Here is a 144,179-nt window from a genome sequence, read left to right on the forward strand (position 1 = left end):
GAAAGTGTTAAGCCCTTTAACAAACATGAATCATAGAAAAGGAAAAAGAGGAAGGACAAGCCATTGCTTTGAATAAAACTAACAGATAATATTCTATTCAAAGTCTTGGCTAGGTTGATTTGCTCAGAGGTTGTTCAGAACATTTATTTCCACAAAGCATAGGCGTGTTTAATACAAACAGGAACAATCTATTAAAAGACAACTTGGAGGTCACAATGGAACCACTTGTTTAACTGCAGATACAACCTTCCTCACTTGAAAACACATTATGATAGAGTTGTATAAAAAGCAAGACGTGAGGAAGGGTTTTCATCTAACTCATGCAACATCCTCCACATTTACATCCAAATTAGCTGAAATCACCTGAGCTCCTTATCCAACACTTCACAACTCATCACCTTCTTGATTGAGCACAAAACGAAAAAGTCCGTTCCAGAACCTTACTGCAGAGATTCCAAACGCTGTCTTCCATTTTCGTATCGGAAAAAAAGTAATCTGTGTGCGTCTGAAGGAAGTTGATGTGTGCCAGAGACAAATTACAGTTGAAGACTGGTAGGAAACTCTGTCTTCACTGTAATGTAGAGACACTTTTTCCTTTACAGGACTTGATATTGCATCACACAGCTGATTTATGTGGGATTTTAAAATGACAGAGAAGTCTCCGTAATCTTGTCCTGGTGAAAGTGAAATTCCATGCAAACAGGGTAACATGTGGACAAGTTATATAACATATGGTGCACATGTATTTGGGCCAGTTGTAGTTGTAGCTGTTTTACCATTTACTGCTCTGATTTAAACATTATGAGTTTGGTGTTAGGTTGGATACTTAGACAGGTTACCCTAACAAAGACCCACTTAATTAGTGATCCGTAATGTTGTGTTAGATCATGGGAATTGCTGTTTTGACCTCCAATGTAGATGAAAAGAGGACATGAGCAGTGACCAAAACAAACTGTCATTACCAATCAAACCATGTTTTCCTCTGAATCTGAAAATTGTTGGAAACATTTTCTTGGCCTCATAGCATAATTGCCTAAGTCATACATTATATGGACAAAAGTATTGGGACACATTAAATTCACATGTTTCTGGGCTATAAGACACTTTATTTATTTCCATTTCTCACCATCACTTTTGAATTCAATTTCCATGATGTAAAATATAGTTTTTCACTGCCCGGCCAAAAAAAAAAAAAAAAAGTCACCCATGCAATATTTCACTGCATTCAATGTGTCATCTTTTTTGTCACAAAATGCTTATGCAGTATCACAATATGATTCATAACATTTTATACATCTGTAGTTGCATTAATTTCTGACTTCTGATCATAAAGAATCAGACTGTTGCATCAAGTCTTCATCACATGGTGGGTAATCCGTGTGTGAAAATGATGTCTCATTCTCCTTGAACCATTCTGTCACAAACCGGATGATCCTGATCGATCCTGGCATTGTTCAATCTTTTTGACATTAAAGACATTAGAGGCTACTTACTGCAACAGTTAAACAATCTGTTACAGCTGAAACATTATTAACCACTGCAGTACTTACCGATGGAAGGCTCTGCACTATTTGCTTAGTTAAATACAGGCAGTTACTTTTTTTTGTTCAGGCTGTTTATTTAACTCTGATGCAGTAGCTTCTCATTTCTTTAACGTCAAAAAGATCGAACAATGCCAGGATTGATGAGGATCATCAGGCTTGTGACAGAATGGTTCCGGGAGAATGGGACATGATTTTCACACATAATCACATCTAATTTAGGATGTGATGAAGACTTGATCCAGTGGTTCAATTCTCCATCATCAATAATCAAAAATGAATGCAACTATGAATACAAAAAATATTATGAACCTTATTGTGACACTACATAAACATTATGTGGCAAAAAAATATATCACAGTGAATGTCTTCTGGAATGAAAACCAAAGGTGGTGCAGTTAAACATTGCATGTATGACATTTTTTTTTTTTTTTTTTTTTTGGCCGGGCAGTGTATATGGTGATAAATATCATTGCATTGCATTGGTTAGTTTTGTTTAAATTATCTTTGCTTCCACAATATCTCACAGATGGTTTTTACCTAATTTCTCTAAACAACTGATTTTTTAAAAATATTTTTTCAATCTATGACTATAATTTTGAATGTTCTAACTCTAAATTTGTAAAATATTTTTTGTGCTCTGACTGTAAATAATAGTTTTCTACCACAATGAACCATCTACTTTCTTCACATCTCACTTAGGAAGAAAAATGTCCCATTAAACATTAAGGAAATATTGATGTTTGTAAACTATATGGACAAAAATATTGGGACACATCATGGCTACAGCTGTAAGATGTCCTGTTCATGTTGATTTGACATATAAACATTAATATTTATAATCAATATGATCAATATGCTATTTATCACAATGTAAAACTATATTATGACATTCATCATTATTGCTTTGTATCCCAGACCCCTGTTAGAAGAAACACCTGAATTCGTGTCCTAATACTTTTGTCTATCATACATTATGTTTGACTTATGCAATTACACTATGAGGCTAACAATTTGTTGTCTTGTAAGTGCATAAGAAACCAAATACAGTAAGATATGCCATGTCATTTTTAGATACTTTAATACAGAAATGTTTACATATTGTAGCTGCAAATGGAGTAAATTCAGATATAAATCTAAATGAATCCATGTTGACTGTCTAAAATTTCAATAATGCAAATCACCACCTGTTTTGAGCGGAGAGAACCACATCTACTGGTTTTCTTGTTGATATTCAACATAGTCTGTTGACAGTTCAGAAAACTCCTGGAAACATCCAGTGGCATAACACCACAATGAGTTGCATCACTAGTTGCATGATTTTCTAGCTGAACTGGTATCATGACAGAAATTTAGAGACATCGTGAAACTGGACGAAGAGGTAAAGTATTAACCTTTCTGGTGTTCCCCATGGGACTATAAATGACAAATGAAAAACTATTTTTGATTAAGTTTGAACTGGTTGTCAATTTAAAAGATCATTTAAGTCACAAAAGTTGTAGTTTGTTGTAAAATGGTGGTTCAGAAAATGGATGGATGGACTCATTGAATTAAATGTGTACTTGATATACGTCACCACCATCTCAGCACATTTCACCTCATTTTTTGAGAACAAATGAAGTTCTAACAGTTGATACTCATTACAAATCTAGTCTGGAAAGCTGTCTGGGCAGTTGATGTGACTTTGTAGTTTTTCAAAATGACACTGTACAGTCTGATAATTCAACAATTTTGTTAACTTTTCACTCAACTTTTTCTAAAATGACAAATGTAATTGGTGTAATTCATGGCATAGGTCAAACAATCAAAAAACAAGTCAGAAATTTTAAGCTAAACATTACAAGGCATATTATACAGTTCCACGCGAAAACATTAATATTAAAATTAACTAGCTCTAAGTTACTTATTTTGTTGCGCAGTTAGAAATGTCTGCAATAACGTTCAAATTCGCCAACAATAGTCAAAGAGCTTTAGAATCATAACCATACAGTTGTAGCCAAACATTTTGGCAGTGACACAATTTTGCTTTCGCAAGCTTTGTAATTTCTCCATGTGTTCCTTACATACATATTTATTGGCAAATAAAACACATTAATGTAAGAGAGACAAAAGAAATGAGACAAAAAGGATAAAAACAATCATAAAAGATGTGACGAGATGAAGACAACGTAAAGGACAAGACAATAAAAGAAATGAGGTGAAAGACGACAACTAATATGTCAGTGTTAGAATCGCTGATGCCATCTGTGTATCTGAGATTTTGACCAAATACATTTAATTCTACAGTATTTGGTCTGTGGAAGAGTCAGAAAAGACATAAGACATTATGGCAACTCATTGTGTAAAGTAGATTTTGTCTACTTTTGAAGTCTTTCTGTGATTACTCACCTGAATCTCTTGCATCACATTGAACAATTTCGAAGTGCCATCCACCATAAACAAACCATGTGCTTACAAACAGAGCCGGGAGGTCACTCGGGCATCTTCGGAATTTTGTCGCGAAGTGCATTGTGGGAAAGGGAGGTTCGCAAGTATCTGCTTTTGTTCCTTTTCTTAAGTGGTTTTGCTTTAGGGTCAAAACAGGGTGGAATAACAGAAAAATACATAGAGAGGAATTGAAGTTTTACAGATTTTTACTAAATAAGGCAGTAAGAATGTACATCAATAAGAGATTTAGGATGTTGAACATGAATTGTGAACTGGAACATACTAAACAAGTATTTGAATTTTGGTGCAATAGTTTTTGTTTTGGGGCTCTTTTTCTAAATCAGCTGCTTTTTGGAACCTTGTTGAACTCCAAAAAGGAGTTACATGGTCAAAACTCGGTAAAAATACAGTAAAATAAAATAAAGGAAAATCATCAGAATGCTGCAAACAACAGTTACAAAAATGACAAGGAAAGCAGTGTAAAAAAAAAAAGCCAAAACCATCTTTGATAGTGACTCTGTCTCACTCACTGCTCTGTGATGTGCCCCAAATTACACATGTGGCGAGGGGGTGCACTGAGCATGCTCAGTTCTCTATGGAAAGCACAAAGTCTATTCTATCAGCATGTTTTGAAATTTTTCCTACTGAGCAAACGGTTGAATTTTTATGAATTTTGGAAATAATTCATACATACAGAATGCTCACCCCAGACACGGCAGGGGCTAAAGGGTTAAGGATGATTTGATGACCCAATCTGTGTTGGTCCACACTAATATTATGGGAAAGTTTAACTATTAGGAGAAATAGCTCATAAGAAATATAAACACATGAGAAGAAGTCTGAAACCTGGTACCCTGTCCCTTTAAATTCTGTGCTTTCAAGGTTTATTTTATATGTTTTTATTGGTATTTTTCAGTTTTCTTTGGCTACAAACCCAATCGTAAACAACTACGAGACCCAGTTTCCTCCTAAAATAAGACTGTACAGGGTCATGATGGAATCTAATCTTTAGGGGTTTTTTTGTAAAAAATGCAATCCAGGAATTCCAGTGGTGCCCCAATTCCTCTGGGCCCCCGAGTTTTTCTAATTTGACTCTGCGGAGCAAAGAAAACTACATAAACACACAAAAATCTCACGTCTCTCATGTTTACAGCCCCTGCCCTGAGCCGTGTAAACCCCTCTGCTCACTCACAGCCCCTCCTCCCGGTTTATGAGATAGAATTTCAACCGTCTCTCCTTTTCCGAACTCGTAAATGGTGTAATGAGTTTCATTTGCTTCGGCTACGTTGGGCTCAAACCGCCGAGGTGACCGCAGAAGTGTTCATAAAGATCACAGGGGATCCTCATATATACACACACGCACGCGCACACGCGCGCACACACACACACACACACACACACACACACACACACACACACACACACACACACACACACACACACACACACAGCTCACTTCTGTTCAGCACATGCCAGCTCTGATGACTGGTGACTCCTACATTTGGTGTGAATTTCCAGGCCATTAATTTGGAGAACATCACTTCTAAAGGAAACTGCTCGACATTTGTGGTTCCTCTTTCAAACGTGCTCCATTAAAAGGCCTCTATGAACAGGCCCACACTGCGTAAATCACTGCTTCAAATGTGGACGAGACACATGACAACAACATGGTCTCCTTGTCTTTTATTTCCACTGATGCCCGTGGCATGTACATACATCAAAACACGTCAACAGTTAAAAAGTCTGTCATGTGAAAACAACTGCATAACATATAAAGAAAAAACAAACAAACAATTAACACAACTTTCTTTCCCTTCTGCAACAATCTCTAAGATAAACTAAAATCCTCAAACTTCAGCTACTGCAGAAGAGAAATGCTAAGAAGTTATGGACTTTTTCATACAGCTGCTGATTCCAGGCAGTACTTTTTTTTTTTTCATTTCTTCACACAATGTTCTGAATCTTTTACTACAGTCACCAAGATAATTTTACAAATTTTCTGTGAATCTTTGTTTTTTTAAATACAATTTAACAATGCTAAAACTGATTTTTCCAGCTTCATTAAACAATTTGAAGAATTTTGGTGAAATAATAAGAGTACGCACCTTAAAATGTGCACTTCTTTAAGGCTGCTGTTGGTAAAGATGGTACAATTTTCTTTCATTTCATATTGACTGTGTTGTGAATGTTTAATTTCAATTACCACAAACATAACCCTGCTAAAATCTACCTTTAATACCACTGGACACTACTGAAACTGGTTTCTTGAGTTTTCTCATCGTTGGGCTCTCATATGTATCTCATCTCCATTATGTTTTGGTCACTGCTCAGTTTGATGTGCAGTGGTTTAAGCTGAGTGACACCACATCACAAACACGACAGCTGGGGTTTAAACCCAATTTCTCTGTTTTCCAAACTTCTCCAGACGTGGAAATAATCAGCTGCACTTCACATCTAATTTTAGAAAAGTTTTAGGAATCTTACCAGCTGGTGAAAAAAAATACAAATGCAGTAATTACTTAGTAACTCTGTTATAGCTTTGCTTTTTTTGTCTTTCCATTCATTTACAGACTTTGCAGAATGTCAGGCAACACTGGGACTGCTTTAAAGGCAGGAGTTTTATTTATAGAAAATTACTCGACTGTAAACTAGGTTCTGCCAATTATCTAAGAGTTTCACTTTTCCTGCAAATTCCCAGTTAGTGAATAAAATGACAAAACCATTAATTTGCAGTTCATTGGTTTAAGAAACATCGTGAGAATGAGTCCTCAACAGCTGCCTTATTTGTTTATAACCCTAAAATGAATTTTTACGCTATTTTACAGACTTATTGGGCCGCTGTTTCTATCTTAAACCTTCTAAACACTAATTTGATCATGTTCATGTGGGGGGGGTGGTCCTTTCTCTGCATATTTTCCACTTAAAATTCCAAACCCTCTCCAGATGTTTAATTTGCAGATTTTGCCCAGGGGTGACAACAAAACAACACAGCTGAGAAAATCAGCCTGCAAAAATGTGTAACCAGACATTTGTAAAAGTTTTCCAGATTCATCCAGGAGTTAAACTTTCTGAAATTCCATCTAATTTTCAGGGCTTTCTAGACCTGTTCGGGAACCCAGGGCTTTTTTACAAGCATCAAGAGGCATTTGGGGGGACATAACCGATTGTTTTTTTGTCTGTTTTAGTGCTTATCTTTCCTTAGGAGACTAAAAATTGTAGCAGCACTGAAGTGAACCTGAAACTCTACCCCTGAAAGATCTGTTTTTCCATTTAGTTTGAAGTTGCATGAAGTCCAACTGATAGGACGAACACAAACAAATCCCCAGATAGATACTGGAGACTTGTTGTGTACTGCCTGCTTAAACCAGCTGTGATTCAGTTTTACATACTCACTCTGAACACACCATAAACTCATTCACACACACACACACACACACACACACACACACACACACACACACACACACACACACACATTGTCTCAAAGAAACAAAGGATTAAAAAGATTGAACATAGTACAGAACCCGCATCACCCCCTCCCCTTATTAAACTGTTTTCCCCTGGAAATACTGAAATGTTTTCCAAAAACTTCTCTCGCTCTTTTTCCTGCCTTTGCTCGCTCTGTGCCTCGGGGCCGAAGGGGTCCACTCCATATTGTCTTCATTAGAGTTGCAGAGTGTCGACCTGGTTTGGAGACATGGTGTATGTGTGTATGAGTGGGTTTTGTATGTGTGTGTGTGTGTGTGTATGTGTGTGTGTATGTGTGTGCGTGGAGGAGGCTGAGGCTGGTGACTCCTAAACCACATTCCTTAAATTCCCTGTAAACAAGAAAAAAAGAAAGAAATGAGTAGGGTGTGTTGAGGGGGTCCAAGGGTGAATACACATAGACCTAAACACACACACTGTACATATACACAAGAAGGGAGGACGGTGAAGGAAAAGGGTTAAATTCAACATGTTATGGCAAATAAAATGAAGCTAAATACATGTCAGGGGAAACAAAACCAAAGATGAAGCAGCAGGAAGAAGAAACACATGCTTGTGCCAATGAAAATGCAGCATTACATCTGGAACAGGCCAATGCAAATATGCAAAACTGAATCAACATGGAAATGACAACACTAAGCAAGTTCATTTGCATGAAGGCACAGATTGGTTTCCATGTAACACACACCCATTCTGACACAATAGCTGCATTATAGTCTAGTTGCCAGTGCAGTTTATATGTTAAGCTGCAAACAATAAAGCTTCATGGGTCTATTATTATGTTAAATAGCCTGATTGGAAAAAATAAACATGTTGTGCAGACGTACACACAGGGCAGCAGATGAGTAATTGCCCCGACAAATGTAGCATTTCACTGACGCAGTGAGAGAGGATGTCCTGTTTGTTCGCTATTGTGAAGCTGTCAGTGTCATGTGTCATGTTATCCCCCCCACTGTGACAACAACATCAGCAGCTTTATCCAGAACAGTGTTGGAAACACATCTGAAGTATGACAAATGTTTTGAATGATTTCGTGTGTTTTCCGCTGGGGGTTTGATGTACTCAATACTGTGCCTTATAGTCTCCAGTGTACACAACACTGGATTACTGCAATGTGACAAGGGGAAGTGGGAAGACGTGATAATAAGAGGAAAAAACAAGACTCCAGCAACACTGAAGGAGTTAATGGTACATAACATAATACTGCAATTGTTCTGTAAACTCAAATTTTGTCTTTTATTTGGAGTTTCCAGAGAAATAAGTCATTTTCAGAATTATGTCATTCTTTGTCGCATTCATTTTCTTTTGGGTTGCCTCCATGCAAATTTCCAGTTTGAATACATTTGGTGAAATGCAAAGTGTCATCCAAATGGTAAGAAATATTGTATGACAAGTGTGGTTCATGATGCAAGGACATAAACAATAGATGTAAAATGAATCTTATTGCCCTGTCCTATACAGTGGTGTCTGAAAGATGTTGAGCCCTTTAGAACCTAAAACTAGATGATTGGAACCCATTAAATAGACAAAAACATTAAACTTAATCATTTATTTATAGTAGAAAATAATAAAATCTTATATATATATATACATGAAAATATGCCAAAATCATGACACTATCATGACATATCCTTTCAAAGGTGGACAGATAGATATTGAGTCTCTGAACCAGTTGCAATTTCTGCTGAAAATCCCATTAAGAATGGAGAAACCAAGGACTACCACAGCAACACTAAGAAGGATGTTAGAAGATCATTAAAAAGTGACTAACATCTCAATCTTCTACGAATTGTTTTATATTAATTGTTTTATTTTTATTCTTCTTCATGCCTCTTCTTGTACCTCAGTCCCGTTACTGTCTTCTCTTCCAGTCTCTTCTGTAGTGCTTTGACTGGCTGTGACCAGTGCTGTGCTGTGAACGAGTTTCAGTCCCGAATGGATCTGCATTTGCTGTGTTGTCCAGACCACCTAAACTGAGACCGAGCCATAGCCAAGACCAGAGTGTGTCAAGACTGAGACAAGATCCAGAGATTTGTGTGGTTGAGATCAACTCAAGACCAAAATCAGACCAGATATGAAGCAAGAGTTGTAAGGAAACAAGGTTTTTCCAATAGTTGCACAAAAATATGAGTGAAATGGAATAATATGGTCAAACCAGTTATTTTCTTGCTACAACAATAATCTTTAAAGTGATTAAACATACAATTCTAGCCTCAGGTTCCATTTGAAACTCAGACGTTGACATAAAGCCAAATAAAGGATATTGAATTTTAGCGATATCCTTAATGTTGTGGTCTTGACATAAAACCCAGACTCCTCTTTGTCTCAGACAAGACAGTGGAAAAAATAGGGACAAGATGCAACCAAGACCTGCAAAAACTGGTCTTTATATTAACACCAAGATGGATCTCAAGGGCTACAACACTAATTGAGGCTACTGGAGTCAGAGTTTAACTCCAACACTGCAAACGTTCTTTGGTGGCCACACATTTCTTTTCCATATACACTATATGGACAAAAGTATTGGGACACATTGAATTCAGATGTTTCTTTTCTAACAGGAGTCTGGGATACAAAACTGTCTTGCTCAGTGTGTCGGATGTTTAGTTTCTCCACCATTTCCTTTAGCGAAAACGGTACTTGTTATAAATGTAGTGTATATGCAGCCATGGAAGTGAGGCTTAGCCAATTGAAGGCACAAGTCTACTCCATGAATGAAGTTGATAGCTGCGACAGCTAGCCTGGTACCTTTAGCCAGAGTGAACCCACCAGCTCAGGTTAGCCGTAAACCAGCAGCTCCCGAGCAGCTGGGAGAACAGGAACAGTGGGTGACTGTTCAAAGGAGGCATAGTGGCAGGCAAAAGCCTCGGATACACCACCAACCACTTCATGTTTCCAACAAGTTTTCAACACTCAGTGACACACCCACTGAGGAAGAAACTTTGGTCACAGGCAGCTCTATTTTACGAAATGTGAAGTTAGAGACACAAGTGACCATAGTTAAATGCATTGTGGGGGCCCGAGCAGGCAACATCAAATCCTGTCTAAAACTGCTGGCTAAGGATAAACGTAAATACCACAAGATAGTAACTCATGTCAGGGGTAATGACACCCGATTATGCCAATTGGAGGTCACCAAAATTAATATTGAATCAGCGTGTACTTATGCTAAAAGTATGTCAGACTCCGTAGTTTTCTCTGGTCCCCTACCTAACCTGACCAGTGATGACATGTTGAGTCGCATGTCTTCACTCATTCGCTGGCTGTCTAGGTGGTGTCCTGCTAATGACATACAGTTTGTGGACAATTGGCGGACATTTTGGGGAAAACCTGGTCTTATTAGGAAAGACGGCATGTATCCCACTTGGAACGGTGTTGCTCTCATTAGTAACAATCTGGCCAAGTTTATTACTGACCCAAAACCCTGACTCAGAATTGAGACTGGGATGCAGAGTCACAGTCTTACACACTTCTCTGCCCTTCCAGACCAGATACTCACTTTAAACACTATAGAGACTGTGTCTATCCCCCGACCATGTAAAGTTAATGCATTTGCAGTTAAGACAAAAACAGCTGTACATCAAAACCTAATAAATATCAACACCAATACTCCAACAGTCCCAAAACACAAGAAAATAAAATGTAGCCTCCTGAATATTAGGTTTCTATTTTACAAAGCTTCATTAATCAATGATATTTTATCAGATTATCATATAGATTTATTCTGTTTAACAGGAACCTGTCTTTGTGAGGAGGAGTATGTGTCCTTAAATGAAGCTACTCCTCCTAGTCACATAAATAATCAGATTCCTCGAGACTCAGTCCAAGGAGGAGGAGTCACAGCTATTTTTAATTGATTTCACCAATTACATCCTAAACCTACGCCAAACTTTATCTAATTTGAATGTCTTAGTCTTAGCCTATCCAACCCAGTCTATTAAACACTCCAGCCTATGCTGTTAATAATTACAATGCGTCGTCCTCCTGGTCCATGCACTGAATTTTTATCAGAGTTTACAGAGTTCCTAGCCAGTCTAGTACTTAAAACAGAGAAAGTAATTATTTTTGGAGACTTTAATATTCATGTAGACTAGGGCTGCACAATTCTGGCAAAAATATGAACCACGATTTTTTTTTTGCTTAGAATTGAGATCATGATTCTCTGGCACAATTTTTTCACAAAATGTTTATTGCACTGCTGTCATGGAAAATGGGTTCTTTTACCTCTGATTCTCGTCTTTCATGTCACTTCGCAAGTAGTCCGGTTACTTATGGTCCCGGTTGCTAAGTGAAATCAGCTTGCAGTGCAAAGAAAGTTCCCAGCTGGCACAATGGAATTTTTTTAATATAAAATTTTTCGAGAGGGCGAGAGTTTTGATTCTGGGTCAAAGGCCGAGTTATCCTCAGCGGCAAAGAAAAGAAAAGGAGAAGAACAGCGCAGAGGTCAGAGAAGTGAAAGGCAAAAGACACTTGGATCTGGAAAACGGAAAAGAAGATCGACATGAGATTAACACCACTGAATGCGAATCTTTATTGGGCATGAGTTCGGGTGGGTGACTCTCGCCACTACCACAGGGGTTTTCATCCATTTCACTCTCTTTACCGCAGGCGTTCTGTAATTCACACTTTCCTCACTCAACTGCAGCCGACAGCAGCAGGCTCACGTGTTGTCAAGACACTTTACCATTGGTTGAGGGAGGGAGCAGTGGTGGCGGTTCTGTGTTTGTGTGCATTTGTTTGTAATGCAGACTGTGAAATAAAATGCTTAAGAATCATCCGTGTTTAGAAATGAGATCACATACATGTGTGAATCGAGATTGCGATCTTTTAACAATTAATCATGCAACCCTAATGTAGACAATGACAGCCTCAATAATGCATTTATGTCATTACTAGACTCAATAGGCTTTAGTCAGTGTCTTCACAAACCCAATCACTTTTTTAATCATACCCTTGACTTAGTCCTGACTTAAGGTGTGGAACTTGAAGACTTAGTAGTTTTTCCACAAAATCCTCTCCTCTGCGACCACTGCCTGATAACCTGTGAATTTTTATTATTCAACGATTCCCTTCCTGACAAAAATTTTTATACTACACATTTATCAGATCATGCTATATTTAAATTTATGGAGGAAATCCCAACAGTGCTTAATTACCCAGTGTATTCTTTCCCCAACTCAGTCAATTTTAGTCCATCTTAAGTTGATGAGTTTGTGTGTCTGATCTAAACCCTGCTCGTGTACTGACTAGAACCAGTGTCAGAGACCATATTTCTCCTGTGTTGGCTTCTCTGTACTGGTCTCCTGTAAAAGCTAGGATAGACTTTAAAATACTCCTCCTCACTTCCAAAGCCCTTCATGGCCAGGCACCTACTTATCTGAAAGAGCTTTTAGTTCCATTCAATCCATCTAGAGGACTAAGCTCTCAACATGCAGGTTTACTAGTGGTTCCCAGAATCTCCAAAAGTAGCATCGGAGCTAGAACCTTCAGCTGTCAAGCTCCACTATTGTGGATCCACCTCCCTGCCTCAGTCCAGGAGGAGACACCCTCTCTATGTTTAAGAGCAGGTTAAAAACATTCTTTTTTTTAAGCTTATAAGTTAGGGCGGCTCAGGCTGCTCTTAGTTATGCTGCTATAGGCTTAGACTGCTGAGAGACTCACCATGATACACTGACTCCCCCCCCCCCCCTTCTGTGACCTTCCCTCAGCTCTTCCTCCTCTCTGATCTACCTCTCTGTTCCTCCTCTTCTCTGACCTTCTCTCTCCTAATCTTCTCCTCTACAGGGTGAGTCAGAAAAAACGCTCTTTTCATTTAAAGAAATTGTACCACTGAAATGGAAATGCTTATTTTTCTTTTGATTATACAGTCATATTGATGTGGTTATTGAGCATGTCTGGCGATTGAATCATTGATTTATGGCATAGCATAACAGAGGGAATGTCCATTGTTTATTGTGCACCGAAATATCTGCCAACACAGTTTATGCCACCGTGAATGAAATTGAAATTGTCAACCATTACAGCATGTTTACTCGCCATCAAAATGTTTTGTCTCAACGAAGTCGTCCGGCACGACCTTCAACCTGGCTACCATTCAGATTGATGCAAATCTGTGCTCGTTGTCGCATCTCTAACACAGCTCTTCTTGCCATTCGTGTTCGTCGTAGGGCTTGGATTTCAGCCGTGATGCGATTTCGGAGTTCCTGAAGAGTACCAGTTAGGCGATACTTGATCACATTTCTCCTCACTGATGAGGCAGCTGGGGCACGGACATCAGGGAAGCGGTCTTGAAACTGCCGGATGGTTTCTTGGACGCTACCAGTTTCGCAGAATTTTGTCACCATGAAAGCTCTCTGCACATCCGTAAACTGTGGTCTTGCCATGATGAAAACTCCCTGGGCACTGTCATGTAGGCCTATGTCCTGAGTGTGAAAGCAAAGCCCCGACTCCTGTAATTGTTGTCAATTTCAAGTTTGTTCACTGTGGCATACATTGTGTTGGCAGGTATTTCAGTGCCCAATAAACAATGGACCTTCTCTCTCTTTTGCAATGCAATAAATCTATGACTACATCACCAGACATGCTCAATAACCACATCAATATGACTGTATGGTCAAAAGGAAAATCAGTGTTTCCATTTTAGCAGTACAATTTCTTTAAATGGAAAGAGCGTTTTTTCTGACTCACCCTGTATTCACACTCCAGCAAAAACATGCTACCTACTTGAGTTCTTCCCCAGAGTCTATGTGCTTTATGTCCTCACAGGTTTTCCCTGGACCAGTTCTGGACCTGCTGCTGTGGTCCCTCTCTCCCACCTTCATTGTCATCACTCATTTATCCATATAGTTGCGATAGTATTAATTATATAGTTCCATATAGGGATGTAACGATTACCGGTATAACAATAAAATTAAAAACAGACGTTTGCAGACAGTTAGTATTACCGTTTAAATTCTAATTATCATGATAACCGTGTTTGATTACCGTACTTTTAGGCTAAAAAAACGCATATGTAAAGATCTGCTTTTATGTCAAATATTTGAGTATAGTTTTAATTTATTACAATTTTAACTGCATATACCTAACATTTGGAACCAATATTCACTTTTAAAGTCTTTGAAAAGGTTCGTTAAGCATCTTTGTGTTATTTATGCAATAAATTATATATATTTTTCAAATCGGATTTTATGTATTTTTTTTTGTGTTTTTTGGCCTTTTATTTTAATATAGTAGGTTCAAATGAAAAAATAATAAACAGATGATATAGATGAAGTTGTGCTGAAAAAACAAACAAACAAACATGGGTATAGTAAACATTTGCTTATATAGTATATAAAGGCAAAATCAAAAGGACTGAAAAACAGCCAAAATAGGCTCAGACCACTAAGGGTTAATATTTGAATGTTTCTGCCAACAGAAAGTACATTGGACCAATTATTTTATTTTTTTTTAAATACAACTTGGTTAAATTATTTCAGTGTGTATATCAGTACTTTTTGAACATTTTGAACACAATTTCAATAATACCACGATAATAATGATAAACGTGATAATTTTGGTCACAATAACCGTGATATGAAATTTTTATATTGTTACATCCCTAGTTCCATAGATAGTAGAGGTTTCTGTTATTTGTCCTAACAGTTGCAGTAGTAGTACATCCACTGTAAATACTTGTATTTGTAGTAGTAGTATTATCAGTTATAAACATTTGTTCACACAGTTCAGTCTATGCTGCCCTAGGAACAATAATGCTAGGGGAAGTATAGTGCACTGAGTCCTATCACCTGTTTCTGGTACTATGTACCACTTTTGTCTGTACTTATAATTTCCGGTATATAGTTTACTTAGTCTATTCATCACTATTCACCTGGTGGCCCATTTCAGTGGCTACTGTTTCAGTTGTAGCCGCCTGGGGCCCAATGACGATAGGATCTGAGGTGACTCATCTGTGCTCTGTCCTGACCTGTGACCCCAGACCTCCTCCCCCACCTTCACCTGTCTGGATGGACCTCCTCACCCTCACCTGTCTCATCTGACTAAATGGACCCCCTCATGTGCCCTCCACCCAACTGCATCTTTACAGACTGGAACTGCATCTGTAAATGGATGTCTATCAGTCCTGGTGCATCTATAGCCTGTCTGTCCATGGGAGTGGATCTCTCCTTCACTGTGGTTCTCCCTGAGGTTTCCCTTTTCCCACTGGGTTTTTGGAGTTTTTCCTTGCCAAGAAGGAGGGTCTAAGGACAGGGAATGCCCGGGACATTAATCCATTTCCTTCATCTACTGTTTATTTGAAATCTCCCAATACATTTGAAGGAAATGTTGACGTTAAAGCTATACCGTATGATGTGGCATTTTTACACTTTTCTTTTGTCATCTTAAAATGCTCCTAATAAGTGTGTGTCAGACTAAAATGTAAAAGAAATCCGCCAGGTGTTGAAACTCAAAAATGTTTAATTCTCATATATTTCTGATAAAAGTCTGACCAATCATTTTAGTCGGTCCGAATAAAATAATTGGCCGAACCTGACTGAGCCTCCTGTCAATCATCCATTACGGCCGTCCAGCATCCGATCCATTATTGCCGTCTCACATCCGATGTGTGTCCCTCTGAATCTGACGCTTCACTGGCGCTGCTTCTCCTGTCACTGACCACAGTCTACTGTCTAGGATGTGTATGGACAGAACTGACATGCACATGTGGAAGGGAAAAAACTGATTTATGAACAGAAACGACAACTGAGGGGAAAAAACGGGAGTCTGATGAATGAAGGATGGAGATAAAAGTCCGGAAGTCAGCTGTACTGGATTGAACAGGTCTGCATAAAGCTCAGCTTTTATGACGGTGGGACTCATACAGGTGCAATTACATGGTGTCACACAGTGTAAGATGATGTAGGATGATAATTGTATGGACTATGAAACCTCAAATGTCCATGGAAAATTCGCGGAGGCCACGCGTTCACAGTGCGTGCGCCCATCCCCTGGGCACTGCAGTGAAGACACTGACCCAGTACTGCACAGACCAGGTCTACTGATAGAACAGGAGCCGCGGGCCCGTGGCAGGTGGATGATGCATCTGATTACTGAGGGAGGGGTCCGCGGACACGCCAAAACGGACCGGACCTCCACCTCTGCTTCTTCCTCCGCTTCCATTGCGCATCAGATGAGAGGAGGAGAGAGGAGGAGGAGCCTCAGAGCTCAGGCAGAGGGAAGGGGGCGGGGCTTTGGAAGGAGGTGGGTTGTTCATGTTCAAACTTTTACTAAGTGCTGTGAGAAATGCCACATCGGTAGGTATAGCTTTAATAAACTATATAGACAAAACAGAGACCTGTCAGAGCTACAGCTCTTCAGATGTCCTGTTCATGCTGATTTGATATATAAACATCAATATTTCCTGAAGTTTAACACCTTAATTCAACATGTCTGAATACTTTTGTCCATATAGTGTACTTTCAAAGGGAGTATAGTAATAATGGTACATCCCTCAATTTATTTATTTAATTTTTTTTCACAAAACACCACTCTATCTTCCCACTGACTACTTAAATCATGATACCTTCCTCATTAGTGTTTACCAAGTGCATAATTGTGATGACTGTCAAAAGTCTCATGAATTCTGACATCTCTCTTCAGATTGAGGCTGTGTTGCAGTAAAATCTGCAGTATATCTTATCTGAGACCACATATAGAAGTGGCCCAAATAGACTGTTTATGAAAAAAAACCTGCAGTCTGCCTCTTCCTCTCTCCTCTCCATCGTCCAGGTGCAGACAGTAAATCCTGGTCAGGTGATGAACAGCCATGGAGACTCAGATATTTACTACCGTGAAATCTATCGTGGCATCTCAGCCTGTGTGTATTTTATGTGTTTGTGTGCATTTCTTCAGAATTTTTTCACTTGTTTTCTGTTTCAGTGTGCTGAGTATTCGGTATCTCCTCATAGTATTTGTGGCGTTTCTTATCCTGGGTGAATATTCGGGTTTGTGTGCGTTTTTATTTAGTGTAGGTGTGTGAGGGGACTGGCCTGTTGTCAGCAGAGAGGTGAGTAATGACAGCGCGCACGAGGATGTAAAGATGCCGCAGTATTTCCTTCCTGATGCGCACATACACAGATAAGATACAGTCACGCACTGAGGCTGACAGTTAACACACATACCGGCTTCACACTGATGAAGAGGAACGCACAATCACACACACAGTCCCTGGGGAAATCACTCTAGCAGAGACTCGTAAACACAGAGTTGTGAATATACAAACAGCCAGACAGCTGCTGCTGCCTCCAACAGCCACCTAATAAAAATCACACTTTAATTAATACAGACGCTCAACAGTGGGGATGTGTGAAAGAACAGAGAAAAACAGGAAAGACTGAGGGATTGCCTAAAATTGCCTAAAAAGGAAACATTAAACAAGACAGAAGTAATTTAGCGCTGCTTTCCTTTTGCTCGTCACAGTGTGTGTTCTTTTATTCTAAGTGTATTAACTCTTTAGTTCATATAACAACAGTAGTAAAAAGCCAATGTGTCTCTAATGTCTAGGAGGCAAACACAAGGGCTTTTAATATTTATACAGCAAGAAGTAAAGGCTTTTTAATGACATTATAGCAACACTTCCACCTGTAATCTCTGCTTAACACCCTGGTTTATATTATGACCAACTAATACGTGGGTTACTACGATGCACAGGGACTCCAGCAGATTATACAGCTAACAATGTCTGTCATCTGTTCATTTACCTTCAGTTGCAGAATACATTCAAACCAAGAGTGGATTTGTTGTCAGCCTCAGATAACAGGCACTGGCAAAACTGGAACTATTGTGGGATTTGGTTGCACTAATAAAGATGAATTCAATCCTAGATTAGTTTAAACCCGATGTTAAATGAAATAAACCTAGATTGAAAATTAAGCAGAGCTCTGATGAAACTACTATGCTTAGTAAATCCAGCTTTATTAAGTAAACTGAGCTGGAATTAGACCAACAATTACCCACAATTATAATACATAGAAATAACAAAGTCGAAAAACATTATGAGTGCTCAGTATTGCTTGAAAAAACATTCTGTTAGCTTCTGGCTAACTAACAAGCCGGTAACTTAAGATACTTACAAACACCTATCAGAGCTCTGATTTTTTTTTTTTTTTTCACTGCATTTATGTTATAAATTACTGTGGCTGTGAATCCATAGATAAAACAAACATGCATGATGGGACAGAGAGTGGATATAGAGCTAGGTAGCTTGTTAGCTACCAGCATCTAACAGTAGATTGTTTATTTGCATGGAAGAACATCCTCTTTTTTCCCCTGATGGATTGGCTCCCAAACTAATTACAAAATACATCTCAGGGCCGACTAATAATAATAAAAATAATGGATTAGATTTCTATAGTGCTTTTCAAGGCACCCAAAGGGCTTTACATTATTGATCCATTACTCATTCACTCTCAAATTATCACTCTGGTGGTGGTAAACTACGTTTGTAGCCACAGCTGCCCTGGGGCAGTCTGACAGAAGCGTGGCTGCCAACTCGTACCAAACGGCCCTCGGACCACAACCAAACATTCATACACCAGTGTGAGTTACACTGGAGGCAAGATGGGTGAAGTATCTCGCCCAAGGACACAACAGCACATGATTAGCACTATACCCAATTCCAACCAAACATTAGGAAATGTATTGAAACTCAGATGACTATACTGTGAATTTAATATGAAACGAATTAGAGGTTTAATGTTATGTGCATAGAATCCTAACTTACTTATAGCAGGCCATTGTGTTTGTAAATGCAAAGAATTGGTGTAGTACTGCAATAAATTATTACATTCATTAATTAAATGATCTGACAATTATTTTCTACATACATCAAGTAGCATACTTATTCTATATGATATCAGAAAGTTGTCCAAATTCCAAAGAGATTCTGTGTTGTAATAAAAACCAGGAAAAAGCTGCAAATCCTCATGTATGAAAAGACAGAATCATCAAACACTTGGTGTTTTTAGTTAAAATGGCTTAAACAACTAAATCGATACGAAAAAGTGCTTCCAATTAATTTCCGTCAATGTATAAATAAACCAACTGCTTCAGCTCTGGCCTGAGTTAAGAGAAGTCTTTCAAAATAATGTTCTGCTAAACCTGACAGACTGAAAGCATTTGCATGCGGCTCAATACAACCTTCACAAACATGCCTTGCATCCTTTTCTACTAGTACAAAATGATCACTTCTCATGCAATAAACAACCAAAACACTGGGCTACAAGTTCACAATGTGTATACATGTGTATACTGTTAACTTAACATATGGGACTGGGATATAACACATGTTTAATGAAACTGAAAAAAGACAGGATTTTGTGGATTACCACTTTAAGATTCAAATCTTTACGGTCCATTCGTGCCAACGGACAGAACAGATGTGGGCAACACACACTTTCACACAAACACACACACAAGCAAACATACACAGACCGCCCAGTTTCTCAGGGAAACCAGTGTTTATAAGCAGAACTTCGCTTCCAAACCAGAGAAACATTTATCCACCCGAATGATGTCATGTGGATATGTATGCCTAGAGGTGTGTGTGTGTGTTGTGTGTCTGTTATAGCCTTTTCTTATTCTGTGTTCGTGTGTGTGCATTAGTTAAGTTAGCAGACATGTAGGTCTTTCTTTAATCAGAGACAGAAACAAAAAGACACACTCACGCACACTTGTGCCACAACTTTAAATTATTATATGATCACTTCTCGTTGAGGTTTTGTGCCTGTTGTGTGGCAATGCGTTCTGTGACAAGACTCATTTTTTAAAAAGCATTTTTCGACTAAAGCTGACATGAGAGAGCAGACAAAAGAGACATGAAGGGAGAGTGAAAGGGGGAAAGAGAGAAGGACACAAAACAGATGTGACAGGTTCAAACAAGACTGAAACTTTGTGGAGTAAAAAAATGAATACATGGAAGTTAGAAGTACGCAAAAAATATATGTATGACAAAGAGAAGAGTTGCATAATATCATGCTGAACAGAAAAATGAGCTCTACCGAACAGGATAAAATGTAAAGATGTAAAATCTAAACCACCTCTACATTGTTAGGTGAACAAACTTTCCAATCTCTGTTAAGTTTTTCTTTCATAGATTGAATTAATGCGAAGGCAAAGAGAAGAGGGCATCTGATAAAAGAAAAGAGAGGCAGATGGGACCCAGCAGCCAAACTTTTTCTCTCCATCATTGGTCTGTCTGCATTTCATTTCTCCCTTTTATTCTCTGAATCCATCCGTTCATCCACCCATTCCCTCTGTCGCCCCTAATAAAAGCCGTATGACTGGAAACCAGTGATACTTTCTACCCCTCGGGTTGTGATGATTTAATGCGAGCCAACAGACCAACTGTATTTCAGCAAATAAACTCCTGTTCCCTTGATTTGACGTGTCCTGGAGTTTTTCAGAGGACTAAATGCTGTTTGGATAAGCCGTGCCGACATCCAACAGGGTTGCAACAGTAAAATGAAATTTAAATTTTAGTTGCTAATTGATACCATGTCAACTCTAATGCAGATAAGTTATGGAATGCCTACTTTTCCCTCTGTTTTGGCTTTCCTTTCATGCAAAATTTTCCACCAACAAAAATCAAGCTTTTCAGACTCTTTTCCACTGAAGACATTTGTTTCCAAGTCATAGCTTGGACTCTAAAAACTGACCTTTGTTTCAGAAATGCTCTAGGATTATCACTTTGTAGCTCTATGAGGCACCCAAACCTGATTCCAGCTGTCTTCATGTTGGCTCATTCTATACTTGAGAACATCCAGTTGCAATGTATGTCATCACAGAGGCATTTTTTCCCTGTTTATGACGCCACACACATATGTATGCACAGATTAACCAATCAACCAACAATCTGACCACTCATAGACAAAGGGGTATTAATTTGGATTATTTCATTACAATGGAATCTGTCAGTTGGTGAAAATATTAGGCAACAAGTGAACATTTAGACCACGAAGGTGACTTGTTGGAAAAAGCAAAATGGGCAAGAGTAAGGATCTGTGCAACTTTGACAAGGGTGAAACTGTGATGTCCAAGTAACTGGATCAAAGCATCTCCAGATCTTGTTGGACATTCTCAGTATAAAGTGGTTAGTACCTACCAAAGCTATCTAAAGAGCAACTAGATTTCAACCAAGCATCTAGCATGGAGCATCTATGGGAGTATAACATTTTTTTTTAAATTTTTTTTTTTTTTTTTTTTTAGTTTAGTTCATTTCAGACACAAACATAATATAAAACATAGAAAAAACAACAACAAAAAACAGAAAATGGAACAACTGTTGTGCCTGAAAGGGAGTACAAAGAAGCCACTGCTTGTCTAATCCTATGCCCCCATTTCCAGTCCTCAGACTTTTTGTGCCTAATCACATAATATACAATATGAGATTGTGATTTTATATATATATATATATATATATATACACACACACACACACACACACACACACACACATATATACACCCCTGCATACGTATACAGCCATATACACAGACATACCAAATTATATATACATCTGTACACCACCCACATCTGCACATCTATATACATACATACATACTTCTACACATAATATAATATAATATAACAACCTGACAATCCATGTAACAATCACACCCTTCCTTGAGCAATGTATTGTGACATAACCATTTCTTTGTACAATGTTTCGAACTTTCGAATGTTTGGACACCACCTGAGGTCTACCCCCAACCCATTCCAAAGCTTAACTCCACACACCGATACACACAAACTTTTCTTGGTTGTTCTTACTGCCTGGACATTATTACCACTCGTCTAATACTGAATATCAGATCAGAAACAGCCAGCAACACCTGCAGTTGTGGAGATGTCCTAACCCAGTCATCACTTTTACAATATGGATCTTGTTAAAGTCACTCAAGTCCTTATGTTGATCATTTTGCTGCTTCTAACACATCAGCTTCAAGGACTAAATGTTCACCTGCTGCCTGATATATCCAACCCTGTGAAAGGGACCATTAGAATAATAATAATTATTATTATTATTATCATTATTATGGATTAGATTTCTATAGCACTTTTCAAGGCACCCAAAGCGCTGTACATTATTGATCCATTATTCATTCACTCTCACATTCTCACTCTGGTGGTGGTTAACTACATATGTAGACACAGCTGCCCTGGGGCAAGCTGACGGGAGTGTGGCTGCCAATTCGCCCCAAACGGCCTCTCTGACCACCACCGAAAACTCATATACCAGTGTGACTGACACAAGTGTCTTGTCCAAGGACACAACGGCACATGACTATGAGAGAGCAGGATTCAAACTGCCAACCCTTCAGTTATTGGACGACCTGCTCTACCTCCTGAACCTCCTGAACCAATATTATACTACTTCTCTTGGCTGATCAGTGTATATTAGCCTTAATGATTGACATTCATTGGCAAATGATTTTCCACTATCTAGCTAAATGATCATACAACAAGCATTTGGGGTAGAATTACAAGTGACAATCTGAATTATATTTTTTCTCGCCCCTTATAAAACATACACGAGTTCGATCCAAATTGTAGCCAGATTTCTCCTTGTTTTCCCAAGATGTCTGGAAGGCTTGGTGAACTGGTAAACAACTGCATGACAGAATCCTTTGACAGTATTGTTAGTGTGACTTCTTAACCATAATTACAGTGGAACTGTTTGTCAGGGAAAAAAAATAAATTTTACCAAAACTCCAGCTGTTGAAGGACCTCTTATACACACATGTCAATCAAAGCACAGGCACAGGCTGACAGCTAAGTCTTCTCTCAGCCCTAGAGTCTTATTAACAAAGCAGATAAAAGATAACCACCGCTGTGCTTAACTGATGTGTTTTTTTTAGTGGAAGTCCACTGGAGTTAGGTTTTTGAGGGGAAGCATCTAGTGACTCTTATGCCTTGAGTTAACTATGAAAACTAATATTTAAAATAGGACCAAGGGTCCTGTAGTCCAATGGCATATTTACGGACATTAATTGACGTTCATTTTACCTTTCAAGGTCACTCAAGGTCAAAGGTCATGGCACCAAATGAAAGCCCATATGTGACTTTCTACCTATTGCCAATAGCAATTATATCAATATTTTCAACTGCTTTGAAGTTATAGCACTTTAAAATGTTTCCCATTATAAACCATTGAGAATTTTTAAAATTTCAAAAATTCAAAAAAATTCCAACATTAATATTTCTCAATTCTTTAAACAAACATGGTGGACCTTGCCCCAAGGAACCTCTGCTATGAATTTCAATCAATTGTGGCTGATGGTTTTCAAGAAGAAGTTTCTTGAAAAATTGTTTACAGACAACGGACAGATGATGGACAGACGACATCTGATACCATTGGTATCAGCCCATTGGACTGAAAAAAAAAAAAAAAAAATCTTGGACTGTAAATGTAGTTATCTTTTTACCCTACCAATACTCCACTACTGTAATTGAACCCCCCATGACCATCTCTGCCCCCATTTCTTCTTTCATCTTGACCACATTGAAGGCATGTCTTGGCAATGTATTTGTCATACAGCCACTACAGCTCACTTGACCCTTGTGTTGTTCATGTGGAAAAGGTTGGGCACCACTGTGTGCTCACACAGCGACAGTGTCACCACGGATAAATCTACACGACACTTGAATAGCTCCACCAACAAAATTTCCATTTTCACTTGTCACAGCTGACAGTAAATATAACCTCCACTGCAAAGACATCAAACACAGCTCTAAGAACACTTGCTAGCACTGTGAGTTCTATAACTATTCTTCAGTGTATCATCAATTTGATGGCTTGAACTAGGCTAGCTCTGCTGTAGTTGAGCTTCTTCCATTGTACAGTCACTGGTAGGCTGCAAAGCTATGGTTTGAGAGTAGCTTTATTGAAACTGGGGCACTTGAAAGTGAAGCCAATGCAAAAGTATCTTAAAGTATAGTGCCACTCATGGCCACTGGGTGCTGCCTCCAAAAAGTACTCCTATGGACTTAGAAATGTATACAGAGAAGTTCAGCCTTCCAGAAGTCATTCAGATTTAATTTATTTCAACCATCTGATAAGTGTTTAAGTCCATCTAATGTGACTTTCAGGGGTTTCATTTCTTGATGAAATTCACTTTTTTACTTCATCAATAAGCTAGCCTTAAGCATCAACTCACCCATATCCCCTTATGTTCTCCTACTACCACCCTTTTGTTCAAACATTATCAATACTAGTTCCAAAAAGCCACAATAGCAACACTGAAAATACCAAATCCTAACCTTTAAACAGCAGTCCAAAAAACAATGGGAGATGCCACGATGGCTTCTTCCATTTTCTATACGTAGTCTGGAAACGGAAAAACTGGGTTAAAATGGTGTAATACGTATGCCACACCTATACGTGGCGCTGTACACAAACACAGACAGAGCCGCAGAATACACTAAAATCACAGAAGAACGCAGTAAGCATGCACATGAGGTTGTGTCCAGTGTTTTTTCCTTCTGGTCACGTTGTACTATGGCGTCATTGTTTCCAACAAGGAGTGTTTTGCCTATCCATATGGCAACATGAGGGCGGGGTTGTGAGATTTTTCTGCTATTGGGACTCATTCTTCAAAAATACTGTTTTGGGACACCGACAGTGCCAGTGTCATGTGGATGAAAGGATATTAAACTTTTGCAGATTGACATTTTATTGTCATGTGTATGGGGTGTACACACCATATATCACCACAGTACTGTGGCAGCAGGAGGCTAATGAGTTCATGGAACAGTATCAACGATTGGCTCTGTGGCAAAAAAATGTCATTATTGCTTATTGCCACAGTACAAATGCTAACATTTGATTGGCTCTGTGGCAACAGACAACCCAATAATTTGTGCCACAGTACTGCGACAGTAGCCATTGCCATAAAACATTCTTAAAAAACTCACTGAAGACAAAACACAGTCATGCACTTAGATAAAAACACCTGAAAATCACTTGTACACTTTGTTTGGGGACAAAGCATGTTCTGATTATTGTGGCTTGGAAAAGAGTCCATTTGTTCTGCTCCAAAGTGGTTACACATATAATCATAATTGATGACTGGTGTTGCACTTCTTAAACATAAGACAGTGATGTGGTCAGAATGTGCACTGCTTGCATTCTTCTAAGTCTCTTACCATAAACCACACTGTTTAAGCACCTGCCATTCAATCAAACACACACAAAGACAGAATGAATGAATGACTGCTGTGTCAGATATTACATTTCACAAACAAGAAAGGATTTCCTGTTGTTCCCTGGATAACATGTCTCCACAATGGATCCTCAAAATTTTCTAGACACAATATATATACAGTTCAATGTTCGGAAAATGAACCTGACTCATAGACGACCTCCTTAGTTGTTTCTGTTTCCTGACCTCACCTCCTTACAATAATCCTCCTGCAGTTCAACTCTTCGCCTACGTTTCACCCTGCTGGAGGATTTCTCCTGGGTGCTGTGGGCTGTCAGCAAAGAGACCAAAGGCCCGGTGTTGGGCTGAACCACATGACTGCACACACACTCATCAATGAGTATACAAACACACACATAGAGGAATGTATAGGAACAGACAGATGTAAAAAGGAAAAATACCACATGTAACAAGGACCCAGACTATGTACTGGGGGGGGGGGGGGGGGTGTTGGTAAAAAAGCAGGGGTTGACAGTATTTTCAAACACACAAAAAAGGAAGTTAAGAGCCAGAGGAAGGGGAAAGTCAGACTTTCATCCCACAAAAGACACATATAGAAACAACAACAGACATAAGAAACCACACATAAAATAAAGAGCCGTGCAGACAAAAGTGCTGTAGGTGAAAGAGGGTTCAGATAGAAAACACACACCTGTTTACTGTCAGCACCCACGCAAACTGATGCACCTGTACATGCACTTTCTTTTCCATCTACACACACATATAAACACACCTTTGATGGTGCTGATGACCTGGTCCAGGTGTTTGGTATCATTGCGGTCTGGTCGACAGCTTGGGCTGATTTCCAGCGAATAGTCAGGTCCATACTCTGTAAAAAACTGATGAAAACAAACAAAACACGTCACAGAAATCAGTATTATAAGACTTGACTATATGGAGCGTATAAACTGACCTTTCTGTTTGTCTTCTTTTTTTCATAGAAGAAAACAAAAAAAACTAAAACTTTCATCCCCTCACATCTGCACACAGTTGTAGCTGGTGAGCGCCAAACTACACTTACTCCTCTTTTGTCTCTTTTTGAAAAATGTAGCTGCTTTCCTGGAAAAATTCGGGTTCTGTTTGGACTTTGAAGAATTGGGATTGTGAAACTGGTGATTGTTGATGAATATTTACATGGGCTTTCAGGGATCATTTCTTTAAAAGAGTTGAAATAAATGCAAAACAGTGAAAAACATCAAAGATTCATCCAAATCCAATAAGCTGTAGGCTGGGTTGTCTTTGCACAAGTTGTTTCAAGCCTTTAATCTGTGTCCCTCACACTGTGCATAATTGAGATTAGTTTACAGTTGTATTCAGGCACTAGTATTAATATTATTGTCAATGTAATATTAGTGGATTTCTCCCCTTTGACTGCCATTTTGTTTTTGTAGGGGAGCAAAAAAGAAGAAACATATGTTTGAACGAAACCACAAATCAATCAAACTTTCACCGCAAAGCCTGGCTTCACCAACACAACCCAAAAAAGGTCTGAGATGATTTCAGCAAATAGCAAAGGGTCCTGGCATTTCATGAGCAGTCGAACCAATTCCATGAAACTAAATCAGCCGACTTAAAAAAAAAAGAAAAAAGAAAGAAAGGGAAAAAAGAAACAGGTGGAACTCCAGAGAGTGGGTTCAACCAGAAGTTAAAAACCCAGGACGCGTCAATTGAAAAAATGTCTTTCCAGGGAATTTGTCAGGCCGTGACTCAGTGCCATGAGAGCAAAACAAACTCATGGGCCAGGTCTGACCACAAGTGCGTCAGTCCACTTGCTGGGACTGTTGTGAAAGCCTTGGACTCTGAAGACTCAGCAGAATCCACCAAGTGAGCCAAGGTGATTGAAACAAAGATCTACATTCCTCATCACATGCCGCAAAAGTGAAGAGGTGTTTTTCTTTTTTTTTTTCTCAAATAAAATGTTTATTACCTGTAAACTTCAAATGACTTTACTGAAATTACATTTTAAAGCTAAGCAGTAATGTTCATTTTTGACCTTGTAAAAACAGCTTGACAAAAGATTTCCTTATTCAGAGTCTGAGCAGACTCTGTAAATGCAAGTTTTGCATGAGACGCAGAGGAAGGTTTTTTCTTTCTCCCATACGTACACAAAAATATGGAATGTCAGAAACCAAAACGGATACAGACTGTAAAGCTGCCTTAACACTATACGTTGATCATTTCTACAACTTCCTCAAGTGGTTAGACCACAGTATTGCTCCCTGCACAAGCATCTTCAAGTTGCTGTTATATGTACCTACATGATTAATCAGTAAAAGCATCATAACTTACAAGATATTAAGTACTCCACATTACAAGTAACAACAGAATGAAAAGTGATATGGGAAAATGAAATGAAAACAGAAGTCATGAGTTCGTTCCTCTAAAAAAGCGATGCCCACAAGAACTGATAGGAGAATCAACCTAGGATACATGTTTTTTTGTGGATGGGAAACAAAATTCCAAGGAAACCAACAGAAAATAATAAGATTGTGCAAACTTCACTCAAAGAACCCTGTTCGACCAGGAATAAGACCCTGAACATTCTTGCTGTGAGGTGTCTCTATGACTGTCTGAAATATTGCAAACATTGCTTAGAATACCTCGGGCAATTTCCAAAAAAATGTGGAAAATTTGTGCTAAAAGGTCCAACATGCAATGTAAACTTGACCTGAAACACAGTACAACTGGAATATAACAAATTAGTGGATTAGTGGGTGGACTTATTTTGTCCAATGAAAACACAATGATATTTAATTTAACTGAAACAAAATTTCTTATACAAAACAAACTCACACACAGGACAGGTTTGTTCCAGGTAATGTTTTCTCTGTTGACTCAAAGTAAAGGATATAGAGTAATTCCCCAAAATGGCAAACTGCTCCTTTAAACAAAGGCCAAGTGATTCACCAAACATCCCATAATGATTTCGACACTGATGCCACAGCCATATTAAAAGACGGGGATATCTTGTTTTGGGGTGAAACTCTTTAGAGGATTAGATGGATGTTATTAGAGAAGACTTCAGAAAGTCTGTTGGCAAAGCAGACGGACACACACACATACACACACAAGCCTGAGCAGATGTAGATGTACACACACATACACGCACACACACCCACAGCAGAGCCAACATGCAGTATACTTTTGTTTACTTGAAAGACAAAGACTACTCTGTCTTTGTTTAATACCAGTACGTGTGCATGTGTGTGAGACAAAGAAAGCAAGTGTGTCTAGATGATGTTAAGCGTGTGTATGTGTGTGTTGTTGATTACATCCATACAAAAGGTACGGCATGTCTTTTGCTGTATGTGTGTGTCTGTTTCCAATTAGCTCCGATGAGTTTCTGTGTCTTACCTCCGGACCCAACAGAGCTCAACATAAGAGTTACTTAACACACATATACACCCTCAGACTATTCCCATGAACCCACTGCTCTGTCTCCCGCTGTCTGGCAACACACAAACACACACACCAATCATACACGCAGTCTCCTGCTGCCTGCTTGTTTGGCTTGGATGGCCATGGGAAGGAAAGAGAGAGCAAGCACGCTGCTAAAAGAAACACAATACTTATTCTCCTATTATATTTCTATAATTGCTTCTAATGTACTTTTATTCTACAGAGGCTTGAAGGATACAACCTGAAAATGGGGGAAAAATTTTTTTAAAAAATCAGTGACGCGACATATGATATAAATACAACACTTGATGAAAACAAAAAGAGAAATTCAGTACATGATCCTGTGACGCAGCAAACCTACGTCACCTGGACAAGGTCAAGAGACAGAAAATACCCACTGGCTGCCTCCAGTGCCTTTGGCAGAGACACGCAGGGAGATAAATAGTGGAAGGTCTCTGCTTATTTACTATGGTCCGTAACATAGACCTTCTGCCCATCACTCAAGGCTCATAGGAGAAACACTGAAGTGGACCTAAGCAAAAGCATGAGTGTGTCAGAGTACAATACTTATCTTACAGTGATTATTGTACGCCTTGGTTGCATGTTTCCTTCCTTTGTGCAGCTTTACACAACAGTGGAACATTATTAATATCTGACGAATTCAAGATTATATAGCAAAGGCACAGAGTACATCTCTCAATGAAATGTTTTCTTTGATGGGACTCTAATCATTTTATTTCCATTGTGCTCACAAAGATGTGAAATTTTCAAGCAAAACCACACAATTTTGCAAACTGTGATTACTATAGTGCTGACCATGACATGTGTGATTTATTTAACAAAATGCAAACGAGCCAAACAACCCAGAGAGGTTTCCATCTTTTCCAGAATCAATTTAGCCAGACCTAGCTCCAGACCAGTGCTTAATTTTTCTTTTTTATTTAACCTTTATTTAACCAGATAGAGTCCCGCTGAGATCAAGATATCTTTGACAAGGGGTGACCTGGCTAAGAGGCCAGCAGCACACACCATGACAAAGGTTTAAAAAACAGGTAGCAACAATAAATTCAAACAAACAATAATTTAGTAATAACAGAAAAGTTTGACAGTATTTTTAAGTGCAATTTTTTACATTGTGTGCAAGTGCACATTTAGTTGAAAGCAATTTAAAAACACAGGTACTGTCCAATTGACTCTCGCTGTCTTGTCTGTGAGATCATGGAACTAAAAGCTTGGAGTGACATGAGCTCAGGTATTTTCATCTCCAACTGAAAGGTAGTTCAGGGTACCCCAGTTCAGTCCCGGTTCAGTCCTAACTCTGGATGCATACAAATATTATGTTTCACAACACCTTAAGGAATAATGGCTAGTAGTTCCTTATTCACTCCTAATTATAAGGTTAATTTTCACATTACTATTATCCATCCCCTCCCTGTCTAGTGAAAACTAGTTATTTCCAAACGTGTTGGTTTTGAATATTTGTGAAAATCTGATGCTCTTTTATGGGCTGAGAAAATTTTTCTTCTTAAGCCAAATAAACTCTTTAAAAACCCTCTTGGATTCACAAACTAAAGCTTAAAATAGGCCCATTTTTCAGAGTTTATTAAAAGTTGTCTTTTTAGTAGCACATGGACCTCATAGAACAGTGTCAGTACAAACACATGATGATCTTACAGACTGTGATACACTGCTGTAGATTAAACTACCTACAATATATATGAAGCTTGAGGTAAATCTTAATCATGTACAGGGTGGGGAAGCAAAATTTACAATATTTTGAGGTAGGGATTGAAAGACAGTGTATGACCAATTACTTTATTGAAAGTCATGAGAATTTATTTGCCACAAGAAAATTTACATTATAGAAAATGTTTTTATTCTATGTGTCCTCCTTTTTTCTCAATAACTGCCTTCACACGCTTCCTGAAACTTGCGCAAGTGTTCCTCAAATATTCGGGTGACAACTTCTCCCATTCTTCTTTAATAGTATCTTCCAGACTTTCTCGTAATAGTTTTGCTCATAGTCATTCTCTTCTTTCCATTATAAACAGTCTTTATGGACACTCCAACTATTTTTGAAATCTCCTTTGGTGTGACGAGTGCATTCAGCAAATCACACACTCTTTGACGTTTGCTTTCCTGATTACTCATATGGGCAAAAGTTTCTGAAAAGGTTTCAAAACAATTGACGTAGTGCCTGCTGAGAAAAAAACAACTAAATGTTCATTGTAAATTTTGCTTCCCCACCCTGTACAGCAGTAAAAAGCCATATCCAAATGAATGCAGCAGTAATATGAAACCAAAAACACCATATTTATATGTAACACTAAAACAGAAACTATTTTGCTGCACAAAGACTACTTTTAATAAAAAGTCAAAGCATGCATTAATGTTTGTGAGAAAATTTGAGTACATGTTCCTATGCCGTTCATCTTCTGTGAAAATCAATGTGTCCATATGTGAGCGAGCATGTTTGTTTTTACAGTCATCGGCAGGATCTCCAGCTATGAAGGATGCTGAGCTGCACAGCGGAGGGGAAAAGACGTCTCGGGGAAAACAAATGGACTCTGCTATCAAGCTGCTATCTAATAAATGTTTTCAACAGGGAAAGAAACGCGGCCAGATGCCCAAAATCAAAAGTCACATAGCGCACGTACACATCTCCCTCTGTTTTTCTGTCTGTACTCTACCCTACCTCTCCAATCAATCCATCTTTTTTTAGATTCATCTGTTATTTTTCCTTTTATGGCATCTTACCCCTCAAAAACGAACAAATTCAATAATACACTTGTGTCTTATTCAAAAGCACTGAAAAATAATAAAGTAACCTTTTTGTAGTGATACATCTTAAATGAAACCATGCTACAATATGCTAATTAATAGCCCTGAAAATTAATTGTGTATAAAAGTAAGTCACTTATCTAAGTGCTAATAGTACCTGCCACTATGGCTCACCTCAGCGTTTAGTTTGATTAAAGAATTAAAGCACAATAAAGTGTGAATGAAAATTCTGCTATTATAATTATAGAGACAGACAGATTATAAAAACACTTCACCAAAAAGGAAAGTCAAAGTCAAGACAACCAAGTGATCTTCCCTTCTAGGATCAGGACTGTCCATGAACTTGAAACACAAAGAGACACTAAGAAGAAAAAATGCAACAGAGACCTGATTCTCCATAAGGAAACAAGACAGGAAAGCTTTCAATTCATTGTTGGTACATCCTTGCATTCACCGGGCACATCCCTGACATGACAACCGGTAAACTCATCTATAGGAGGCAGGATTTTTGGTTATAAAATAATTAATGAGAAATTAATTGAGGGGGTGGGGTGGGGGGTATAAAATTGGTGTCTTCAAATTCCTGAATGTCATGGTGCAAACAGACACGTTTCTCTCCGCCATACACGCTTCAACAGCCTTGTTTCCGGTGATTGAGCCTGTGACTCTGGGAGCCGACACATCCCTGACGGCAGCAAGGGGCAGGACAGGAAGTGGCTGCAGACAGGAAAAGAGGAAGTAGGAAATAAAGGGGCGGGACGCTTCCCCCACTACCAATCTGGGACCAGAGACGTCCTCCCTTCCTGTGTGTGTCTGTGACAGACACAGATTTGTATTTACTTCAGTGGACAAGGAGGCGAAAAGCCAGAAATCAGTATGTGTGTGCGTTTGTGTACCTGTAATTAAGATTATCTGCACAGTAACAGAGGGAACAGGATACCAGTCACTGAATGTAGACCCAATTCAAGCAGTCAAAAAAAGAGGAAGATGAGGAATAATACTAGAACTCCAAGACCACACCATAAACTTAATGCTGCCTAATGAACCAAATGTAGAAAGAACTGAAGCATGAAAAATCCTAAATTAGCTAGAGTTTTCTGACGAGCACAGCTTAACAATTTGATGAAATGGCAGCGATGTACGCAAACCTCACAACCAGGTGGGCACATACTGGAAGGATTCACGGAGGGTGTCTCATATAGAGGCACTTATAGTTACCACACAAACAGGGTAGACACTCATCTACATGTCTACATTTTCATTTTTCATCAAAGGTGGAAGAGTTTGTTGAGCCATTTTACCTTAATATGTTAAGTGTCTTGGTGGGATATATTTTGTGATTTGGTGCTGCATACATAAAACTGATTTGAATTGAAGAAGGAATGCTAATCATGCAACATCTTTCACCTAAGAATTACAAATAGAGAAAGTCATTTTTGATGTCAAAGACACTACGTCTGCTCCCAGTCATTACATTCTTAAAATGTGATTGGGTTGTCTGAACATGATTTGATGATTTGAAGACTTGTTTAATATCTCTAAAAAAAACTATTACATTTATTGAAGCAAACAAATTTGTAAAACTCAACTAGAGGAAAGGATTTCTAAAGGTTGTGCTTATACTGACTTGTACTTCTGAAGTGGACAAGTGTCCTCATCTTGTATTAAAGCATCACAACTCTTCTGGCATCAACGTGCTGAACGCAGTCTGATGGCTGGTTGGGCCTGAAGGCTTTGTCGAAGTGGACATATCGGCGGTAGACAAATCACGTACTACTAGTACATCATCATGCACTCTAGTCAAATGGAAGCAGACATCATCAGGATATAAAATATCAGTCAGATAAAACAGAACAACACAGACACAATTATTCATTCTGCTCTATTTTAAGACATTTTTAGATTGAATTAAGAACATTTATGTATTTCCTTGGCAAACAGTGAAGGGGAGACCGGAAAGAGAAAGGTGACAGAGGGAGGGCAAAGTACAATATGTGTCAAGTATATATACAGGCTGTATGTGTTCTCCTGCTGACGCAGCACAGGAAGTTTGCATCTGTGGTTTGTTTTTAATAGGAGCACCACGGGTGAGAGGAACTCACCCGGTGGAAAATGTGAGAAGACGAGGAGGTGGAGGTGCAGGTTAAATTATTAAGAACAGGTAGATGGACAGCGAAACTGTTCATCAAACACTTCTCTATTAAACATCACCACTGGATTGTGGCACACTGACTAGACCATAGGTTAGATAACATTTATGGTTGAGTAACATTACATTCAGTTTTCACTACACTTTGTGTTTGTACATTTTCTGATGCTGCCAGATGATGTAGGTAATATAATCCATAATTTCAACTAAATGTTGTATGCTATTAAAGGTTTCTCTCATTAAGAAGGCATATCAGTGAGCCTATTTACATGACCATAAAAGTCCGATACCTGGGAGTAACCGGATAATTGTAATAATCAGATCTCACGCATTTACATGCAGTATATGAGATAATTGAAAAACCCTGGCTTAGGCGCTCCAGTCTATTATAAGATTTCTTTCAGAATAAATGTATGTAGTGATACTAGACTTAAACTTCCTGTTGTCTTCTGCTCATGTTTGACTACATAAATTTCATTCTCTACGATTTTAATTGTGTTCACAAATGTGCAGACGTAAAGAATGAACTAAATCCAATTCATCTGTATACATGCAGGAAAACATCAGAGTATTGGAGAGAAATCCAGGTGTGTTAATCCAGTTTTTCATATTCAGATTACAGCTGTTATCCGATAAAGCATATCAGATTATCCTGTTTACATGGTCACTTACATAATCTGACAACTCCAGAAATCGGATAATGATCAGAGTATTGGTGTGGGCTTACTGTTCGTTTTTTAATGTAAGTAATATCTCATGTAAAACTGGGTAGGACATCAGAATTCTAAAACTGTTACCACAGTCAGCATTTTTTGATTGACAGAGAGGATGAAGAAGATGGTGTTAAGGGCACATAGTGAGAATAGCACAAATTTATGGAACCTAAACTTGTCAATTCTGACATAGGTGATTTCCCTACATGGTACTAAATCACACAGATCACCTTTTTGCACAGTCGTATCAGATTTCGAAAAACCTTTATGCCACTTTGTATTGACATTCATTATATTTGTGCACTGACATGAGTGACTACCATAGTGAGGTGGATGACAGTTCTGTACGAGTAAAACTTGAAGCTGCTTATCGTAACCAGGCCGTGCTGGACGCGTCCACAAAAGAACGTGGCTGCAGTGGGAGAGAACTATGATGACCCACACAATCCTCCATACAGATGTACTGCTCTATAATAAGTCATAATTAACAACTGGCTCTCTTTCTCCTCATCCCTGTTCTAATTATCCCTCAAATTCCCTGGCGTGTACAGAAAACTAAGTCATAAATGAAGCTGTGGACTCAGTGACCTTTGGGTCAGTCAGTCAGTACTGGGTGACCCAAACCTTCCACTCCACACTGAGATCTCTTTGCCACAATTGGACCTTAGCCTCTTGAGGCTAGACTAAATGTGATTTTAAATGTTATTTATTTGCTTTTTCATACTGTTGAACAAAATGTTGGTTTGTTCTTGTCTGCACAAAAATTTGCCTCTTGGGGATAATTTCATTTCTTGATCTACTTCAGTAGCATGTGTGACCAGATTAAAAAAAACAAAAACACACGCACACACAAAAAACGACCAAACAAAAAACTGGATTCTAGCAATAAATCTGAGTTGAGCGCTAAAGGTTGAAGGGTGACCACATGATTACTGTGGTGTACCACATGCAGAAGATAAATAAAGCCAGTGAATGGGTCTCAGAAAGACAAATGGCAAATTTGACAACCAGAGTAGGATGTTCCCATTTAATCTGACCTCAGAAGATCAGTTAGTTTCCTTCTCATAACATTAGATAACAACCTCTTTAAATTCTGAACTAGGAAGAGATAGGATTCAGAACCCATATGAAGCAATCCCAGATGTAAGATGAAATAAAAATTGTCCACAAAGACAATCCAGTGGAAATCTAATCAGTGACACTCACACCTGACCTCTGCAGTTATTTTCAGCAGCTCCTGTATTGTTGCCCTCTGATTCACACACAGATTGGCTCCACTGCTATCACACAATATGGGGAGGTCACTGAGGATTAGCTGCCCACTAAACAGACAATACAAGTCAACATGGAGGGTTAATGACATTCAACCTGGCAGCTCAAATCCTGCTCTGAACCACAAAAAGCACCTTTACTGGTGTTATCATAAGATACTGGAGTATAATAAGAGTGACAGGCAAAGGGCTATTGTTTGGGTTATCTGCAGTGTAATATTTTGTCTGGTAATCAGCGAATATTATGACGCTATTGTTGATGTGACTGGCCCACACTGTCAAATGTTTGTGTTCTTTAGACTACTATTTTTAATAATTTGTACATGCCAAAAACATGAAATACTAACTCTCATGGGTACTGAGGAAAAAGATAAGACTGGATTCATGAAAAATAAGTACAATCTGAGCCTAGTGTCAAAATGCAACTGTTTGAAGAGTCTGGTTGTTTTCTAGGGGATAAAACTACGATGCTGATAGCTTATTATCTCAGTTTGACAGACATTTATCAGTCAGAAAATGTGAAGCTCAGCTTTAATTTATTCAAGAGAAAAAAGAGAAAAGAAAACACTTATGTTTGTACGACTTCTTGGCTGACAATTTGTCATAAGAGTAAGAGCTGTTTCCTCTTAATCATAAGGCTGAAATAGAAAAACTTACGAAACAAGCCCGTACATGATATAACTGTAATGAATGTGTGTATTCATGGATTTTTTTTTTTCCTACAGTAGAGCAAAAGGGTGAACACACTCACACAGACACACACAGAGGGGTACAAAGGTAGTTTTTGTTCCCAGTGTCGCTGGAACTTCAGCTTTGCTTGGTCATCATGGATAAATGCCCCTCTTATCGAGCACAACGGGCACAGACACACAGACACACACATACACACACACCTCTGTAGTTGTACACTGCTACCACCTAAGCAGCAAGTAAGCATTAATAAAACCTAAACTGTAATAATGACACAATGTGTATCATGATGTTCAAATTGAGCATTTTTAGAATCAAATTGTGCTTTTTGGGAAAAAAGATCTGTGTGCGTGCGCGTATGTGGGTCTTTTCATCTTCATCATCTGTGGCAGCTGCCCCGCTCTGATAGTTGCTTTGTTTTCAGTGAGTGCTCCTTAATGAGGTCAAAGGTCATGTAAGGCCACTGGAAGCTGACGAGGAGAAACAAGAGGTACCTTCATCATGGCCAGCACACGCACATGTGCACACGCGCACACACACACACACACACACACACACACACACACACACACACGGGTACTCACAGCTATTCATTACATTTGACCAAGACAAGGTCCAAAAATCAGTTACTGGAGAAAGAGACTCTTTGTGTGTATGTCCGAGACAGATAGGTCAACTTATTTCTGTTTGGTGAGAGGATGACTATTTGATTTATTCGTTATAATGAGAAGATGAGTGTAAGTGGTCACACATCTCTACTTTGACAAACAGAAGTTACAGGGAGATGGAGAATGTTACAACTCAGACAACTGTTAGATGAACTCTATAACCTGATTTCTTTGTAAAACTAGATTTAAATAGCTAAAATTGTGAATGATGTGCTTAATAATAAGATTTAAGTGGCAGCCTTGTGAAGTTTTGGAATTTAAGAGGAAACTAGAAAATAAAAATTCCAACTTTGTCAATTCCATTTCTCTGACAGCTACACAACAAACTTATGGATCTCCAGTGCTGGAAACTTGTAACAAGGAGCCACAACCATGACAAAGAATCAAATAAAGATGACAACAGTGATACTTGTCTGTGTAATAATCATTTCAGACAAGGGTTGAAGTAAGTGAAATATGCTGAAACATCTTTCAACACCACTCACAAATTTCAGCTTGTTCAAGTTTTCAGTGTTTGGATTCAGAGACAAAACAATATTTGGCCTGATGTTGAAAACTTTTTTTTTGGTCTATTGTTTTTTTCCATCTCAAAAAGAAAACTGATCAGGAATCAGTAAAACATTTTGGACTGGAAAGGCACTGGTATCAATAAAATCTTATCAATTCCAGTCTCTACAGCTTATGCCTGATGTCTTATTTCATTAAAAATAAAAAATATTGTTAACCTCATAGCATAACTGCCTAAGTCATAATTATATATTTGTATATCTGTATAACTTTACTCACCTAACACTGCTGCTTCATTTTATGCAGAAATCACAATTTGGCCAAAAATATGACTTAGGCTATGAGGCTAAAAATATAGTTTTGTAATGCATAAACAAATCTAAAATTTTCATTTTATCAATTCTTCCCATTTTCTGCTATACTAAAATATATAGTATGTCTTGAGTTATTAGTGGACCAATTTGTTTTTAAAGCCATTAAAGGTTCACTAGTCAAAGAGGCTTACACTGTTGGGGGCCAACAGCAAGGCTATATCAAGAGATAAGAAATCTAACCAAATCTCTCCTAGTTATCACGTTCACACAAAGGATAACTGGCGCTGGCAGATCCGGCAGATCCTGCGTAAAACCATTATATCCCCAAAATTTGATTTCAGTGATATAATAAAGCCAGTGTAAGTCTGCACAATCTCTCTTCCATTTGGGCTTGACATCAACTTAGTGTTAAGGTTTAATGTGGTAAATTTTATAAAACAACCCAAAATACAACCCAAAGATCTCAGTCATATTGTTAGCCTCATAGCGTAATAGCCTCAGTCATATTTTTTGGCCAAATTGAGATATCTGCATAACGTTACTCTCCTAACACTACTGATTCATTTTTCATCACTGGCTATAACCTGAAAAAAAAAAAGACTTAGGCAGTTATGCTATGAGGCTAATGATATGCAAACTTTGAAGATGCAAAAGTGTTTGTGCCAAAATATCCAAAAGCAACTTCAACATGATAGTGAAGAAAAAGCATTGTGTTCCACGACTAAATACAGACTTTATGTGGACTTTGAACTCTAAGGTCACGGCTCTAATTTGCTGCAATGTAGCAAACCTTTTTTATACTCTTAAACAGATTTAATACATATTCCTGCCAAACAAGACATAAAGACAGGAGTCTGTTTGATAAGTAAGACAGAGAGGAACTGTCAACACTACTACCATTTTTTTTGCACGCGCGCGCACACACACACACACACACACACGGTCGAGTCACCTGTTGAAAAACCCCTTTATTGAGAAGCAGGCGGCCATCTTTGATTAGATGGAGTGACTCAGCAGACAGTGAACACAGGGGGTGTGCTTGTGTTTTCATGTGTGTGCGTCTGTGAACGCTACAATGAATGAGCGCATTTGTGTTCATGTGGGAATATGGAAATATGTGTGACTGTAGCTGTAAGACTGTGTGTGTGTTGTCGTACCTTGTGGTCTGGTATCTCAGAGGAAAGAGTCTTTCCCAGCACCGTCGCCGTCAGGTAGGTCCAACAGCGAGCTGTGTTGGCCAGATTGTAACCTCCTGGTGAGAGGAACACAAAGACACAGACATGCAGCAAGAGTAAATCTTTTTGTTTAGATACATCCTGGATTTGACACCCAAAACTTTAATATGCGACTGTGCAAAAATTTATCATTAACTTAACTTGTCACTTGGATTGAGTCAAGATAACAACATTTTTGCACTTTTGAAATAAGCTACATCCACATTATGCATCCACTGAACTGTGAGCATGATCATTTTCATCTGAAAAAGTTTGGCCGACTACCAGATATACACTTTGCCTTTGCGTCCTCCATGATCGAAGCTTTAATAAATTTAAAACATGTATTAAATGTAATACAGAGCTTTATTAAGTATTGCAATACTTATTGTTTATTGACAACTCATACGCGTGTTATGATTTTTAGTCTCATTGGCTGCTACTTGGATTGTAGTTTCTCTTTACTGAAACTTAGATTTTTGACTATTTTTGTTTAAAAAAAAAAAAAAAAAACCAAAACTTTACTTTTGCGATTATGTTACTTCCCTATAATTTCAATTGACTCTTGTGGAGTAAAATACCCAAAAGGTTTTCAGGGCCTTGTTTTACAAAGCAGGTTAAGTTTAATCTCAGTTTGTTAACCCTGAAATGGGGTAACCTTTGGGATTTCAGTTCAGTGAAAGCAGGTTTAGTTTATCTCCGAGTCAGTTACTGCAGCAACTTACTAAAGTGAAGGTAGCTTTGTTGGTAGGCTTTCGCTATATGTCCCCTCCTTCTGCTGTCTGAAGGAGCTGTGTGATTGGCTGCCTCATTTCCTCACTCAGAGTCGAAATGAAAGTGCATATCTAAACCACAAATGCATCCATTATCCTCATATTCACGAGACTTAAATGTCATATGGCTTTTTTAGTCTGTTTTATTTTTTAGTTAGTTTTTTTTCCTAAGTTACTACCAATGTAAATGTTCTGCAGTGATTAATATAAACCACAATTTCTGCCTTCATGTTCACAAATTACTCATCACTGATTCACTCTCAGCTAAGAATGAAATCTGTATATTTTCATTTTGCAAATGGATTTTCCCCCCTATCATATTCAAGTGGAATCAAGTGGATTTGTTTACATTGAATTATCATGGCAACACTGTTATTTGACAACATGTTGCCATGGTGAATCATCATTGTTATCGTAACTCCAATGATAATGGCTTTTTTCATTCAGCAGACACACTCTTACTTACACGTACTTGACTTAAACCTACTCAGAGTTGGCTGAACTAGCTCCGATCTGCTGTTCTGAAACCAAAAACTCAGGTTCACATCTCAGTGTTAAGTAACTCAGTTCAGGTTTAGACTTTAGGTTTGATGAACCTGCTTCCTGGAACAGGGCCCGGGAAATGACGTGACCACCTAAGTCAAGATAGCAAATCAGCTTCTCATTCCACATGAAATGGTTAAGAGGACATAACATATATAAAAGAGACACATTTCCCAGAAAGGGCTTATTTGCATTAGTGAATTTCATCTGTATTTGTTTTCACAGGCAGTAGCATTGCTGATTTTGGTTCACAAAGCACTGGGAACAAGTGGATGTTTAGGATTTGTGTTAAAACTGGTGGTCAACTAAATGTTAGCCGACTAGTTTCACTTACTTAACATTAACCTACATCCATACCAGAAATCTAAGCATTCTAGTATGGTTAATTCCACATTTATCAGATCTTACACTTGAGGTTGTATAGAACTATAAATGATGGAAGTGAACCTTTTAACATAATTAAAGAAATAAAGTTAAAAGATTTAAAGAGTAAATTTTAAATAAGCTATGTTTTACTTTTGTTTGAAGAGATTTTTCCACCAGTTATTTTGACCTTAACTTAACACAGTTTCACCTCACAGCGCTTTAGTAAAATAATGTAGAACTCTTTAGACATCTGTTTCATATGTATTCACCCCTAAGAATGTTTTTTGAGTGCCTGTTTAAAGCATCTTCAAATTTGGCAAACTTAGCACAGATGTAGTAAAAAAAAAAAAAAAAAAAACTGGATGAAAAAAAACCAAAACAAAACAAAACAAAACAAAAGCAAAGTTAGAACAGTTATCCTCTCTGCAAAGACAAATTGAAAAAGTCAGTGGTGAAGAGGGTGGATTTGAGTTGAATCAAGGGAATGACAGCAACCAAGAAAGAGAGGAGGATATACCAAAAAGAAAGTATGTAGGACAGAGAGAGGGAGGGAGAGAAAGGAAGAGAGGTGGGATTGTAGTTGAGTAAAATGGCTTCATTGTGTCGTATAATTAGTAGCTATCATCTGGCCAAGGGCTGAAGGGTCTGGAACAGAGTACGGTGTGTGTGTGTAGATAGACCTTTGTGTGTGTGTAATTGTGCACTAGTGAGTGAATAAGTGAGATTCAAAGCAAACACAAACACACACATTTTCTGCCTTTCAATGGGAGTATTTTATCTACCATGTGCATCTATGCTTATGTACAAACAGACACATAATTCACAGGTGCATATACATTAACACTGACAAACACACACAAACAGAGTATTGGACAGAATAACAAACACACAACATACCTCCGCCCAGCAGCAGTGTAGGTAGCTGCCATTGCAGGACATAGTGCAGACACTTGCCCACCCCCACTGGGGTCATGTTAAAGGAGCACATGGGGTCGCCCGCCATCGTGTCAGCACCCAGCTGCATCACCACCGCCTCCGGGTTGAACTGCGCCCGCACTTCCTGCATCACACTGCAAAACAAAACAGCAGGAATAATACTGCTGATGACTGTCAAACTAACTGGTGCTAACACTCATTGTCAATCTTTTCCTCATGTTTAATATGGAATAAAACATTCATCTGGAAACTTCTAATGTCTGAAGGATAATTCCTACTTGAGTGTCCTTGAGCAAGTTACTGTAGCCCTGACATTCTTTCCAGTAGCCTGCAAACACATCCTCCTAGTATGAGTTATCAAAATAGATAAGGGGAAAAAAGTATTTCTTCATAGAACAGTTGACTGAACGATACAAAACCTCCCAAGGGCCTCCCATTATGTATGAGCTGTCATGGACTCCTTAACACATCTGTGTGTGTGAGTGTGTACCTGGTAAAAAGCTGGTAGTATCTGTCATCCTTGATGCCATCCTCTAGTGGGACGTTGACAGCATACCAGCGACCCTTGCCAAGCCCTGTATCACGCAGATCACCTGTACCTGTACAAATAAATACAGACTTGTTTTAGACAGGGTCAGAGTACACACAACATGGTCCAAAAGCTTCCCAGGCTCTAATATTTTGCCTTAAGCTTTGATTTACAGCACACATTCAACCCTCATCATGGAAAACACGTGAAGAAATGAATATGATGCAGCTGTTAAGTTAAAAGCAATCAATCTGAGGCTGTTCAACTCCAATACTGAAGAAGATGACTTCAGTGGTTTCAATGCGCAGAAGGAAGATGAAGATAGCGATCAATGACTTTTCTGGGTTTTGTAAGCAGGCATGTTACTGCCATTTTACTGCGGTGTTACAGGCACTGTTTGGAGAAAAGCAGTTAAGGTATGTAAATAAATATTTAAATAATCTTTCTGTTTACCATCTTTCTGTGTAAATATCTCATGTTACAACATGGACACCTGCGGCTTTTAGTCAGGTGCGGCCTATATATGTACAAATATTTTTTTCTTTTAAAATTTGATGGGTGCGGCTTATATTCAGGTGTGCTCTATAGTCCGGAAAATACGGTAATATCTACAGCCGTGCACATGCTGATCATGTCACAGGTTGGATAGGGTGATGCATCCAACGCTCTGGAACAGGGTCAGTCTGGACTCAGACCACATGTGTCATAATCTGTCTATCAAACTGGTTGTTTAAGAAATAAGACGCAAGTGCATCAGTTAGGAATAAAGAAAAATAACACAATCACTGGACTAATTATCCAATGGAAGGATCTTAACTATTTGCTAAGTTAAATCCAGAATTTTTTGGCCAGGCCATTTATGTTGTATTACTGATAGTTTATCCAAAATGTGAATTATTCAGACCAAAATTTAATGACAAGTAGAAACTACATGCAATGCAGCAGTCTGCAATGTGATTACGGCAGGTTGGTGGTGTATTGTTTCCATAGAAACAACCATCTTTACGTTCCTTTGGGCTGCTGGATATAACTTACGACATAATAAAATATGAATGAGAAACCTGATAAAACAAAATAATACTGATAAAACAGCAAAAACATTAAATCTCAGTCAATAATTTGAAGCATTCACTTCAACAGCCATATAGAGAGTACAGTCAAGTATGTTATTCCTTATTATTTATGGGCTGATGACCCTTACAGTGTTATCATCAGCCGTTCCCCTGGTGATATGGTGTTGACAGTCTGTGTTTTCTCTGCTAATTAGAAGTGACTCAACTGCCTTACATGACCAAACTGTCCCAATAACAGATAAGGAGAGAAACCAACAAAACAGCACAGATCTTGTCTAAAGTTCCTAGCTTGAATTTCATTAGTGCCCTACAAGCCGATTGGCTCTTGAAACAGCTGATGTGCCGAAAGTTCTAAGCCTTCCACTGGCAACTTGACAATCCACGTCTCAGACAACAGCATCATCAGCCTTGAGATCCCATGTCTGCAACTTCACCCTGCAACGTCCTAAAACTCTCTGACGTTGTCATGAATCTGTGGTTTGAACTGGGTTTTAACATCAACTTTGAAGGACCTGGGAAGAATCCAGGGGAGAACTTGTGCAGAGAGACTGTCATGACTTTGGAGGTGAAGCTGAAGGCGTCCTCCACACCTGCAGAGAAAAGTGAAAGAGTTTAGAACCCGTCCAATTATTTTTATGGTTGTAGATCTGAGACAGCTGTTTGTGCGCAGTACCGTCTCCGTGATGCAGGTCAACGTCCACGTAAAGGACTCTCTCGTATTTCTCTCTCAGTTTGAGGATTCCTAACACAGCATCATTCACATAACAGAAACCTGACGCCTCATCCCTGCAGGACAGAGAGGGAATCAGCTTTAATTCAAGCACCCCCACAAGGCTGAGCAGCATATGTGAGGAGGATAGCTGACAGCTCCATTTAAAACACTGTGTTTATGCATTAAAGAGGTTGTCTTACTTCTTTGCGTGGTGCCATCCTCCAGCCCAGTTGATGGCCACTTCACAGTTTTGGTCCAGGAGGGACTGGGCTGCTGTCAGTGTAGCGCCCCCCACTGCTGCTGCATAGTCAAATATCCCTTCCACTATAGGACAGTCATAACCTTAAGGAAGTACAGAAAGGGTTGCACATGATAAGTATGGCATAAAATGTATGAAATACTTTGGTTTTAAGGGGACTACACCACCTTGATGAAGGCAATTCTCAATAATACAAATAGAAAGGGAGGATAGAATAACAAATAACAAAAGGAAGGGAGAGCATAAGGACCACGGCTGGAAAAACTGCAGTACTAGAAAATAAAGAAAGGATATCAAGTAGGGATGCACTAATACCACTTTTTCCCTGACCGAGTTCAAGTACAATCGCTTACATTTGATTACTTGCCGATACCGAGTACCGATATGAGTACTTAAGAATACCATTACAGTTCTTAGTTACTTTTGAAAATGTGCTTTATTGTCGTTGTCATTAGTCTGACTGTAACAAAGTGCTGCTACTGACATTTAATGCATTAAAATGAGCGTTTCTCAATCAATCCACCAGAGGGCGCCACTCTTAATTAACAATACTTGCCAAATATCACAATGAAGAGTAATGTTTTTTTCTAGACGAAGGAGAGGAAAGTCTATTATTACAAACATGGCGACGACAGAGGAGGTAATACTAATGTGGATGCTAATGTTGATATTACGGTGGCCCAGAGGTGCAACAGCCCAAAAAATTATCCACTAGCCCAAAAAATTATCCACTATAAGAAAAAAAAAGAGAACAGCCAAAAAAATCATCCACTATAAGACAAAAAAAAACATCATCCACCTTTTCAATTCAGGGGGTGCTGTTTACCCAAAAGGTCTCTTGCTTTAAAATTAAGGCCACTGCAAAAAAAAATAAAAGCATTGGCTGAAAAATTTTAAGGCCTTCAGCCCTTAATTGAAAAGGTGGATGATGTTTTGTTTTTTTTTCTTATAGTGGATCATTTTTTGGGCTGTTCTCTTTTTTTTCTTATAGTGGATCATTTTTTGGACTAGTGGATCATTTTTTGGGCTGTTCTCTTTTTTTCTTACAGTGGATAATTTTTTGGGCTGTTCTCTTTTTTTTCTTAAAAAGGATAATTATTTGGGCTGCTTTCTTTTTTTCTTACAGTGGATAATTTTTTGGGCCGTTCTCTTTTTTTTTTCTTATATGGATAATTTTTTTGGGCTGTTGCACCTCTGGGCCACCGTATGATATTGATGAAGGTAGTTGGCATAAATATGTCAGTAGTTTTTCAGTAACTTGCACAGTCGCTCGTTGAAAATATTCGCTACCTCCACAGTTTCTGGTGGTACTGCTCCGTATTCTCTATCTGGGTACACATTCTTGAGAACCTGGAAAACTGACAGAATTATGTACAGAATGAAGGAAGAGGACGGACAGAAGGCTCTGTCCGTATCCATCTGCGTCTTTATCGTAACTTTCAGTCACCGTTACTTTTGTCACCATCATTTATTTTGAAAAACCTCCACACTGTTGACATTACTCCTCCGCCACGTACTTGCTGCACTTAACTGTGAATGTCACGCTGCCGTAAAGTGGTATTGGTGCGTTTGTATTGGATCACTTTTACGAGTACATGCGCTCAGTATCGGACCAATACCTGAGACTGGTATCAGCATCCGTGCATCCCTAATATCAAGCTCAACATTAACTAGAGTATAGCAGCTGAAAGAGTTGTAGTAGATACTACTTCATCACATCTGTTCAGAAATCTGACTGCTCTGACTCTCCCAGCTGCTGGGGGAATTGTGGCTCCCACGAACCCCATTACCATCTCCTTGGTTTGGTTCTGTCCAAAAGTAAATACTTTTTGGCACAGGATTTATGCAGAATTAGTGATGACATTCAGGATAACAGTTACAATGACTTGCCCTTAACTCTCTTTTGGGCTTCCAGCATCTCAGCATCCAGAAATGTTAAATAAAAATACAAACATGGAATACTGAGCATGTCTGTCTGAACAAACAAAAGGTTTAAGCTAAACCTTTTTGACAAAATAGACCTTGTCTATTTGAGGAAATCTTATTCTGTGAAGGAATCTTAAAATGTTGGGATTTTGTGATTCTAAATATTAACAATCCACCCAAAATTATAGAGAAAGAAAGAAAATAAAGAGACAAGGGGAAGACGCTGCTGTGATAGATGAGGTATAAATGAAATGGTTAAAAAAATAGAGACGGAAAAAAAAGTGTTATTCCTGGAAACGTGTAGTGCTTTGCTATCACAATAAGAAGGAAGGATGAACGAGAAAGAGGTGCAGAGAATACAAAGGGAGGAAATGATGGATGAGATGTTTAAAAAAAGTCACGAGTGGAAGAGGGAGAGGGAAGGAGTCAAGGATACAAAAACAAGAAGGTTGAGTAATGATGACGAGGGTGAACACAATTTTGAGTGAGGTACGGTCACATTTTCAATTCAATGTAGCCTAACAGATTACAATAAAGAATAAGCACCACTAAACAGCAGCACAGATGTACACTAATAATGAAATCTCAAAATAACAAAATAAAAATATATACACATTACATTTACAACCTTTATGGTGTCGTTTCCATTCTGGGTGACATGAATTCAGTGTTACACTGCCCTCTGGTGCCGCTAGACATACACTGCATGTACGCCTAAGTCTTCCCATTGACTATGTTCACTGTCTCATGTAGCATTGCAATAAAAGCAAAAAACAATACTAAAATAATTAATAAATGCAAAATTTGTTGGTGTAAATGACATCAACACTCAAAAGCCCGTTTGGTAAACTGGGGTGAGAGACCACTTTGTATCAGATGCTGTGAAACCCAATTTAGGAGGGAGAGCATTGTAGATTGGTTAAAGTTTCATTTTTGTCTGACTCACTGGAGGTAGGAGAATAATCCTGCAAATGGGTGACTCTGTGTGTTTCTCAAAGTCAAGGAAATATCCTTTAAGGATTCATTTACATAAGTCTACATAATTATGTTTCGCCAGAAGACTGTTCCAATGTTCAGAATCTTTGACTCATACAGTCCTTGGAAGTCTATGAAACATGTAGCTAAATGAAAAAGAGTTGATCACTGCTGTAAAATGAATAAGGAACCCAATCATAGGAATGTGAAAAGAGAAAAGTTTTCACTGAATTTAAAGAAAATAAGCGTTATAGTTAATCTCACTCCGTTTGTTCCATTTAGCGGCAGAAGAGATCACCTTTACTAGTACCCTTGTTAATTAATTTATTAGTTCTTCTTTACTAAGTACAACTATCATGTGTGTCAATGTGTTATTGATCATATGATTTTGAGGAGGGAACTCTTCTGCTTTAATAGTCTGTAAAATTCCCAAGAGTACTGATCAGGATATCGGGCACCTCCTTCACCTAATAATGAGGTTCATTCATTCAATTTCCAACCCACTTAACTTAATCCTTGTGAGAGTTGTGGGGGTGCTGGAGCCTATCTCAGCTATGATGGGCATGGGTGGGGTACACCCAGTTCGTCATAGAGTTGACATATACAAACAAGTAAATATTCACTCACATCTTCGGGCAGATTAGATTGACCAGTTAACCTATCATGGTGCATGTCTTTGGATCCTGGGAGGAAGTCAGAGTGCCTTGAGAGAACCCACTCAGGCATGGGGAGAACATGCAACCTCCAAACAAAAAGGCCTTCAGGACCTTCTTGCTGTGAGGTGATAGCAATAACCACTGCACACCCTGTGCCACCCACAATAATGAAGTGAGTATAAAAAAAGGATCCTTGATTTTCCAAAACAGCATATTTCAGTTATCTTCCTTTTCCCTATACATGCATCATAGTTTTCAAAGTGATCCTCATCATACAAAAGAACATAAATTTCTGACCAGCAACTATTTGCTAACAATAGCAACAGAAAGTTTTGACATATGCGTCTTTATATGGTATTTTTTTCCATTAAGTTGTTCATTTTTACCCATGTTATCACCATGGTTCACTTCCCCAAGTGGCCTCCCCAAATACAAGCTCTCCCCAACACAAGCTTTTAATGCCACTGCTGCTACATCCTGCACTTAGCCTGAGCAACACAAATAAGCCAAACCACTTAGAGTTTTTCAATTCCAAAAAGATAGTGAATTGACCTAGACCTGTTTCCAGTGCTGGCAAAGCTCTATTGCAGTGAAGAGACTCTCTTCATACTACTCACCAAGCCCATACTCCCCTGACTGGGGGTCGTCATTGTCTCCATCCTGGCTGATCCTGTGGAGATGCTCCAGATAGGAGTCTGTGTGAAACATTGCCATTTCCTCTATTCTGGCCACAGTAGGTTTCACGATTCTGGAACAAAAGAGGAAAATGTTAACAGCACATTATGGTGGTCTAATCTACATGAGCCATTCTCATTTTCTGCCTACATTTATAATGATCCAAAAAATATGCTTACACCAGCCTGATTTCACAGCATTTCTCTTCCTGCTGAAGATTCAGTTCACAGTTTTATTTACACTTTAGTTTCATTAGATTAGATTAGATAGAACTTTAATGACACTTTGGGCAGAGCCCTTAGGAAACTGAAGTTCCAAAAGCAGCACAACACAAAATATACACACTAGAAATACCACAAGAAAAGAACAATAAAATAACTATTAAAAAAAAACAATAGTGAAAAATTGCAATTGCACATTGGAAGGTACTACTAGAAACAACAAGTAGCAAAGCAGTATAATACAGTAATAGTAGTAATAATAATAGCTTATTATGTACTATGTATATAGTTTAACAACAATCACAGGATGAAAGTTATAACAAAGTGATGATAACAGTAACAGAAGTCGTAACAGTAATATCTATCTATCTATCTATCTATCTATCCATATATATATATATATATATATATATATATATATATATATATATATATATATATATATATATATATAAGTAATAATTCACATTCAACTATGGTTCAAAATCAATTAAAATTCAAAACCTATCAGTGGACAGTTGTGGAATAAGATGGTAAATACACATCCTGTCCGTCAGGTTGATCATTTTTCCTGTGCACAGTCAGGGCGATCGATGTTACTGCTCCAGTAAATAATGATATGGCATTTAACCCTCTCCTTTCATGAACCTTTGCTTAAGAAGATGATGAATGGAGTACTGAAGCTCCATCCCTTTGCATTTAAAGAACTCAAACCACTCTTGATATACTCAGTTGGGAACCTTATGAGTAAAAAACAACTATTTAAACACATCCTTAAATGTAGCAATACTTTTAAAGGCTTACATGAAGTCAAATATGAGCATAAAGTAGCATAAAATGGAGATACTATAGTATTTCAACATTGAAATAGAGTACTTGAGTAAAAACACTTCTTCCACTGCAAAATACTCTGACAATAATCAGTCGTGACTGGTGAAAATAACAAAACTATTTCTTCTAAAGATGTTCATTATATTGCTGATGCTTTGAAAACAAATCATTTGTATATGTACTTCAAACTTTGTCAAAGAACATATCTAACAAAGAATTAAAAGTGACTGCCCCTACAGAATCGAATCCCATATTTTGTATATGATTATCCACAAATTTTTAGGATGAAGGAGAATTGGAACAAATGGGAGAATAATTACTAATGGATCCTGCTTTGTATCTTCCAAATAAGAACTCCAACACTTTCTTTATGGAAAAAAAAATACGTACAAATACTGCAGCCAGAAAGAATGTAATCCTCATAAAATTCCAAACACTCACTGAGCTCAGAGCATTTTTGAAGATTGAAATTGGGTGGGTTAAATATCTAAAATGTAGCTTTAACCGACACCTTTTGTACTGAATGTAAATTATTTGGTTTACAATTAAACATAGTGATAAAACACCTTGAAGCTAATATGTTTATGCATCCTGGTTCGCTCTATTTAGGCTAAAACTACCATTAACATCAGTAACTCACCTCATATGTTGAAGTAGTCCATAAGCTTCTATCAGTGAATGTACCATACTCGCCTGGAAACAGAAACACACGAAAAACACTCAATGAAACACAGCTGAGCAGTAGATCATGCACTATACACTGACTAATTCCATTCACTCACCCGGTTTGGTACTTTAGATAAAGTATCGCAGGTCTCAATGTATTCTGGACTGAAAATATACGCCACCCTCCGTTTGCTGCAGCTGTCATCTTCACTGTCTCTTCTGCAACTCATTTACGTTTGATAAAAACTAAAAACAGCTTATCAGAGATGTAAGAAAATAATGAAAAAGATGCAAGCAGCTGTGGTGTTACGGCTTTAACATTCCCCCGGTCAACGCGGTCTGACCGCTCCTGGTGACGTCCTTCCTCAGTGTTTACCGGCAAAAAAAATGTAAAAATTACCTCTAACTGATTTTATTGAATATAATGTTTGACGTTTTTGTAACACAGAAGGCAGAGACAAGGCTTCAAAGATCAAACTTCTTTGAATTTAACGGCTCTCAAGCGGAAGTTTTTTAAGGAAGTACACACGCGAGCAACAAAGAATGCTGGGATTTCCTGTAGTCTTTTCCTGCATTTCCTTTTTCTTTTGCCATTTCCCAGACTTATGTCTTGTACGTTCAAATAATAATAATAATAATAATAATAATAATAATAATAATAATAATAATAATAATAATAATAATAATAATAATAATAATAATTTTTCAGCAGCATCCAAGGTACGTAATTTATTGGTTCAAAATCTCTTCTGAAATGCTTAACCCCATGTTAGAATATTTAGTATATCATATTATGTGTCATGGGGCTTTGCAGACTGAAGGCAGACTGAATTTATCTATTATTTGTATTTTATTATTATGTTAATATTAAATTCACAATCTGTATCATCATATTTAAAGAGGCAACCAGGTCATGTGGTTTAATCATATTTACAAAAAATTACGAGTTATGATTAAAATAAATATAAACCAACTTCAAATGACATGGCCACATGGCTTAGACACAATTGACAAAAAAATCACAATACTAGAAAGTTTAGTATCCCATAAAAGGCTGCACATAACAGGCTGCACATTTCTGTAGTACTGCACAACATTTGTATTCCTCGTCCCATTGAGCCACTCAGTTATTTATTTATTTATTTATTTATTTATTTACCAATCTAAGTAAGTATGTAAGTAAGTAAGTAAGGTACTAACTAACTAACTAACTAACTAACTAACTAACTAACTAACAATGTTGGTTTATTAACTTATAAATGTAGTTGTACTGCAGCTGCTATCCAGTTTCACTCTGTAAACTTTACACATCACGCTCCTATAAAGCTTTTTAAATTGAAGAGTAATACTTCCGGTTATGAAATAAAAATAAAATGTCTTTTGAGCCAGTGTATTCTTAAATTGAGCTTTGTCTCTTTATTGAGGACACAGAGGTGCCACTTTGCCTTGTTTCACTTAGGTATTTAATATAGTATAAAAGTATTTAACATTATAATGCCACTGATTTTAGTACTCTGCAAAATACAAAAACTGTTACAACCTCAAATATGATACAAATAAAAAGATGAAATGAAAATATAAAAGTCAATATTATATTATCACAATGCAAACTCACACCATGTACTAAAACTATCCTTCCATATTATGTACTTAAGTTGTGTGCTAATGTATGTATGTATTTCATTATTTGTTTTTGCTTGCTTGTTTTTTTTGTTTGTTTTGTTTTTACATATGGCCATAATTGCGTAATTTCTAACCTAATTTTGTTTTTCGGTATAGCTATTTATATATTTCTCATTTATCCCCTTGGTAAGTAATTCTGCTTACCAAGGGGAACGACTTACCAAGTAGTTCTGCTTTACTCTAATTTAATCATTCACTCATTCATTCATTATCTGAACCCGCTTTATCCTCACTAGGGTTGTGGGGGTTGCTGGAACCTATCCCAGCTACGAATGGGCGAAGGTGGGATACACCGTGGACATGTCGCCAGTTCATCACAGGGCTGACATGTAGAGATGAACAATCACTCTCACATTCACACCTATTGGCAGTTTAGGTTAACCGGTTAACCCTGGGGTAGGCAAGTCCGGTCCTCGAGGGCCAGTATCCTGCATGTTTTAGATATTTCCCTCTTCAAGCACACCTGGAAGCCTTTACATTGTTATCAGGCTTCTGCAGAGCTTGATGATGAGCGGATCATTAATTGAACCAGGTGTGCTGGAAGAGGGAAATATCTAAAATATGCAGGATACCGGGTCTCGAGGACTGGAGTTGCCTTACCCCTGGGTTAGCCTATCAGTGCATGTCTTTGGATGGTGGGACTCTCATTTTATTTTATGATAATTTCAGTTTTTGCATTTGAGCTTACATTTTTATATATTTATTTATTTAATTTATTAAGTTAGTTAGTTATTGTCATCTTGTGCACACTGTAATTTTTCCCATTATGTATTATTTATTTTTTACTTTAACCACAGGTTTACTTTTTGTGTAATGCCTACACTCAATATTATTATTATTATTATTATTATTATTATTATTATTATTATTATTATTATTATTATTATTATTATTAATACCTTATAGATAAATACCTTCTTTTTTGTTTTCACTAATTAATTTCTCTGTTCTTTGTTCATAGTCTCTCTTTTTCTCCATCCTCTCTGTAGTCTTTTACTCTGAAGGTGGCACTTCCGGGTCCCTGTGCTGTTCCGGTTTCCCCGTGCACAGCTTTACCGCAGCCTCCTCCGACTACAACCGGCCGCCAGTCGCTGCTGGGTCTCCGGAGGCTCCTCCGCCCTACTAGCTGTGACAGCAGCCTTTCTGTTTTCCTTGACAGCGGGTTTCCCGTTCGGCTGGTTGTCCTTTCGAAGAGCGACATGACTCTACAGCCCAATATTTAGCCTTTTAGTCCGTGTTTGAGTCCATCTGAACTGATCTACAACCATGAGAAGCAGGAGCAACTCCGGCGTTAAACTGGACAACTATGCCCGGATAGTGCAGCAAACTATCCTGAGGCACCAAGTGAGTATTCAGACGTCTGTTTACTTACATTTAATGGACGTAACAGTGAAATAAGTCACTTTGACGGGCTTTTGAAATGTGTGCAGGTCATGTTGAGCCTGCAGTACGAGTCTGAACTCGAGTGTTTTCATGCATGCAGGAGGTGAAGTCAAATGCACTTGCGCAACGTTAAAACACACAAGGTGCATCCACACACACATTCCTGTACTGGTGTATGTGGTCAGTGTTTAATGTTAGGTCAGAATTTCTAGTATTGTGTTTTGCATATAAGGACCTTTTAACTTAACACTAGGTAACTCAACTGCGTGTGAAGAGATTCAGTTAATTTATCTGCCATTTGTGCACAAAAAAAAAAAAAAAAAAAACAGTCCCGGCACATAGGAATTCTTCTTCCTGTTGGAGTCAGATGAAAAAAGTACCTTGTCTCAAATAGAAAGTACCTAAGACTGTACAAGAACAATAATATAAAATAGTGAGAACTATTTTAGTTTGATTGATGATATTGACATATAAAATTAACTTCAGAAGATTACACCTGTGAAATGTGTAATGACTCAGCATGCCAGAGGAAACAGTGTTTATTATTATGTTGACTGACACACCTTTGTACAGATTTTTGTGTTTCAATGTAGATCCAATCAGCCACGTGTTTGTAAGTTTGTTATGACTTCATGTCATTTGTTACAGCTACAGACAGGTGACAAATTAATAGTAGTAGTAGTAGTAATAGTTTATTTCGAGGACATACAGTCATCAGAAAACAAAGAATCATACAACATGGTCAAAAAAAATAAATCAATACAATTTTTCTGCACTCGAAAAGGAGTGGGAAGAAGTATAACTTATTGACTCCCACCCCCTTTTTACAAACTAATAATCGAACTACAGTAGATCAGCTTCCTTTGCTTTCTTAACACACATTTTCCTCTATATATTTTTTACAATAACACAAAACATCCATACAAACCATTCATATACACTTTTTAGTCACCTCACACATAATCAGATTTCGATAATCAACCATTTTTAATATAAACTATAATGTTTATATGCACTTTAAATATTTACTCCAAATACAATGATCAATAAATATGATAGTATCTTCTTATCATGATAACCAATTAACTACAATAGTATCTTATTTTATGCGTACTTTTATAATGTTCTATATTTTGTTATTATAGTGGATTTATACATCCTTTTAAATGCACAAATTGAAGAAGACATTTTTAAATTTTGCTCCAGATTATGCCACAGATTATTCCACATTACAGGAAAAATCTGAAGGGAGGGGTCTCTTCCAGGATGATATTGATCCCAATGGTGTGACAAAAAGTATGTGAATCATGTGGTATTATTAGCAGAATCACCAAAACACCAAATTAAATAATATATTTTCTTAGGATGGTGTTAATTCCTCCCGTAGAGTTCACAGACTTCTAGAATCAAAACCAAAGTACTAGTTTTCACTTGTCTGCAGCAGGTTGCAAACAATGAAACTGAACTGCTAATATTTACTGTATAGTGTAATCTCTTACATTACAGTCACTATGTTTACATGCACAAATATTCAGTGTTTTGCTCTTGCAGTATTTCCACTCACCTCTTTTCATTTTTACGACTAGGTTATGTGTTGCAGAATACTGCAACACATAACCTAGTACCCAAGTGAGATGCATATTCTGAATGCACTGTATACAAGTTCAAAGAATGCTTCTAATGCATAAATAATATCAATACATCCCACATGTCTTGATAAGAGGATTATCAGAATAAGGCCAAATTACAAATATCCAAACAAACAGAATACGCTGCTGACATCACTTATGTAAAATCCAGATTATTTAAGAATGTTAGTATGCACGTAGTCAGTGTTGTAAATTCCAGGAGTATTTTTCAGTCATTTCTAAAGCTTGATACTTAGATAGTAAGATGGTTATGAAATGGGTACTCCATAAAACACAGGGAGGTCTACAATGCCTGTTTTGTCTTTTGTGCAGTGCAAGAAAGTTATAGATTTTCTGCCTTATTGTTGTTGCTGTGTATCAGGTTTAAATTGTGTTGCTAGAAGTGCAGAGAAGAAGAGGTAGAAGAAGGAATGTGTTATCCAGAGGTGGTCCGGCCTCTGTACTTCATCTATCCTTGTGTGGAAACCAGGAGAAACTTCAGACAAACACGGAAGTGGATAAACGGTGTGTGAAGTCACCTCTGAATTGGTCCCAAATGGCAGCTGGCCATCTTGCCGTTGTGTACAGCTCACTGGTTAGATGGATCACTGCACTAATGGACAGATCTGCAGGCCGGCAGCCACAGAGTGTTTGTGGAGTATAGCAGTAAATCATAGTGATTTGACCCCAGGGACAGCGTATAGAGTAGCTCAATAAACCATTTAATTAGTAAAACTGACTCAAGATAAGTGTGTGAATAAACTGTGTTTAAGAGGTGAAGGCTGGGTCTCAGATAAGGTTGAATGTGTTGACTGTTTCACTGCTCGGTTGATGCAATTTCTTCCTTTTTGTGGTGAAATTTGGTTTTGAAACAGCTCACGTGTGGGGCTCCGGTTGATCACAATAAAGCATTTTATGCTTTCCAGTATCTTGACATAACAATTTTTAAGCCTCCAATAGCAATAGCAAGGTAACAAAGCTGTTTTACATACAGGCAGGAAACCAGTTCCAGTTCTAGTTTCATTTGCATTGTTCCTGCTGTCGTTGCCTCATCTGGATTTGCGCTTTACTGTTATCACATTACCCACATTTGCAAATGAGAAGAGGAGGCAGGGCTACAGGTAATGCAGTTCTCAAGAAAGGAAGCACTCAGCTAAAGTTCTAGTGCCTAAAGTACTTTTGCTTCGCTTGAGTATCTCTATGTCTCCAGCTGCATACTTCTGTTCTGTTACAAACTGAATCATGGAGTGTTCTTTCAAGGGTTGGGTGAAAAATTCTCCTTAAGATAAATAAACTCGCACAAACCCTCCTGGATTCACTGGAAAATGCATCGTCATTAAGCTGAAAACATGCCTGTTTTTCTAAGGCCTATGGACTTTTTGGTGACACAAGGTTCTCACAGGACAGAGATGCTATAAACACACGATGGTCTTTTAACATACCATGTAGACCACCCTTAAATGTACAGCAATAAAATATAACATATATTTTAACACAGCAGGAAAATGAATCTGAAACTTCTATATACAAGTAAAACACTGTCTAGGACCATTGCACAATAAACACTTAGAATTCTATACATCAAAGTATATGTCGTTCATAATACTTCCTTTTACTTAAGGTTTTAATGCAGACGTTTTACTTGTAGTGGAGTATTGTCACTGTGTGCTGTTATTATTGTCACTTAAGTACATGATCTGTGCGTAGCTTCACTTCATGATTGTTCATGTTGCTTTGAAATTCCTTGTTGTCAGCTTTTTCCAGTTTCTATTAAATATTACCAGATTTATGAAAGGATTATATTTCATTATTTAGATTGATATTCACTATTTCTTCAAAATAAAACCCCAAAAGTCTTCCACTGCATTGAATGACCAAGAAAAGGAACCTTTATTCTATGTACACAGTAGGTGTTTACCTCCATTTCGCTCCATCCATCTTAATTTCTGACCTCTGACCTTTCTCCTCTGTGGCCGACAGGATCCAGTAACAGGTCTTCTGCCAGGCAGCACTGAGATGCCTGATGCTTGGGTCAGAGACAATGTTTACAGCATCGTGTCAGTGTGGGCCCTCAGCCTGGCCTACAGGAAGAACGCCGACCGGGATGAAGACAAGGCCAAGGCCTACGAACTGGAGCAGGTCTGTGTGTGTGTGTGTGTTCTGAGAAAAAACTCAGTATTTGAGCAAAGTATTTATGTTTTAAGTCCCTTGACAGATTCTGTTAGCAGAGGATACATCTTTCTTATATGCCTGGTAATCAAAAACCCTGATATTTCTTGTTCCTCTGGGGCCACAGAGCTCCATTGTTGCACCAGGTCACATGTTCCTTCATTACCATGAATACATATACTGTCATTTATTTGGATCCAGTCCCACATACACTGTCCTGCAGCCAAAAATACTCAGCACCACATACCTAGAAGGGAACTACCTCCTCCAAAGGTTCAGCAGCCCGGTAATTCAATCAAATGCATAATCTCAAAGCCAGAAATAAACCCAAACTCACCTCTTTTCATTCTAAAATTAGCAGTCTTCATCTTTAGCTCATGCCCAAGATTTCCACCATGTTTCATGATGATCAGTGCAGTAGTTTTTTTTGCATAATCCTACTGGCAGACACACAAACAGAGGTCACTATGCCATCAAATGTGGCTTAATCTGTTGCTCAAAGTATAGTCTCAACCAGTATATCAATATCTCAACCAATTTGAGGAAATTTTCATTGAATCTATGTAGGGTTGGGCGATATATTCCACTATGTCATTATGGAAAAATCAGTGTTTCTTTCAAGGTTAAAGACTGGGTTTTGGGCCTGAGTGGGAGTGTACAACAACTATGCCAATCATTAACAACAAACATCAAAATATTCAGGAGTGAAATGTATGTATGTGGTAAAAATGTTGATTATCATATCACCCACTGTTAAGGCACCTTTCTCACCTCTGCAAGGAAACAATGGAGCAATACATACAAATAAAACAATATTTTTCTGTCGTTTGTGTCATATTTAGTTAATTTTTCAGCAGAACCCAGTGTACAGATCCTAGGCCGGAATGATATGAGAGAAATATGCAGTGTGTGATGATAGTGTTCAATAATCCAGTGGCGATATGACTGCAGCTACATTAACAAACTGACTTCAGGTCTGCTTCTCATGTTAATTGTCCTGTCAGTGCCATTGACTGCGGTGCTCATGAAGATGTAGTGTTGGTTCCCAAGTGCCTTCAATGGCAGCTCATTGCTCCTGATGTGTGGAAAGTGCTAATGCTAATGTCAGTTACTGTGTGCTTATGTATCAGGGGTAAAATATCTCCAAATGCCTGATAATCAAAGAAAACCAGAGGAAGGAAACGGTTTATACATGATGTTCAGTTCAGTGGAACTTCACAGTACAAATTTAATTTGTTCCATGACCATACTCGTTTTGTGATGTACTTGTTTTTATGAATCAGATTTCCCCATTGTAATGAACCGAAATATAATTAATCTGTTCCAGCTCCCAAAAACCACCCAAAAATCCTTTTTAAAGGGTTTTAAAACAGAAGAAGTGCAGTTAGAAAGAAAATGGCAATTATAAAAACAAACTGGTTTTATTAAAATATTAGGAGGAGGAGGAGGAGGGTCATTTCATTATAAACCTATCCACAGAAATCTGCTTTGTTCAACTTTTTAAAATGTTCCAAAAAGGCTCCACACCATTGGCATTAAAGAAAGCAGCTGCACAACCTGAACTCAATTTGTCTGGATGATTTTTTTTCAACTAAATCAGAAACCTCTGTCCACTTTGCCAGCGCTTGTTTTAATTTCCTAGTGGAGATCTTCTCCTCCACTACACTGTCCTCCATGGGAAGTTTCCTAATCTCCTCCTCCATCTGAATCCTGCATCTCCTGAAGGTGAACTGAGCCTGCGGAGGCTGCATCTGTTGGTGGAACACATGCTCATACTGCAGATTTATACTCGTATTTCCAGATGAAAGTTCTCTAGAGCCATGGCTCATAAAGCCAATTTCTCGTACTATGATGTACTCGTACTGCGAGGTTCCACTGTATTTGTGTGTCTGCCTGTCCTGGTGCAAAGGCCTCCTGCTGAAGACCCCATTTGGTCTCATGTTTCCCCGCTTGAACCCCAGCAGTGATGAGTTAAAAATGTCAACATTTAACGGTCTCTCTGTGTGTGTGTGTGTGTGTGTGTGTGTCTTGTTTTTCTGCAGAGTGTGGTGAAGTGCATGAGAGGAATCCTACAGTGCACAATGAGGCAGGTATGATGTCGCAAAAAACACACGTACACCTACTGCTTTTTTTCACTTTAGTGCCCTTTCCGCTGCCTTTTTGTTACACATCTTGCCATCTACATTGTTCCCAGCTTCCCCTTGTTTCTCTTATGTACGTATAAACACACAAAGATGACAGGCTGAAGCGGAAACACACATGTTGTACCAGGAACATCATTAGATACAGTTTTTATCTCACCAGCCGATTTGCCATGGGCTACTGTGAAGGCGCTGTGTCTGGTGTCATCGTTGTCTTTGTTAGCAATTTATTCAGACATGTTCTCCGACAAAACTACTGATTGGATTCATTTCAAATTATTTTTGTAGCTTCCTTGGGACAGTGTCTACACATTTCTTTCACAGTTTTGAGAAATGTCGCTTTCTCCATGAGCAATCCAGTTTCCCCTAGTCCCCTATCATGATGAGATAACCACGTTTATCATTTATACGACAGTTAAGAAATCAACCTGCTGCTCTGTCCCCCCCTCCCTCAGCTGGACAAAGTGGAAAAGTTTAAATACAGCAGAAGTACCTCTGACTCCCTCCATGCCAAATACAACACCAGGACCTGTGCCCCCGTGGTGGGAGATGACGAGTGGGGTCATCTTCAGGTCGACGCTACGTCACTCTTCCTCCTCTTCCTCGCTCAGATGACTGCCTCCGGTAAGCGCGCGACAGTGAGCCCATTTACATGGACATCAATACTCTGATTATTATCCAATTTCTGGAATTAGCAGATTATTTTAGTGATCATAGAAACAAGATAATCTGATATTCTTTATCAGACATCAGCAGTAATCTGATTATGAGAACTCAGATTAACACAACTGGATTTTTCCTCAACACTGATGTATACATGTATACATCTGCATGTATACAGGTTAATCTGATTTATTAATTTCCATTTATCTGAGCATTTGGAAAAACAGTGCAATTGTAAATAACAGAAATGATGTTAGGGGACAATAACAGGAAGTTTGACTTTATTGTCAAACAGGATTTTTTTTTTTGTTTTTTTTTTTGTTTATCACATTTCTGAAGTGCATGTAAACACGTCAGATCTGATTATTATAATTATCTAATTAGTCTCAGTTATCTGATTTTTAGGGTCATGTAAATGGGCTCAGAGATGTTAAAGTAAAAAGCCCAGTTTAGAAATTTCTTGTAATTGTAAGAGTCAAGATTCATAAAAAAATCCAAAAGAGAAAAGAAATCCCTGTAGTGGTATTACTCTAAAATAATGTACTTTTTTGTCAGTTTTTAAATGTTTACATACATAGCATTTGGAAACAGCTTTTTTAAGAAGTTAGTCATGAAAACAAGAATCTTTTGTTGGCTTTTATGATATATGTTGCACTTCAAAACCATTTTGTTTTCCCAATACAGCCTTGTTATGCCTGTGTTTATCATTGCTGTGTCAGCTGTATATTTACACTGATGTATGATTACTATACTTTTCACAATCAGTCGTCTGTCTGCATGTGTGCAGGTCTTCATATTGTCTACACCCAGGATGAAGTAGATGTTGTCCAGAATCTCATGTTCTACATTGAGGCAGCTTATAAAGTGGCTGTAAGTGTTGACACAATCCATTCCTTTACATCCATGCACTGATGTAAAACTGACGCTCTTACATTTCTTGGTGTTTCACAGGATTATGGGATGTGGGAAAGGGGAGACAAAACGAACCAGGGCATCACTGAGATTAATGCCAGCTCCATAGGCATGGCCAAGGTTAGTGCATGCACACACACACACACACAGACACAGACACAGTAGTAGCCACTATATTCACAGCAGAATTCAGAACCTGGTGTAAAACACTAGAAGATTACTTCACTAAATCTCAATTCTATGCAGAAGAGTTCAGGACATGTTAAGGTCACACTAAATTATTGATACTTCAGTCAGTTATTTTCTTAACTTCTTGTTTTTAATGCTGTTCTATATTTCAGTTGTATCTTGTTACAGAGGGAGAAATGCATTCATGAATTATAATATATCATGATACTCTTACTAAAACATCAAACCTACTTATGGCCTAAAACATTTGCGCAGTACTGTACTTTAGGTGCAACCACAATTTTCCTTCCATCTTCTACCTCAATAATGCATTTTATAGGTTAACTTTGTGTCAGTTGCATTACATTGCAGTTTGTGAAATACTTGACATTTTTGTGAAAATGTTGCTCAAAACTGAAATTATGGTTTTTGTTTCTGAGAATAAAGAGGGGGAATTCATCATCTTTAAAATTTCACATCATATTTTCTAATTTAATGATTTGATACAGCCTTTTATGTGTGTTTATTATATATAACTTATTTAGTAACATTCATGTTACGTTCATGTAAAATTCATGTTAGATAACGTTCATGTTCATCATATCAGTTAAATTAAATATAATAAAAAAAAACAAGAAATGTGTAATGATCCTGGATTTATTATTACTAGAATGAGGATCACTGAGTAAACGATAAACGCTGTGCTATCCAATAGTTGAGAATTATATGTTTAGTTTAAGATCAGCAACATATTTCATATATATACACATATAGCTCATTTTTCTCTCATCTACAGCAAAAGTCCTAAGCCAAGGTCCAAATTTTCTGTATTAAGATCCAATCTGGATATATGTGAAATATGTACAGCAGGAAAAACAAAGGGAAAAAAAATAGCTTCTACAAACTAAAGTGGTAATATTTAGTGTGACCTCCCTTTGCACTTAACATGTCTTTAACCCTTTTGTTCAGACAATATGAGATTTACTGAATTAATTTCTGATATTTTATACCAGGTTTCATTCAACACGTCAGATGATTCTAACTGTTTGTGCTGCTTCTTGTCATGGAGTCAGAGATCACACCTTTAGAACCCATTTATTTCAATTTTATTGTGTGTCTTTTAAGGCTGTGCACATATATCCTGTATTTTCTTGTTGTATCTAAAGAAACAAGAATGAGAAAAGAATACATACTTATTTCAACCCTGCAAAAACAACAAACATAGAGGTGGCTGAAGACTTTTGCAAGACAAGTCAGGAACAGTCAGAGCCAATCAGAGGCCGGGGTGTTCAGAGAAAGTAGGTGGGACTAAATTACAATGCACTAGAAAGAGACTTGCTAAATGTCAGATGTGCAACCCATGAAAATGTTCAGTTGTACTTGACAGATTTTTTTTTTCATCTACAAAATGCTAAGTGGTGGCTCTGTGCCATGCTAAATGTGATCTAGACCGAGTGAGAGCAGGGCTTTCCGCTACAGAGGCAACACAACAGGTGCTCCAGTAAATATCTTTGGCACGGCGGAAGGTCTCTAGTCACTCCAGCGGCCTTTATGCTGACCTTTAGACGACCCTGACAATCTGAAAGTGTTTTGCATTCATGTTTAAGGTCTATGTCTGGGCACTGAATGTCACAAATCACAGAAATAACACCTTTTTTCAAGAACTTACGATGGGAAGTTAATGACGGGGGTTATGTTTGTGGAAGTTTTGTCCATTTTATCCCATTTAAATTCTAATCTTTTTATTGCAAGAACGCAAACAATTCCAGGAAACCTTTTGCACTTTTGACATATTTACAAAACAGGATGTGTTCTCGCTCTCTGGTTGTGCTCGACCCAGCTCCGTTCATAGTCCCACGGTCCACAGGAGGTATCAGGTTCAACGTGATCTTCCAGGAATGGCTTTGCAGTCAGAAATAACACTGTACCCACAGTGCTCAGCCCAGTGTACACGCACAGGATCCTTTAAGACTCAGGAAATGGGCACTGATTCAGGACATTCTCTGCTTTGTTATTACACATAATTTTCAGTGATTAGCATGGACTGAAGTATGATGCACTACACTGCAGTAGTTTCATGTCATTGGTTGTGCCCTCTTTTATTCAGCTGCTCCTCATAATATCTGATTAACCAACAGTAAAAGTAAATTGGAACTTAATGTACAGTACATAAAAATTTTAATTAGAGTCCATATGAAAGTGAAATCAAGAACTGAGAGACAAAACAATGGAAAAAAAAAGTAGATGTGAGACATTGAGCCCATTTTCATGCTCACTAAACATCAAATCATTTTCAGATTTCTGGAGTTATCTGATTATTCAAGTGATCATGTAAACAGCATAATCTCATATGTTTTATCAGATAACAGCACTAATCTGATTATGAGAAATTGGATTACCACACCCGGATTTCTCCCTAGTGCTCTGATGTCTTTGTACATGTATACCCGTTAATCTGATTTATTTCATTCTTTTACCTGAGCATGTGTAAAAACAATTAAATCTTGCAAAACAGAAGTGACATAGTTAAATGTGAGCAGAAGACAATAACAGTAAGTTTGAGTTTACCACCACATACTCTGAAAAAACTCTAATAATGGGCTGAAACATGCAAACTGGGGTTTTTCGATTATCGCATTTCTTAACCCTTTATCGGGCAAGTGACTATTTTTGGTAATTTCCGCACCCATTACAAGACTGTAACAGCACCAGTTACAGTGAGGACAGTGAGTCAACAATCTCTGGTCCAATGTGGTCTACAGGGTCTGTAAGATCCACCTCTGCATGAACAGTGAGTGTAACTGCTTTGTTAGTTACCATGAAGTAATGGTACTAATGTAAGGAATGATGTTCAAATGGATAATGTGTTTGTTGACAGGTATCTGGATCAGCACTTATGTTGTTGGAATGCTCTAAAAGTGATGTTCTAATGTTCTAAAATACATGTTCCTTTCACCTTATTATGGTTTTTCTTGTATTTTGTATTTATACTTTTTGGATTTTTTTTTTTGGCCATTCATGGGCAAGGAACCAAATATGGTAATTTTACTGACCTTGATTTTCTACATGACAATAAAAAAATTTGAAACATTTTACAACAGTAATAAAACTGTTTTATGTCCTCCAATAACACACCAAGGTTGAAATGTGGATTTTCAGAATATTTCTATGAGTGCCCTATAAAGTGTTAAGTGTATGTCAGCATGTCAGATTTGATTATTACAATCATGTGATTACTCCCAGTTATCACATTTTTATGGTCATGTAAACAGGCTCACTCAGGGTTTTTTTATACTCCTCGTGTGATTGTAGGATTTTAACAAATCAGTTTCACCAAAGCCACAAAATAAATCTTAAAACTGAAGTGATTTTCCCCTAGTCCTGAGTAAACTAACCAATGGCGGTATTGCGTTTCAGGCAGCTTTAGAGGCTTTAGATGAACTCAACCTGTTTGGAGCGAAAGGAGGACCTGGATCTGTGGTCCACGCCTTGGCTGATGACATACAACACTGCCAGGTATACACAATTAAACAGTGAAGCATGACAATACAGCTCATTTTTTAATGTTTAGAGATAGTGGCTTTGACCAGTCCAGCTTTTTGTTTTTTGTTTTCTCCTTCCTCAGTCCATCCTGACGTCCATGTTACCCAGAGCCTCTATGTCTAAAGAGGTGGACGCTGGAGTCCTCGCCATCATTTCTTACCCCGCCTTTGCTGTTGAGGACATGAACATCGTCAACCTGACCAAGGAGGAGATCATCTCTAAACTTCAGGTACAGGAAAGATCAGTGAAGATGGAAATATTCTGATTTTACTCCCGATATTAGCAGCGTATGAAAGGTTGAGAGTCTGACTGATATATTCTTTCTTCGTTTTTTTCTTTGTTTGAACATCAGTCAGCCCTGAATTTGTGAGAATAAAGATTGACCAAGTGTTGTTTTCAACTTTGCCAAAAGAATAGAGAATAAATTAAAAACAAATGTAAATGTACTAATGCAGAGGTGCCAAACTCATTTTAGTTCAGGTTCCGTATTCAGCCCAATTTAATCTCAAGTGGGCCGGATCAGTAAAATAAGAACAATAATAGCCTATAAATAATGACAACTCCAATTTTCTCTCTTTGTTTTAGTGCAAGCCTGCCCCCCTGTTTAATTATGAAAATATTTACATGTACAAACTATCCAAACAAAAAACATGGCAATAACCTGAAAAAAAAAAGAAATATCTTGAGAAATTTTAACAATACTGTGCCTCAATTTATCATTTCTACATGTGCATGACCGATCGGATCTACAAAGGCGCAAAACGTTTAGTAACAGGCAAATATTGTTAAAATTGCACTTAATTGTCTTTAGACATTTCAGGTTGTTCATATTTGTTCAAGTTATTCACATTTTATTGTTAAAGAATAGTTTGTAAATGTAAATATTTTCATAAGTTAATGTTATTTTTTTGCACTAAAAGAAGAGAAAAAAATTGGAGTTGTCATTATTCAAAGGCATAATGTAATATGTTTTTCACATTTAACCAAGAAAAAAATTTGGAGTCATTATTTATAGGTTATTATGTTATTATTTTACTTGAGATCACATTGGTTTGTATGTTGCCCCTGAACTAAAACCAGTTCGACATCCTTGACTGTTAATATCTTCAGTGTAATTTTTGCACTTGGCACATTGATCCCGTGGGTCGGATTGGAACCTTTGGCTGGCCGGTTTTGGCCTGTGTACTAATAACCCTTTACTTATGAGAAAGTTGCACATATAACATCAGTGAAATTAATCTAATAAATATCCTTATATATTACAGGAAACAAAAAATACTTGACTTCTCAACAGTACAGTGTCATATTTTGATTTAGCTGCAGTGTCTAAAGGTACTAAAGGTTGATTTGAGGTTTTTCCTCGCTGACTTTTTTCTGTTTTCCAGGGTCGATACGGCTGCTGCAGGTTTCTCCGAGATGGACATAGAACACCTAAAGAGGTAAACTGAACAGATGCTGTATTTTTCCATCTTTGTTGAGTATTTTCCTCATCTAACAGATTGAACCTGCTCTGTTCTGTCTGTGTGTTTTTGCCATAATACTCATGAGTTAAAATGCTAAAGTAAACTGTTCATATCCTCATGGTTGAGCCTCCTCGTTTTTCCTTTTTTTTAATATATATTCATCATATTAGGGCCAGAGAGCACCAAGGGTGTGTGCTCTGTTTGGTCAGAGTCATACATCATGGCCAGCATTTCTTAGCTCTTACATAATGGAAAATTAGAGGGGAGTGTTGTAAAAGGTCTGCACTGTCTTTCCTCAGACGCAGAATAGTCTTAGGCTTTATCTTTTTTTCTGAAAAGCTAAGAATACATTGATCAAGCTTTTCAATTTAGAAATTATCTTTGTTTCATCCTTTGTATTTCACATGGAACCCCCTTCTCTTTTTGTTTGCCATGTTGCCAGACTTGTAATACTTGAACAGCGTAGAAACAAAGAAACTAGACTCTGTAATCATGAAGAATTTGTTTTCATGATAAAAACACACCTAAAAGAATTGAATGAATTAAAAGGTACTTCTCAGATAATAAATTTGCTTGTAACAAAGCTTTTGTCATTGTCATGAAAAAACCCTAGACCTCACTGAATCTTATTTTCAAGGCCTGTAGAAACAGTCAAAATCATTTAAAAGTTTAATTTTCAACTATGCAAACACTTTCCTTTTTGGAAAAATCTGCTATTTTGAGGTTAAAATTGGAAATGCATTGAGGTGACAAAGTTTTTTTCTTGCCCTGATGTATCAATCAACTATCGCTGATATTCAAAATATTCTTCATAATCCCTCAGATAATATGGAAAATAAATTGAAAAGTCATGAAAATGTGAACATTTTTCCGATTTTTTTCTAATAAATCTGTAGGAACTCTGTTTTATTGATTAGTTCCTGTTTCCCTCTATACTTTGTAGCCACAGAAATGATATTTTGTTTTCTACTGATGATGAACGGAGCTGTGACAGTTCCAGAAAGTCAGCAGTTTCGCTAAAAGCTCCAGCATCAAGTCTGGTTCAGTTTCAGACATTTACACAGAACAGACAGAAGCAGAAGTTTGTCTCCAAGGATCAATAATGTGTCAGATTATCATTATTATTATTATTATATCCATTTAAACAAGGTAATAAGGTTTAATTCCCCAATCTCTTCTTGTATATTTCTTCAGGATCCAAACCGTCTGTATTATGAGTCTGCAGAGCTGAAGCTGTTTGAGAACATTGAGTGCGAGTGGCCGCTGTTCTGGACCTACCTCATACTGGACGGCATTTTTATCAACAGCCCAGAGCAGGTAAACCACACCTGTATGTACAGTACAGGGCTGCATGTCTAGTGGAGGCTAAGGCACAAAAGTGAAATAAAAAGAATCGATAGAAGAAAAAGAAACAAAAAGTCAAATATGCAGATACAGAAAATGTTTGAAGTGGAGCTGAAATGATTAATGGACTCGAATCGATTTTAAAAAAATTATTTGACTACAATTTTCCTGAATCATAACTTTGTTTCCTTAATTTCGCTGCCGTAAAACATTGAACATTGGTTCCACTGTTGTGAAACACATGACGCCAACACAATGTTCTTTATTAGTTACATCTTAAATTGTTAAGAAGTTGTATACAAATTTGTTGAAAATAGCAATGCACATATTGACAAATTGTTTGTACATGCATACATACATGTATAAATATGCATATTCCCACACAGACATACTTTAATGTTATTGTTGTCATTTCTATATAGATATTTTTATATATCCTTTTATAATTTTTGTGGTTGTTGTTTCAGCTGGTTCTGGAATAAAGGGCAAGTTGTTTGTAATTTTCAGACATGTCTCACATTTTTGGTATTTTTTTTTTACCTACTAAAATAATCCTTTATCAAAGAAAATAATCGATAGACTAAGCGATTAAAAAAATAATCGATAGCTGCAGCTCTAGATTGAAGCTCTTCTATTGTACCCAGGTGCAGGAGTACCAGGAGGCTTTGGAGGCCATTCTGATCAAACAGAAAGATGGGATCCGCCTCGTCCCAGAGCTCTACAGTGTCCCTCCAGACAAGGCAAGCACTTTTATAAAGTCAACCTTTAAACATTGTCTCAGTAAAGTGTCAAATAATGTTTCTTTAAGGCAGTAAACCTGATGTATATGTTTATTTTATGTGTTTCTGCGTTTCTTGGTATGATTTTTGATCTAACCTTAACCTTTTCGGTGTCTTTTTACTTTGTTTTTTGACTATGTTGTATATTTATCCACTTAAACAGGTGGAGGAGGAATACATGAACCCTCACTCTGTGGAGAGGATTCCTATGGGTAAATGTCCTATAAAATGGGGGCAGTCGCTTTACATCCTGGGAAACCTTCTGGCTGAGGTGAGTGGATTTTTTTTTTTTTTTTTCATGGAGACACTTGTTGTGGATTTCACAGCTCTCATTCTCTAAACTCCTATATTCAAGGGTTTTCTTGCCCCAGGAGAAGTCGACCCCCTTAACCGACGTTTCTCCACCATCCCCAAACCTGATGTGGTCGTACAGGGTGAGTTTTCAGCACATGGGATGAGGCTTCTGGATATCACTGTCGAAAAATCTGGATAAAGATTAACTGATTCTTGGAGTACGGAGGTTATTCATCACGACAATGCATACTTTTTTTTTTGTTATTCTTCTCTTTCCCTTTACAGTGTCAATTCTGGCAGAAACGGAGGAGATTAAAGAGCTGCTGCTGAAGAACGGTATCGATGTAGAGACTGTGGCCGACATCCATCCCATCCATGTCCAGCCCGCCAGAGTCCTCAGCCACATCTATGCCAGACTTGGTATCATTAGAATTAATACAGTACTACTACTACTAATACAGTAGTTTTAAAACCAATACCTAAACAAGTGACTAGTGCATTGACTTTAAAACAGGGATACAATGTGCTGTCCTTTTGGTATCAGCCCATTGTGCAGCAAATGTTTCTATTTAATATATTTTCTGCTTAAATGTTATGAGTTTAAAAAAATGAACAAAAAAACAGACAAAACTTTAAAAATGCACATCTTTCTTAGTGTTTTTTTTGTGTTTTTGCAGGTCGAAATCCAAGGCTGGGCCTGACAGGGCGACCAAACAGGAGAATAGGAGTCTTAGGAACCTCCAAGTTCTACATCATTAGGAATACCATGTTCTCCTTTACACCTCAGGTTAATAGAATAGCAGCAATAACATGAAAAATGCAAACACAAAATACAAATAAACAATGTAATAATACCATTCCCGTTACTGTCAGACAGATTATCTCATATAACTGATAAATGTGATTTCATTTTCAATGCATCCCTGTGTTTTTCCTGCTCTGTTTCTTTGTTTCGCGTCTAATCATCCCTTTGTCTCACCTCCATAACTCTCCAGTTCATCGACCACCAGCAGTTCTACTTGGCACTGGACAACAAAATGATAGTGGAGATGCTGAGGACTGAAATCTCCTACCTCGCCTCGAGATGGAGGATGACTGGACGACCCACCGTGACGTTTCCCATCTCACAGACAATGCTAAGTGAGCACACGCAAACACATGCAACCACACAAAAACATAAAACCACACACCCAGAGAAGATGAACATGTCTGACTTATTCCATGAGGAGTGAAAAAATGTTTTTGTGTTTTTGAAGCCCTTTATTTCCCTTAAATACACTTGGAATGTAATATTCAAGATCCCTTTTATTGTCATTGTATACACAGACTTGGACAAACTTTATTGACCCACAGGGGAAATTACTTGGTCACAATAGCTCAGTTGCATACAAAAACACTCTTGAAAAAACACTAGCAAAAAAGGAAAGTGTGTGTGAAGAGACAGAGCATACACAATGACATTCTGATGTGCTTTCAAGAGATGGTACTTTTTGAGTAAAAAAATTTACAATGTCAAATGCAAAATATTTAAGTAGTATTAAATAGTAAAAAAAAAAAAAGAAACACACACACACCCCTCTCCCACTCAGTCAAGTCACACATGCATACCTACAGTAGTTCGGTGCAGAGGACAGGTAAGGGGTAAGTATAGTAGTTATCGTACTTTGTTGAATTTTCATTATTGCACATTGTTATTATGATTATTACTCAGTGGTGGTTTTCCATTATTGCACATTGTTGATTATTACACATTGCTGATTATGATTATCACACATTGTTAATTTTTCATCATTGCACATTATTGATTATTACATGTGGGTAGTTATTGCAGAATTAAGTGTAATGATTGCTGTAGGATAGAAGTTGTTTGCCAGTGTTGTAGTCTGGGCTCTTATGGTTCTGTATCTTTTCTGTGATGGGAGATCAAACATTTGTATGTTGGGTGGTTACAGTCTTTGACAAAACTTGCATATGTTTTATTTGTGTTTTTAGCTGAAGACCGCACAGACCTGGACCCTGCTGTTTTGGCTACTCTGAAGAAGCTACAAGATGGATATTATGGAGGATCAAGGTGTCAGGGCTGTTTCTATTGTTAAAGTTACTGAGGTCATGTCACAAAGTGGAGTTGGCGTGTATTGGGGTTTCTCAACAGGGGTGGTACCGCACCCCCAGGGGGCATTTGGACAACGTCAGGGGTGTGTTTTGAATGAGAAAGCTGAGAGGGGGCACTCAGGCACAAATGGGGGGCATACTAATCACTGTTATTCATCATAATATATAAGTTATATATCAGAACAAACTTTGCTCATTTGAACGTGAAATAAAAATAAATCTTTGTATTTTGGGCGTGATTAGAAATACAAACACTGCTGGTGCTCTCTTTTTCTTAGTACTGGCATGTTATCTCCATAGACAGGCTCCTAAACAAATTCCTATGCAGCGCTGACTGAGTTCCACAATCTTTGGGCAGAGAGGGGTTGACGGCCCCTGACAGCTAACAGCAGCCGAACCCAACTTCACGGGTTAAAATTCTACATCGAATCAAAATGTACACAAGCACAATTACCTGTAAAAAGTTTAATATCGAAATTTAATCAAACAACATGGTGGAAAGCAAGAAAAGTGCAGGTAGTATAGTGTCGAAGACATTAACATTGGCTTTATTTCCTCGCCTACAAATGTTAATTTTCTGATGTGTCTGCTTTGTGAGCAGGTTTTTTCTAATGAAGTTATGAAACCCTTGTGTGTAAGGGATCACCTGAATAATGTAGGAGGCTCATGATGAGGTGGTGGTGGGGGGGTTGTTTAAAAAAGATATTGGACTTTTAGCTGTCTTCGGCACCGTAGGTCGAAACTGCATGTCAGCACAAATGGTAAATGATAGACTTAGGTTCAGAAAAATGGGGTCGGGGTCAGTGACAGGATTTAGGCTGTGGATACTGAAAGGGTGTCCATGATTTCTAGATGTGGTAGTTTTTTATGCTGTTGTGTATTAGTGCATGCTGGACCGCATTGTCTAGCAGTCACCGTCAAAGCGTTCTGGCCACAGCAAAGTGATTGTAAGGCTTTTGTATTCCAAAATTACTAATATCTCCCAAAATATTGTTCCTATCAACTTGTCCTTTTCACTAGTCTCTTGTTTGACCAAAAATACATAAGTATGCCAAACTGCGGCAGTTAGCTCTTTCCTGATTTTGAGTGAATCCCCGGGCACACACGCACACAGAGGCCACTTGGCTTTTATAATATAGATGGGCTGTACAGTGAGATCCTCCTCAGATCCAGCAATGTATTTCTGTCCTCTGTAGGGGACAAGACTTTCACAGCTTTAAAAAAAAAAAAAAAAAAACCCTAGCTAGGGCTGCAACAGCTAGTCGACTAGTTGATAAATAGTTGTCCGCAAAATTAGTTGACGAGTAATTTAGTAGTCGACAGGTCGTTAGTGATGTCATGCACTTGGTAGTTGAATTGATAATCACTAAATCTCACCCAGATTAATTACAGAAAGTATACATCGTTGTTGGTCCCCTTCATGTTCATGTGAAATCACATTCTTATAGATATATTTTGAGGATTTTCTCTAAAATCCTTGCACAGAAAAAATACTTTAAACTACGTTGAACTCATCTGTGTCAAAATCTTAAATTTTTTTTGCTATATTTAAATAATAGTCAAAGATGACTAAGAGAAGTGTGTGTTTTCAGTACCTCCTACTCAACATTACAACAACACATGTTTTTTTGTGTATTTTTCCCCATAGGTGATTTTATTGTTGTGCACCAAAAGTTATTGTTAAAGGAAAGAAAATGTTTTTTATAGCTGCAATAAATATAAGTAAGGACTTTTTTTTGTTTGTTTTTTTGCAGATCACAATTTAACTAGTCGATTACATGTTACAGTAATTGATGACAAGTTAACTATTGAAATAGTCATTAGTTGCAGCCCAAGTGCAATCCACAAAAATAAATAAATAATATCTTTCCAATCAAGGGACTTATTTAATGTAACAAACACAAAACTTTTTTTTCCCCCAGAAGTGTTTCCTCATGATTTTTACCTACATTTTCACCTCCAGGATCCAGACGGGCAAGCTGTCGGAGTTCATGACTACTTGCTGCTTTGCTCATCTCAGCTTCCTCGATGGTAAGGGTTCTGGCAGCATGGGCCACCATGAGGAAGAGTATGGTGATGATCTTGAGGGTGACAGCGAAGGATACGTGCATGAGTTACGTTGTGACGATGGTAAGAAACCAATAGAGCGGTGGATAGAGAAGAATGGTGACACCATCAGTGGAAAATATGAGGTTTCCATTGGTGGTTTGACCATTTTTGGAATGAAATCACTGTCAAGACACTGTGAAAATGTCCGCTTTTACGAAATTTACTAAGGACAATCCAACTGTTCTTCAAACCACAACATAACGCTATTCTGTAAACCTCAGTAGGAGTTGGTCTGAAAATGCGGACATTTCTGCAGTTTCAAAATATTCATTGTTCATGCTTTATTACATTCTCAACACTGACCTTTGACCTCTAACCCCTGTCCCTATCCTCTCTATCAGTCCTTGTTTTTAAGCGTTTGGCGCTGTAACTTGCTGTCTCGTAGGATTTGTGCCCTATCGTTTTTGCATGAGTAGCAAATGCAAATATGCAGATGGCTTCAGACTTGCTCAGCTGTTGTTGCCTTTTCCACTGTGACGGTCCATCACAGATGCCTGTTGGTGTGGAGGGGTCAGCACTTTGGGGTACACTGTTAACAGAAGATTGTTTTAATTGGTACTGATGGATGAAACTACATATAAAGTTCTTATATGAAACTACTTGATAAAGTTCTGCCCAAGTAATACTGAGCCTATATGATCATATGGAAAATAAATACCTCAACAACTGGGTCAATTACAAACTGAAACTTCAGGACTAATTTGTTAACAAGTAATCCAAAATGTGTGAGTAGAAGCAGATCAAAGTTCTCCATGCTTTGGAGGAAAGGCGCTGTTGAGTCTGCTTTCACTCTGTTATGGATGTTGGTGATGGGATTTATAGATCAGCCTCTGCTTTGCCTCTCAGTTCTTTGAATGCAGTTTATCATTCCATTCTCAGATTTATATCTCTTGTAATTGCAATTTGTGTTGCATTATGCCTGACAGTTGTATCATGCACATGCATGTGTTTATTTGGGAGATCGCACCCGGTCTATCTACCCTTTATTTATGTAGTAGATTGGTCATACTTGATCTACTGTCACTCAAGTTTTTACTGATTTTGAAAGATCTGCTTTTAATTGTTTAGTTTATCTAAGTTTCAAATAAATAGAGCACAGACTAGACAAATTGTGTTTCTCCAATTGGAGGAAGGATCTGTTAAGAATATCTGAAGTTACAGTGGTAGAGTTGTGTTTATACAGTCGTCTTAAACCCATCATCACGAATAAGAACTTAGTATGATGAAGTTGCACATAATCTCTGTTGAGGTAAATGTAAACATTTCTAAAAGACAAGCACTCCTGGTTTTGTTGCTGTATATGTGATGGACACATAAAAACACAGTGTTAGTGTGTCCTCAGTGCAATAGTCACAATACATGCCCCTTGTTTTTCTTAACCTTACCTTGTATATAACCTATATTGTCTGTATATATACTTATATGTTGTACATGTCTCTCATCTGTAGTATAGAGTTAGCTTTTGTATATTTCAGCGGTTTTAGTTGTACTTTAGTAGCATATGTACATTAAATATTTTATCCTGTAGCTTTTTGCGCATGCATATATTTTTAAGTATTTTGTGTGATTTTTTTTTTTATACAGTCTTATGCAGTCTAAGTGTTTTCACTGCTAAACAGAACAGAGCTGCTAAACGGATTCTATTCTATTCTATTCTATTCTAGATAAAGCCTCTCACTCTCCTGAGATTCATTTCCTAACTGTAACTCCATCCTTATCGTTGTTTCTGTCTGTTCTGGTCAAAATAACAAGGCTGTGATTTATCATATATGTATCGGTTTACATTTATTTCAACTCAAGTTTATCAAAATATACATTACTGTTGTGATGGATGTTATGGACTTTTACTGATGCCTTTCACACACAAGTGGAACCAGTTGCACGTGGAAACAGTTGCTGATAAATGACAATATGCTCTGATTTTGGTTCAATTTACAACACACTTAGGAAAAGAAATTAATTATCAATGTAGAATTTAAGGCAAAAAAGAGGATACTCAAATCTTAAAAGTGAAAAACAGTTGTCTACCTGTGGAAAAAAAAGTACAGAAATTGTCAAATATTTGGATCCAGACTTAATTAATTTTAGTTTTATGAATGTGAAAAGGAAAATTATGTTCCTTATCATTGTTTGATGTATTATTTACTGCAGTCATATATGTCAGTATATTTAGAATCTTCATTTAACCAAAAAATGTCCTAGTACCTTTTCATTAAATATGTTGATTTGTTCTTCACTGCAGTAATTATATGAATCTGAGCAGATCGACGTAGACTCAAACTTAACTGGTTTGTGATTATATACTGTATAACTCAGCAACTCTAGTTTTCCCGGATGTTTGATGGTTCTGCCACTATAGCAGCTTTAGTAAGATTTTTACCACATTACTAGTCTTAAATTCCTAACATTTTAGGAATGTATTATGAGCCTAAATAACAGAAACGTGTGTATATATTTACACATAAAATGAAGCTAAAAAAAAAGCAAATAATTAAATACACTGTTGCACATAAATTTGTTGTATAATACTTTTACTTGTTCTCATGAAATGATTGGGACAATGCAATTCATTCTTGATAGATAAAGTGTAACTGGGACTCACTGAACTTGGTCAAAGTATGATTCCTGATGTGTATAGATAGGAATAAAAAGAGGAATATGTCTGAAAACAAAATTATTCCAACTTTATGGTCAACAGTTTGTATCGTCTGCCTACTGTTTACAATGAAAAACAAGTGAAAGTCAATTTAGAAGTCACCGTGTTCTGCCTTTTTGCTAATTTGTATATTATTATATACATTTCTATGTGTAATAATGAGCACAAATTGTTTTAATCATCAATTTCTGACTTGTATAAAGTAGTAACATCCATCCATCCATCCATTATCTTCCACTTTATCCGGGGCCGGGTTGTGGGGGTAACAGTCTAAGCAGGGATGCCCAGACTTCCCTTTCCCCAGACTCCTCTTCCAGCTCTTCCGGAGGGACCCGGAGGCGTTACAGGCGTTATGAGACATAGTCTCTCCAACGTGTCCTGGGTCTTCCCTGAGGTGTCCTCCCGGTGGGACATGCCCGGAACACCTCCCCAGGGAGGCGTCCAGGAGGCATCCGAAACAGATGCCCGAGCCACTTCAGCTGGCCCCTCTCGATGCGGAGGAGCAGCAGCTCTACTCTGAGCTCCTCCCTGGTGACTGAGCTTCTCACCCTATCCCTAAGGGTGCACCCAGCCACCCTGTGGAGGAAACTCATTTCGACCACTTGTATCCGGGATCTTGTCCTTTCGGTCATGACCCAAAGCTCATGACCATAGGTGAGGGTAGGAACGTAGACTGACAAGGTAAATCGAGAGCTTTGCCTCTCGGCTCAGCTCCTTCTTCACCACAACTGGCCGGTACAGCGACTGCATCACTGCAGACGCTGCACCGATCCGTTTGTCAATCTCACGCTCCATCCTTCCCTCACTCGTGAACAAGACCCCAAGATACTTGAACTCCTCCACTTGGGGCAAAGACTCCCCACCGACCCGGAGAGGGCAAACCACCTTTTTCCGGTTGAGAACCATGGCCTCGGATTTGGAGGTGCTGATCCTCATCCTGCTCGCTTCACACTCGGCTGCAAACCGCCCCAGAGCATGCTGAAGGTCCAGGTCTGTTGATGCCAACAAGACAATGTCATCTGCAAAAAGCAGAGACGAAATTCTGTGGTACCCAAACCGGACCCCCTCTGGCCCCTGGCTGCACCTAGAAATTCTGTCCATAAAAATTATGAACAGAACCGGTGACAAAGGGCAGCCCTGCCGGAGTCCAACAAGCACCTGGAACAGGTCTGACTTACTTCCGGCAATGTGAACCAGGCTCCTGCTTCGGTCATACAAGGACCGGACTGCCCTTAGCAAAGGGCCCTGGACCCCATACTCCCAAAGCACCCCCCACAGGATACCACGAGGGACACAGTCGAACGCCTTCTCCAGATCCACAAAACACATGTGGACTGGTTGGGCGAACTCCCATGAACCCTCGAGCACCCGATGGAGAGTGTAGAGCTGGTCCAGTGTTCGGCGACCGGGACAAAAACCGCATTGTTCCTCCTGGATCTGAGGTTTGACTATTGGTCGCATCCTCCTCTCCAGTACCCTGGAACAGACTTTCCCCGGGAGGCTGAGGAGTGTGATCCCCCTATAGTTGGGGCACATCCTCCAGTCCCCCTTCTTAAAAAGGGGGACCACCAATCCAGTTTGCCAGTCCAGAGGTACTGTCCCCAACTGCCACACAATGTTACAGAGACGTGTCAACCAAGACAGTCCCTGCACATCCAGAGACTTAAGGTACTCAGGGCGAATCTCATCCACCTGCCACCGAGGAGCTTGCCAACCACCTAGGTGACTTCAGCTTGGGTGGTGGACGAGTCCACCTCTGAGACCTCAGCCTCTGCTTCCTCCATGGAAGGTGTGACAGCGGGATTGAGGAGATACTCGAAGTATTCCTTCCACCGTCCGACAACATCCCCAGTCGAGGTCAGCAGCTCCCCACTTCCACTGTAAACAGTGTTGGTGGCGCACTGCTTTCCCCTCCTGAGGCGCCGGAGGGTTTGCCAAAATTTCCTTGAGGCCGACCGATAATCCTCCTCCATGGCCTCCCCAAACTCCACCCAGACCCGAGTTTTTGCCTCCACAACCGCTCAGGCTGCTGCACGCCTGGCCTGCCGGTACCCATCAGCTGTCTTGGGAGTCCCATGGGCCAACAAGGCCCAATAAGACTCCTTCTTCAGCTTGACGGCATCCCTTACTTCCGGGGTCCACCACTGGATTCGGGGATTGCCGCCACGACAGGCACCAGAGACCCTGCAACCACAGTTCCGAGCAGCCGCTTTGACAATGGAGGTGGAGAACATGGTCCACTCAGACTCAATGTCCCCAGCCTCCCCCAAGATCTGGGAGAAGCTCTCCCGGAGGTGGGAGTTGAAGACCACGCTGACATCGGGCTCTGCCATACGTTCCCAACAGACCCTCACAACACTTTTGGGCCTGCCGAGTTGGTCCGGTTTCCTCCTTCGCCAGCGGATCCAACTCACCACCAGGTAGTGATCGGTTGACAGCTCTGCCCCTCTTTTTACCCGAGTGTCCAAAATACATGGCCGGAGGTCTGATGATATGACAACGAAGTCGATCATCGACCTCCCGCCTAGGGTGTCCTGGTGCCAAGTGCACTTATGGACATCCATGTGTTCTAACATGGTGTTTGTTATGGACAAACTGTGACTAGCACAGAAGTCCAATAACAAAACACCACTCGGGTTCAGACTGGGGAGGCCATTCCTCCCCATCACCCCCCTCCAGGTCTCACTGTTGTTGCCCACGTGGACATTGAAGTCACCCAGGAGAACAATGGAGTCCCCAGTCGGAGCACCATCCTGCACCCCTCCCAGGGATTCCAAGAAGGCTGGGTACTCTGCACTGCTGTAAGCCAAAACAACAGTGAGGCACCTGTCCCCGACTTGAAGGCACAGGGACGCGACCCTCTCGTTGACCGGGGTGAACTCCAACACATGGCGGCTGAGCTGAGGGGCTATGAGCAAGCCCACACCAGCCCGCCGCCTCTCACCGCGGGCAATGCCAGAGAAGTGGGGAGTCCAGCCCCTTTCGAGGGGTTGGGTTCCAGAGCCCAAGCTGTGTGTGGAGGTGAGCCCGACTATATCTAGACGGCATCTCTCAACCTCCCTCACAAGCTCTGCCTCCTTCCCCCCCAGCGAAGTGACATTCCATGTCCCAAGAGCTAGACTCTGCATCCGGGGATCGGGTTGTCGGGCTCCCTGCTGTTGACTGCCACCCAATCCACATAGCACCCGACCCCTACGATTCCCTCGGTGGGTGGTGAGTCCACCGGAGGGCGGGCCCACGTCGCTCCTTCGGGCTGGGCCCGGCCGGACCCCGTGGGCATAGGCCCAGCCACCAGGCACTCGCATTCGAGCCCCAACCCTGGGCCTGGCTCCAGGGTGGGGCCCCGGCTGCGCCATACCGGGCGACGTCATGTTCTTCTGTTGTTTTTTAGTCATAAGGGCTTCTGAAGTGCTCTTAGTCTGGCCCGTCACCCAGGACCTGTTTGCCTTGGGAGACCCTACCAGGGGCATAAAGCCCCCAACAACATAGCTCCTGGGATCATTCGGGCACTCAAACTCCCCCACCATGATAAGGTGGCAGTTCAAGGGGGAGTAAAGTAGTAACAGTTTGTATAAAATAGCTTTCACTTTTCACTGGTCTTTTTTTTTTTACCTTCCTGTGTTTTCCCATTCCTGTTTATTTATTGTCCCTCCATCATCTACCCCTTGTATCTGCCCCTCTTTCTTCCCATTTTTAGAAGCTGACGACCTCGCCCAGTACCTAGACCACCTGTTGGCCCACTCGGCTCCCAAAAAGCCCAAGCGGCAGGTGGGTGGGCTCGGGAAGTTCAAAGCTGCTGCCACCAAAGCAAAAGAGATGGTGTCTCTGATGAGCAAGGCTCAGGACCTCAATGTACACAGTGAGTGGATCTGACACCTGTCGTCTTGAAGATATTAAACACCCCCAAATACCCATAATTCACTTATTTCTTCTTTTCATATCCAGATGTTAATATGTACCTGCCGAACAAGCTGTTTCGCTCACCACAGCCCTCTCTCAACCTGAATATCCCTGAGAGCCCTGCGCCACATGACAGTCAGGTGTGTATCTGTGTCATTTTTACCTCCGATGCGTCACCACTTTATTCTGTAATGGTCAGATTTTTCATTCCACTGCTCCAGACTCCCCAAGTGACTGTAACGGTAGAGAGCGGTATCCCCAGAGATGCCAGTGGGGGCATCGACTTCAACGCTTTGGTCCAGTTGCTCAAAGACACGCAAAACCTCCAGGACCAGGCAGACATCCTCTACATCCTCTTCAAAGACAAGTGAGACACACACTTATGGTGCCTTCAGGCGCTATGGGAATTATGGTAAACGCCAGTTACCAACTCAAAAATTACCCCCCTCACGTCGTATTTTCCACTGGAGAACTAGGAAAAAATTTTGATCCACAAGCTGCCAACATGAAAATAACATTTGAATAACTTTTTCAACATAGCGGAGAGCAACAAGGGATTCATGGTGAATGAAAAAGAATGCTTTTATTAACATTCTGCTGCTGTTAACTGATGATTTTTACATACAATTTGCAAAAAAAAAGTTGTAGCAGATGAATCAACATGTCCAAAACTGTTATACCAAAGTAGCAGGTCACGATAAATTTTGTGTCAGCCATTTTTCATTTCACTACAACAACAAAAGCACTTGAACACAACGTACTTGTGGAAAGGATCTTCCCAACAGCACCTGAAGCCAGCTTAAGTTTAGGTTTATAGCTACCATAGACACACACATACCAATTTTAGCTTTTATTTCTTTTATCAGATTCTCAGATGGCCAGGTGTTTATTCACTAAACAGCAGCTTCTGTCCTCTATTGTAATTTTCTATCATACTAAGAGTATCGCACTACAGGAATGTTCTGTAAATTCAGAAACTGCACTTCCACATTTAACCTTTTTTTTTGTACAAACACTTCATGACACTTAGGCTCAAAAGAGAAGCCTCAAAGCGGTAAAACTAACACTTTTTCACAATGTCAAGGAACAATAATTTCAGGTGATATGGTTTTTACCATCTTCTGGCATTAATCGTTGCAACAGAAAAATCACACAAATGTCTATTTTAAAGAAAACTAGAAGCACTCGGAGAGCGCAGACCTCCGCCAAGGCTGATCAGTGGCCCCCCCCGTGGGCCCCCCCACCCCTGATCACCACCAAATTTAATCATTTCTTCCTTATCCCATTTCCAACAAACCCTGAAAATTTCATCCAAATCTGTCCATAACTTTTTGAGTTATGTTGCACACTAACGGACAGACAAACAAACAAACAAACAGACAGACAAACAAACAAACAAACAAACAAACCCTGGCAAAAACATAACCTCCTTGGCGGAGGTAACAAAAGGGGGCTTTCATGTCCTACTGTTCAGCTCATGTTATTTTGGAGGTAGCTACAATCTTTAAAGAAATATTAATATTTATAAACTATATGGACAAAAATATTGGGGTACATCATGGCTACAGCTGGTAAGATGTCCTGTTCATGCTGATTTGAGATATAAACGTCAATATTTCCTTGAAGTGTAATGGGAGATTTTTCTTCCTAAGTGAGATGTGAAGAAAGTAGAATACAGTACAAAAAATATTTTAGAAATTTAGAGATAGAACATTTAAATAGTCATAGCCAGGGATAAAAATAAAACAATACAAAGTCACTGTAGAGAGAAATTAAGTAAAAACCATCCCTGAGGCATTTTGGAAGCAAAGATAACAATTTAAACAAAACTAACCAGTGCAATGATATTTATCACAGTATAAAACTACATTATGACATTTGTCCTTATTCTTTTGTATCCCAGACCCCTATTAGAAAAGAAACACCTGAATTCATTCATTCATTCATTTTCTGAACCCGCTTTATCCTCACTAGGGTCACGGGGGTCGCTTGGAGCCTATCCCAGCTACATAGGGGCGAAGGCAGGGTACACCCTGGACAAGTCGCCAGTTCATCGTAGGGCTGACATATAGAGACAAACAATCACTCTCACATTCACACCTATGGGCAATTTAGATTAACCAATTAACCTATCAGTGCATGTCTTTGGATGGTGGGAGGAAGCCGGAATACCCGGAGAGAACCCACGCAGGCACGGGGAGAACATGCAAACTCCACACAGAAAGGTCCCACCCCCCATTGACTGGTGTTGGAATCAAACCCAGAACCTTCTTGCTGTGAGGCACGAGTGCTAACCACTGCACCACCGTGTCGCCCCACACCTGAATTCAATGTGTCCCAATACTTTTATCCATATAGTGTACATAGAAGAGCCACTAAAGGATAATTCCTGTTGTGACAGCAGTCTTGTGAAATCTCCGCTGGTGTTCACATCTCTGGAACACAGTAGATTTCACATTTTCCAACATTACTTTAAGAGTCTAGATGTGAGTCCTGTTTTTGTACATATGTGTCTGTCCTTGTCTCAGGGGTATGGACTGGGACACTCATCTGCATGGTAAAGGCTCCACGGTACAGTCTCTGGTCATCGACCTTTATGAGAAAGCGGGGGAGCTCAAACTCTGGGGGCTCATCAGGATGACCTCTGGGATGCTGAAGAAGAAGGTGGAGGAGCTCGACTCGGTATGACACAAAACTGCATGAACACGCCAACAGTTAATCTGGAATTGTTTGGTGTTCAAGGACTTATAGATTCTTTTGCTCGATGTCCATAAAACAGAAACTTTAACAACTTTCAGTCATAGATGATTAGACTTTGCAGAATTTTAAACAGTTTTTAGGGACACCTTACCCTCCTGTAGTCATTTTGTTTTTGTAAATCAGTCTGCCAATCAGCATCAAGTGCCATGGATCATTTGATTTGTGACAAAATTAACTTTTAGTTTAGGTCATTTCCCTTGTCCGAAAACAACAGCAAAACGTAAGTAGAACTTCAAGTGTTTTTTTTTTCTTCTTCTCATCATCCAAGACATCCAAATTACTTTTTTTGAGGATCTAAATTCCTTAGATCATAGGTGTCAAACATGCGGCCCAGGGGCCAAATCCAGCTCACCAAAGGATCCAATCTGGCCCATAGGATGGATTTGTGAAATACAAAAATTACACTGAAGATATTAACAATAGAGAATGTCAAAATCATTTTAATTCATATTCCACATACAGACCAATTAGATATCAAGTAGGTCAGACCAGTAAAATACTATAATATTAAACGTATAAATAATGAAAACTGCAAATTTTCTCTTTGTTTTAGTGTAAAAAAGTAAAATTACTTGAAAATGTTTATATTGAAAAACTGTTATTTTACAAAAAATGTGAATAACCTGAAATGTCTTAAGATAAGTTAATGCAATTGTACCAATATTCTGCCTGTTATTAAATGTTTTGTGTATTTGTAATTGTAATGTAAATTGTAATGCACACATATAAATGAAAAACTGATAATCTGAGGCATAATACTCTTAAAATTGCAGTAAGTTTTTCTTAAGACATTTCCAGTTGTTCATGTTATGCAGATTTTTGTAGATGTTAACATTATCATGAGTTAAATTTACTTTTTCCACTGTTATTATTTTACTGGTCTGGCCCACTTGAGATCATATTGGGCTGAATGTGGCCCCTGAACTAAAATGAGTTTGACACCCCTGCCTTAGATGAACAAACTACCTGTTTTTGGACAAATCAGTGCTACAGAATGTCACATTGACTATTTTACCTCTGAATGTCCAACTCACACAAGACGCATATGATAACACTGAGCCTGTTAACATGCACATAAAAATCCAAAACAGGGAGTATTCAAATAATCATAATAATCAGATCTAATATTTTTACATGCACTTGAGAAATGGGATAATTGAAAAACCCTGATTTAGACATTTCGGTCCATTATTGTGTTTCTTTTAGACTATGTATGTACATATTGATGATAGACTCAAACTTCATTATTACTGTCTTCTGCTCTAGTTTGTGTCTATGTAATTTCTTTTTTCTGCAATTTAATTGTTTCTACACATGCACAGATGTAAAAGAACTAAATAAATCTGATTAACAGGTATACATTCATGAAGACATTAGAGTGTTGTGGAGAAATCCAGGTGTCAGATTACTGTTGTTATCTGATAGAATATATCAGATTATACTGCTCACTTGTATAATCTGATAACTCTAGAAATTAGATAATGATTGAAGTATTAGTGTGAATGTAAATGGGCTCACTGAAAAGCTTAGAAACTCTACTTTACTTGACTTTTAAAACCATATAGATATTAAAAAAAATGTTCCACAGTTATTAACCATTAGGTCTTTGTCGTACTTAATGTAATACCATATTTCCTCAAATTAAAACTGGGAGTTGATTACAAGATGTGTAAAGGATAATCTGAGTCTTCTGTTTTTTGTCACATGCTGTCAGTTAAGCACAATCTATCCTTGGACAAGTTTAATTCAATACATTCACCAATATAATGTAGCTATTTATTACACTTAACATTTTTCAACTCACAAAGATCTTATTGTCCAGTGTCAGTCGCTGCAGATGTGGCAACATTTACACAATAAAAGCTCAACGAAAGGCTTCTGTCCATCATGGCTGTGACTTTGACCCAAACATCCACCGTCGACCAAAAGCATCTAATGATCTAAAATGTTTAATACCTGTTGATCCACTTATCCTATCAATACATGTCAACAATTGGTGTAAAATACAGATTGTCATCTTTTCATGGTCACCAGATTTCCCCATTTGGATCTTCAGAGGCTCCATAGTGAACACGGAAACACCGTCATCTTCTACAACATTGATTCACCAGTAAAAACCCATGGAGTTGGATTAATGACAGTGGATGGAGACACTTGTTTTTATGTTCAGTTAATGATAGATTTTACTGTACAAGTCACTTTTTCTTCAGTTTTTTTCTTTTTTGGTACAATACCCTCAGACTTTAATCTGAGTTTGTATGATCATCTACATGATCAGTTAATTAAACATAGTAAAATAGATGATTTTCACTGGAAAGAAAATGCTAAATTCAGAGGATAATATTGTAATAAATGGTGATAAATTCAATTGGGAACTGACACAAAAGTCACACTGGGTCCTTATGGGAACTTTTACCATAAATAGAACCATATTTACTTACTAAAGGGTTACGTCTTATCCAAACCTCCTTCCCTTAAAGGCCTGGTATCTTCTGTGGTTGGAAGGAATAAAGTCCAGGACACTATTGGCAGAGATATGACGTTTACCCTTGTTCTTATTGATTATCATCTCTCTTCAGGCCTGCTCTGATTTGTTGGCACACCAGAAGCACTTGACGGTAGGTCTACCTCCTGAACCCAGAGAGAAAACCATCACAGCTCCCATACCTCCAGATCAGTTGGCTGCTCTCATCGACGAGGCCAGCGACAACAACATCAGTATCGCCATCCTCACTCAGGTCAGTTACATCCTCCACTGTCGTCTCTTTACTTCACCTCCAGCTTTGCTCTCTTTCATCCGTTCTCCTCCTCCTCTACCTTAAGGAAATCATGGTGTACCTGGCGATGAGCATTAGGACTCAGCCCGGCCTGTTCAGTGAGATGTTTAGGCTCCGCATCGGCCTCATCATCCAGGTCATGGCCACAGAACTGGCTCAGTCACTGAACTGCTCAGGTAAAGAAGGAGATCATTTAAAACAACACCCATGGGTTTTTTGCATTTGCAGTCAAATTGTCAACAAGCTGTAGTCGAAGGCAAGAATTTCACTTGTACACATTTGCAACCAAAAACAGAGTGAAAAACATATTACAAACTTTGCCTATGAAGCTGCTTTTTCATGTATTAATTAATTCATTTATTTTTTCAAGAAAAGGGTTGTCGTGCTGTAGTTCCTAGCTACAGTCATGTGTCAGTTACTTGGCAATATAGTAACACACACTGGCAAATGTAAAATAAATCATAGTTGTTGGATTTTAAAACCATTTTGTTCCATAATAAACATCTGTATTCAGATGTTAAATGTAGCCTGGAAAGTCTGGAAATATTCTATAAAATATAGTGTTGTGGAAAAAAAATTGTCATATTTAAATCTTTCAGATCCTCAAACAAATTATAGTATTAGGCAAAGGTGACCTGAGTAAATAAAAAATGCAGTTTCTAAACGATAATAACGAAACATTCCTACCTCTGTGAAAAAGTGTCTTTTTTTCTCTTAATAAATGAAATCATCATTTAAAAAGTGCATTTCTATTTACTCAGGTAAATAATATACAGGTAATATAATAATTTCTTTGATTATCTGAAACATTTAAGTGTGACAAATATGCAAAATTGTCAGAAATCAGGAAGGGAACAAATACTTTTTCACAGCACTGAAAATTATACAATTAATAATTATTCATGGTGGTGTAGAAACACAACCAAGAACATCCGTTTGACAACTAAAACCAGGAAACTGGGGTAAACTGAGCAACATCAAGTTGAACCAAGCGGAGGTAGTGCTATGGACTAGTGACACTTAATTCTAAACAGACAAAGAACTAAGACATACTGTGTTATAGAGGTGGTTATATTGTTAAAGCAGTTTAAAGTATAAAGAATTATTAAATAAATACAGTGTGAAGCAATGAGTAAACGTCAAACAATGTAATATGAACGTTCATCTCTTAGTCCTAAAATACCCAAAACACCCCATGTCATCTGTAAAACATCCAAAACACCAAAGATGGAGAGGGTTAACCTAATCCATGTTAGACTCAGTCTACAGTGTCAACCATGGAGTACTGAACATTTGTTCCTCTTTATGTGTTTTTGTTTGTGTAGGTGAAGAGGCCACAGAGAGCTTGATGAGTCTCAGTCCATCTGAACTGAAAAACCTCCTCCATCACATCCTCAGCGGAAAGGAGTTTGGCGTGCAGCGCAGTGGTCAGTCGCATGATCAAACAGCAAACATTTCTTATATCCATTTGTAGCTTTTTTAATCTCATATCACCTTATTTATTAATGCATTTTTGTTATCCCTCTCCACAGTGCGAGAGATGGATGCTGGTGTCAGTCCTGCCATCTCTATCCATCACCTTGGCAACGTGGGCGCCACCAAGAGTGAGCGAGCCGGCATCAGCAAACTGAAGAGTGACATGAAGATGGTAAGACCCTATGTGAGATTAAAATGTTGGATCTGTGGAAACATACAGCAGTGTAGTACTGACAACACCAGATTAGATTAGATTAGATTTGCCTCGACAGAATTTTATTAATCCCTTGGGCAGAGCCCTCAGGAAATTAAGGTTCCAGTAGCAGCACAACACTGAATGTACACATAGAAGAAATATTACAAGACAAAAGGAAAGAAAATAGTAATAATAACTATAAAAATAGTAGGGATAAACAGGCAATTGCATATTAGAAACTACGAGTGGAAATAAATTATGAAGTAGTAACAATAAAAAAGTAATTATGTTGCATCATAATATGCACAGTGTGTGTGTGTGTGTGTGTGTGTGTGTGTGTGTGTGTGTGTATATATACACACACACACAGTGGGGCAAAAAAGTATTTAGTCAGCCACTGATTTTGCAAGTTCTCCTACTTAGAAAGATGAGAGAGGTCTGTAATTTTCATTAGAGGCACACTTCAACTATGAGAGACAAAATGAGAAAAAAAATCCAGGAAATCACATTGTAGGATTTTTAAAGAATTTATTTGTAAATTATGGTGGAAAATAAGTATTTGGTCAATAACAAAAGTTCAACTCAATACTTCGTAACATAACTTTTGTTGGCAATGACAGAGGTCAAAAGTTTCCTGTATGTCTTCACCAGGTTGCACACACTGTAGCTGGTATTTTGGCCCATTCCTCCATGCAGATGTCCTCTAGAGCAGTGATGTTTTGGTGCTGTCACTGGGCAACACGGACTTTCAACTCCCTCCACAAATTTTCTATGGGGTTGAGGTCTGGAGACTGGCTAGGCCACTCCAGGACCTTGAAATGCTTTTTCCTGGATTTTTTTTCTCATTTTGTCTCTCATAGTTGAAGTGTACCTCTGAGATATATATGTGTGTGTGTGTGTGTGTGTGTGTATATATATGTGTGTGTGTGTGTGTGTGTGTGTATATATATGTGTGTGTGTGTGTGTGTGTGTGTATATATATATATATATATATATATATATATATGAAATAGTCTCTGAGCATGTCCCCTTTCTGTACAAAAACATATGATGTAAAATAACAGTGACACAAGGCAGATGAATGAAAGCCCTTTGATTCTTGTTTTCTTTCAGCTGGAACACAGGTTGTCTTTGGCAGATATGAGTAAGGTGAAGTTACTAATCAAGAGTCTATTACGAGTCTGGTTCAGACCAGCTCTAAATATAAAGTGTCAGGAGATAATGTTTGTTATGATATGGTACTATATAAATATAATTTGATTGATTGATTGATTGATTGATTGACTGGTTGATTGAAGAGCTATCAGATCATATTGGCTGGTAATTTACATAGCTGAGGCTAAAAGGGGAAAATCTACGGTGTGAAAATGAAATGCTGTGCTGATTTTGTTTCTGTCTGGTTATCGATGGAGGGAAATGACTGCTGAAGAAATTGTGACAACTCTTTCACTCTTAATTATTTATTTGGGTAATAAAGGCTGCTTCTTGTTCATGACAGCGTGTTCGTGGTGTTATGTAGATAAAAGTGTTCTCCATTTGTTTATAACTTGGTTTTTGTGTTGCAGGCGGAGCACAGGTTGTCACTGACGGATCCATTTAAGGTGATGATCACATGAAGGATCATTAACCATCTCAGTATTGTTGTATTTCTAGATGTCGAAATCCGTGATATACTGTGGGTGTTAATTCACCTCCCATGTAAACATCACCAATCGATCAGTCACCATTGTTTTTATACCTGTCTTTGAAGACAGATGAAAATGTTGGACTGGTTGAATAATGGAGTTTTTTTTTGTTTTGATCCAGGAACCCAGGCTATCTTTGACAGATCCAGTTCTTGAGGTGCTGATGGTGATCCTGTTAACCTCTTTCTTACTCTTTCTTTTTTAATTATCTGGTCTTTGGGATTAAAAAAACATGAATTGTAAACTGAAAAAATGTAGCGATAGACTAGTGATCTCTTTAAATGTGTAGTATGTCCATGCACAGTACATCAGATGAGAATCCATTAGAACACACTGTCTTTGTATTTTGTGTCATCAGTGGCTGGGGTTTAGTATTATATTCTTCAATGTCATTGTTTCTACTGTGTTGCAGATGGATCGCAGGGTGTCTTTGACAGAATCGGTTAAGGTGATAATGATGAAACCCGTATAAATATGAGGCTACAGCCAGGTGTTCTGAGCTAAATGCTAACTGCAGCTAACATGCTCACTGCGACATTGCTAACATGCTCGTATATGCAGTGAATATTGTGTTAAAGAGTTCTCTGTTACAGGCGAGGCTGATGGGATCTCTCTAGATTTGGAGACAGTTTTCAGTCATTACAAACACAAAAAGGGTGTTAAAGAGATACACAGATGGTTAAAAGCTTTTGGACATCATTTTTGCTAGGAAGGAAAAACTTAGACTTAAAACTCCAAATGGATAGAATGGTCTGTCTTTGTTTTGTTTTTCTCAACCTTGTAAGTGCAGTATTGTCCAAATAATGCTTCAGATGGTGCAATAATACAGTCTGTTGGAACACTGCTTTTATACACACATACAGTTATCAAAAGTCATGTGTAGGAACTGTTTGCACCAGTTTTAAAGGCTTAATTTATTTCTCTCAATGCTGACAGTTACGTTATTTTTCAATTTAATCTGGTAATCTTTTTAATTTCAAGTTTTTCACTGGAGTTCACCTGAAAAAGACTGGAAAATATAGAGATATAAGAAAGGTCAAGGGAAAGTAGGATATTTGGGATTATTTTGAATGAATCTTTAAACTCTACATTGGCTGAATCTACAAGTATAAAGTTACAGCCTAAAGGAACATTACAAAAGAGTCATAAGGGTTTTTCAGTATCAAATAAGAGCAAGGAAAATGAACAGAACTTGTAGCTAAGAATGTAAGCAAAATTAAAAGCTTTCCTTCAACAATGGAAGCAAATTAACCTGACTTTGATTAGGACAACATTGCACTGCAGGAAGTTATATATTGTTGGAGTGATGAGGAAAAGTCAATTAATTAAGGAAGACAGACGGAGCATTCTAACAAACTTTGTTCACAGTTTTGAGATATTTTGATTGAATTTTTTAAATATTTGAAATTCACCTTTACTTATAATGGTCAATATTTTGATGACATAACATGGAAATGTTTAGAGATATCAATATAGTTACTATTGAGCACTGATGGGAAGTCATATGGAGTTTGATTTAATTAGTTTAGTTATCCTCCAGTGAAAGTACCACCCACTTCTACTGAGAGATTGATCTCCTGCATCAAGACCACATAACTCACACAGAACATGTCCTATTTTTTAATGACACTGTCACGTAGATGAAACTGTGACCAGTTGTTAAACTATCAGGCATGAAATGGCAGCTTCCATCTCAGATGCAAACTCTACACTTGTCCAAAGTGATTTGTGTGCGAATTTGTGTTCAATGTTTTTTTTCTTTTTTTCAGCTTGAGCAGTGTGTGATGTCTCCCCGTAAGGTGACAAAGATCAGGATTTATGGAAGGAACTGGTTTTCTGGGTGTTAATTCACTGGAGATAATTCATACAAATATCATCTACAAAACATTGTAGATCAGAGATTAATTTTACTGAGGCTGCAGGAATATACATTAATACAAAACGTTTTGAAGCTACTTAATATGGTTCATGATGAATCTAATACAGCAATAATTAACTTTTAGGTTAATTTTAAAACCTAAATATACAAAGAGAACTAACCAGTGCAATTTTTTTTTTTTTTGTTAACTTGCTTTTGGTTTGAACTCGATCCTGACTTCCTGAGATAATCCGACTCTTGCCCTCAAATTAATCTGTTTTACCTCCTCTGCATCTTATTTTCTAACCTCATTTCTGTTTTTTCCAAGCCTAATTCAGATTGCTTCATGTTCATCCATCATGAGCTCCCTGCAGACGCTTTATTTTTTCCGCCTGCATGAATATTTTTCACATTCGTGTCATAATTTTGTTTCTGTTTTCCCCTCCCCTCTTCTTTTTTGTTCTGTTTCTGATTCTCAGAGCATAAGATCACACTCAATGGACATAGACAACATCGAGTCTGGGGTGATTTGAGATATTACTGACATTTTATATATATATAAATGAGAGTATATAAAGGAGAAAATGGTTTGCCTGAAAACAGTAACAGGCCATAGTTCTGATTGGTTATCTGTTGTCTGGACATTCCAGAGGTACAGGCTGCCATCCATTGAGTCTCTGGACGTACCGGAGTGTGTCCCAGCTGCCAAAGACACCAGACATGGACAATGGCTGCGCAGGAGACGTCTGGATGGAGCACTGAACCGAGTCCCCGTCGGTTTCTATCAGAAAGTCTGGAAGATCCTGCAGAAGGTGAAATCATTTCAGATAAACCCAGATTTTATTTTCAGCACCAGTATGGACATGTGAAAGTTGACTTGTGTGTTTAAGAAATTTCTAAAGATTAATTTTACCTAAATTCCACCTGTAATACACATTTAATGACTGCATGAATGTGTTTCCTTCCAGTGTCATGGTCTGTCCATAGAGGGCTTCGTCCTTCCTTCTTCTACCACCAGAGAGGTTAGACTTCTTACATATATGAGCAAGAAGTAGTACTCTCCATTTTCCTCACCTAATGATAGAAAAGAACAGTTAGAGTTTGATGTTATTTGTCATATGTCAAGTGTGATATTGAGATCTGAAGCTGCTAAAATGATCACATCTCTCTCAAAGCTATACCTTTGAACAATTATGATCTTTACTATAACTATAAATTAATGGATCGTTAGATTCTGTTGGTAAAACAATGATAGCTAGAAAAGCACTCGCAGACCTCCACCAAGGCAGATCAGCCCCGCCCCCCCAGATCACCACCAAAATTTAATAATTTGTTCCTTGTGCCAGTATCAACATTTCCTGAAAATTTCATCAAAATCTGTCCATAACTTTTTGAGTTATCTTGCTAACAGACAAACAAACAAACAGACAAACAAACAGTCAAACCACAATGAAAACATAATCTCCTTGGCGGAGGTAGCTTTAGACCGACTCTATATTAAAACAGATTTTTGACCAGTGCTAAAACTAGATAAAAAGAAATACAGCAGAGCCAGGGAGGAAAGTTCACAACCACCAACCGTTCCAATTCCAGGGGCTGTTTCTCAATATCAAGTTCACCGAGTACAGTATTGCGAACTCGGCGAGTATGGTCTCAGTAAGAATGGCCCCAGAGAACCGACTTCCTGAGAACACCAGTCTCTCTGTAATTGGAATGGTTGCATACTTGGGAACTTTCCTCTCTGGCTCTGCTGTATCTCTGCCATCTGCTCCCTAACGTATTTCTGTAATCCACCACAATATGTCACTCGATTTGATTTCATACATTTGTTTACATGTCATTTATATTTTATACATATTGTATGTTCTTCAAAACAGGATAAACACATTTCGTTGAATCCCATATCATAATAATAAAGATATATTTCTTGCTATCCTGCCTCTTTCGCGTGTTCCAACATGGTATCACATCATCTGGAGACAGTCATCTACTCAGTAAAACATTTCTGAATTAAGTTATCACAGAAGTCTATGTTGCCTTCAAGAATAGTATGAAATGCAACTTGGGATATTTGCCAACTAAGTCTACCAACCAGTGCATCCTTGGTTTAAGCTAGCAGACAAGAACAACATCTGGGCATTCCATGTGTTCTTGGTTTGTGTGAACGTTTAAATGGAACAGTACTTGGGCCCGACTGCTGACATTTCAGGAGATCACAAGAACGGAAGAACAGACAAGAACGCATATTGAGAAACGGCCAGAGAGACTGGCGTTCTTTGGAAGTCCATTCTCTGGGGCCGTTCTTACCAAGACTAAACTTGACATTGAGAAATGCCCATTGTATCAAGAATGAACTTGTCTAGTGGAATATCATGAATTGCAGTAGTATAGTCCTTGTTCTTTCAGTGTTTTTTCATTTGCCCCCCCCTCCTCCTCCAGATGACGCCTGGGGAGATCAAATTCTCCGTCCACGTAGAGACGGTGCTGAACCGCGTCCCTCAGCCTGAGTATCGACAGCTGCTGGTCGAGGCCATCCTTGTGCTCACCATGCTGGCAGACGTGGAGATCGAAAGCATCGGCTCCATCATCCACGTGGAAAAGATCGTTCACCTTGCCAACAACATGTTCTACAAGGATCAGGTCAGTAGCACACAGGATGGCCAGATTTGTACCCTCTTAAGCTGTTGTGTCTGTGTTGCCATGGTAATGGTACACGAAGCTCGTAGCCATTTACAGTGGTGTAAAAATGATTTTGGACACCCCATGCATTTGTGATGTACTACATTAAGAATCACTCTTAAGTCACTGAACTCTCCCACATCCTCCCTTCTGCACATGCTCTGCTCCATCAAGGTCAGAACTGGATGTTTAAGCAAGATAAAACACACCCAGGGCAGGACATGTTGAAACTGTCAAGAATTTAGTTTTGTTATTTTTCTTGTGAATAATAAACAAAAATATTTGAGATTGTGTAAAATTTTAAGGGTGTCCACATGCTATAGATTCACATAACCTGAAGAACGTCAGTTAAAAGCTAAAAACACAAAAACATTTGTTGGACAACAGCACACAACTTAAACAGCAAGCACTTAAAATAAATATCTAAAACAAGCCAACAATCCCAGACAAAAGTATATCATCAATAATTTCATAAAACAACAGACCAGTGTGACAAACTTTGCACCACTTAACTAACATCAAGCAGAAGTATTATACTGTTTATTATTTTATGTCTCTACCACTGAAACTTACTGAACGAGTTCAAGAAGCTCAAAAATAAAGGTCACATTATAAAGCGATGATTATGAATGTTGCCTTAACTTTGCCATTTTCTGTCATAACTTGGTTTTATATGAATGCTACACCATGGTTTTGTCTTATGTTGAAATGATTCCGACTGGAAACAAATGGCCCAGTGTTTAGCAGGTGAAGCCATGTCTCTCATGTCTCCAGAGGGACCTGGGAGCAGATGAGGTGGTCCTGGAGAAAGACCCGTCCACCGGCGTGTGCCGGCTTCTGTACGACAGCGCCCCGAGTGGACGCTTTGGGAGCATGACCTACCTCACCAAGGCCGTGGCAGTGTACGTGCAGGACTTCCTGCCCAGCGGCTCGTGTGCTGTGCAGTGAAAGGATGCCACGAGAAACCACAGGAAAGGATGAAACCACTGTGTAAGACTATGTATATGCACCATTTTTCACATGAAAGTTACAATAAAATAATAGGATCTGGTGTATATTATCACTGTGTGGGAGACAGAATTAGCTCATTACAAGTGAAGAAACGCATTATGAAAGGCATTATATGGTAACGATGTTATTTTATGCCATGGGTGTCAAATATATGGCCTGCGAGCCAAAACCAGCCCATCAAAGGGTCTAATTAAGCTTGTGGGATGAATTTGGGAAATGGAAAAATTACACTGAAAATATTAACAATTATTTTAGTTCAGGTTCCACATTAAACCCAATTTGATCCCAAGTGGGTTGGACAAGTAAAACATTATCATGATATTCTATAAATAATAACAACCACAAATTTTTCTCTTTGTTTTAGTGTGCAAAAAGTAAAATTACATGAAAATATTGACATTTACAAACTACCCTTTTATGAAAAATGTGAATAACCTGAAGTGTCTTAAGAGAAGTGTAATTTTAATAATTTTCTACCTGTTAAGTGTTTTGTGTATTTGTAAATCCACTGTGATCTGTAAGTCATAATATGCGTGTAAATGATAAACTGAGGCAGAATATTGATAAAATTACACTTATTTTTCTTAATGAATTCCAGCTTGTTCATGTTATTCACATTTTTTAAAGGATAGTTTGGAGATGTAAACAAACATCATAATGGAATTTTACTTTTTTCACTCTAAGACATAGAGAAAAGTTTGGAGTTGACATTATTTATATATTATTATGTTATTATTTTACTGGTTCTGCTCATTTCAGGTCATATTGGGAGGATGTGGCCCCTGAACTAAAAGGAGTTTGACACCCCCATTTTACACAATATCCACAATAGGTTTGGGACAGGCAGTGACGCATATCACCACATAGTTCCTTCTCATTAAAAAAAATCCCCAATGCACACAGTACTTGGGGCTATTACGTTTTAAATACTGATTTATTTTCTGCACAAACCAAATAGGACTAAATTTATTGGGAATTATATATACCGGATTAATTCAGATATGGTGCTCTGGTGAGAACAGTGTATTGTGTATAAACCACAGTGCACACGTGTATCTTCATGAATGTCAGCCACCACACAGTGTGGATAATTAATGTGTTTTTAGTGTTTTTAGCCTGATACTTGAGTTGATTCTTATGCATGATTTTTTTTTGGGGACAATATGAAATATCGTAGAGTTAACTACTTGAGATATCGACATACATTAAGTGAAGCATTATAGGAAAAACTAGTGTAGCCGGCTATAATCAACCTGTAGAAGATATAGTTTTAATATCTCCTTCCAAAATACATCATGCAACATCTTACCTTTTTTACGTTGAATAAGTTCATCAGTTAAGCCAGTGTAATTGCTGATACAAAACCACACAAAAACTATTCAATTTTCACACTTATCCGTTATGCATTCATTGATATCTCAATAAAAAACTGCTGTTGTCAAGTTACCACAACTGACTTCATTAACACAGATTAATTTCTTTTCTAATTTATTACCACAGATATGATAATACTGAAGCTAAAACTCATGACACTTTACCTCCAGTCCTACATGCTGTATGAAGTATAAAGTATAGAGAAAATACATTTACTATTTATTCTAGTTAGTCTAGTTGTGAAATAATAACTAAAGAAAGTTTTAATAGTCATGTGCAAAAGATGACACAGGTCTTGTTGGAGATTTTCTGAATGCCTACATGTGTTACACTTGTTTGTGAGTAAAACTACAGAAATAGTGTTTTATTTAAAACTGTGCAGAAAACCCAGACTTATTTTTTAACAAAGGATGTTGTTTTACTGTACTTCTAAACAATACTGTACTTGTTTGCAGAACCTTCTTAAAGCAGTAGTGTCAGTCACAGGTTTTGTGTTTTCTAAAGGGAGTGCCTTAATGGACTGTGGTTATTTTGTTGAAGCTGTTTTGTTTTGGGGTTTTTTTTGTTTTTAAGTCTCATTACACTCAAACTCATAGCTGTGTCCTTAACACATTTCACCTTTAACCGTCTTCCTGAACTGAAAGGCAAAGATTGTACATTTAGTAAATTTAAAATAATTCAAATATATTGATATATTGAGGCCTTAGTGTTTTTTGTGATACTCTGTGATGATGCCACTCCAGTGTGAAGTGTCTAATGATCCCAGAATAGTAACGTTTGGAAAGAATGAATAGAGGGAATTCCATCGGTGTCTCTGTGTCCATACATTAAACTGATTGTTGGCTGTTGTCATTGCAACTAATTCTGTAATAAATAAAAAAAAAAAAAAAAAAAAAACATTTATTCTGTCTGGCATACTTTTGTTTCCTGATCAAGGTTGTTTGACTGAATGTTTGACAGAATATTCAGAGATTAACATCCACTTGTCCATGCCTGACAACTCTTTTTGCTTTCAGACTGTAATTAAAAAAAAAAAAAAAAACAGGTGGTTTTGGCCCCTCATGGGTGTTCTCTGAGAAGTAGGGTGTCAAATGCATGATTTTATTTTATTTTATTTTGAGAAGGAATTAGGTCACAGTAAAAAAGGCAATGTTAAAATAAAGGAACTATAACTGATTTCAACAAATAAAATAAGAAACAGAATTTGGTCATTGAAATACATAGGAACACATAAAATTCTCTTAATTTTCTCATTTTAGTCACTGCCAGAACTTAAATTATTCATCAAAAATATCAGCCTTTAAGCCTTCATTCATTGTTACATTTGATAAAAAAAAAAAAAGAAAGAAAGAAAAAAAGAGTTTAGTGTTGACATAATAAGAGTTTAGTGATGACATAAATTAGATTCAGGATGATAGGATCTGTTTCTAAATGACCAGCAGGTGGAGCTACATGTGAGTAACTCCACCCTCGTCTACATTTTCACTTCAGGTCAAGGCCATCTGCAACTTTTACCACAAAATGATAAATATCACAAGTTTAGAAGCACTTGTAAAGTTTTTCTTGTATGTTGAACACTGGGAGTGTATGACAGATTTTCCAGCTGATGACAACTGTGTGTGGTTATGTACATGTTTTCTGTGTGTTCACCACTGACATAAGTCAATATTTCTGGCCTGTGTCTGTGTTTATTCTTGTCTGTTTGATTTTTTTTTCTTTCACATGTATATATAACCACTGTATATTTATGTCTCTGCTTACTAAAGCTAAACTTTGAACTCAGCTCTGTATTTGTCTGATGATGACCTCTGGGACATGTAGACAGGGGATGGATTACAGGCAAAAGCTGAATAAGTGAGTGAAGAAACATCACGGAGCAGATTTTATGGCGCAGAAAAGCAGGTAAACCACTGTAGGAGGTCTTCTACTGAACAAGGATGAGGTTATGGATGTGGTTAAAGAAGAGTTCAAAAATGTAAAAAGGTGGTTTGATATGAATAAAATTTCCTTAAATCTTGGAAAAACTAATTTTATAATATGTAATAATAGGAGGGAGGCATATGATTTATTTGATATAGAGGGTTGTGAAATTAAGATTATCTCTAAAACAATTCAAATTGAAATAAAACAATAAACAAACAAAAACCGCATGCAGTGTTTAATGACCTGTGGAATGCAGTCACATTTAATTTTAACAATTAGACCTGTGTGTTTTCAGGATGTCTGATATGAAAGTCTGCTGAGCTGTGTCATGTATGTATAAAAATGCTGAGCAAGTTCAAAATATCCTGATTTTGGATCGAGGGGTTAAGAGGAAACAACTCCAGAAGAGTGTGGACTGAAATCAACAATCTCACCAGATTTTCAAGTTAGTCTATCGTGTTCTGTTGAATTCTCTTCTGATATAATACCCTTTGAATTTACTCTGATCTTTCATGAACATCTACATGGTCAGTGAATTAAATATAGGAAAATACATGATTTACACAGAAAAAAAAACTCAAACTAAAAAGGATAATACAATAAATGATGATAAATCACCTAAGAAAGATTAAATATAGAGAAAAAGTAATTTGGGAACTTTCACACAAGCACCACTGGATCTTTTTTTTTTCTCAACTTGGCTTGTCCAGCATCATAACAGCAGAATGGTAGTCTGGCTGCCTTTTGGTGCTGAACAAATTTGCTTTCCCAAGGGAAACTTCATAAAGTACATGAGGCTCCCCTTGATATTCTACTGTCTTTATTATGAGTTTTGTTGAACCACATTCCAATGCCGGACACCTGACATGGAGGGGGGGGGGGGGGGGGGGGGGGGGCAAGGAAAAGGAAGGTGGCGAAGACCCTCACAACACAAGATCAACTAGAAAAGCACTCGGAGAGCGCAGATCTCCCCCAAGGCAGTCCCCCCCCCCCCCCCCCCCCCCAATCACCACCAAAATTTAATAATTTGTTCCTTGTGCCAGAATCAAAATTTCCCAAAATTTTTATCCAAATCTGTCCATAACTTTTTGAGTTATCTTGCACACAGACAGACAGACAAACCAACCTGGCAAAAACATAACCTCCTTGGCGGAGGTAACAATGCAAACAATAACAACCATGGTGATAATTTCAATGGTAACAATAACTAGAACAAGAACTGAGTAAACTGGACAAAAAGAAAGAGAAAAAAAAACAGATAAATACACAAAAAAATAAAATAAATAAGCCCTATTAAATGAGGAATATAAGAAAAGAAAAGATGAACAGAATATCAAAAACGACTGCCCAAATAATACCAGCAACAAATACCACTAGATCCAATACCACTGGATCTTTATGGGTTAATAAAAGTTCAGATTTCTTCTTTGTAGGCCTGTTAGTAATCTAAATTGTTCACAGGCCTCATTTTTCTGTTTAGTAGGGGTTTATTCGCCCCATGGTCCCCCTATCCCCAAGGACCCCACATTGTCTGCACTACCTGTATTTACACCTCTGCTTTAAACACACGTTTAAAGTAGCAGTGCATTAGAGACATATTCTCTAGACCCATTTAAGGTTTACACATTGTGTTGTATTTCAAACTCATCTTAAAATGGATTGGATTCAGTGTTTTTTCTCGTCTGCTACTACTCACAGTGCAATATAGAGTCTATCTGGGCCTAAATGAATTAAACAGACATAATAAAGGTTTCACAACTGATGACAAATAAATGTGAATCAGTCTGAAATCTGACTGCAGACACGTGCACATACGTGCACTCGTATGAACATGCATGATCAGACGGCTGACTCTGCATATTCTCCTGTGTGGATGTCACCCTCCTTGTCCCATCCAGGTCTGTCCTGTTCACGCCGACACTCGGTCTCATTCCTGTCATTGTGAAAGTCCAGATTTGTCGACCTCGACAGCTTTTTGACTTTTGGACGCTGACAGCAGAGTCAGGCTCTGGTTAGCGCTTGAAAAATGCAGAAGTATTTCGAGGCATGGCAGATGAGTCAGAGTGCACTCATTTTGCCTGAAGTGGAAGTGTTATTGTGTGTGTGTTATTGTGTGTGTTATTGTCCTGTCCTCTTGCACATGTTTTAAATGAGTCACAGGAGTTTGGATTGTGAAGCCAAGCTGGAATCAATAAATCATTTCCCAAACATGTGAACATGTAGGAGGAATTTGCTGAGCAAGTTTTGTTTCTGTGTTGAAGTTTCAACGTCATGTTTCCAGAAAAATGTGCGTTGACTGTTTTTATTCTTTTTTTTTTTTTTTCAGTGATTTATTCACAATGAAAATGCTGGTTTTCCTGCAAGTATTATGAGCAAAATGCACTTTCAGTCACTGTGTGGTAAAATGGTTCCTATCTCTGTTTCACTATTAAAAATGACATTTTGGACTCATTTTACTGCTGTAAATGTTTAAGGTTGAGCCCATAATAGCTACTTTATAAAGTATTGGTTGTTTAATCCTCAGCCTCACAGGTTTTCCCTGGATCATCTCTGGACCTGCTGCTGTGGTCCTGCTCCTCTCCTGCCTTCATCATCATCACTCATTTATCCATATAGCTGTGATAGTGTTTATTATATAGATGGTAGAGGTTTCTATTATTGGTACGAACAGCTGCAATAGTAGTATATCCACTGTTAACACTTGTATTTGGAGTAGTAGTATTAACAGTCATGGATATTTTTTTCCACTATACTAGCACCAGCAGTTCGAGTTTTTACCAGTTCAAGTTCAGTCTGCTGTCCATCCATGTGTCTCCCATCATCCCACCCAATCTCTCTCTCTCTCTCTCTCTCTCTCTCTCTCTCTCTCCCTTTACCCTCTCTCTTTAACCCCAACTGGTCAAGGCAGACGACCATCCTCCAGGAGTCAGGGACTGCTCCAGGTTTCTGCTTGTTAAAAGGATTTTCCTCAGCACTGTCACCAAGTGTTTGCTCCTGGAGGATTCTGTTGGATTTCTGTAAATTGGCTTGAGAGTCTGGTTCGGATCAGTTCTAAATGTAAAGCGTCATGAGATAACTTTTGTTATGATTTGGCGCTATATAAATAACATTTGATTGATTGATTGGTTGATCAATTGATTGATTGATTGATTGATTGACTGAATTATTGATTGAGAGCAATACATCATATTCTGTAACATCATCATGTTGTATCATCACTGTAGCTGTGACAACATGTAGCTCTAAATAATACGAAGCATTTTTGAGTTTTTTCAACTGGGTTTTTAAAGAGGTTATTTTGCTCATGGAAGAAGGAACTACAACCGAGAACTTAATATCCAACCAAATATCAGGACTGTATTTGAAGCCTTTTTCTAACACTGTGTTTTATCCTTAGTATCCTACTATAATGGACGTTCTGTGTCTGGCGCGTCTTTGTCCGATGCATGTCCAACGCGTGTTGCAGCATGGGAGGGCGTACGGGCGCAATGCCACTGTTGCACCATGGGAGGGCGCTATCATACAATGGCACCACGGGTACAATGCCGATAGTTCTTTTTAATTAATCTTTTTGCATTTTTACTTTTTCTGTCATCTCAGAACTGCTGCATATTATTTTGTTGTTTTTAAGTTCTACAGTCGTGAAAAAAAAATTATTAGACTATCAGTCAGAAGTCATCAAAAACAATGGTTACACAATCAAGTACTAACTCCTGTGTGTATCATGTGACTAAAATAGACAGAAAAGAAATCATGTAAGAACTGAAGGGATTTTGGTTATTATCAAGAAAACCATGGAAAATGGCTGGATATCAGCTCTTAAAGTAAACGCTTATCAGCTATTTGGTTGTTATCATTATATTTGTCCAAACAAATGTACCTTTAACTGTACCAGGCATTAAAATGAACAAAAACTTGAATAAAACAAGGGTGGTCTCATAATTTTTTCTGCGACTGTATCTTATGTGAAATGCAGTGAGCTAAAAAAGATGAAACAAAAAAGAAGTTGCATAATGTAAGTAGCTCAAATTTGCACATAACTTTAGTCATATTAGAATACTCTTTTGTTTTGTTACATTTTGGAATGTGCACTCCAAAAGGCAGCATAAACTTAAGATCATGATCATGAATGAACAGGATATCACGCTAAATCATAAAAGCTGTCATGAGATGTCATTGTGCATTGTTAGGGTCAAATTAATTTGTAATGTTCTTCTATGTTTTTTCAGATGTGTGTATGTGTATTATGTTACATGCTGGAATTATTATAAATTAACCCAAAAAGGCTTCTTTTGTGGCACTTCCCTAATGATTTTTTTCTCTCTATTTAACCTTTCATAAGGGATTTACCACCATTTATTATAATATTATCCTCTATTTTGCATTTTTTCTTTCTTTTACAATCTATTTTTTTTCCTATACTTAATTTACCGATCATGTATTTTAATCATCATGCTGAGATTTACATTTGAGACTTATTATACCAAAAACATTTTGAGAAAAAGTGACTTCAGTGAAATATATCATTAACTGAACATAAACCAAGTGTCTCCATCCACTGTCAATTATCCAACTCAATGGGTTTTACTGGTGAATCAACGTTGTAGAAGATGACGGTGTTTCCATGTTCACTACGGAGCATCCAATGTCCAAATGAGTCATATCTGATGACCATGAAGAAATGACAACCAGCATTTTACACCAATCATCTCCTTGCATTGATAGGTTTAGTGGATCAGAAGGTATTAAACATTTTAACACATAAAGACCCAAACATCCACCGTCGAACAAAAGCATCTATTGATCTAAACTAATCCTATCAACACATGTAAATAATTGGTGTAAAATACAGTTTCTCAACTTTTCATGGTCATCAGATATGACCCATTTGGACATTCAGTGACTCTGTTGTGAATGTGGAAACACTGTCATCTTCTACAACATTGATTCACCAGTAAAACCCATGGAGTTGGATCAGTGACTGTGAATGGACGCACTGGGTTTATGTTATGTTTATTACATATTTTACTGAAAAAGTCACCGTTTCTTCAGTTTTTTTCTGTTTTGATACAATCACCACTGAATTTACTCGAGCTTTTATGATCATCTACGTGATCAGTAAATTAAAAATAGGAAAATAGATGATTTTCACTGGGAAAAAAATGCTAAATTCAGAGTATAATATTATATTAAATGGTGATAAAGCAGTTAAGAAAGGTAAAATAGAGAGAAAAATTCATTTAGGAACTGCCACAAAAGTCACACTGGGTCTTTATGGGTTAAATCAGTAGATGCTTTTGGGCACTGGTAGATATGTGGGTCTTTATGAGTTAATATTTAAGGATTCATTCATTTGGTTAAGTGCAGGATAAGAATATAATCATGCTTCCTACAATACTGTGCAAAAGGTTTAGGCCACATGTAGGTTTGTTGTTTAAGTGTGAGTGATGATATATTACAGTGTACAAATGCATTTCTCAGTCTCTGTAACACGTGAAATATAGAACAGCATTACGTATAAGAATTTCAGTATCCAGTATTTAGTGTAACTTTCCTCTTTACTTATCATTTTCTGCACAGACACTGAGCTTACTAGAACTAATCTAATGTTTTACACTAGGTTTCATTCAACACATGTCAGATGTTTCTTATTGTTTGGGCTGTTTTTTGAAATCACAGTGAATATTGACCATGTATATTATATTTTTCTTAATGCTGTGCATGATGTTCCCCTTCATTTTTTTGGTTATATCTTAATTAAATCACTGAGAAATAGATATTATGCTCATTAGAGCCAGGACAATATAGGTAAGGATGTAAAACTTCTGTACAGTACTGTTCACACCCACACTTGTGGAAAAAAAAAAAAATAGAAAGAGAAGAATGACAGATAATTTGATATTTATTTAACCAAAATAAGAAGTACATAATACATAATTAGAATGAAATTATAGTTGTATTGGTAAAAAGTAAGTGCCGAGATAAAGGAACCATAATATAATAAAGTTATTTTAATTGTTTTTGATCAGATTTGCCTGATACTCTCTGAATAAATACTGAAATCAACACCAAATGAAGTTAAATAAAAGAAAAACCCTAAAGCAGGACATTAAGGGAGAAAACTCTGAACATGTGAATATGTGATGCAGCTAAAACTGTAATATTTTTAATTGATCGATCTTGTCTTAAATTGCCTCCTGAAGTTTACTTTGTCTTATGTATGGTCACATTACACGCTGGGTCTGTGTGTGCAAAAGTCACCTGATCTGCATCACGTACAATGAACCTGCGATCGATCTGACGGTGTTTGACAGATAATAGATACAAACACAGAACAGTCAACAGAACTAATGTGGCACATTACAGAGAAAAAAGAAACCACCTGAGTTTTATAAAAGCAGAGATGCTCACATGAAGATGTTTTGCTTTTAAGAGCACCCCCTGCAATGCATGGAAACAGACTCGTAAAATGTTTAAATCAGCCAAATGAATCTTAGGACGACTTCAGCTTTACTTCAATTGCTTCATAAAAATAGGACTCATGCAAAGATTATTAGCTGCAGAAACAACAGCTAAAGATGTTTTTGATTGAGCAAGGGAAGAATCATGCATTTCATCAGCTTGAAATAAGAATCAGACATACATAATTCAGGAATTAGTTTGTCCATAAAAGATGTTCTCACGATGTGTACCCTAGATTAATATCGTAAATTAAAGGAAAACTAGCCTCCCTCAGTTTATTTAGGCATCTTAATGGTTGTCCTTCATAGCAGCATGAGTTCTGTTCAGTACTTTCAACACCTGGCTTTGACATTGCTGTGTTTCGTGTCTCTGTCAAGAATTATCTGTAGAAATTTGAGTATAATCATATTACAGACCACCTCCAAATGTGGTTCAGATCTGAATGCAAAAACCAAATATCATCCAGAATTTCAAATATCAACCCAGATGTGCAAGAAGAGTTTTGAACAAAGCCTTTACAGAACACCTCACATAACTTCCAAAATCCCCTGCTTGAAACCCCTGAGGGTGAACTTCCAGTACTGCCTTTATGCAGCCAAAGCTGGAAGGAACATGAGGCTGCAAAACCACATCTCAGGGGTGTCAAACATGCAGAAGGATGGATTTGCAAAGTGCAAAAATTGCACTGAAGATATCAATAATCAAAGGTGCCGAACTGATTTTAATTCAGGGGCAACATATAGACAAATAAGATCTCAAGTAAAATAATAGTATAATAACCTATAAATAATAACTCCAGATTGTTCTCTTTTTTTCAATGCAAAACCCCCTTTAAATTATTAAAATTACAGTATTTACATTGACAAACTATCCTTTACAATAAAATGTGTATAACTTGAACAAATATGAACAATCTGAAATGTCCAAAGAAAATGAAATGCAATTGTAACAATATTCTGCCTGTTATTAAATGTTTTGTGCCTTTGTAGATCTGATCCATAATGCACATGTATGAATGATAAATAAGTTGAGGCATAATACTGTTAAAATTGCACTTATTTTTCCTAAGAAATTTCAGTTTTTTCAGGTTATTCATGTCTTTTTTTTAGTTTGGATAGTGTGTAAATGTTAATATTTTCATAATTTAATGTTGTTGTTGGTTTTACATCCATCCATCCATCCATTTTCTAACGCTTATCCGGGGCCAGGTCGCGAAGGCAATAGTCTAAGCAGGGATGCCCAGACTTCCCTCTCCCCAGACCCCTCCTCTAGCTCTTCCAAGGGGACCCTGAGGCATTCCCAGGCCAGCCGAGAGACATAGTCTCTCCAGAGTGGTTGTTGGCTTTTTTACACTAAAACAAAAAGAAAAAAATGTAGTTTTATTATTCATAGGCTATTATGTTATTATTTTACTGGTGCGGCCCACTTGAGATTAAATTGGGCTGAATGACGAAACTGAAAGAAAATGAGTTTGACACCCATGAGTTACATCATTATCATGTCAACCAATGCAGGTGACACAATGATGATGATGATGATGTCTGGATGCACCAATCCTGTCTGATCACTTATAGATAACAGTGTGGACAGTCTGTCTGAAAAATCTAATTTGAGAAACAAAACCAACTTTCCTGCAGTCTGAACAAAGTCTAATTGTGCATGTAAGGTAACATATTGTACTGGTTTTGAAATCGAGGGTACACTCATGCACCTACTGTGGTAGTATCGTGCTATTTTTCAGCAATTTTGGGTGGATGTCACCAAAACGTTGTTGAATCTTCTTAGTATAGCTCTAAAAAAAATGTGTGTGAAAATTTACAAAGACTGTACATAGTATTGGCCTTTCTATCAGCCACACAGACTATATTAATGAACTGGAAACAATGCAAACTAAACTGCATCACTGTGGTCAACTGGTTTAACCCTCAAAGACCCAACAGCATCTAGACCTAAAATGCTTAGTAATTTTTTAACCACTTATCAAATCAATATATGTAAATAATTCAGGTAAAATGCCATTCCTCTGCTTTTCAACAGCATCAATTGTGTCTTTTTCAGATGCATCCATTGTGTCTGTAGTGAACACTCCATTATCTTCTGCAACATTGGTTCAGTAATGAAACCCATGTAGTTTGGCAAATGACAGTGGTTGTAAATGTTTGATTTTATATAGAACTGATGATATATTTTGCTGAAAGTATCATGTTTTCTTCAGTTTTCTTTGTTTTGAGCTTTCATTAACATCTACACGGTCAGTAAATAGCATATAGGAAAATATCTGATTTATATTGCAAGAAATGCAAATTATAATATAATATATGGTGATAAATCACTTGGTAATGGCTAAATGTAGAGGAAATTCATTTTGAATTTGCTACAAAATATAGTTCTCGGTCTTTATGGAGTTTCACTGGAGCAGTCTGCTCTAACTCTGTACGACAATGAAAGACCACCTCATTTCCGCTGTTAGATCCTGTCTTAAAAGGGCCTAATTATTGAATTTCAGTCGATAAATTCTGTTCCCAGCCTGATTTTGCATGTGTTTTTTTCTATGATGAAAATACTGATAAAGCAGCACAGATTTGTTTGATCTAGTTAATGAATGCATAACTCATAATCTCTCTAGGATGTAGCGTTTCATTTATTTGAAATCAGCTGAATGGCACAATAGTACAAGAAATCCTCACATTATTACACCATCGAAGTGTTTATCTATTTCATAAGACTAGCTGTCTCATCCCTTCTTCATGGTGACGTGCTGGTGATTCATGCATGATTTCCAAGTGAGTCTGACTGAGATATGGTTTCATTATGAATTGTTAAATATCTGTATTCCTCATAGAAGTTTAGTATTTATTTCTGATGACATTGCATGGGAGACAAGCTATCTCAGACACAAACTGCCACTGCATCGGCTATCAGACAATTACTGGCTTCAATTCAAGGCCTTTGTGTATTTATAGGTCTTTCTGGGTAAGGACATTTCTTTGAACATTTGCCCAGCAGAGTCCAAATGAGGATTAAAAGCTGATCCAATGAGTTCATTTCTGTGACCCTCCTTCGATCGGTTTATCATATTATTCCCGCTTACCTCTTGGTTTTCAAAGTTTAAAGTTCAGGCAACATTGGCATTTCACACAGAAATGGTCAGATCGAAAGGAAGTTTCATAAAGATGATAGAGCATTCAGTGGAAACATGTATTCAAAAGCATGCACAGTATGCAGGAGCAACAGGTTAACAGCAAACATTGTTATTTTACATTTTTGAAACTTTTTTTTTCACTTGACTATTATAGCAAAGACCGAAAGACCGAAAAAGGGCACATGGAGCCGTTAAACATGCCATTTACACAGTTCATGCATTTCCTATGAACTGCAAATTTAGTTTAATAAAGTGTTGCCATTCAGCCTCAAATAATCAGAATTTGTAGGAGGCAGGGCTGCATGTATTATAAAATGAAAAATGTATTATTTCCAGGAATTCACAGGACTGTCAACATCAAACCAGATCAGCATTTCTCACAAGAATATCAGAAGGTCGTAAGTGTTGTTTGTGACTCTCTCTGTTGTGAGGGTCGCCAGCTTTAAAAAAAAAAAAAAAAAAAAAAAATGTAAAGAATCCAAACTATGATAAAAATGTTGTGTATTGTTTCCAGCTGCAATGAGTCAGCATAGTGTTTGTGTACAACTGATACACAATGTCAGTCTGACTCAGTGCGAAACCACTGGAATTTGAGCTACTACTGTGAAGGTCAAATATGTGAAAAATAAATTATGTTCATTCCTGCTGTACTGTAAAAAAAAAAAAAAAAAAAAGACCCTGCTTGTTTTATAAATATGTGTTATACTGGAATCTGTCTCTTTGCTGGCATCCATGAAAATAACTTTCACTATGCTTGTTAGTTCTTCAGTGCCATCCTTCTGCTCCTCTACAGCCACAACATTGTGCAACATTAGCAAGCATTAGCTTAGCAAAGGAGTTAGCCACTGTCAGCAGATGATCAGCAATAACCATAGCTCAAAAGTGAGTGTCCTTTGTTGAATATAGCATTTTATCCCCATGACTGCTCTTCTGTAATTTTGATGATGACTCTCAAAAGGTTGTTACGCAAACATTTCATTTATTAAGTAATAGGATTTTATCATCTTGGCAAGTTAACATTAGCGCACCTGTTATATAAAAAATACATATCTATTATCTGTTACATCAACTAAATATGTAAAATATAACTATGACAGTTCAAACAGCTGTAATCAGAATACATCAACTATCGTGTGTAAAATAATAAATGATAATAATAATAATAATAATAATAATAATAATAATAATAATAATAATAAATAAAATATCATGGTTTACCAATTAATTCTACTGTCAGTACTTATAAAATATAGACTAAAGTCAGCTCTCCCCAAAAAATTACCACATCTAGAACCCCATGGGTCAATGTGCTAGTCATTAATATATATACAAGCATACAAAAAACAACAACATACAATACAAAAAGTCAAAAGACAGAGATAAACTAAGCTGTATATTTATACCCCACTACATTCCAGTGCCAACATTAGTGCTTTTTGCTCATTTGTCAGAGCTTTAGTTCCTTTCCATAATTTAGTTATCTATCCCCTTCCTGTCCATCAAAATGTGTTACTCTTAAATGTTTGTGATGAAGTGATGTAAGTGTGTGAAAATGTTACATATTTAACCAAATCTTTGGTGTTTTGTGATTTGTCTGCATATACTGAGGTGATTTCTCATGTTGATAACTTCTGGAAAATGAATGTGTCTGGACTAATTGCATCTAAAAGATTGCAGTTAACACATTTTCCAGAAAGACATTGTTTCACCTCTTGCCTTAACTCTGCAGTTTTGTCACTCTATTCCCTCCATCTGCAGGCACCGATGAGTCATTCTTTGCGATAAATTATGAAGCAGATGTTCTGAGTTTGTGTCATGTGGGATTCCTGTCAGTCTCGTGCTCCACTGGGGGGGCTTTGAGTGATAAACCACCTTACAGGAATCAGCACAGGAGGTTTCCATTACACTTGGCCATGGTCCCCTGCGCTCTTTCACTGAATCAGCTGTACACTTTCTTCACTCGTCTTAACATTTCTGTGAGTTAAACGTGGCTTTTGTTGTCAGTCAGTCAGTCTGTCTTGGCTGGAAATCACTTTGTGAAAGAAAAAGCCTTTTGTTTGTCTTTTATATATATATATATATATATATATATATATATATATATATACATACATACATACATATATATATGTACCTCAAAAAGATCACACAGTTATTGTGCTGATAGTATCAAATAGAAGCAACAAATTAAATTACATAATAAATAAAACTTAGGTATAGAGTTTAAATAAAACTGTACATGCACATTCCCACAGTAAATGAAATATTATTCCAATTAGTCAGTTATTCACTACCCCTTCAATATCACCTTTCTTAATTAATTCTGGGAACATCTTCCAAATGTTATAGAATTCCAAAGCTCTCTTTCTAACCATATATAATTGTGAAATATTCTGGTTTATATTTTAAATCCAAATTGCAATTCAATTTAGCCCTAAATGCACATGTTCTTCAACAATCTCACCTTTGACATACTAACCCATTTGACGTTATTGTACTGACTCCCATTTTTATTACTCTGTAAATATTAACAGCATAATAAGACTGATGCTTAAGTATAGGTTATATCAAATTCCAATGCAGACATATGACAATATTTTTGTGACAAAACACTCTATACAGCCCCTATTTAATCACACAAATTATCCTCATTACAGCTCATAAAACATTAATTCTCAATTTCAATTTAAAAAAGTTGATGTTTTAACTACATACACCAGTCTAACTGCACTCACCTGCTGTATTGTTAGTCACGTGTATCATTAAGAAATACACTTGTGAACCTTAACTGACCGCTTAACCTCACAACCTTTGAGATCACGCAAACTTGTGCAACATCTCTCAACTAATGCCTGAACTTATTGGAGGTTTACACTGCTCCCAATCGAGGACAGTGGTTTTCAACCTTTTAAAGCCACAAAATAATGAAGTTGGTTTCTGAAACCTCTTGTTGCTTATGTAGATGAACCAAATCCCATTATTCATGTAGTAGCAACGGGTGGAAATGCATAAAAATTTATATTTTCTTTTGCCTAGTATCTGAAAGTTAGGATAAAATTTGCTTCAAATTTGGAGTCAAAGATGAATAATATTGTGATTGGATGGAAATATGTGAGGACAACGTGAAACATCTAAAGAAAAATAAGTGCAATTTTAACAGTATTTTGCCTGTTGGTAAATGTTTTGTGCCTTTATAGATCTGAGCCATAATGCACATTTATAAGTGATAAGTTGAGGCATAATATTGCTAAAATGACACTTATTTTTCATATGAAATTTCTGGGTTTTTTTTTTAAGGTTATTCACATCTTTTTTTGTTTGGATAGTTTGTAAATGTAAATATTCTCATAATTTATTGGGGGGATTTTTGTCCAAAAAAAGAGAAAAACTTGAAGAGGTCATTATTCATAGGCTATTATGCTATTATTATACCGGTCTGGGCCACTTGAGATCACATCAAGCTGTATGTGGAAACTGAAAGAAAATGAGTTTGACACCCCTCCATTAGAGAGATATATTCATTCACCATACTTCCCTGTACTTACATTGACAAAAATCCTTCCAGTTTTAAATATTCATGTTCAAGCACAATTGAACAAATAACACACTTTGAGTATTCTTCATTGGTTTTGACTCTTCGTGTAAATCCTGTCAATCAGGTTGATTTTCCAAAATTTGTTAGAGGTTCCAGACTCATGGTCAGGATTTACACATTGGTAAATTCATAGACCGGAGTAACTGTGTTCTCACTCATTGGTTTCTAACCTGACATTTTGAAGTGGTGGTTGGTGGGGATTTGCTCATTGCCATGTTGCCTTTGCTGGAGACAAAAGTGACCATATTTAGACAAAAATGGCAGCGTTCCATGAACCTGATGGGTCATGAGTGACCTACTGCTATAACATTACCAACTAATCATAATCAAGAACTTACTGTTTTTAATCATACAGCTGTTTTTATGTCTTTTCAATCTATTCATGTATTTCATTCTGTCATTATGCTTTTTTATTTTTCTGTACGATACTGTTTTCAATTGTACAGCTGTTTTATGTTTTTAATCTATTCTTGTATTTTATTCTTTTATTTGGTTTTTATTTATTCTTCTGTACAGTACTTTGGTTCACTGTGGTTGTTTTAAGGTGCTTTACAAAAGAAGTAGAGAGAGAGAGTTTAATTGTAAATCTTCCCCTGGAAGTCACTTTGGAAAAAAGCATCTGCCAAATGCATAAATGTAATGTAAGAACTGAGTAACAAAGTCACTTTATTGTCTTCTTAATGTTAGAAAATATACAATATTACTTTACCAAATATACAGACAGTCCAACTACAAAGTGAGTGATCTGTCATATCAACCTGTCTGTCAAAGGCCGACATGGTATATATAAAAAACCTCTATCCAACCTGAGATTGGATTAATCGGAAAAAATAAAAATAAAAATTTCAAAATTAAACCCAGACCATCAGATCACTCCGAATAAACAGGCCTTTTGGAGTCACACCCAGTGTCTGTCACCAGTATTACAATTTTGTGCTTTGTAGTCAAGGTCCTTGCCTCTAACATGCATCATTATTTGCCACCGTATAAGCAGAATGTCGAGATCTGTTAGAGATTCAGTGTGTCTTATTCAGTGACATCTAGTGGTGAAGCTATACATTGCAAGTACCTGAACAAACCTCACTATCACTTACAGTGGCCAAAAAACATGTCCCTCATTAGAGTTAGGGTTTGTTTCGTCCATTCTGGAGGTATTTGTGGTGGTGATGGACATTAATGTTGGATTCCACTGACTATAAAATAGACAAAAGAAACAAATCATACTAAAGTAATGAAAAAACAAACACATTTTCATGTGATTATACACTGATTAACACATGCACTCTAGTTAGATAGTCATAAAATCTTAAAAACTGTACTTTCCATGCATTGATAAATCCAAACAATATCAATGTGAACTTCAGTCTATGATCTCATCTCTGCTTTCACCTGACAATTTTAGGCTGTTATTTACTAAGTCACGTGCCTGAGGTGTATGTATTATGTAAAACACACACTCTCTCATATATGTGTGATGTTATATAAGTGTGTCTTACCACAGGTCGTGGACTTCTGTAGTTACATTCTGCACACAGACTCTGATTGCTAACGTCCTATCAACCCCAATCTTATCTGCAAGTTCATTCCCACACCCTAACACTAACACTGAAACACACACACATAGATACATTCAATGACCTTTTTGGTCTTTTTCAACTTTTTCCTCAGAGCAGTGTCAGTCTGTTGCCAATCCCATATGTTAAGATCACGTGTGTGTGTGTGTGTGTGTGTGTGTGTGTTCACGTTAGCTGTAGATGTGATCTTGAAAAGTGAGGAAGACCTAGACAAAGAAGAGAGAGAGGGAGAGAGAGGGAGAGAAGAGCAGAGGGAGAGAAAATGAGAGTAATGAGAAAATGAGAGTACTGACCAGCCTCATTTTAGGGAAATGTCTGTTTTGGGCAAACACATAGAGCCATATGAGATAGAAAAGAGAGATAAAGATGAAAAAGGGAGCACGGGGTGAACGACACCGACTAGACTGTGACTTTCCTTCTCTCTCTCTCATCTCTCTCTTTTCCCTCTCTCTCTCTCACCCCCCACCCCCACCCCTCTCGGGACCTCGGCCGGTCTATATAAATGAGGACCCAGCCTTCCTTTTACTGCTCTCATAGCTGAGTTCACTCAGGCTCATGAAAACCTGTCGGACTGAGTGACTTGTGGACGCCACACAACCTCCAAGCCTGACCAGTAAGGTTGACTGAGTAAGGTACAAGTCCTACAGAAAGGGTCAGAGTTCCAGGGGGTACTCAAAAGAAGAAGAAGAAGATAAAGAAGAAGAAGGAGAAGACACTCATCAGCATCACCAGTGACTGGCTGCGTAAAGATGCAAGGCTTCTTCACCCAAAGGAAAGCCACAGCAGTGTGTGTTGTGCTACTGATAGTGATTCAGCAGGTGAGTAAAGAAACAATCACTCAATCCTGATTTATTGAGGTGTTTATAGTGTGAAAAATTCAGGCTTCATCATGCACCAAAAATAATTGAATAAAGTAAAAGAGAAAATTTCCTTTAAAACATAGTTGCAACTTAGAAAACTAAAGTCATGAGTGGCTTTGTATCGTGTTTTTAATATTGTAGATAGGGGGAAAAAACATTTAAATAAGAGGAAAACAGGTAATAAATCATAAATGAAGAACATTATTGTTTCATTTTTGTGGAAAGGTTTATATCTAAGCTTTGCTGATGATAAAAAGATCCGTTTGGTTGAATGTGGAATAATACTTTAATAAATTCTTATGACCTTATTGTCAGTGTAGATAAAAAATGAAGATAAAAAATTATGGATTCGTACAGTTGCTATAGAGAAAAGAATTAGCCTGCAGTGAGTATCTGCATCTAAATCTAATCTTCTATATATACTCTACTTTTCTCATTGTGCTTGTAGTAACATTTTCAAGGTTAAATCACACTATGACTGTTGAATCTGTAATAAATACTGTTTTTCTCAGAAGAAATGTAACTTTCCCTTTGTTTTTTGTATTTTATGTTTGTGTTTCTCTATCTTTCTGCAGGTGTGCACAGGTCCGGTGGTCTCACTGGGTCAGTCCTCAGACCCAGAGCCACAAGTACCGCACAGGGTCCACACACCGAGGAGGACAGCCCGAATGACCCCACTGTGGAGGATCATGAACAGTAAACCATTCGGTGCCTACTGTCAGAACCACTATGAGTGCTCCACAGGACTCTGCAGGTAGGTGTACAAGAAAAGTGTAGGGTGTGTGTGTGTGTGTGTGTGTGTGTGTTTTACGGTGATTATGTGAAATATCTGGCGCAAGAACTGAAATCAATATAAAAATCTGAGTAATACACTGAATTTTATGGGGGAGATGTTTCAAATGTAACAGTTATTTAAAAATTCTTAATTTCCATAGTTAAGTGTCATTACAAGAAGGTCATAACAAAATATTGTATTCCATCCTAACCAGGTGCTGATGTGAAAATTCTGTTAAGAAATTAAGAAGCTGAAGCATTAGTAGTTGTAGTATAATTTATATACAATTTTCCTAAATACACTGTTTCCCGTAAAGGTGGAATAATGTCGTTTTCTCTTTTTATTTCGATTTATACACATCAGTAATCACCTTTGACCAGTAATAATTACATACTGAGTCCCAGTTACACTTTAAATATCAAGAATAAATCTCACTGTCACAACCATTTCATGAGAAGAGGTAAAAATATTTTATAATAACTTGAGCAACAGTGTACATGTAGCTACATGGAAATGTGGTGTTGTCAATGATGCATTAAATTACAGGAAAAGAAAAAAAACATTTTGAACTAGAAAAGATGTGGCCTGAAGCTCCTGGTTGGTTCATAGTTTCAAATTGTATGAAATAAAATAGAAACAATAGGAAATTCCCCTAATGTTTCAAGACTCTTTTTATACTTGCCGGTTTGAGCATCATTATTCTAATCGGCCAGTGACAGATAAATGACCCAGCTCAAAACACACATAGGAAGCAATCGAATAATTTTCAAATCAATCAAATCCACATTTTTGTCAGATTAGTGAGTTCTTCAGTATGCAGTCACATAGTAACAAACAGGTCATTACTGCAAAATAAACACATATGTACAAATTATTATTTTCGTTTATTCTGTGTCTTAACCCTAGCTATTCTCCAAACTTGTTTGCTCTCTCTGATGTTAAATAGTCTTTCTTAATCAGTATGTTACTGATTTTGTGTCTTTTTCTGTTCTTTGTATTGTTTTTCAGAGCGGGACACTGTTCCAACAGCCACCGCTCGACATCAGAACCTGTCAACTCCTAGAGTCGACATTCAGAGACACAACCAGCGTGTTTACATGAGCATACAGCCACTATCTATGTTAGGGGTTCTGATATCTGGGATATGAACTTATCCAGTCTTTCTTTTCTTTTCTTTTTTTTTTAAACAGGGTTTGTATTTATATGTGCCAATATGTTGTTGATAATATCTGAAGTAGCTTTAGAAAAGAAAAGATGACGTCGGATGTGTTTCACCAAAGAAAAATGAGGAGTATATCAGATGAGTTGGTATTCTAGTGGTGCATAAAAAGTAAGCTGGGAGTCATTTGGCCTTTCATATGTTACATTTCATTAACAGAAAAGGGAAAAAAAAGAAAAGACAGGCTTTACTCTTGAACTTTACTCCGCAGTAGATGTGTTTTAATTGGTCACGGCACAATCATGGGGCGTCTGAGTCTGGGAGAGTGAAAAAGACAAACATTTTTTTAGCAATGACCTGTTTTATTTGTTCTATTATTTTTGCCGGAGATAACAGCAGAAGAGACAAGAACAGTCAGGGAAAACTGTGTTCCTGACCTTTACCTTTTTCCATATTTTGTCATCACTGCCTCGTGTCACGCCTGATATGATATCACTGGAAGACTCTTCTTATCCAGTTGCTGATAATGCAAGGACACATTTCTCAAATTATTTCATGCGATTTACAATAATGACTGGATTTTTCCCAATTAGTTAATATGCAAGATGAAGGAAACTCTGACTGGATGAAAAAAAATTAAAAAATTATCTACGTTAATGAAGTTGACAGAGAATAAGTCCATAAACCATCCAGTTTTCTTACATAAAGTAAATCCTAAAGTGTTTTTTTTTTTTTGTCTTTCACTTCAGGAATGTAAACTGTACTGCAAACACAGTCACTGCAGACTCAGAACATCTCACTAACTCATAAAAAAAACAAAAAAACATTTTAATCTTCTTTAAAAAGTATTTAAAGATGATTAAGCAATTTACATTATGTGTTTGAATGGAAAAACTAGTCTGCAAAATAGAGAAGTTCAGATACATATGGAATAAAAATACAACTAATGGAATAAAGCAGAGGTTTTTGATTTAATATTTTGATTGTAGTTGAGTTTCTAAATTCACACAAAGGTCACGTTCACCTCTACCAACTAACAACATTAACGTCACAGTAAACACAGTTGATATTATCTGTTATGCATGTTATTCTGTGTAATTTTACCCTTCCATTACTGGATATTTTATTTATTTTTACTATATGTTTAAAATGTACCCATTTGCATCATTTTCTTTTCTTTTATTTAGAAGTTTTTTTTCTTTTTACATTTTGAGGCTTTGTTTTACAATAATCAATCATCCCAACTGGATTTCCTTGTCTTTTCCAGTAGGAGCATTTAGATTTCTACTCTGATCAGTAATGCACAACAGAAAGATGAAACACCTGAGCTGAGTGTACGAATATCAATAACAAATCTCAAGTTCTGAGCCTTTTTCTTTTTTTGCACATCTGCCTGATAGCGTATCTGTAATTTGGGTTCTACTCACCTTTACATTTCTTTCATGCACAGAGCAGGTGGTTTCTGAGATTTTGTACACTTGTTGAAGAAATATTGGAGTAGAATTGCACTTTGAAACCCAAATGATCTTTGTACTGTTTTCTGCCCTACTGTAATGTACTGTATGCATGTAGAGGGATGGAGATATAAGTGGAATAAAAGCGTTGGAGAACAGAAACACTGCTCGTCTTCTTTTCTGATGATTTGGTGTTACTTTCAGTTTCATCAGTGATCCAGTAAATGCCACATATGTTAGGTTTATTAATTGGGATGGTTGTTACACTAATACGCAATAAATTAATACCAACATCTAAAATAAATTATCCAGTGTTATGTAATGTAGCTGATGTCCTATGAGTATCTAAATGAAAAGAAGCAATTCAAATTAGGGACTGAAAAACTAAATAAGGTTTTAGAAAACCTTTCATAATTTAGCATGAAACCAATGTTTGATTTGTGGCATACATACTGTATATGGAAATGAACAAGTGAACAGCAGTGGACTTTAACCAAGTATTTAAACTCAAGTACTGAAGTACAACTATGACATACTTTCCTTTGAATGCAGCTTTATGCCACTACTCCACTACATCTCAGGGGAAAGTATGGTTGTTTTTACTCTGCTATATTCATCTAACAGCTTTACTTCCTTTTCAAATACAGTTTTTCCATCCCCTTCCTGGCCAGTTAAAGCCAAATTATTTCCCAAAATGTTGACTTTTAAGAAGTGTGATAAACTGAAGGATTAAATGTTGCTTTATGGATTGAATTAAGCACTCTGCTTCTTCTTCGGCTAAATAAATCGACCAGTTTGGCAATAAATGCAAGACAAAATTACTGAAATTTTTCATTAATAATAAACAGGAGGGCAAAAGTTCAAGTCTACTGGACACTACATCGAGACTCGTTGTTCATCTAGAGCTGATAGAATCACATTGGATTACATTGGATTAATATGGCTAACCTTTGCACAGTACATGGAGCCACCATAAGACCTGAACAGCCATTAATGACCAAGAGCATCTACTGATGTAAAATGTTTAATAACTTCTGATCCACTAATCCTATCAATACATTGAAATAATTTGAGTTAAATGCTGTTTGTCATCTTTTCATGGTAATCAGATACAACCCATTTGGATGTTCAGAAGCTCCGTAGTGAACGTGGAAACACTGTCATCTTCTGCAACACTGATTCACCAATAAAACCCCTGGAGTTGGATCAATGACAGTGGTCGTAGATGCTTGTTTTTATGTTAAGTTAATGATGATTTTGTTAAAAAAGTCCCTTTTTCTTCAGTTTTATCAGGTTTTTTGGTATAATGACCACTGAATTTACTCTGAGCCTTTACGAACATTTACATGATCAGTAAACTAAATACAGGAAACTGCCTAATGTACAGGATAGCACTATAATAAACAGCGCAAAATCACCTATGAAGAGAGAAAAATTCACTTGGAAATCACCAGAAAAATAGCTCTAGGCCGTCAAGGGTTAACTGTGTCCAAAACGCTGTGGAGTTTTCAGGACTCTGAGGCCTCAATATTCAGAGGTTTTTATGGGTAAAACAGACACTCTATGGTCCAGACCGATGACAAAAATAACCATCCAGACAGTTACCAGCAACAAGTCCAGGAGCCAAGGACCGTCATGATCTGGGGTCAGAGGTCATTGTCACTTCTGTGATGCAACATTAAAGGAGCTGTATGTAGGTTTGTGGCCAAAAACTGGTACTGCAATCACATTCAAAATACTGTGGAGCCTGGTACCCCCCCCATAACACCCCGCGACTAGAGGTTGACAGATCCATTATGAACATCTACGACAAGGAGCTACCATGGCAAGTGATGAGTCCCACACTGTAAGTTTATCATCTGCTAATTATGTTTATGCTTTACGTGTGATGGTTTGTGAAGTAATTATGTATATCAAAAATTGACTGATGGCCAAATTATGTTAAAGATAAGTATGCCAGGCTAACAGCATTTCAGCATAATACATTCCTAATGCTAGCAATAATGAGACACCGTTTTTGTTTCTCAAACAATTTATTACCTGGTCACTTTGATGACCCACCTGCATACAGGCTGATGTACTATAAACGAACATGCACAAAGTTATTCGACTGTAGAGAACATTTGACATGTCTGTGCTTATAACAAGTAGAATTACGTTAGCTAAACTTAGCTGAATCTTACCTGTCCAGGAGAAAATTAGAAACTTCAGCGTCAGTCTTCAGTTTCTTCTCCGTTTTCAGCCATCTCCATCTTTCTAAAGCACCTTCCTATGCATATCCTTATTTGTATTGTTTCTCACTTTGTCATGACATATTTGGGAATCACAATGAGGCCTTTTAGGTTTAGAAACGTCAGACATTCGTGATCAGAAATGTTCCTAGCTGCAGCTCAGTGGGAACTGGGAACCTGGATACTGAAACGCTACTGACTCTGTGATTGGGAGATGGGTGGCGCATCAGGCCAAAACACAAAATGACAACATAAACATTACTTGTGGGCTGCCACTTAGATTTTCAAATGTGAATATTCCAGCTGGACTACTACTGTCATTGATATCAGTATTTGAAATGAACATGATTCCTTAATGTCTGTTGACAAATCAGGGCCATTTTATGATTACTTGGATAATAATTCTTACATACAGGTCCTTTAATGCTGAATAGTACATTAACATTTTGGACCAACACATGCTGCTTTCAAGACGACACGTTTTCCAAGGACACTCGTGAATATTTCAACAAAACCACACTGTGCGCACATTATAAAGTTCTGGCTTAAGAGGAAGAGGAGAATACAAGATCTGGATCTGAAAATGAAAACCATATGCTTATTTTTTTTATTGTAGGTTAAACAGAGTTTTGGAAACTGCGTCAAGCAAAACAAAAAACGTGGAGGTTTTACTTTGTCAGGAGATGTAAAACTTTTGTCATTTCAGGGATAGTCTAAAAACACTGACTCATAACATACACACAAAAACCCATCGCTCTGATTCATATCTCAACACGACACATAAGATACAATAATACAATGTTTTCTGTATCAACTGATCTTTACACTCCTCAGTACTGTGTGTCTTCGGTCACTTTTTTCATATCTGATATCTCCATGTGTGATGTTTTTGGGAATTACTTTTGCTAATTCTTGGCTGTGTGTGTGTGTGTGTGTGTGTGTGTGTGTGTGTGCATGCGTGTGTACTATTCAGCAGGAATTCAGATGAGCGGGACAACGGTGCACACTCACAATATCCCTAGAGGAAACAGACTCCACTCCTGCAAAACAAATGATTTCCAGTCACTTCTTAACAGCATGTTACCGTAACAGACTACCATGTGCTTCCTCACAGTACAATGCCACACATTTCTGACATTCTCTAGCCACAATTCTTCTAAAATTGCTAAAAAATAAAAAAAAATCAAGCAATTTAACTTAACACCTTCATATTATTGTATAAAATTAATGAACAACAGAAGGACTACCCTGTTATTTAATTCTCTGAATCTAGAACAGGACAGTGCATTCTCTACATGTACCAGTAATCACTAACTGCATCATCACCATTGACCAATACATTGATAAACATTATTATAGTCATAAAATCATGCTTAATGTCCAACACGTAGCTCTGATTAGTGTGTCTGTACCAAAGAATAATGATCAAATGTATACTCTGTGACCCACTTACATTTCCCATACAGATCAAAGTGCAGCTCATAATGATTTACTGAATAATGATTTACAATTTGCAGGACAACAGATATGTCAGTATGGTAGCAGTCAGCTGTATTTTATATAGCATGAGCTATACATTTGCCCATATGTTGTCCCTTTTTATATTTTCTATCTTAAAATTAACATATATCCCATTTAAGGACTCTTTAAAAAGCATCTGAAAAAAATTCAACATATTTACATAATGTATGTAAGTGGGAAAAGTAGTCTTCAAAACAGAAAAAAGAAAAGAAAATGAGAGACAATAAATCAGTTTAGATGCAGATGGAAATAAAACTAAAACTGGTTACTGATTTAAGTTTTTTTTTTTTTTTTATTGTAGTTAAGCTTTTAAATTCAGTAAAAGCCCATATTCACTTCTCTACCAACACTGAATTCACAGTGAATATAGTCAACATTATGTCTAGTGCATGTTATTCTGTGTAATTTTACCTTTTTAATAGATATAGTTTGGAAAAATATGAAGGAAGCAGACATAAGATACCTCTGAAAATGTGAATCTGCAAATGTTTCAGTCTGTTTGGACAAAGCAGAGCATTTGACACAAGCAACAACGAACAGTGATGAGTGAGAGCTCCATAGTTAACAGTATCTAGAGTATGGGTTGTCAAACTACTTCTGGGGTCACATTCAGCCCAGTATGATCTCCAGTGAGCTAGATCAGCAAAATAATAACATAATATTAAATAAATAATGTCAACTCCAAACTTTTCTCTATGTTTTAGACTGAAAAAAGTAAAATTGCATTATGAAAATGATTACATCTACAAACTATCCTTTAAAAAATGTGACTGACATGAACAACCATGAACAAACTGAATTTTACTAAGAAAAAAAAAAAAAAGCAGCAAAGTTGCAGTATTGTGATTAGCAACATAACTGAACTGAGCTTTCTGAAATGTTGATAGCAAAATTGAATATATTTAAAAAAAAAAAAAAAAAAAAAAAAAAAAACAACATCTCCAGTGCCTAAAGGGTTAACAATATTAAGCCTTACCTTCCCATTTCCACATGTGCATTACAACTTGCAGATCACCGTGGATCTACAAATACACAAAACATTTAGTAACAGGCAGAATATCATTGAAATTGCATTTGTTAAGACATTTCAATGTGTTCATATTTGTTCAGGTTATTCACATTTTTAAAGGATAGTTTGTAAATGTAAACATTTTCATGAACGTAATTTTTACTTTTTTACACTAAAACAAAGAGAAACATTTGGAGTTGTCACTATTTATAGGTTATTGTGATTGTATTTTACTAGTCTGACCCATTTGAGATCAGATTGGTATAAATGTGGCCTCTGAACTAAACTGATTAATATCTTCAGTATAATTTTGTATTTCACAAACTCATCCCATGGGCTGAATTGGATCCTTTGGTTTGGCTGGTTTTAACCCACAGGCCGCATGTTTGACACCTGTGATCTAGAGCATGTCAGCTCTGACAGGATACATACCTGTATAGTAACATGGAAAATATGTGGGTCATGGCTGTATTGAGCTAGAAAACAAACATGAGCCCAAATGTTTGTTTCAGCCTAAAACAAGTTATTTATTGACCCACTTTATGGCTTCCCTCAAAGGCTTCTGATTGTGAGGTCAAGGAAAAATTAGAGACAAACAAAACAGGTTCATGACCAGTGACAATGGGAAGCACACATGTTAACAAAACAGAAACTTATGCATATTGTTTTTAATCTCAGTACAAATAATAATGCTTTGAGTGAAACATTTCCATACTTGGATGCAGGTGTTGTGTCTTCCACTGGAAACTTTCTGCACAGGATCATGGATGTGTATGAGGAGCGCCATCTATTGGACAAACTTAGTTAATGTCTGAGTAGATTCACTGCAGTGGGCTCTTTTGCACAGCCCCACTACTGGGAACTTCAGGCACCTCCTTTATTTCCTGTCTTGCATTATTGGGCACACTGATTAACCCAGGTGTGTCTGACCACAGTAGTCACAACATGAAGAAGCAGACTGAAACTTTGTAAATAAAGGTTTTCTGCGCAGACCTTTAGTTTTTTTCAAAGTAACAAAATCTTGCCACCAGTTTGTTACAAATACGATGAAGCAGATTTATTTCGTATTTCAGTTTTCTGGGTTGAAATGTTCTTTTCCTTTCCATTTTACTTATATTGGACTGCATCATAAAACTCTAAAGATGTAAAAGTGAACGACATTATCTCTTTTGACATATAGGGTATGTCTGAATAATCCTTTTTCGCTTTGGAAGGTTTGAGTGATATTAGTGCCAGCCATGATAAGAGCTGTTCAAATTCTCTAAATGCAAAGGAAAGGGGAATCCATGGTTCCTTTAGTGGCTCCTTTAACATAGGATACATTAGCTAAATGGACACACCAAAGGAAAGCACAGAGTGCCATCCCATAACTCACTGCAGCAGCACTGGCCAATCTTAATGTTCATTAAAACATGTATTTTAATCTTATGTCAAAACTATATAAGACAATTAATGAAGCTTTAGAAAATGTTCATTTTATTTTATTATTCACATACCCTTGTAAAAAAATACTGTTATTCTGTTACATCTTTTTTCACAATCTGTTTTTTTTTTTGACAGCACAATTTCCATGGTTTTTCTCTAGCCCCCTCCCATTATAAATATGTACAAATTACAAAAACATTCAGATTGAAAGCAGCAAAAACGTAACACATCCAAAGGTCTTTACAGTTATATCCAGTCGGTCAACCCCTCATCCATCCATTAAAATGTCATGTCTCAACAAAGCCTGGAACACGGCCTCACACAGTGCCAATACATAATTCTGATTTTTTTTGTTTTGTTTTTGAGAAATTCAGCAAAGAAAAGAAAGGTTTAAAAGAACAAGGGAAAAATGAAAGCTAGTAAGTGACAACAAGAGGAAAAAAAGATCATTAGATGAACATGGTGTGAAAACAGTGACTATGATATTAGCAACCATACATTTTTCAACCTGCAAAGTGTGTCTACTAGTTCCAACAACAGCATCACAGTATAATCACTCAGTAACAATTAAATAAGGTAAGTGAACACATCATCTGGTTGGCACAGTGTACGGCAGTTGATTTCTAAAGTGCTTCTAAACTACAGCAGCTTCTTCATTCTAGTCTCAAAGTCTCTTATTCAAGACGGCACCAAATGTGTAGATCAAACAAAATGACCTTCCAAATCTGGCCCCTTTTTAGTATGTTCTGTTGGTGCCTGGAGCATCATGAAGAACGGAAGTTTCTTTATCGACATGTGCAGGACTCAGCCACCATGTCCTCCAACTCTCTGTACTCCACCTTCTTCTTGTGCACCACCAGTACGCTCATAGGCATGTATTTATAGGGCACGCAGGATGGAGGGGGGACATCCCCGATGCCGAGGTCATTGATGACCGTCTGAATGATTGCATGATTGGGGGAGTTGTAACCGTACTGGAGCACCCTGGGGCAGTCACCCTGACAGAACCGGGGGTTGTACACCGGCGGAGCGATGAAGTAGTGACCCCAGCCGAGCTCACTGAAGGAGAGGCGGAAGGAGTGCAGCTTGCATCGGTTCTTGGGCACGCCTGTTTTGCGTTTGTAATTGGGGATATCTGAGATAATAGAGGCAGAGGGGGAGGTGGAAAAAGAGGATGAGGAGGAAGTGGGGACTTTTTTCAGAGCATCCAGTGAAAGATCTTTGTCCTGTGACGGCGGCGTGTCTTTGGAGCGTCTGTGGCGTTTGACAGCAGGGTACCACTGACCTATTTGCCTCACCATGTTCTCCCCTTCAGTTCTAAGCAGCTCCCCCATCCAGTCATTTACTTCCCGGTCCTCTTCCAGGTACAGAAGAAGAGACGGGACTTCGAGGTGGGGCTGGTCTCTCCGTCTATTTCTACCAAAAGGTACCCACCATTTTGGGAGGCCGCTGTCCTCCGCAGTGCTTCCAGGCTCGGTGCACCGGTACTGGGCTGTGAGGGTCAAATGTCCAACAGCGCTTTGGCTCCTTCCCCGCAGGACGTGCCCGCTGACGTGTGCAGTGATGTCCGTCTCTGTCCACCGCTCATGGGGCTCCAGGGTGACCAGACTCTCTTTGCCCAGTGAGGTGATCTGAGCCCTGCAGCGGACTGACTCCAAGGTATGAGGGGTGCCTGATGTTGGAGAAGAGGAGGCGGCAGACGTAGAGGAGCGGAGGTGGATGAACGACGCTCTGACTAGCTGCTCTGAGGGGAGAGTGTCCAGGTTGTACTGGACGGTGAAAGTGTAGTGATGATCTGTATGACACACAAGATGCAAAAATTTAACTTTATGTTCCATCTACTGCAGTCTCATCTTTCAGTATAAAGGTCTGGTAGGTCTGATGACCTGTTGTATTCTGGAACACTTCATCTTAATTAGCTTAATGGGTTCTTTCTTTAGTTGCATAGATGCCTTTTTAACCCTTTAATTCATGAATTGTTACTAAACTAGTGACAAAACATATCCAATCAGAAGTCTTCAGTATCATAGTTCTTTATCATACCACTCTGCTTTTCATTAGAGTGGATATCATTCATCCACTGTTTAACATTTAATGGTAATCATTTTTTAACCACAAACATTCATAAAGCTCTTTTCACAAAGAGAATATTTCATTTCCCTTGTAAACTGTAACTGTCCACTGTGGTGAATGTCATGAATCAGTGATTATATTCTGGGAAACTTAAGTCACTGACACAAAATGACAAAAACCATAAGGATTAAACAGTCAAACTATTGCCTAAACTGCAGCTTATTAAAGAATTTCTATTTAACTACAAGTTTTGGATTCATTAAACAATGAATCATAATAAACTATGAGTTTATTTGTCCCAGAGTGAGGAAATTCAAGTGTTACAGCAGCATTTGAGATAAAGTGGGCTTAACACATTAGAAAATGCAATGGCACAACAACTTGCAGTCATTACTGCAAATAATGCAGCTTTAATTAAAGACTAAACTGTCCGTTGCAGTAATGTCATGCATGAAAGGGTTAAGCGGGCTGGTGAAAATGAGTATTCAGTATCAACACTAATACATCCAATATTTAGATGTATAAACTAACTACCTCTATCCAATAAAAAAAGAGTCAATATCACTATATGGTACCTTTCAGACTTCAAAATGTACCAAAAAAAAAAAAACAACAACTTGATTTTCCACTTAACTTTACGTTTAATGTGTTAACTTGACTGTAGGTAAATATAGTTTGAATTTCTGAAAAGTTTTGTACCAAACAATATTTGGTGGTGACAGTGCGGACATGCTAAGCTTGATTACATTCCAGTACAAACACAAAATTATGAAAAATCTGAGATGCAAATACTAAATGCTCTCATAGACTGTTTCCACTTCCACTGAAGACGCCCACAATGATGATGTCATCAACCAGATTATTAAAGGGCTAATTACCCCAAAGTGACAGGGTGGACAGCAATTTCAAGGACACATTTAAAATGTTAAACATTATTATGAAAATAAACATAATTAAAATGCCTTCTTTTATTGAAAAAAATGTGTATAATGAATCTAAAAACATTTTTCTTATTTAAACACTTAAATCAACTCAATCTCTGTAAAGTTAGAGGGGCAGTGTGAGGGACACGCACAAATCATATACATTGCCTCAAAGAACGTTGTATAAAATAATAAAATCACATTTCAAGAGGCATAAATTGTACTGATATATGTGTAAGTGTTTGACCATTCATGAGATAATCCCAGAATTTCATTATTTTGCAGTGTGTTCATGGTGACAGATCCTGCAGTGGGGGGGCACACCAAAGGCACCTTATAGTCATACTGACCCAAGTAGAGGAGTACAGGCCTAAAATGAAATGATGGTGGATGGAAGTACACATGGGCAGAAGTACTCACTTGCAAGTAAAAGTAATACATATGATGCATAAAAGTATTATCAACAAAATACTAAAGACACCTTAAAGTGATACTGGACCATGTGTAAAAGAAAACTGCACGTCTTTAATCCTTTATTGCCATTATGCAAATACCACATTTTTACAATGGTACCATGTGTTACTCAGACCATACTTTCCACCGCTCTTCTTCATCCTTTTATCATGTTTTCTAAAACAGTCTTTTTCAGCCTCCACCTTTCTCTGGTAGGACACCAAACCTGGTCTCACCTCTTAACGCTGGCCGGTAATGCACCGACGACGATGACGGTTTGAGCAGTCGGACCGTGTTGGAACCGAACTTCCGGTGTTGTTTGGGCCTGCCGTCCGGGTCGGCTGCGCTCCGGTACAGGCTCAGCATAAACTGCAGGTTCTGGTCCGCTTTCTGCTCGTCCGTTAGCGGCCGGTGGTGCGCGCCTTTGTGCTGGGAGCTCTGGTGACTCCGACGGCTGCGCTTTAACGTGGGGCGATGAGACGACGTTTCCACAACTCCGATACGGGAGCATGAAAGGAAGACCAAACAGGACAGCGAGGCGAGGCCGCACAGTAAGCCGAGGGTCGCCCTCATGTTGTTGGTGCTAGCGTGCTCCACCAACGAGGCTGGCGTCGGCAACCATCCTCCACGCTGCTGCTTACACAGCCACCTGAACACTGGTCATTCTAGATGTGACAATCAGCTTCCCCAGTTTGGTGATGACCCCAATTAACCCTTCGGATGACGTACCTGAGCGCCAAGTGGGGCGCAAAGACACCACGTGATTGAGGTGTAAACGTGCGCACATGTGCCGCCTTTACGCACAGGTCCAGGATAGATTATGGGGCTAGTGGGCGTATCTGGTCCTAGCAAACAAAACATCTACTGATCTAAAATGTTTAATAACTGCTGATCCACTAATCCTATCGTTACATGTAAATAATTGGTGTAAAATGTAGTTTTTCATCTTTTCACGGTCATCAGATATGACCCATTTAAACGTTCAGAGGCTCTTAATTTGGAAACATTGTCATCTTCTACAACACTGATTCACCAATAAAACCCTTGGAGTTGGATCAATGACACTGGTTGAAGATGCTTGTTTTTATGTTCAGTTATTGATATCTTTGCTGAAAAAGTTTTTTTTTTTTTGTTTGTTTTCTCTGTAGTAACTCTCAACTTTTAAACTGACCTTTTATGAACATCCACATGATGAGTAAATTACCCAATTTTAACTGGAAAAAAAAAATACACTAGAGTAGATACACTCAATAATTGGTGATACATCACTTAAGAAAGGTTTAATAGAGAAAAAAATTCAGTTGGGAACTGTCATAAAAGTTGCACTGGGTTTTTTTGGGGGGTTAAAATCCGTTTTAATGAGTGAATAAATCAAGAAGTCCTCTCCAGTTTGTGCACTCCAGGTTAAGACTGAAGAAACGCAACTTCTTGCAAACTGAAGAGGCACTGAGACAGCCACCTAACTAAGAAAGAGAGTCACAAAAGCCAGGTTTTGATGAGTGATGATATAACCAGGAACATGAGAGTATATGGCACGTATGTCAGACCCAGAGTGTTATATAGACTGTAGAAACAGGTCAGGTGGATTTGTCACTTCTTAAAATGAAGGAAATGAAGGGCAAACCGCAACAACAAATCACAAACCACAAAAGAAAAATAAAAACACATACACACACACACAAAAAAAAAAAAACCACACAAGAACAAAACACACAACAAAAAGACAGAGACACAAAAAAAAAAAGCATGCACACATAAAAATGCACACAAAAAAACATACACATGAGAAAAAGAAAAGCACATACACAAGAAAACCGGAATAGGTAGGCACCTGTTGTCTGAATGCTGACTGGACAGTTGCACTGTCCCTCTTCCTGTCAGAAAAACAATCCAATCTAGATCCTGGTCTGGCAGGATCCTGGCAGGTATCTCCGTATTCCAGCAGTGATTTTCTTTTTCTTGTGTGTGTGTGTTTTTCTTGTTTATGTGATTTTCTTCTTCTTCTGTTTGTTGTTTTTACGGAGCCCCTTAAGGGACATTGTGGGAAAAAATGATGGGTGAAAAAAAAAAGACGAACTTTTGCACGTATACAGATGTAGATGGATGTACAGTTCCTTTAATGCCAATATCCATCTATACCTGTGAAGCTGTCCGGAGTATTGCATTTGGTCCTTAATGAAATCATTTAGGACAGCAAGATCTGAATGCACTTTGCGATGGGAAAGTCCTCTCCTGCTGAAGAAACTTTTTAGATGTTTCTCACTGACATCGAACCTGTCTACTGCCAAGCACTGTTTTAAAATCTTTGTATTTTAGGCCCAGGTCAAAATAAAACTCAATAAACTTCTCCCACTCTTTTGTCATGTCTGTTTTGTTTCTGTTCTGAGCATGGATGACCTGGAAGAACATTGCTCTTAATGTATACAGTTTTGCGAGATTTTGCAAAAGCACACACACACACACACACTTGGATCTTGCAGATCTTCACTCATCATTTTTTCCCCCAATGTCTCCTAAGGAGCTTCGTACATTTTTTTCTTCTTTGCATGATTGTCTTTTTCTTGTGTGTGTGTGTTTTTTTCTTGTTTGTGTGCTTTTCTTTTTTTGTGTGTGCTTTGCAATTTGCTGTTGTGGTTTGCCCTTCAGGGCCACCATACAGGTGGGCTAGATCAGTCTAACAATAACATAAGAACCTAGAAATAATGACAACTCCAAGTTTTGTCTTTTTTTTTAGAGCAAAAAACCCATTAACTTATGAAATTTTTTACATTTCACAAGAATGATGTGGAAAAACTTGAAAAATACATGAAATTTCGTCAAAAAAATGAGTACAGTTTTAACAAGATTATGCTTCAACTTATCTTTTATACATGTGCATTAGACAGAATGTTACACAAACATTTGATAACAGGCATAATATTATATTATGGAGTTAACGGATTATATTATTATATTATGGAGTTTGGAACTAAAATAAAGTAAGTAAGTAAAGTAAATTTTATTTATAGAGCACTTTTCACAGACAGAGTCACAAAGTGCTTTATCAATTCAAATCAGAATCAAATTAAGTTTACAGAGACCCAACAGAATCCTTCAGGAGCAAACACTTGTGACTGGTGACAGTGGCGAGGAAAAACTTCCCTTTAACGGGCAGAAACCTCGAGCAGACCCAGACTCCTGAAGGATGGCTGTCTGCCTTGACCAGTTGGGGTTAAAGAGAGAGAGAGAGAGTAAAGGAGGAGAAAAGAGAGAGCGATAGAGATATAGAGAGACTGGGGGGGGGGGATGACACATGGAGTACGTTATGATGAATACATAGAGTGTAATCAGTCTGTGGTGGTCCTGGGTCAGGTGGGAGACTAAAAAGCCTTTTTGAACAGGAGGGTTTTGAGGTGTTTCTTAAAGCTCTCTACAGAGTCCATGGACCATAGGTGTAGAGGCAGGTCATTCCATAGACGTGGTGCCACAGCTTTAAAAGACCTGTCACCGCGTGTGCTAAAACAGGTCCGTGGAACCATCAGCAGGTGCTGTCCTGAAGACCTCAAGCTACGAGTCGAGCTGTAGGGCTGGATCAGGGAAGCAATGTAAATAAGAACATTTTCTACAGTATTTTGTCTCAGCTTATTATTAACACAATTTACAGATCACACTGGTGATACAAATACACAAAACACGTAGGAACAGGCAGAATATTGTTAAAAGTGCACATTTCAGGTTGTTCACGTTTACTTTTATTTATGTATTTATTTGTGTTTTATTGTGAAAGGATAGTTTGTTCATGTAAATATTTTCATAGTGTAATGTTATTTTTTTCCACATTAAACCATGAAGAAAATTTGTTGTTGTCATTATTTATAGGTTTTTATGCTATTATTTTACTTAAGATCACATTGGTCTGTATGTGGAACCTGATCAGTAGGAGCTGATAGTGGTCACCTGTTTCAGCGTGAGGGATGGCGTTCTTTGTGTTGCCACAAGATGACAGTATGTCCTTTAGAACTGTGGAGGATGACATTGGAGGAGACCGATAAGACTATGTATGTTGTGACTATGTATGTTGCGACTGTGGCTGAGAAACAAAATGCTTATCCTGTATTTTTTTTTTCTTTTCCAGAAGGTAAATGGGCTTATCTTATAAAATGCAAGAGTTTCACAATACATTCAATAGATTAACATTTACAGTGATGTATGGACCCGCACTCATTCTTTTCATATATCATAGTCATCTAAATTTTATTACCCACTGATTTAGTCTCCAGGAAAACCTGCTGAGATGTCTGTAAACATCGCTGCTGTTGTATTCACTCACACATTTTAACCTCAATCATGTTTTCATTGTGACTGTTGTTTTTGTTTTTTTTCCAGAAAGGAGATAGAAAAGGGATTGATAACATAAAACATCTTCATTTTTGATGCTTCAGTTTTTTAATCATGCATTACAGGAAAAGAACAGAGACAGAATAAAGTTGTGCCAAAAGCATCTTTCATAACCTTTCAATGTGCTCTTTATGAGGCACAGGGTCCTAAAAGCAGTCCACCTACAGTTAACATTTTACTGTCACTTCTGTCCTTTAGTAGCGTTACAGCAAGAGAAAAGAAAAGAAATATAGGTTTGTTTTAAAATGTCAGGTCAACAGCTTAACCTTTAGACACAAAAACATGTTGCTTGTCATTTCCAAGTTTATGCATCTGTGTTTATTCAGGACTTATCCAAGCGTCATGGAACAGAGAAATGATCTACGATTTGAGCATTTGGCGTCACTCCAGCATTTTCCACCTGAAAGTGACAAAGATCATAATTGACAAAAGGTTAGCCATCACCACACAAACTGAACCTCAAGTATAATTTCACATTAGTCCATACACTATTTTTACTCTATAAAGATGTTACTGATCACAGTTACATGTCAAATCTATTAGCTGTCCTCACAAGAGCATGAAATTCATAAAATGCATTAATTTCAACATTGACTTCAGACTTCTTTTCACTTACTTGACCAGTTCATCATGGCACAATCCTCTTGGTTTCTGGTGTTACTAGGCTCTCCTTTACACCAGTTTCTGTACTCAACAGGTTCACCATCTTCAGAGACCCATTGACCTTCCTAGACATAAATATAGCAGCATGCTTGATGTATGTGCTCAAACTAATCTAACAGTCATAGTGAGAAACTACGATTAATATACCTCATCTGAGAGTCCAATCCATGGTTGTTTCCATCCGATCATTCCCTTGATAAAATTCTCCTCTTCTTTGCTATGAATAGTTGCAAGGTGTGATTCGTTGAGATTTTGACAGAATTTCTACAGTGACAGAAACACAATGAGTGGAGTTGACAAAAACATAAACATATCAAGTGAAATGTAAATTATTGTGTCAAATTGTGAAACTTAAAAAAGTTTAAAAAAAAATAAAAATAAATAACTGAGACGTATTTTACACTCTAGTCATGATGAATACCTTTGCCTCATCCCAGGATACACGTATTGGTATGAAAACAAAACAACGATTGCCATGCTGTTTCCAACGTTGACCACATGTTGCTCTCTTGACAATCTTGGGATTCACTGGTGAGAAAAAAAACAAAACAGAAAAAAAAGTTTAAAAAAAAATCCTCCGTTTAGGATGAACACTTCCTTTGTTTGGTGAAAACCCCTGGTGGTTGAGCACTGATTACAAAGTTCTAGGCTGATTCTGGTAGCCAATGTTAATGATACTTTGGTCAATTGCTGCTTCCAATACCATTGTTACTTTATGTTGTTTTGTATATCTATCTTATCTTTATTTGTGTAAATATTTCAGCTCTTCAGCATACTAGCTTTGAATGAACACAGATTGAAATGAAAAAATTAATGGGAAAAAAAAAAAGAAAATTATATAAAACATTAGCCAACATCATTGATGAAAAAATATCTTAAATATCAATACTAATATTGGCCGATATCAGCAATATTCCAATGTCCAGCTGATATATCAGTGCATCCTTAATATTTAATAATAGAATCAACATAAGTGGTCTGCCTATACACTGCATATTGACAAAGTAGTCACTGTACATTAAAACTGAATTATGTCTAAGTAAAAGGGGTACTGACCTTCTTCAAGTCGTTCTGTCTGGTTTGTAGTAGCTCACAGTCTTTAATTGCAGCTTGCTATCATTTTACAAATTATATACGAACAAATACAAATAGAAAGAATATTTCACCTACCATGATCAACTGATTTTGATGAAGTGTCCTCTTCTGACTCTGAAGAATCTGGACAGTTAATGCAAAATACAAAGCACACAAATTATTCAGACTGCACACATACAAATTAGACAGAAAATACAGATGGAAAATTCACACAGGAAATAAGATACAAATGAATCACTGTTTCACTGTTTGTTGGTAAAGTAGTCCCTGTACATTACAACTGAATTATGTCTAAGTAAAAGGGGTACTGACTTTCTTCAAGTGGTTCTATCTGGTTTGTAGTAGCTGATAGTCTTTAATTGCAGATTGGTATCATTATCTTACAAATTTTACACAAATACAAATTGAAAGAATATTTCACCTACCATCATCTTCATCTGATTTTGATGAAGAGTCCTCTTCTGACTCTGAAGAATCTGGACAGTTAATGCAAAATAATAATCAGTTCTATGTGGTTTGTAGTAGCTCATAGTCTTTAATTGCAACTTGGTGTCATTATTTTACAAATTTTATGTGAACTAACAAATTTTAAGAAGATTCCACCTACCATCATCAGCTGATTCAAGTAAGGTCTCCTCTGAAGACTCTGGACAGTTAATGTGAAATACAAATGACACAAATGATTGAGACTGCACATATACAAGTCACATAGCAATGGAGGATTTACCAACCAGCGCCCCTGGTGACCCCCCCCAATTTGAAAAGCTGCAGAAAAGTAATTACTGCTTTGGTTGAGACTCGAAGCCTGGTCATCTGTGTTGTGGTCCGAAGCGTTACCTACTGAGCTATAGTAGTGTTTTGTACCAAACTTTTCACTATTTAGTAAACTTACTCCTTTCTGGGATGTGACGTTTACTTCTGTGGGTGGTGCTTGGGTGCACCCAAGGCTCCCCAGGGGGGGTCCACTGTGCATACGCCATTCATGTGCTTCGTTTCCATGGTCTTAGTCACCAACCGGAAAAAACCAACACAAATCACACACCTTGCCACCAAAATCATCGGTCTTCCCACACCTAACCTCACAGAACTCAAGAATGTGATATGTCTGCCTTTTTGTGTGTGCTTTTCTTTTCTATCTGATGTCGATGTGTGTGTTTTGATGTCATTGTGTTTTTTGTGTCATTTTTCTGGATCCGCCATTGCATACATTACAACTGAATTATGTCTAAGTAAAAGGGGTACTCACTTTCTTCAAGTGGTTCTACGTGGTTTGTAGTAGCTCATAATCTTTAATTGCAGATTGGTATCATTATCTTACAAATTTTATACAAACAAATACAAATTGAAAGAATATGTCACCTACCATCATCTTCATCTGATTTTGATGAAGAGTCCTCTTCTGACTCTGAAGAATCTGGACAGTTAATGCAAAATAATAAGTTCTATGTGGTTTGGCGCAGCTCATAGTCTTTAATTGCAGCTTGGTATCATTATTTTAAAATCTTTGTGAACTAACACAAATTTTAAGAAGATTCCACCTACCATCATCAGCTGATTCAAGCAAGGTTTCCTCTTCTGACTCTGAAGACTCTGGACAGTTAATGTGAAATACAAATGAAACAAATGATTGAGACTGCACATATACAAGTCACATAGCAATGGAGGATTTACCAACCAGCGCCCCTGGTGACTGCCCCCCCCCCACCCCTCATTTGAAAAGCTGCAGAAAAGTAATTACTGCTTTGGCTGAGACTCGAAGCCTGGTCATCTGTGTTGTGGTCCGAAGTGTTACCTACTGAGCTATAGTACTGTTTTGTACCAAACTTTTCGCTATTTAGTTATCTTAGACCTTTCTGGGATGTGACGTTTACTTCTGTGGGTGGTGCTTGGGTGCACCCAAGGCTCCCCAGGGGGGGTCCACTGTGCATACGCCATTCATGTGCTTCGTTTCCATGGTCTTAGTCACCAACCGGAAAAAACCAACACAAATCACACACCTTGCCACCAAAATCATCGGTCTTCCCACACCTAACCTCACAGAACTCAAGAATGTGATATGTCTGCCTTTTTGTGTGTGCTTTTCTTTTCTATCTGATGTCGATGTGTGTGTTTTGATGTCATTGTGTTTTTTGTGTCATTTTTCTGGATCCGCCATTGCATACATTACAACTGAATTATGTCTAAGTAAAAGGGGTACTCACTTTCTTCAAGTGGTTCTACGTGGTTTGTAGTAGCTCATAATCTTTAATTGCAGATTGGTATCATTATCTTATGAATTTTATACAAACAAATACAAATTGAAAGAATATTTCACCTACCATCATCTTCATCTGATTTTGATGAAGAGTCCTCTTCTGACTCTGAAGAATCTGGACAGTTAATGCAAAATAATAATCAGTTCTATGTGGTTTGTAGTAGCTCATAGTCTTTAATTGCAACTTGGTATCATTATTTTACAAATTTTATGTGAACTAACACAAATTTTAAGAAGATTCCACCTACCATCATCAGCTGATTCAAGCAAGGTTTCCTCTTCTGACTCTGAAGACTCTGGACAGTTAATGTGAAATACAAATGACACAAATTATTGAGACTGCACATATACAAGTCACATAGCAATGGAGGATTTACCAACCAGCGCCCCTGGTGACCCCCCCCATTTGAAAAGCTGCAGAAAAGTAATCACTGCTTTGGGTGAGACTCGAAGCCTGGTCATCTGTGTTGTGGTCTGAAGCGTTACCTACTGAGCTATAGTAGTGTTTTGTACCCAACTTTTCGCTATTGAGTTATCTTACTCCTTTCTGGGATGTGACGTTTACTTCTGTGGGTGGTGCTTGGGTGCACCCAAGGCTCCCCAGGGGGGGTCCACTGTGCATACGCCATTCATGTGCTTCGTTTCCATGGTCTTAGTCACCAACCGGAAAAAACCAACACAAATCACGCACCTTGCCACCAAAATCATCGGTCTTCCCACACCTAACCTCACAGAACTCAAGAATGTGATATGTCTGCCTTTTTTTGTGTGCTTTTCTTTTCTATCTGATGTCGATGTGTGTGTTTTGATGTCATTGTGTTTTTTGTGTCATTTTTCTGGATCCGCCATTGCATACATTACAACTGAATTATGTCTAAGTAAAAGGGGTACTCACTTTCTTCAAGTGGTTCTACGTGGTTTGTAGTAGCTCATAATCTTTAATTGCAGATTGGTATCATTATCTTATAAATTTTATACAAACAAATACAAATTGAAAGAATATTTCACCTACCATCATCTTCATCTGATTTTGATGAAGAGTCCTCTTCTGACTCTGAAGAATCTGGACAGTTAATGCAAAATAATAAGTTCTATGTGGTTTGTAGTAGCTCAAAGTCTTTAATTGCAACTTGGTATCATTATTTTACAAATTTTATGTGAACTAACACAAATTTTAAGAAGATTCCACCTACCATCATCAGCTGATTCAAGCAAGGTTTCCTCTTCTGACTCTGAAGACTCTGGACAGTTAATGTGAAATACAAATGACACAAATTATTGAGACTGCACATATACAAGTCACATAGCAATGGAGGATTTACCAACCAGCGCCCCTGGTGACCCCCCCCAATTTGAAAAGCTGCAGAAAAGTAATTACTGCTTTGGCTGAGACTCAAAGCCTCGTCATCTGTGTTGCGGTCCGAAGCGTTACCTACTGAGCTATAGTACTGTTTTGTACCAAACTTTTCGCTATTGAGTTATCTTACTCCTTTCTGGGATGTGATGTTTACTTCTGTGGGTGGTGCTTGGGTGCACCTAAGGCTCCCCGGGGGGGGGGGGGGGGGGGGGGCCACTGTGCATATGCCATTCATGTGCTTCGTTTCCATGGTCTTAGTCACCAACCGGAAAAAACCAACACAAATCACACACCTTGCCACCAAAATCATCGGTCTTCCCACACCTAACCTCACAGAACTCAAGAATGTGATATGTCTGCCTTTTTGTGTGCTTTTCTTTTCTATCTGATGTCGATGTGTGTGTTTTGATGTCATTGTGTTTTTTGTGTCATTTTTCTGGATCCGCCATTGCATACATTACAACTGAATTATGTCTAAGTAAAAGGGGTACTCACTTTCTTCAAGTGGTTCTACGTGGTTTGTAGTAGCTCATAATCTTTAATTGCAGATTGGTATCAATATCTTACAAATTTTATACAAACAAATACAAATTGAAAGAATATTTCACCTACCATCATCTTCATCTGATTTTGATGAAGAGTCCTCTTCTGACTCTGAAGAATCTGGACAGTTAATGCAAAATAATAAGTTCTATGTGGTTTGGCGTAGCTCATAGTCTTTAATTGCAGCTTGGTGTCATTATTTTAAAATCTATGTGAACTAACACAAATTTTAAGAAGATTCCACCTACCATCATCAGCTGATTCAAGCAAGGTTTCCTCTTCTGACTCTGAAGACTCTGGACAGTTAATGTGAAATACAAATGACACAAATTATTGAGACTGCACATATACAAGTCACATAGCAATGGAGAATTTACCAACCAGCGCCCCTGGTGACCCCCCCCCATTTGAAAAGCTGCAGAAAAGTAATCACTGCTTTGGGTGAGACTCGAAGCCTGGTCATCTGTGTTGTGGTCTGAAGCGTTACCTACTGAGCTATAGTAGTGTTTTGTACCCAACTTTTCGCTATTGAGTTATCTTACTCCTTTCTGGTATGTGACGTTTACTTCTGTGGGTGGTGCTTGGGTGCACCCAAGGCTCCCCAGGGGGGGGTCCACTGTGCATATGCCATTCATGTGCTTCGTTTCCATGGTCTTAGTCACCAACCGGAAAAAACCAACACAAATCACGCACCTTGCCACCAAAATCATCGGTCTTCCCACACCTAACCTCACAGAACTCAAGAATGTGATATGTCTGCCTTTTTTTGTGTGCTTTTCTTTTCTATCTGATGTCGATGTGTGTTTTGATGTCATTGTGTTTTTTGTGTCATTTTTCTGGATCTGCCATTGCATACATTACAACTGAATTATGTCTAAGTAAAAGGGGTACTCACTTTCTTCAAGTGGTTCTACGTGGTTTGTAGTAGCTCATAATCTTTAATTGCAGATTGGTATCATTATCTTACAAATTTTATACAAAGAAATACAAATTGAAAGAATATTTCACCTACCATCATCTTCATCTGATTTTGATGAAGAGTCCTCTTCTGACTCTGAAGAATCTGGACAGTTAATGCAAAATAATAATCAGTTCTATGTGGTTTGTAGTAGCTCAAAGTCTTTAATTGCAACTTGGTATCATTATTTTACAAATTTTATGTGAACTAACAAATTTTAAGAAGATTCCACCTACCATCATCAGCTGATTCAAGCAAGGTTTCCTCTTCTGACTCTGAAGACTCTGGACAGTTAATGTGAAATACAAATGAAACAAATTATTGAGACTGCACATATACAAGTCACATAGCAATGGAGGATTTACCAACCAGCGCCCCTGGTGACCCCCCCCAATTTGAAAAGCTGCAGAAAAGTAATTACTGCTTTGGCTGAGACTCAAAGCCTCGTCATCTGTGTTGCGGTCCGAAGCGTTACCTACTGAGCTATAGTAGTGTTTTGTACCAAACTTTTCGCTATTTAGTTATCTTACTCCTTTCTGGGATGTGACGTTTACTTCTGTGGGTGGTGCTTGGGTGCACCCAAGGCTCCCCAGGGGGGGTCCACTGTGCATACGCCATTCATGTGCTTCGTTTCCATGGTCTTAGTCACCAACCGGAAAAAACCAACACAAATCACACACCTTGCCACCAAAATCATCGGTCTTCCCACACCTAACCTCACAGAACTCAAGAATGTGATATGTCTGCCTTTTTGTGTGTGCTTTTCTTTTCTATCTGATGTCGATGTGTGTGTTTTGATGTCATTGTGTTTTTTGTGTCATTTTTCTGGATCCGCCATTGCATACATTACAACTGAATTATGTCTAAGTAAAAGGGGTACTCACTTTCTTCAAGTGGTTCTACGTGGTTTGTAGTAGCTCATAATCTTTAATTGCAGATTGGTATCATTATCTTATGAATTTTATACAAACAAATACAAATTGAAAGAATATTTCACCTACCATCATCTTCATCTGATTTTGATGAAGAGTCCTCTTCTGACTCTGAAGAATCTGGACAGTTAATGCAAAATAATAATCAGTTCTATGTGGTTTGTAGTAGCTCATAGTCTTTAATTGCAACTTGGTATCATTATTTTACAAATTTTATGTGAACTAACACAAATTTTAAGAAGATTCCACCTACCATCATCAGCTGATTCAAGCAAGGTTTCCTCTTCTGACTCTGAAGACTCTGGACAGTTAATGTGAAATACAAATGACACAAATTATTGAGACTGCACATATACAAGTCACATAGCAATGGAGGATTTACCAACCAGCGCCCCTGGTGACCCCCCCCCAATTTGAAAAGCTGCAGAAAAGTAATTACTGCTTTGGCTGAGACTCAAAGCCTCGTCATCTGTGTTGCGGTCCGAAGCGTTACCTACTGAGCTATAGTACTGTTTTGTACCAAACTTTTCGCTATTTAGTTATCTTACTCCTTTCTGGGATGTGATGTTTACTTCTGTGGGTGGTGCTTGGGTGCACCTAAGGCTCCCCGGGGGGGGGGGGGGGGGCACTGTGCATATGCCATTCATGTGCTTCGTTTCCATGGTCTTAGTCACCAACCGGAAAAAACCAACACAAATCACACACCTTGCCACCAAAATCATCGGTCTTCCCACACCTAACCTCACAGAACTCAAGAATGTGATATGTCTGCCTTTTTGTGTGCTTTTCTTTTCTATCTGATGTCGATGTGTGTGTTTTGATGTCATTGTGTTTTTGTGTCATTTTTCTGGATCCGCCATTGCATACATTACAACTGAATTATGTCTAAGTAAAAGGGGTACTCACTTTCTTCAAGTGGTTCTACGTGGTTTGTAGTAGCTCATAATCTTTAATTGCAGATTGGTATCAATATCTTACAAATTTTATACAAACAAATACAAATTGAAAGAATATTTCACCTACCATCATCTTCATCTGATTTTGATGAAGAGTCCTCTTCTGACTCTGAAGAATCTGGACAGTTAATGCAAAATAATAAGTTCTATGTGGTTTGGCGTAGCTCATAGTCTTTAATTGCAGCTTGGTGTCATTATTTTAAAATCTATGTGAACTAACACAAATTTTTAGAAGATTCCACCTACCATCATCAGCTGATTCAAGCAAGGTTTCCTCTTCTGACTCTGAAGACTCTGGACAGTTAATGTGAAATACAAATGACACAAATTATTGAGACTGCACATATACAAGTCACATAGCAATGGAGAATTTACCAACCAGCGCCCCTGGTGAACCCCCCCCCCCCCATTTGAAAAGCTGCAGAAAAGTAATTACTGCTTTGGCTGAGACTCGAAGCCTGGTCATCTGTGTTGTGGTCCGAAGCGTTACCTACTGAGCTATAGTAGTGTTTTGTACTGAACTTTTCGCTATTTAGTTATCTTACTCCTTTCTGGGATGTGACGTTTACTTCTGTGGGTGGTGCTTGGGTGCACCCAAGGCTCCCCAGGGGGGGTCCACTGTGCATACGCCATTCATGTGCTTCGTTTCCATGGTCTTAGTCACCAACCGGAAAAAACCAACACAAATCACACACCTTGCCACCAAAATCATCGGTCTTCCCACACCTAACCTCACAGAACTCAAGAATGTGATATGTCTGCCTTTTTTTGTGTGCTTTTCTTTTCTATCTGATGTCGATGTGTGTGTTTTGATGTCATTGTGTTTTTTGTGTCATTTTTCTGGATCCGCCATTGCATACATTACAACTGAATTATGTCTAAGTAAAAGGGGTACTCACTTTCTTCAAGTGGTTCTACGTGGTTTGTAGTAGCTCATAATCTTTAATTGCAGATTGGTATCATTATCTTATAAATTTTATACAAACAAATACAAATTGAAAGAATATTTCACCTACCATCATCTTCATCTGATTTTGATGAAGAGTCCTCTTCTGACTCTGAAGAATCTGGACAGTTAATGCAAAATAATAATCAGTTCTATGTGGTTTGGCGTAGCTCATAGTCTTTAATTCTAACTTGGTATCATTATTTTACAAATTTTATGTGAACTAACACAAATTTTAAGAAGATTCCACCTACCATCATCAGCTGATTCAAGCAAGGTTTCCTCTTCTGACTCTGAAGACTCTGGACAGTTAATGTGAAATACAAATGACACAAATTATTGAGACTGCACATATACAAGTCACATAGCAATGGAGGATTTACCAACCAGCGCCCCTGGTGACCCCCCCCCCCATTTGAAAAGCTGCAGAAAAGTAATCACTGCTTTGGGTGAGACTTGAAGCCTGGTCATCTGTGTTGTGGTCTGAAGCGTTACCTACTGAGCTATAGTAGTGTTTTGTACCCAAATTTTCGCTATTGAGTTATCTTACTCCTTTCTGGGATGTGACGTTTACTTCTGTGGGTGGTGCTTGGGTGCACCCAAGGCTCCCCAGCGGGGGGGGGGGGGTCCACTGTGCATACGCCATTTCTGTGCTTCTTTTCCATGGTCTTAGTCACCAACCAGACAAAACTAACACACATCACACACCTTGCCACCAAAATCATCGGTCTTCCCACACCTAACCTGACAGAACTCAAGAATGTGATATGTCTGCATTTTTTTGTGTGCTTTTCTTTTCTATCTGATGTCGATGTGTGTGTTTTGATGTCATTGTGTGTGTTTTTTGTGACAAATTCTTTGTATAGTCATGTGGAAACAAATATCCCTTCTGGGACAAATTAAGCCTAAATCTAAGTCTAAGTCTAAGTCTAAGTCTAAGTCTAAGTATGGTAAAGGGAGTTAAATCTGAACCACACTTAAGTCTAATAATCATGAAGAGACTGTCTATTCACGCAGCATTTGGGTCTGCATGAAAAACAAATGAGAAGCCACAGAAGGTGTGGAATGTATTATTATACAGTTGTAACTATAGAACTACAGGGACTTTACTACAGAACACAGCCAGTGATTGAATGAATCACACAATGTTGTCAAACACGGTTATATCTAAGCAGTGTGTGTAGATACATTTGACTGCATTTACTGGCTGCTGGACATGTGTCAGTATCTTGTGAATCATTAGAGTGTTTTGCTTGACAGATCGTCAAGTATTCTACATGCACACACACAATTTCATATATATATATATATATATATATATATATATATATATATACACATATTAGGGCAGTGCAATTAATCAAAATTCAATTACGATTTCGATTATTACACGCAAGGATTACAAAAATTATGTAATCGAGAAAAAACAATTATTAATTTTGAGTTGATTTAATTCACGCGCACAAAAGCTACCATGAGCTGTTCTGCCCCGCCCCCCTCTAAGCTACTGCTGCCAGCTAGCCGGCAGGTCCACCCCAAGAGGAAAGTTGTACCTAGCGGTCTGGACAAATGGCAGGAGAATCACAGCAGAAGTGCTTGGTAAACAAAAAAGGCAAGTCTAATTCAATTGTATGGAATCACTTTGGGTTTGATGAAGAAGACGAAGAGCAAAAACACATCACGTGCAAAAAGTGTTTCGTAGTTATGTCCGCACCGACCGCTAACACAACAAACCTTTGAACCATCTAAAGTTGAACCACCGCGACCTTTATGATAATCTGATGAAAAACTAAAACACACAAAAACAACTCTGTCTACAACTTCGTCCGCAATGCAATCTTCAGTCTCCAAATCTCTTTACGCTGCAACTCCCGTATTAACCTAACCCGAACCCATATAACCCTGACGTGCATATTCTAGATGGCTGATGTATACAGAAGGCCTGAACTGAAACCTCACGGCACGCCACTGAATTTACTATGTTTCATACTACATTGAACATACTTGAATTTATAATTTGCACTTCACGTGAGTTTTTTTTTTTTTTAATTGCTACAGTTCTATGGCAGGTCTATAGCAGTTTAATTACAGTGCACTATTTATTTACAAAAGGAAACATACTTGAATTTACAGTACACTTATTTGCATTCAAAGATTTTGTTTTGTACAAAAGTGAACATACTTTGTTTTAGTGGTTAAAAGCTTTATTTATGTTTAAAGAGTATATTTTACATTGTTTTGCAAGAAAAAAATAAACAACTTTAAGGTTAACAAATAATCGTTTTTAATAATCGTGATTTCAATTATTGCTAAAATAATCGTGATTTTTTTTTTTTCTATAATCGAGCAGCCCTAATATATATATGTCAGGGTAGAGACTGCGATCTGGTAGGATCGGCGATTCTACCAGTAGAGACTCCGATCGTCGTCTCTACCAGTAGAAACTCCGATCAGAGTCTCTACTGGTAGAAACTCCGATCCTGCCAGTAGAAACTCCGATCGGAGTCTCTACTGATAGAAACTCCGATCTTACCAATAGAATTGCCAAATGCAAAGTTAATGTTGAAATTCCAAAGGTTTTGAGAAAATTGTTGTCATTTTATATTTCACAAATGGTTTTAATATTTGGTGCTTTCCATAAATTATTCATATATTATGTGAGCGTGCTGAGACTAACTAAAAAGTCCATATGTGGTCATTGTACACATATAATTTGAATATTTTAATACTAACCCTAACCCTAATTTCAACATTAACTTTGCATTTGGCAATTCTATTGGTAAGATCGTAGTCTCTACCAGCAGAGACTCTGATCGGAGTTTCTACTGGTAGAGACTACGATCGGAGTCTCTACTGGTAGAATCGCCGATCCTACCAGATCGCAGTCTCTACCCTGACATATGTCTATATATATGTGTATATATATATATATATATATATATATATATATATATAGATAGATAGATAGATAGATAGATAGATAGATAGATATGTTAGTGCTGGGCAGCTATTAAATTTTTAATCAAGATTAATCGCGTGGAGTTCTGTGATTAATCATGATTAATCGCATAGTTATATTGGGGGGGTTGCCGGCATCAACAGCGTGTATTTCCTTTCAGTGATATTTCAGATTGGAAGTACTCCGGTGATAAAAAATAATTCACATGTCAGTGCTTACAAACACCGGTGTCCTTCTCACCCCCACCATCTGAAGACATTTGAAACTAGAAGCACTCGGAGAGCGCAGACCTCCGCCAAGGCTGATCAGTGGCCCCCCCCATGGGCCCCCCAACGCCAAGGAGGTTATGTTTTTGCCAGGGTTTGTTTGTCTGTCTGTTTGTTTGTTTGTCTGTCCGTTATAGTGTGCAACATAACTCAAAAAGTTATGGACAGATTTTGATGAAATTTTCTGGTCTGTACCCCCCCCGTCAGCCCCCCCACCCCCGATTACCACCAAAATTTAATCATTTCTTCCTTATCCCATTTCCAACAAACCCTGAAAATTTCATCCAAATCTGTCCATAACTTTTTGAGTTATGTTGCACACTAACGGACAGACAAACAACCAAACAAACAAACAAACAGACAAACAAACAAACCCTGGCAAAAACATAACCTCCTTGGCGGAGGTAATGAAAATGTCCATGGAACAGACTGGTACTTTTCTCCATGTTTATGTCCCCACCAGTTTATTTCCAATTGTGAATGACTGACAACAGTCTTAAGGCCACTAATAAGTACTAATACTAATAAGCCCAATAACATGTGATGTTCAGTTGTTCAAAGTAAGCAAAGGGGGCCCTCTAGTGGTTGGAATAAGTGTCACTAATGTATGTTTTGTCCTTTCGGTGTTCCCATAGTCAGTTCGGACATAAGAAGGAACTAACAGACACATTTCTTTCACTCTGTTTGTATGGCCTGAAAAACGTTTGCCTGTGAGTATTTTATGTTCAGTTGTTGTAAGAATGAATAGTATCAAATATCTCTGACGTGAACCTTTGTTGCTGGATAAAAAGACATTGTAATTCTTAAATTAAAATGTAAATGCTAATCGTTAGCGTGTCTATGGATTTTCCCATTCAAGTTAGCATCGAGCTAGCGGTCTTTTCCCCATTCATTTAAATGTATAACGCCATGTAAGGCAGTGAACAGAACTGAGACATATTTTGTTTGTATGTTGGAGTTTTACAGTGAATCTACAGTAAAAGATTTGGAC

At 37.9% G+C, this 144,179-nt stretch overlaps 4 protein-coding genes and 1 long non-coding RNA gene across 14 annotated transcripts; 2 read left to right on the forward strand and 3 right to left on the reverse strand.

The window, feature by feature from the left end:
* Positions 1-5,636: 5,636 nt before the first annotated feature.
* Positions 5,637-51,052, reverse strand: hdac8 (histone deacetylase 8). 2 transcript variants are annotated; one of them, XM_030162667.1, is made up of 12 exons: positions 50,657-50,770; positions 50,515-50,567; positions 48,765-48,895; positions 44,532-44,673; positions 44,293-44,405; positions 44,132-44,209; positions 42,508-42,616; positions 41,979-42,151; positions 39,343-39,437; positions 26,427-26,532; positions 7,726-7,786; positions 5,637-7,695 (listed from the first exon to the last, which is right to left on the reverse strand). In XM_030162667.1, the coding sequence occupies exons 1-11, from the start codon at positions 50,768-50,770 to the stop codon at positions 7,764-7,766; spliced, it is 1,137 nt and encodes a 378-aa protein (XP_030018527.1). In that variant the 3' UTR covers positions 5,637-7,695; positions 7,726-7,763. The 2 variants fall into 2 exon arrangements, with proteins under 2 accessions (XP_030018527.1, XP_030018526.1); XM_030162666.1 differs by having other exon boundaries at positions 5,637-7,786; positions 50,657-51,052.
* A 2,225-nt stretch (positions 51,053-53,277) lies between these two features.
* phka1a (phosphorylase kinase, alpha 1a (muscle)) lies at positions 53,278-94,296 on the forward strand. Of its 8 annotated transcripts, XM_030162607.1 has the most exons (36): positions 53,278-53,567; positions 57,215-57,373; positions 59,446-59,493; positions 60,000-60,168; positions 60,995-61,077; positions 61,159-61,239; positions 64,705-64,803; positions 64,913-65,059; positions 66,216-66,269; positions 67,488-67,610; positions 68,282-68,377; positions 68,580-68,687; positions 68,772-68,850; positions 68,996-69,130; positions 69,388-69,497; positions 69,706-69,850; positions 70,703-70,781; positions 72,786-72,952; positions 79,285-79,446; positions 79,533-79,627; positions 79,709-79,854; positions 82,016-82,169; positions 84,827-84,985; positions 85,071-85,200; positions 86,350-86,451; positions 86,557-86,672; positions 87,810-87,845; positions 88,262-88,297; positions 88,503-88,538; positions 88,794-88,829; positions 90,151-90,180; positions 90,719-90,763; positions 90,890-91,051; positions 91,208-91,261; positions 92,679-92,879; positions 93,693-94,296. In XM_030162607.1, exons 1-36 carry the CDS (start codon positions 53,490-53,492, stop codon positions 93,864-93,866), a joined length of 3,834 nt encoding a protein of 1,277 aa, XP_030018467.1. In that variant the 5' UTR covers positions 53,278-53,489; the 3' UTR covers positions 93,867-94,296. The 8 variants fall into 8 exon arrangements, with proteins under 8 accessions (XP_030018467.1, XP_030018468.1, XP_030018470.1 ...); XM_030162608.1 differs by lacking the exon at positions 90,151-90,180 and having other exon boundaries at positions 93,693-93,866; XM_030162610.1 differs by lacking the exons at positions 88,794-88,829; positions 90,151-90,180.
* Positions 59,180-80,380, reverse strand: LOC115438776 (uncharacterized). Its single transcript, XR_003938157.1, has 3 exons — positions 80,109-80,380; positions 59,571-59,574; positions 59,180-59,191 (listed from the first exon to the last, which is right to left on the reverse strand). It is a non-coding gene; the product is annotated as an uncharacterized LOC115438776 (long non-coding RNA).
* Positions 94,297-101,450: 7,154 nt separating the features above from the next.
* leap2 (liver-expressed antimicrobial peptide 2) lies at positions 101,451-116,409 on the forward strand. 2 transcript variants are annotated; one of them, XM_030161659.1, is made up of 4 exons: positions 101,451-101,461; positions 112,551-112,817; positions 113,435-113,613; positions 114,643-116,409. In XM_030161659.1, exons 2-4 carry the CDS (start codon positions 112,749-112,751, stop codon positions 114,695-114,697), a joined length of 303 nt encoding a protein of 100 aa, XP_030017519.1. In that variant the 5' UTR covers positions 101,451-101,461; positions 112,551-112,748; the 3' UTR covers positions 114,698-116,409. The 2 variants fall into 2 exon arrangements, with proteins under 2 accessions (XP_030017519.1, XP_030017518.1); XM_030161658.1 differs by lacking the exon at positions 101,451-101,461 and having other exon boundaries at positions 112,544-112,817.
* Positions 116,410-123,218: 6,809 nt separating this feature from the next.
* Positions 123,219-126,410, reverse strand: bmp15 (bone morphogenetic protein 15). The gene is made up of 2 exons (XM_030162627.1): positions 126,119-126,410; positions 123,219-124,228 (listed from the first exon to the last, which is right to left on the reverse strand). The coding sequence occupies exons 1-2, from the start codon at positions 126,246-126,248 to the stop codon at positions 123,219-123,221; spliced, it is 1,140 nt and encodes a 379-aa protein (XP_030018487.1). The 5' UTR covers positions 126,249-126,410.
* Between the last annotated feature and the right edge of the window lie 17,769 nt (positions 126,411-144,179).

This window comes from Sphaeramia orbicularis, chromosome 18, assembly GCF_902148855.1.
Source record: "Sphaeramia orbicularis chromosome 18, fSphaOr1.1, whole genome shotgun sequence".
Classification (NCBI taxonomy): Eukaryota; Metazoa; Chordata; class Actinopteri; order Kurtiformes; family Apogonidae; genus Sphaeramia; species Sphaeramia orbicularis.

Coding starts and splice junctions, on each gene's coding strand:
- hdac8 (XM_030162666.1), bottom strand. CDS start 50,770: ATGAGTTGCAGAAGAGACAGTGAAGATGACAGCTGCAGCAAACGGAGG. Junction 44,210..44,292: donor TGACCTGCATCACGGAGACG/GTACTGCGCACA, acceptor TTTTCTCTGCAG/GTGTGGAGGACGCCTTCAGC. Junction 7,787..26,426: donor GGTCATCAGCACCATCAAAG/GTGTGTTTATAT, acceptor TCTTGTTTACAG/GGAATTTAAGGAATGTGGTT.
- phka1a (XM_030162607.1), top strand. CDS start 53,490: ATGAGAAGCAGGAGCAACTCCGGCGTTAAACTGGACAACTATGCCCGG. Junction 67,611..68,281: donor TTATCAACAGCCCAGAGCAG/GTAAACCACACC, acceptor TATTGTACCCAG/GTGCAGGAGTACCAGGAGGC. Junction 84,986..85,070: donor GTATCGCCATCCTCACTCAG/GTCAGTTACATC, acceptor CTCTACCTTAAG/GAAATCATGGTGTACCTGGC.
- leap2 (XM_030161659.1), top strand. CDS start 112,749: ATGCAAGGCTTCTTCACCCAAAGGAAAGCCACAGCAGTGTGTGTTGTG. Junction 112,818..113,434: donor TACTGATAGTGATTCAGCAG/GTGAGTAAAGAA, acceptor ATCTTTCTGCAG/GTGTGCACAGGTCCGGTGGT. Junction 113,614..114,642: donor TGCTCCACAGGACTCTGCAG/GTAGGTGTACAA, acceptor ATTGTTTTTCAG/AGCGGGACACTGTTCCAACA.
- bmp15 (XM_030162627.1), bottom strand. CDS start 126,248: ATGCTGAGCCTGTACCGGAGCGCAGCCGACCCGGACGGCAGGCCCAAA. Junction 124,229..126,118: donor TTACCGGCCAGCGTTAAGAG/GTGAGACCAGGT, acceptor TGTGTCATACAG/ATCATCACTACACTTTCACC.